Consider the following 144,179-nt stretch of genomic DNA (forward strand, 5'->3'; position numbering starts at 1 on the left):
GCCTCCATCCCTCCCTACTCTGGGCATATCATTGTAGTGAGGAGAAAATGAATCAGAGAACTTGTGCAGTGAGTAGCTGCAGAGACTGACCCTACAGGCCTCGGAAGCCTTTGTCACACTGGCGTCTTGGTGGCAGATGGTCAGTGCGCATCTGGGTAGGAGGAAAGTTTTGGGCCACTCCTCTGAGGACTCAGAACCCAGTGCAGCGAAGCAAACACATCAAGAGTCAAGCCTGGCTGCAGGGATCGCAAGGCATCTGAGCTCCTGGGTTGCAGACTGAGTGACTGCTAAAAGATTCGCCCGGGTCCTCCGCAGCTGTCCTCCGTAGAAGGCGGGACCACCCAGAGCCCTCAGGACCGGGATTCCCAGACTCCGGGCGCAGGCAGCCAGACCCCCGAGAGTCCTGGTTGTGCCTCCAGCTGCCCAGCGGCGCCTCGCTCCCCATCACAAGTTTGGTCCATACTGGATAAGTAAGCTAGTCTGGGATACCGACTGCTTGTGCCTTAGGAGGGTTTGGACATGCCCTGGCTGGAGGCTTTACCCTACATCTGTGGATGGCTGATTCTCCGTAGCTGTCTCCTGGTTGGAGCGCAGGTAAGAGCTGGGGTACCGGAGCCTGCTTCCCCAGCCGGAGATGCAAGCTCAGGGCGCGCCGCACTACACACGTCCACATCCTCTTTAGGCGGGAGGTCCCAGCTCAGGGCGTCGGACCAGCATCTGGCGTTCAGGGATCCGGGAGTGCACAGCTGGAAGGGGAAGAACTTTGTTCTTCCATATAATCCCCAGGGTACTCGCTTCAACCACTACATTGTTTGTTGTCAATCCACCATCGGATTTGAGAGCGTAAAACTTCTTGAATCGATGGTACAGCGTAAAAGTGTAACTGTTTCTCTCTCTGATACAGAAGCATGCATTTAAGCAAAGGAGCTAGACAGAATAATACCTCGTTAAATACAGCTCGGGTCTTAACGTTGAATAGCAGTGGTTGTAATTTTCTTATTGCCACTGTCGCTTAGGGGTTTTCTGGGAGTTCTTTCACAATGGGTCTCTTTAATGTGCACGGAACAATTCATCCTCAAATTTTGAAGTTGTAGAATATGTAAGGCTCATCGTTTTATTTATTTATTCATTTTTCAAACGAACTGGAAAGATACTTGCAGTGGTGTGTGTTCTGTGGTTTGAGTCCTGTGGTTTAAAGCATATTCGAGGTTATATATGTCCGGTTCGATAGAGGGCGCACATTGACCGCCAAATAAAGATTCAACTGGTTTTTAAAAAATTCCTTCCACAAAGTTAAAAGCACCCATGACTGTGTTCCGGTGGTACTTAACATGATGTCTTATCTTTAAATGACCAAATTAAATTTTAATCATCATTCAAAAGATACAGTTGAAGAAAATCCCAATCTTCCTTAGTAGTAACTACATAGAATCAGAAGGTAATTTTAGGAAGTATCTTTCCTGAGAAATGCTAATCTTACTTAGCAGGATCAGGGCATTTCATGCAGACTTATTGTGTTATGAAAAACGAATGAGTAGTGTATCATACAATGGGTGCTTAAAAATAGGTTCTCTTAAGTTTGAAAGACGCTCCTAAAACAGCAGAAGGAGCACACATGTGTGAGGAAAAGCCTTCTAGATTGGATGACACATTTCCATTAGAGTTATAGAACCCTGGTGATCTCTATGGTGTCGTCTACATTTCTGTCTCATGAGTCCTTGGAAACTATGTTAAAACCACTACCTACCTGTGTAAGCAGATCTGCTCTGACCATTTCTTTTTACTCAGTATTCTAGGTTGCTTTCAAGAAATTCACGATGTTAGTTAGCACAACGAATAAACAAATCACTGTGAAGTCATGAGCAGATTGTTTCAATTGCCTTTCGCTTTCAATAAAACAAGTAGGACCTTCAGCCTGGGCACTACAGCCTTTTTGGGCCACATACCCATTTCTTTTGGGGTTGTCTCCTGTGGTGACAGGACATCCAGCAGAGGCTCTGTACTCTGTCCACTAGAGGCCAGTGGCACCCCCTTGGCCCTTACAGTAGCAAATATTTGCAGATATTGCCAGATGTCTTTGGGTGCTGAAATTCCTCCTGGTTGGGAATTATTTTTTAACACTGATTTTGATGTCTTTTTTTTCTTTCCCTTCTCAGTGTGTGTGTGTGTGTGTGTGTGTTTGTGTGTGTGTGTGTGTGTGTGTGTGTGTGTAGGAATTCAAATTTTCATAGCCTGCAGTGTGATGACATCATATACTAATTTTTTAATCTTTAAAGAAAAACTGTAGTTTTAAACATATTTATATGTCCTCTGACTTTCGGGTTTTCATCTTAAAAGAACTATATTGAACTATTTTAAAGTAAAAATTTGGTAACTCAGCTTATTACTTTAGTTTGTGGTTGTCATACACTGAAATTTCATTAGTTACTTGGAAGAATTATAGAGATGAAATGCACTGTGGGTATTATTTATCCAAGTGTTACCTATTGATTCTATTAGCTAAAGCATAAGTGATGAGGTGTTTTTGAAAAAAAATGAATGATGAATATATTTCTAGCTATGCATATATTTAAAAATTATAAGACATTGAAAAAATACCAAATAAGAATCATCTAAAAAGAATGAACTGGTATAGAATAGATGTTTAATAGTCAATTGACATTGGCTCACATCACAAAGTAGGAACCATAGACCAGGGCTCATCAATTCTTATGAAGATGGCTATGGGTTTTGTAAAGAACTAGTCTTGTTTGAAGGCACAATTCAGTACCCATGCATTCGTACCCTGATGTCATTACAGAGTCTGGCAGTGCATGTCTTAAAGCCAGATGATCACATGACTTTGTTTCCTCTTCTATGCCAGTGAGCTCTCAGGAAAGAGACTTTGAGATGAAGATAGGGGAGTAAGGCTTGTTGAGGGAGGGAGTGGTGTCTGTGGAAAATGAAAGGACCAGGAACAGGAGAGCGTTCATATGTGATGCTGGCTCTAGGTCAGACTGTGCACAGCGTTCATTCTGTGAAGTGGATATAGAAGATCATGGAGTCTAGACAAAACTTCCAAAGTAGCTCATTCCATGGAAGGAAGTATGTAAGCCTGTACAGTACACGGTGTGAGCAGAGACCAATGTGCTGTTTCTATTTATTTATTTATTTATTTATTTATTTATTTATTTATTTATTTATTTATTTATTGTGGCCGCTCTGAATGGGGTGCTAGCATTGCTGTGGGCGTTCTTAGGGGTCAGAAGGAGGGAGAACAGCCTCAGGAACTTGGAGAGCTGCATTCATATCTGTCTGCCTGCAGTAAATCCTCGTGCACATACCTGGTTCTCTGTATTTTAATTGTCCCCTCTTGTGCAGTGAGACAGGGGTCTGTGAACTCTATTGACCTACCCTGAAGATGCAGTCTCCTGGCAGGTCAAAATACAATAGTCCACGACTCCATTTCCTCAGTCACTAAATGTCCAATAATAGTATTTTTTGTCTCCCATTTAATTCCCACAAGAACTCCATAAGACAGGTGCTGTCATTACTTACATTTTTATACATGAGGAAAGTGGCTGAGAAATGTCAGAGAATGTACAAATGCAGATAGCTGTCCTTAAAGCATTTACAGTCTGGCTTTCAGAGCTCCCATCCCCTGCTGTGAGCTCCCATTGTGGAGGGCAAGGTAGCACAGCTCAGCTAATTTCTGTGCCCATAGTCCCTCTGTCCAGTAATGCTCACTCCTGATATGTTGTAGCCCGTAGAATTTCACATTTTGGTCTATAAGGAGCACCAAAGCAGGACTATGCTGCTTTAGAATTGGGCACAGCCTGAATGTTCATAATGGAGCACTGTGCATAGCAAGAAGCAATGGGGTTAAATGTGCCCTCACCAGTTTGATGTTACAAAGCAGGAGATGTGACAGAGAAGCCATGGGCGAATGAGGAAATACCATTTACATATGTTAAAACACATATAATGGAAAGCAGTAATGCACGCTGTATAAACACGTTCAGATAAAAATGTATGTCTCACATAACACATGTGGGGGATAGCGAAATGTGAGTGGGAAATAAGGAAGAGAGAGGACAAATCAGCACATGTGGTCACTGTGTACTGTGCACCTCAGCCTCTGGGGGGCGCTGTAAGAGATGGAAGTATCAAGGAGGCATCACTGGTAGATAGAGCCATGAGGAGAGCCCTAGGATGTGAGCAGCTAGGGCACTCTTTTTAGCAAGATCAAGCAGAAGTGTGACTGCTGATTATCTCCCCATTGTGCAGATTGCTATAAGCTCAGTTGCAGTTAGGCAGGGGAATTTTTTTTTTTATTTTTGGTTTTTGTTTGTGTTTTGGGTTTCTTTAATCCTCCCATCAACAACCAGAACTCTTGCCTGGTAACTTCTGTTTACAAGGAAAACTGGTGACCCTGGGGGGCGGGGGGCAGATTCTGGTGGATTTCCCAATGGCTATGCTAACTCTGGGCCATCTCTACAGCTTAGTAGCCCAGAGGCAGAGATGGAAGGGAGCTATACTTTGAGTTTTCTTGGTAATATATCAAATTATTTTTAATTTCTGAGCCATTTTCTCAATTTCTTGGAACTAAATCTCTAACATTCCCAGGCAACACCCACACACTGTTTACTTTCCTGTCTCTGGCCTCAGTTGAGTTGGTCATCAGCAAGAACACTGGTTTGTCTTTTCTCTTTCTTTTTCTTGTTACCACTCTGGGTCTCTCTCTCTCTCTCTCTCTCTCTCTCTCTCTCTCTCTCTCTCTCTCTCTCTCTCTCTCTCTCTCTCTCTCTCTCTCTCTCTCTCTCATCTTCTCGGGTCCAGATGCCTGTACTCCACTGCTGCTGCTGTTCTTGGTGGTCATCTCATGGTACTGACATCTCCAAAATACTGTTGCCCTCCTCTGCAACTAGGCTTCACCAATAGCCTCTCACAGGCTCTCTTCATGGTGTCAAACCTCAACTCCTCTGCATGACTTCTTCAGTCCTGGGCAACTGAGTCGTTTGCAACTGAGGTGGCACTTTCACCAATGGCCTTCCATGGCCTCTCACAGTGCCGAGACTCAGCTGCTCTTCATGACCCTTTCATGCCTTTAAGCCTAGTACCACCTGGGTTACTCTTACACATTACCAAGTCCAGCCATAGCACAACCTTGGCTATCTCTGGAACACAGACTCTTTGTGCTTTCAGAAAACACTTCCCGGAAGATTTCACCGCAATGATGCTGGTCTCTTCTTAATCACAATCTCTTCTTTTCACAATCAAAAGGAGCAACAGCCCTGATAAAAGTCTTTAATCTTCCCTCTGAAATTTCACAAGCTAGGCCTCCATTGTTGTACTGTTCTCAATGCTATCTTCCAAACTCTTACAGATCATCCCATAGAGCTCTTAACACCCAATGGCTCTTCTAGCCCAAAGTTCCAAAGTCCTTCCACAGTTCTCCCCCAAACATGGCCATGTTTTCACAGGAATACCCCACTCCCGGTACCAATTTGTTTTAGCCAGGGTTTCTATTTCTGCACACATCATGACCAAGAAGCAAATTGGGGAGGAAAGGATTTATTCAGCTTACACTTCCACATTGCTGTTCATAACTAAAGGAAGTCACAACTCAAGCAGGTCAAGAAGCTGATGCAGAGACCATGGAGGGGATGTTATTCACTGGCTTGCTTCCCCTGGCTTGCTCAGCTTGCTTTCTTATAGAACCCAAGACTACCTCCAGGGTTGGTACCACCCACAAGAGGCCCTCCCCACTTGATTACTAATTGAGAAAATGCCTTACAGCTGCAACCTATGGAGGCATTTCCTCAAGGGAGGATCCTTTCTCTGTAATAACTCCAGCTTGTGTCAAGTTGATACATAAAACCAGCCAGTACACTTCTAATTCCTATGTTTCCCCTTGGCAGCTCAGGACCCATTTGTGCAGCCCTCTGGGTTGTTCTTTCTTGGATCAGAGCCCAGGGCGCTCTCCTTGCTTCTCTACACCTCTGTGTCTCTCCTCTCTCCACACTCTCCTAAAGCATGGTGGAGATCACTTCCTTCTCTTGCCATCCCCAAGTCCAGGAATCCTAAAATCTCTCCTTTCTCTGTCCTCCCCAGCTATTGGCTGCTGGCATCTTAATTTACCAATGATTTAAAACCAAAATCATATTTGCTTTTTGTGTAGATTCTGGAAATCTGAGAGTACCTTCCTAATAAAATACAAATGCCAACTCATGAAAGTTCAACTCAGCAGGTGCCCTGAGTGCCTCTCATACTCCAGTCTGGGAGAATCCCTGGAGACAAAGTCAAACACTGGACCATGTTTCCCAAAAGATCAGGTTTAATATTTAAAAAGATGCTTCTAAATTTGAGTCAATGCCATAAACAAATTTGTAGTGATGACAGTTCAGTAGGAGGGGAGATGAAACCAACCCGTGTCTTATTCTCAAATTGCTACCTCTTGTGTATTCTCTCTCAGTCTGTATAAAAGTCTGGGTCACAAATAACACTTATACTTTACAATATTGGCCAGTGTAACATTTTACCCTCATTTGGATCTGACTTTGCTGACAACACATAGATTTTCTCTTTTAGAATCCTTCGCTTTTTCCCAGAACTGTTGACTAAATTGCTTAGACATCTGATCTATTCTAAGAATAATTTCTGTTTGACTTCTTTCCTTTCACTCACAAAGGCTGATAGTCATATCCTTATATTGGAAAATGTGGGAACTAAGGCATCACTCCTGTGTTCAGCATTAAAAATAATCTATGTACTTACTTTCTCTCTCTCTCTCTCTCTCTCTCTCTCTCTCTCTCTCTCTCTCTCTCTCTCTGTGTTATGTCTTTGTTGAGTGTATACCTACATGTGTGGGGAGATGCATGCCTCTGGCTACACCTTGAAAGATCCCCGAAGGGAGACCCTTACTCAAGTCTCAGGAAGTAGCAGACCCCAGACACAAAGAGACCATTTTGGATGTAATACACAAAGGTGAGGTTTATTACGGAGATCTATTACGGAGATCTATTATGGAGATCTCCAGGTCGACACATATGCCACGCAGGAGACAGAGGTGTCAACCCCGAGTGGCTGGGAGAAGGGCTTTTTAAAGGAAGAAGTCACAAGCTCCAGGAGATGAGGGGATGTCAAAAGGAAATACCAAAAATGTCACAAGGGGAAACTCTCAAAATCACAGGACTGTTCTTAAGACTCTAGGGTTTAAATCAGGGGAAAGGTCAAGCATTCTCCTGAAAACAGATCTTGATTGTCCTTTAGGGTAAATGTTTGTCAGAGTTGATGAGGATCTGCCTCTGAAACACATCTGGTTAGGCGTGGCTGGCAGGTTTCCTGGAATACTCTCTGCAGGACACAATGGCCGGAGGGCACAATGGGGGCTTGAACAAACATCACAGGGGCAGAACAGAACCCATTACTCATTTACTCACATCCGGTGATAAGTGGGAGGGTCAGTGAGTCTGAACCACTTCTCCTGAATTTTTAACAATCTGTCTTCCTGAGTCAGATCCTGTTGCTGAGTTTTGAGCTAATTTAAAACTCTATCTTTCAACCTCTAGATGTCAGCTGCCCTTTATGATTCTTTATTTGAAGCAGAGTTTCCTTAGACTCAGGTCTTTCATTGTCTCTTCTGGGTCAAAAGCCGGCAAGTCCCAGGGGTGGTCCTTCCCTACTCAGAGCCATGGTTGCAGGTGTGAATAGGATACCTCTCTTGTTGCCTCGGTGCTGGTATTCAAACTCAGGCATCCCAATTGCCTAGTAAGCACTTTGAGTGATCTCTCTAGCCTTACTGGCTTCTTTTAGTTTTTTTCAAAGACTGTAGAAGACTATTTAATTTTCAAGTTCTTATGCTAAGTTTTTCTTCTGTTCTTAATCAACACACATAGTTGTTACTATGGTGGGTGTACAGAATTTTCATTATTGTATACAAGTTTATAGTTTGGTGACTATATTATTAATAATGATTTTAACTAATTGCTTTCAAAATTGACCTTCTCATTTCTTATTGATATCAGCCATGTTAGTTTTCCTAGTCTCTACTTTCCCCTAGGATGGCACAACTGTGCTTGATGGCAGATGTGTTGCTTCAGGGTAGCACTAGTGACAAATGGCTTGGCCATTGGCCATTGATGCTATTATGTGCCCATCTATAATTTGGCCCACACCCTGATTCTGTAATCTCAAATTCTGTGAGCTAACTGCCTGAAGGAAATGATCTCCTTGACAATTTACCATGTCTAAAATTAGGTCAACATTGTTTGTATATTAGTACCTATTGACTGTCATTTCCAAATGGGACGAACTTCATGGTCATAGAGCATATCAGTAATCACCATGAGTAACAGAAGGAGCTCCATAAAGTCCTCTTGGGAGTCCATATCTTTCCACAAAGTAACTGGGTTGCAACAGGCATGTGTCTAACCGCTGCATTTCATTTTTTCCCAGAGCAACAGTAGAAGGTTTTGAGCTCTGACATAATAAAGGACTCAGATTTCTTTGGGCTACCCATACATTTTCTTTTTGCCTAAATCTGAGTCCAAGACAAAAATGGTTTACATCTCCATTTATTATCTATCTATGTTAATGTTAAGCTAATATATACTTTTAGTTATATGATATGTAAGATTTTATATATTAAAACTCTCTTACACACAGATACACAGAGAGAGAGACAGAGACAGAGAGACAGAGAGACAGAGAGAGAGAGAGGGGCTGATAACTTGAAATTGTTAGATTATGGCAAATGAACTGAGGGCCACTGTTTTGGCTCTTGAGCTGTCTTGAGCATGCTACTCTGTGATGCTGTCAACACTGTTCCAGGTGTAGCTGCAGAGAAGTAATTGTTATAGAAACTTTAAGAACTAAGCCATCAGGTGACAGCCTCCGAATACAGTCAGATATCCCTGGTGTTCAGAAAAAAAATGGGCTTTTAGGAGTGAGAGTATCTAAGAAACCAGCACTTGCAAATGGTAAAGTAAATTAGGTCAACATGGGATTCAGTAGCATAAGAACCACACTTAAATAGCAGCATTAATGTTGATATACTAGTTTTGAAAATGGTTTACATGGGGAATGTAAAGTATTGATGAGTTTGATCATATATCATTTTCACATTTCTGAAGTGTTCTAGTACTGAAACATTTTTACTTATCAATTTTATCTAATTAGCTACCTTGAGTAATTTCACAACTAAAACCAAACGTGCATTCACTCTACAGATTACATTTGTGATATAAATGGTGATGGAGTAGTACATCTTACACAGGTGCATGTCCTGAAGCATTGCCCTAACTATTCCCTAGGCAACAGCCATTGAAAATACCTATTTTCTTATATATTTTGTATCTTTCATCAGGCAGTGAAGGCAGTGCATAAAGGTAATTTTAAGTTAAGATAATTTAAATTCTCAAACTTTATTTTAAAACTTCATTCACTTAAACATAAATTGAGAAGCTATTGTCTGACATCCAAATATGACCTATAACCTACTTCTTTCTGTATATAGGTTGAAAGCTATGAACATCAGCTTTACGTTTTTAATGTTTGAATAAAGATCAAAGGAAAGATCTAGGTTAACTTCAACAATGAAGCATATTGATTCTAGGTGCTGTTGCTATGGTGCTTTATGAGCGGTGCCTCACTTCTGTGGTCTTCCATTTCTAAATATGTTACTTCAAGCCAGTCTCAATCAAAAACTGGATACATCATAACTAAGGACTTTATGTAAAATACCCAATCAATGCTTCTCACAACTGTGAAGATAATTAAAAATGAGGAAGTGCAGAAGCCTAAGAAAACATCATGCATTATGCTGTGTATTTTGATGAGATGCTGGAACATAAAACACTAAGAGCTGTCAAATAGGGGTTTCTCTTAGACTTTAGGTCTCTGACACTGGAATTCAATTTTATTTCAAGTCACAAATGGTCACAACTGCCCAGAACAAATGACTGCCTGTTTTATTAAATGTAGCACTTTGTTGTGGATGCAAGTTATAGACACTGAGGAGGAAGCTTCGTGCCTATGTTTTAGCTACACTATCAGTTTCATGTCACTCTGAGGTGAGGAACGGCGCTTGCATAAATGTACTCTGTGTCCTTGATAGTATGTGCTCTTCTTCCTTCATAAAGCATGTTATTTTCATATGAAAGTAATAAATAAGGATGAGATGGATAAGGGATACATGGGTGCATATATTACCATTAGAAAGTCCCCAGTTTTAAGGCAAGGAGGTAGATATCATTTAGAGTAACCTATTTCTTTCATAGACAAATAAACCCAAAGTCATGTTGCATGTTGTATCCAGCTTTCACTGATAATTTTTATGATAGAGCTTCTATTTCTATGTAACATAACTGCCATGCTGTGAAAGAATTAGTGATGTATTATGTCCTGATAATGTACTAGGTATTTTCACTGTTTATTATTTATTCTAGTTACATGAATTTTTAATTACAGTTTAGAGTTTCCTTATGTTTTCTGGTGGCACATTTAAAATTTTCAAAAAAGCGTTGATATATGAATTAGTTATCCTTTTATTACTGTGATCAAGCACCAGACAGAACACACTTAAGAGAGGACTGATTTATCTTGGCTCACAGTCTCAAATGGCTTGGTTTGCATGGTTGCTTAAATCCTGTGCAATCTGGTAAAACAGCACGACACCACAACCCTGTGGTTGTTTTGAGATGTTCACTTCACGGCAGACTAGGAAGCAGGGATGAGTTAGGAAGTAGTTATATAGATAATATACTCCTAAGGACCCACCTTGGGTGACCAACTAATTCTTTCAGCTCTACCCCATCTGTTAAGTTCTAAAGTGTCCCCAAGTGGCACCATCATCTGGGACCTAGCCTTCTTTAGTTCACGGGCCTATGGAAGACAGTGGATATTTGAATCACAATAGTGTATTCTGACGGGGGACTGTTTCTGTTAGCTTGATTGGGAATATCTCATCATCAGGAGGGCGCTATCCTACCTTTAAGATGATGGGGGATGATGGTGTGTCCTTTGCTTCCACAGCTGGATTCTGATGGCACCATCACTATAGAGGAGCAGATTGTTCTTGTTATGAAGGCTAAAATGCAATGTGAACTCAACATCACAGCTCAGTTCCAAGAAGGAGGTAATGATGCCAAGAAATGTCTTTTCTTTGCATTCTTCACCAGCACAAAAATCACAAGAGTCCTCCTTACTGTTAGGGAGGTTCTCATCAATCATCTTCTGTGTTTCCATGTGGAAGGTATGTAGAAAGAAGAAAGCTCTCTGTCTCTTTACCACACACACCTTCCTCTCCTATGAAAGAAAGGACTGTTCTGATTAGTGAGTTTGGGAGTATGTCAACTGGGTATGTGCATATCTGCCTGCTCTATGGATTTGTCTATTGTGCGGGTTGAGTGTGTTGGCTTGCTCTTGACTGTGCAGTGAGTGGGGAGGAGGAGGAGGAGACACAGCTCCTATGGATACCATCTCGTCGTAGGTTTGAGATTGCAGCTCAGACCAGCCCTGAAGCCACGTTCTACTAAAAACTTTTAAAATAAAATGATAATTTAACTTTCAGGAAAATGTATCACTTTCTGAGTTTTCAAGTCATCTCTTACTTATTTCTAAATTCATGTCCGAAAAGGGGGTTGATTTATTGAGGCCGCTAAATCCCACCTAACTGAATAAAGCAGTGTCTCTATAGCTATCCATACCTCATGTGGTTTTCAGGTTAATATCGGCTTTACTGGTTCATGGTTTGCAAATGCTCAAAAACTGTGACTGAAAATTTTCCATTTATCATGATCAAAAGATGTAGTCTGCGTGATGGTGACTTATCAAAGTGTGTTGAGACTTGGTGACCTTTACTGTAGCCATTCTGGATGAATGATCTATGTGGTTTTCAAAGGAATGTATGTGGTCCAGTTTCCACTGGTGTTTTATCGGGTCCTCCAGGTTAAGCTCACCAGTTATGGTGTTCATATATCCTGTATCGAGAATTATCACTTGACCTATTATTTCTTAAGATATATGTTTTTATAATAGCATGATGGTGAAGTTTTCATTGAAAAGTTCATTGAATGTTTCTCAATTCACATACTTTGAAACTGTTACTAAATATGTTCAAGTTTAGAAATTTATTTCTAGTGCTTAAACATGTTATCAATATAAACAAGGCTTCTACAACTCTATGGATACTTACAATTGGAATATTAAAATTATATATACTTAAACATTCACATTAAATTAGTAATATTTAATCAACAACAATTTATTTCTTGCTTTGATAGTTTAGTGTAACTTTTCCAATCCTTTAAAAATGTTTTAAATGTGCTACAATGTACACAACTTTAAACTTACCTACATCTAAGTTTACTGTTCAAGTACTAATATCTTCTTTTTGTTTGGTTATGAGATAGGATTTCTCTATACAGCCAGGAACTCACTATATAGATCAAGCTGACCTCAAACTCGTTGAGATCCACCTTCCTCTGCCTCTCAAATTCTTGGATTAAAGGTATGTACTATCATACTCAATTAGGAATATTTTATGTAAACAGTTCACACATGAATTTTTCCTTATTTATTCTGATAATCTTGGTCTATTAAATAAATAATTTAGTTCAATTATCTTAATTATGAGTGCTTATGTGGAACATTTGAATTTAACTCTACCATCTCATTTGAACTCCAGAACCCCTCCTTCCCATTTCTTCTCTCTAATCTTCTTTGGAATTGACTGGATTCCACCACACATGTGCCTTGTGCCTGTGGAGTTCAGGAGATGGCCTCAGACCACCTGGAACAGGAGTTATAGGTGATTGTGAACCATCTCTCCATCTGTACTTCTGCTTTCTTTATTCTACCCTTCCCTAACCTCTACAGCTAATTATTAGGCACTTAATTTCTTTAGTGGTTACCCTAGAATTAAAAGGTGTATATTTAATTTAGAAAGTTTAAAAGTTACCCTAATTTCTTCTTTCCATATAGTATCAGTATATTGGGGCACTCATTGTTTTCAAATTGTAAGCTATAGTCACACAGGATTTTAGTTTGACCTTAATTTTATATTATTTTCCTCTCTTCCTCATGTATTTTTGTCTTATTGGAATGTGCTTATTGTGTTCTGAGGTTTTGCTGGCTTAGAGATGACTTTTTCAGTTATAATCTTAATATATATATATATATATATGGATCTATGATTCTTGATTGAAGTGCATCTGTTAGTGTTTGAACATACTATCTTACTTTTTTTTCCATTTCTTTTTTTTTTTTATTAACTTGAGTATTTCTTATATACATTTCGAGTGTTATTCCCTTTCCCGGTTTCCGGGCAAACATCCCCCTCCCCCCTCCCCTTCCTTATGGGTGTTCCCCTCCCAACCCTCCCCCCATTGCCGCCCTCCCCCCACCAGTCTAGTTCACTGGGGGTTCAGTCTTAGCAGGACCCAGGGCTTCTCCTTCCACTGGTGCTCTTGCTAGGATATTCATTGCTACCTATGAGGTCAGAGTCCAGGGTCAGTCCATGTATAGTCTTTAGGTAGTGGCTTAGTCCCTGGAAGCTCTGGTTGCTTAGCATTGTTGTACATATGGGGTCTCGAGCCCCTTCAAGATCTTCCAGTTCTTTCTCTGATTCCTTCAACGGGGGTCCTATTCTCAGCTCAGTGGTTTGCTGCTGGCATTCGCCTCTGTATTTGCTGTATTCTAGCTGTGTCTCTCAGGAGCGATCTACATCCAGCTCCTGTCGGTCTGCACTTCTTTGCTTCATCCATCTTGTCTAATTGGGATATATGTATGGGCCACATGTGGGGCAGGCTCTGAATGGGTGTTCCTTCAGTCTCTGTTTTAATATTTGCCTCTCTCTTCCCTGCCAAGGGTATTCTTGTTCCCCTTTTAAAGAAGGAGTGAAGCATTCACATTTTGATCATCCGTCTTGAGTTTCATTTGTTCTAGGCATCTAGGGTAATTCAAGCATTTGGGCTAATAGCCACTTATCAATGAGTGTATACCATGTATGTCTTTCTGTGATTGGGTTAGCTCACTCAGGATGATGTTTTCCAGTTCCAACCATTTGCCTACGAATTTCATAAACTCGTTGTTTTTGATAGCTGAGTAATATTCCATTGTGTAGATGTACCACATTTTCTGTATCCATTCCTCTGTTGAAGGGCATCTGGGTTCTTTCCAGCTTCTATTATAAATAAGGCTGCAATGAACATAGTGGAGCACGTGTCTTTTTTATATGTTGGGGCATCTTTTGGGTATATGCCCAAGAGAGGTATAGCTGGATCCTCAGGCAGTTCAATGTCCAATTTTCTGAGGATCCTCCAGACTGACTATCTTACTTTTGTTCTAGATCCTGTTGCTACTACTGTTGAGGCAGTTTTCAGTCTTTGATGGTGATCTGTTTCTCTTCTTTGCTTTTTAAAAGAACTTCTCTTTGACTTTTATTTTTTCAGTTTCACTCTGTATCCAGGTAGGAAGTCAATGGATTTTCTGAATATAAGAAACTGGGTTACCAAAGATTGGTTCTATAGGCAATCTTCAAAACGTTTGGTCCTGGACTGATGGCATTATTTTGATAGGCTTTGGAAACTTGAGGAGGAAAACTTAGCTGGCAGAAGGATGTCATTAGGCATGTTTTCTTGCTGTTGCTGTCTTCCATTGTTGGTGTCCCTATCCTTCCACTGGGGGTTCTGTCTGGCTACAGAGGGTGGCCTCCTCAGGTTCCATATCCCCATCGCTATTCTTCTCAGCTAAGCTCACCCACATTGACTCCTCTGAGTATCTCCTATTCCGGGTCACTGACATCCTAGAGATTCCTACTCTCTGACACCCCACCCCACCCCCAGCTGTAGACTTCCATTGCCCTCTGGCCTTCTCTTCTGTCTCTCATCACATTTGATCCTGCCCTGCCCCATCTTCCTCTCCATCCCCTCTCCTACCCACATTCTTCCCTTCATCTGCCTCCTATGGCCATGTTATTCTCCCTTCTAAGTGAGATTGGTCACTTTTGTTTTGACCTTACTTCTTTTTTTTTCCATTATGCTTCCATTTTTATTTTCATACATATTCATTATATGTTGATGGGTTCCACCATACATCAGGCTGTTTCACCGTATTCACCCCATATCTTGCTCCGCCCACTCCTACCTTTTCAGTTTTTAGTTGCCTTCAATTCCCAGACAACTTCACTTCAGCCTTTGTGACATACATTCATAAACTATATAGTCTGTATAAAAGTAGGATGCACAAATGATAAAAAGCCTGCAGCATCCACCTTTCTGAGTCTGGCTTATTTCGCTTCACAGGGGAACTTGTACTTGAATCAGTTTTTCTGCACACATGATGCTTTAGTTTATTACGGCTGAATCTCACTCCTCTGTGGCATGCACACCCCATCTCCTTCAGATGCTCATCGATTATGGATACCTAGGCTGATCACGAGACTGGGATGCCGTGAGCATTGCCGCCATACACATGTCTGTCCTGTGATATCTCATAGTCCTTTGGGTACAGATCCAGAAGTCCAAGTGATCACAAGGTAGTTCTAAACGACAGTTGTCTGAAGAACCTCAATCTGACTTCCGTGACTGCTGCGGTAACCTACCAGGACTTACCCTTTCCTAGCCACTCTGACCAGGGGATAACGGGATTTCAACTTAGTTTTAGTTTCATTTCGTTGGTGAGGAAGCAGTTTGTTTACCTTTTCAGAATCACCTTCAGGTTTCATTCGCAGAACCGCCGATCAGATTGGTTTTCTTTCTTTCTTTTTTTTTAATCTGTATATATATATATTTATATTTATATAAAAAGACCAATAATAGCAGTGTGTTATGCATCAACAGCAGCAACAGCTTTTCCAGGTTCTGCAGTCATCTGAACAAAACTGTAGAGACATCCAGCACACTCCATTAAAAAAAAAAGTAAAAAAACAAAACCCGAGAAAACAGCACAGTTCTGTTACTCTTGTGGTACCTGGCACCATTTTTTTTTTAAATTAGCTTCTCAATCATCATCTGGAAAGAAAACATTCTGAGCAACATCATTAAAAACAGCTCTGATAAAGCGCGGTCACTACTACGTGTCATAAAGCAGTTGGCCTTACTTCTTGTTTAGCTGTTTTTGGGTCTGTGGAGTGTAGTGTGGGTAATCCTGTACTTCATGGCTAATATCCACTTATAAATGAGTACATATCATGAGTACATATCACATCTCATGACAGTGATGGAGGACTTTAAGAAGGACATAAATAAGTCCCTTAAAGAAATACAGGACAACACAGGTAAATGAGTAGAAGCCCTTAAAGAGGAAACACAAAAAATCCCTTAAAGAATTACAGGAAAACACAACCAAACAGGTGAAGGAATTGAACAAAACCATCCAGGATCTAAAAATGGAAATAGAAACAATAAAGAAATCACAAAGGGAGACGACCCTGGAGAAATAAAACTTAGGAAAGAGATCAGGAGTCATAGACGCAAGCATCACCAACAGAATACAAGAGATAGAAGAGAGAGACTCCGGAGCAGAAGATTCCATAGAAAACATTGACACAACCATCAAAGATAATGTAAAACTCAAAAAGCTCCTAACCCAAAACATCCAGGAAATCCAGGACACAAGGAGAAGATCAAACCTAAGGATAATAGGAATAGAAGAGAGTGAAGACTCCCAACTTAAAGAGCCAGTAAATATATTCGACAAAATTATAAAAGAAAACTTTCCTAACCTAAAGAAAGAGATGCCCATAAACATACAAGAAGCCTACAGAACTCCAAATAGATAGGACAGGAAAGGAATTCCTCCTGTCACATAATAGTCAAAACACCAAACAAAGAAAGAATATTAAAAGTAGTAAGGGAAAAAGGTCAAGTAACATATAAAGGCAGACCTATCAGAATTACACCAGACTTCACACCAGAGACTATGAAAGCCAGAAGATACTGGTCAGATGTCGTACAGACCCTAAGAGAACACAAATGCCAGCCCAGGCTACTATATCCAGCAAAACTCTCAATTAATATAGATGGAGAAAATAAAATACTTTAGGTAAAAACAAAATTTATACAATATCTTTCCACAAATCTAGCCCTACAAAGGACAATAGATAGAAAACTCCAACATAAGGAGTTAAACTGTACCCTAGAAAAAGCAAGAAAGTAGTCATCTTGCAAAAAACCCAAGAGAGCCACACAAACAGAATTCCACCTCTAACACCACCACCACTGCCACCACCAACACCACCACCAACACCACCACCAACACCACCACCAACACCACCACCACTGCCACCGCCAACACCACCACCAACACCACCACCAACACCACCACCAACACCACCACCACTGCCACCGCCAACACCACCACCACCACCACCACCAACACCACCACCAACACCACCACCACTGCCAACACCAACACCACCACCAACACCACCACCAACACCACCACCAACACCACCACCAACACCACCACCAACACCACCACTGCCACCACCAACACCACCACCAACACCACCACCAACACCACCACCAACACCACCACCAACACCACCACCAACACCACCACCAACACCACCACCAAGACAGGAAACAGCAATCACTGCTTCTTAATATCTCTTAACATCAATGGACTCAATTTCTCAATAAAAATACAGAGACTAACTGACTGGATATGGAAAGAGGGCTCAGCATTTTGCTGCATACAGGAAATACACTTCAGTGACAAAGACAGACACTACCTCAGAGTAAAAGGCTAGAAAACTATTTTCCAAGCAAATGGTCCCAAGAAACATGCTGGAGTAGCCATTATAATATCAAATAAAATTGATTTTCAATAAGAAGTTATCAAAAAAGTTAAGGAAGGACACTTCATATTCATCAAAGGAAAAATCCACCAAGATGAACTCTCATTCCTGAATATCTATTCTCCAAATGCAAGGGCACCTATATTCATAAAAGAAACCTTACTAAAGCTCAAAGCATACATTGTACCTCACACAAGAATAGTGGGAGACTTCAATACCCCACTTTCATTAATGGACAGATCATGGAAACAAATAGAGACACAGTGAAACTAACAGAAATTATGAATCAAATGGATTTAACAAATATTTAGAACATTTCATCCTAAAACAAAAGAATATAACTTCTCAGCACCTCATGGCACCTTCTCCAAAATTGACCATATAATTGGCCACAAAATGGATCTCAACAGATACAAGAAGATTGAAATAATCCCATGCTTCCTATCTGATCACCACGGACTAAGGCTTGTCTTTAATAACAAGAAAAATGACAGAAAGCCCACATATACATGGAAGCTGCACAATGCTCTACTCAATGATAACTTGGTCAAGGAAGAAATAAAGAAAGAATTAAAGACTTTTTAGAATTTAATGAAAATGAAGCCACACATGGTTAATGAAAATGAAGCCACCCCAATTTATGGGACACAGTGAAAGGAGTGATAAGAGGAAAATTCAGAGTTCTGAGTGTCTCCAAAAATAAGCTGGAGAGAACATACCCTAGCAGCTTGATAGCACACCTGAAAGCTCTAGAACAAAAAGAAGCAAATACACCCAAGAGGAATAGACAGCAGGAAATAATCAAACTCAGGGTTGAAATCAACCAAGAACAAACAGAAGGAACTATACAAAGAATCAACAAAACCAGGAGCTGATTCTTTGAGAAAATCAACAAGATAGATAAACCCTTAGCCATACTAACCAGAGGGCACAGAGTATCCAAATCAATAAAATAAGAAATGAAAAGGGAGATAACAATAGAATCTGAGGAAATTAAAAAAATCACCATATCCTACTAAAAAAGCCTATATTTAACAGAACTGGGAAATCTGGATAAAATGGACAATTTTCTAGGCAGATACCAGGTATCAAATTTAAATCAGGAACAGTTAAACCATCTAAATAGTCCCATAACTCTTAAAGAAATAGAAGCGATTATTAAAAGTCTCCCGACCAAAAAGAGCCCAGGACCAGATGGGTTTAGTGGAGAATTCTGTCAGACCTTCATAGAAGACCTAATACCAATACTGTCCAAACTATTCCCCAAAATAGAAACAGAAGGAATACTATGCAATTCCTTCTATGAAGCCACAATTATGCTTATACCTAAACCACACAAAGATCCAACAAAGAAAGAGAACTTCAGATTAATTTCCCTTACAAATATTGATTCAAAAATACTCTGTACAATTCTCGCAAACAAAATTCAAGAACACATCAAAACGATCAACCATCATGAACAAGTAGGCTTCATTCCAGAGATGCAGGGTTGGTTCAATATATGGAAATCCATTAATGTAATCTATTATGTAAACAAACTCACATTATAATCTCATTAGATGCTGAGAAAGCATTTGACAAAATTCAACACCCCTTCATGTTAAAAGTCTTGGAAAGATCAGGAATTCAAGGCCCACACCTGAACATAGTAAAAGCGATATACAGTAAACCAGTTGCCAATACCAAACTAAATGGAGAGAAACTTGAAGCAATTCTACTAAAATCAGGGACTATACAAGGCTGCCCACTTTCTCCCTACTTATTCAATATAGTACTCGAAGTCCTAGCCAGAGCAGTAAGACAACAAAAAGAGGTCAAAGGGATACAAATTGGAAAGGTAGAAGTCAAAATATCACCTTTTGCAGATGACATGATACTATACTTAAGTGACCTGAAAAGTTCCACCAGAGAACTCCTAAACCTGATAAACAACTTCAGCAAAGTGGCTGAATATAAAATTGACTCAAACAAATAAGTAGCTTTCTTCTACTCAAAGGATAAAGAGGCTGAGAAAGAAATTAGAGAAATGACACCCTTCACAATAGTCACAAGTAATATAAAATACCTTGATGTGACTCTAAGCAAGTGAAAGGTCCATGTGATAAGAACTTTAAGTCTCTGAAGAAAGAAATTGAAGATCTCAGAAGATGGATAGATCTCCCATGCTCAATGATTGGTGGTATTAGTATTGTAAAAATGGCCATCTTGCCAAAAGCAACCTACAGATTCAATGCAATTCCCATCAAAATTCCAACTCAATTATTCATAGAGTTAAAAAGAGCAATTTGGAAATTCATTTGGCATAGCAGAAAACCCAGGACAGCAAAAACTATTCTCAACAATAAAAGAACTTCTGGGGGGAACCATCATCCTGACCTCAAGCTGTACTACAGAGTGATAGTGATAAAAACTGTATGGTAATAGTACAGAGACAGGCAGGTAGATCAATGGAATAGAATTGAAGACCCAGAAATGAACCCACACAACTATGGTCACTTGATCTTTGACAAAGGAGCTAAAACCACTCAGTGGAAAAAAACATAGCATTTTCAACAAATAGTGTTGGTTCAACTGGAGGTCATCATGTAGAAAATGCAAATCAATCTATTCTTATAGCCATGTAGAAAGGTCAAGTCTGAGTGGGTCAATGACCTCCACCTAAAACTAGATACACTCAAACTAATAGAAGAAACCAGGATTGCAAGCTGGTAAAACCACTCTGGAAATCAGTATGGAGGTTCCTTAGAAAATTGGACATAGTATTACCTGAAGACCCGCTATACCACTCAAGGGCGTATACCCAGAAGATGTTCCAACATATAACAAGGACACATGCTTCACTGTGTTCATTATTTTAATAGCCTGAAGCTGGGAAGAACCCAGATGTGCTTCATCAGAGGAATGGATACAGAAAATGTGTACATCTACACAATGAAGTACTACTCAGCTATCAAAAACAATGACTTCATGAAATTCATAGGCAAATGGATGGAACTAGAAAATATCATCCTGAGTGAGGTAACCCAATCACTGAAAACCACACCTAGTATGCATTCACTGATAAGTGGATATTAGCCCAAAATGCAATCCACAGATCACATGAAGGTCAAGGAGAAGATGTCTAAAGTTTGGATGCTTCAGTCCTTCTTACAAGGGGCAACAAAAATATTCATAGGAGGAGATTCGGAGACAAAGTTTGGAGCAGCAACTGAAGGAATGGCCTTTCAGAGACCGTTCCGTCTGGGGATCCACCCTATATACATACAGCCACCAAACCCAGACAATATTGCTGATATAAAGAAGTGCATGCTGACAGGAGCCTGATATAGCCTGTTTTCTGAGAGGCTCTGACAGAGCATAACAAACACAAAGGTGAATGATGGCAGCCAACCATTGAACTGCGAATGGGATCCCCATTGTAGGAGTTAGAGAAAGGATTGAAGGAGCTGAAGGGGCTTGTAACCCCATAGGAAAAACAATAATACCAACCAACCAGACCCCCACCGAGCTCCCAGGGACTAAACCACCTTCCAAAGAGTACACATGGACAGACTTATGATTCCAGCTGCATATGTAGCAGAGGATGGCCTTGTTGGGCACCAATGGGAGGAATAGCCCTTGGTTTTGCCAAGGCTTGATCCCACAGTGTAGGGGAATGTCAGGGTGGGGTGGGGTAGGAAGGGGTGGTTGTATTGGTGGAGGAGCATCTTCACAGAATAAGGGGAAGGGGGACGGGATAGGGGGTTTATGGACGGGAAACCGGGAAACCAGGAAAGGGGATAACATTTGAAATGTAAATAAAAATATCCAATAAAAATATGAAAAAATGGGTAATTTATAGATAATAGACTTTATGAATTAACTTATTACCAGTCTTGAGAAAAATGTTCTTTATAAAAATTTGACTTTCTAAAACACTTAAATAAGAATCATTTCAAATAAATAAGAGATAAACTTAATTTAGACAACTTATTGTTTGGGCTTGTAGTTACACCATTTTTGATTAGAATTTTCCTGTCACTCTTTCTTACTTTAGCTCTAAGTCTCTCTGAGTTTAAAAATGAGGGATCTCTGTTGGGAATGATAGTTTTGTTTCACATTTACTCATCAGTGTTTGGGAGCATCTTTTGAGGATATCGACTTTATAGCAGGATGCACCATATCATACTTGTTTCATAGCTTTATCATGTCCTAGACTCGTTGTTCATTACTCAAATACAGTAAAAAAACAGCTTAGTGTAGCTTCTCAGTTAAGCCCTAAATACAGGGATCAATGCCCCTACAGAATACTTTCTGTCCTCATATTTATTCCTTTTACTTTATGGTCCATGATATAGGAGAGAAAATTGTTTTTTATATAAATTTGACTTTTATATGCGTCTTACAAGACAAGTGCTGGCTCTTCCTTCCTTCCTTCCCTCCCTCCCTCCCTCCCTCCCTCCCTCCCTCCTTTCTTCCTTCCTTCCTTCCTTCCTTCCTTCCTTCCTTTCTTTCTTTCGACAAGGTTTCTCTGTTAACAGCCCTGGCTATCCTGGACTCCATTTGTAGACCATGCTGGCCTTGAACTCATAGAGATCTACTTGCCTCTGCCTCCCTACTGCTGGGATTAAGGGCATATGCCACCAAGCCCAGTGAGGAGTACATTTTCTGAAATGTCACTCTGAGAGTATCCCAAAGGGAAACGTTCAATTTACCATTAAAGAGCACTCAGATATACATGTCTATTAGCAAGAAGTAGCACATGAAAGAACTTGAAGAGTTTATTATTAGTATGCATGAGGGACAAATGAATTGTTTTCTATGAGGTCTCTCTGAGTGTTGACTGTAATATATTAGAGATTATCTAGCCTATCCCAATCTTCTGTGTCTCTCTAAACATTGTATGAGTATTACTGTGTGCATCCAGGGTGTAGTTTCAATAGTAACCACTGAAAACCATGGTTAAGATGTTATTCTTTGCCCTGTGGGCTTGATGGGTTTCATGAGAATGGTAGACATACTTCAGAATGGTACATAATTTTAACAGTAGAGACTCAACTGTGAAACACTTGCACACATCTCAATCAGTGAGGGGTCAGACAAAGTTTCTTGGGCACATAATCACCATATCTTAAATCTAAAGGGGTAAGAGTTAGGTGAATATAGCAAAATTGATTTAATCAATCAATCAATCAATCAAACAAACAAGCAAGCATTCTAGGAAGAGGGATTAGGGCACAACGATTAGTAAATATAAATTAGTAGCAGACTATAGAAATATCACATAGAAGATTAAATTATATGAATGTATTAATCTGTGTAACACCTGATATTTGTGAATATGTACATTATGTACATGAATAAATAGTAAAAGAGAAGATCTTATTTTACAGTCTTTCTCCATACAGAAATAATATAGAATGAAATGTGGTCAAACTTTGGCCATCTTTCAATGAAAATACTTAATTATATGTATAATTAATTAAAACACTCTGCACTTTAATGTTAAAATCTAGACTGACATTTTGAATTTATTAGCTAACTTAAGAAATTTTCAGTTTCAGTGATCTTAAAGTTGAAAAATGGATATAAAAATATTTAGAAAGAGGCTGTTAATGTTACTTATAACCATTGTAAAGCTATATAAAAATCATGAACTAAAATAAGTATTATAACACACCAACAACTATCAATTCTATGTTATAAGTGTATAGTATTATTTTTTTATTTCTGAAAAAAATTTGGGACTGGCAATATGCCTCATAGCTTAAGAGCTGTTTTTGCAGAGGACTCAAGCCCTAAGGCCTACATAATGACTGACAAGCATCCATAACTCTAGTTCAATTCTTAGTGCCCACATAATGGCTCACAACCATCTATAATTCTAGTGCCAGGGGGTCTGAGCCTCTTCTTACCTCCTTATGTACTGCACATATGTGGCTTACATTCATGTGCCCCAACAGACAGACAGACACTAAATGTTTAAAAAGTTTATAGTAAGAACATAAAAATTCAAATGTTTGTGAAAGGTAAGTGAACTGTAAATACAAATGCCTAGTCCTAAAGTTACTGGAGATTTAAGAACACAAAACAAAGGTTTTATGACCTCTGGTCCTTCTTCTAAGTATGATCTTATTTTGTTATGAGTAACTCAAGAGCTAAAAGGAGAAAAGCTGGATTTTCTGAATTTTAGACCATTCTGTGTAAATATCATGACTGAACAAGCTTCAGCAATAATTAGCTTTGCTTGGGATATAGAAGGGAGTGAGACTTATAATAAATGGTGTTAATTTATAAAAATGAGAATGATGAGGGATTAGTAATTAGTGTTGTGTCAGATAATCCAAGTATTTCTCACAGGATGACCAAGGAGAAGACATTAATTAAGAGATCCACATTGGATGCTTGAGGCGGAGGCTTCCCTAGTCTTTCCAACCTTTTGTGAATATTTATTCTTCTTCTCGTCAAGGAGCCACCAGAGACATTTACATGTTCTGTAAAAAATCTTGTTTTAAGGGCTGTTGGTTTTCTGAATTTGGGGGAGAGATCTGAGGCTGTGTTCATTCATCTATGGGGTAGCCTTTTGTAGAAACCAGAAAAATTTCTTAAGACCTAAGAAAATTCCTTTTCATGGCTGTTCTAATACTGAACAATTGTACAATATACTGACCCATAGATTTGACACTTATATGAAGACTTTAGTTCATCATGTAACTGACTTCAAAACAGCACATGATATTGCAGCGTGCATTTTTCCAGACAGGAAAATAAGACCATGCTTCCAGGTCCAGTTTGTGTTGGCCGTGAAGTGTATATTAGGTACATATTGATTGGACAGAGTAGTGTTAACCTTCTGAAACAGTAACATACAACCAGGTGAAATAAGCTTATACAGAAAAAAGGATTATTTTGCCTCACAGTCATAGTTTTATTCTATGACTGCTTGCCTCATTGCTTTGGGCCCATGGCAGGAAAACAGAGCAGAAACACATTATAAACCAATACTACTCAACTCCTAGAAAGAGGAATGAAGGAACCCTGGTCATGTCATCCCTTCCAGGGCATGTTCCCAATCCCCAGAAGATGCACTGCTGGGCCTCCCCCTTTGAAGTTCCCACTGCTTCTCAATCACATAGCTATGACTAAGTTCTTGCAGCTTTGTCAGGCATTTAAGATCCAAACTTTGGCAATGGCCCAGCTTTGCAAAGACACATGCCTTACTAACAACAAAACAAATGGGCGGGCAGTCATGGAATTCTATCATAGTGTAAAAGAAACTGATGGGAGATTGAGTAGTTAGTCACTGTGACCAACAAGAAAAATCAAAGGGCCATTACCACATCCAGCAACAGCAACAGCGTAAGAACCACATCATCATCATCATAATCACCACCACCACCATCATCACCATCATCAACATCATCACCACCACCACCACTATCACCATCATCAACATCACCACCACCACCACCACCACCACCACCACCACCACCACCACCATCACCACCACCACCACCACCACCACCACCACCACCACCACCACCACCATCACCACCACCATCACCATCATCACCATCATCATTAGCAGCAGCAAGAGCAGATGCCATAGGAAGAGAGGCAGGAGCAAGAGGCACTGGGATGAATTCCCGGGTTGCCTGTGGTGTGTGAAGTCAGGCTGTGATTGTGTGAGGGGAGTGAGGTTGCTTCCACTATTCTTCTGTGAGAATAGTGTGGGTGAATGAAGACATTTTCTTTTCTTATCCCTTCAACAAGACACAAAGCAGATAGAATGTTTTTATATGACAAGTAGACCCTGAGAAATTATTCCAGGCTGCTGCTGAATTATTATCGGGGATGTCGGTGTTTGCATGAAGCTCTGTTGGGCTGACCTTCAAACCAAACAACTGGATATGAGGAGTGTTAACTAATACATGTGATAGCAGAATAACAGAGTCCCTAACTAAAGATCTCCACTGCTAGCCCCTGGTGGTATGGCCATGTATGCTATGCTACATAACCAAAGGGACATTGTAGATGGAATTAAGCCTATGTACATTAAAATGTGGAAGTTATTCTGGATTATCTAGGTTGGCACAATATAATCATCTGGTCCTTGCAGAATCAAGGCCAAATCAGTTGAGTTGTAAGTAAAGGAGAACTGAGAGAGATTCAAGATGCAAGAAGGATCCAGTCTACACTGTTGACTGTAAAGAGGAAGGAAGGAGGTCAGGAGACGATGTCACCTGCTTTCTGAGCCTGGGCAAGTCCACTGCTAACAGTCAGAAAGACATCATTTTTCCAGTGGAGGAACTGAATGCTGCCCACTATTGAAACGAGCAAACAAATATGCCTACCTTCTGAGTCTCCAGGAGAGAGCACAGGCTGTCAGCTCTTGGTTTTGCCCTTGTGAGTTCATAAGCAAAGGCTGTACTGAGCTGGGGTTCAGACCTTGTTTAAAACTGTGAAATTTGTCATGGAAAATGAATGCGGCACTCACAGCAAGTGTCTCTGTTGGGGATGTGGGGGTGTGAGCTAGCTGACAAGCTTTCTTCTTGGTAGTTCAGTATATGACCAAAGGAAAGAAGCCCCGAAGAGCACAGCATTGATGGCAAGCATTGGTTAAACCCCACTCAGTGTCAGGGGTTGTGCCAGGAACATGCGCTAGACGAAACAGACAAAAGAGCTCCACCCTCAGGTTTCTTCAACTCTGTGACTTAAGAAAATGATAGAAGAAAAAAAGAGACCCATATAACATTGGGAGGTGTTGAGAACTGTGGAAGAATGACAGCAGGAGATGGGGTGCAATTTTAAATTGTGAATGTTTACTCAGAAGTTAACATTTAAAAAAGAGTCTGGAGGAGGTAAGGGAAGGAATATTGAGGTAAAGAGGAGGAACAATGTTGAAACCCTAGAAGAGTAGGCTGAGCTGAACCTGGACATGTCAATGACACATCCTGGGGAAGGAAGATCCTTAGTGTCTTCCGACACAGCCAGGAAGTAGACTGTGGCTCAGTGAACTACGGGCGGGGGTTGGGGGGGGTTGGAGGTCAATGTGATAAGAGTAAATGTGAGTGCATTATTAGTACCAAGAGTTTGAATCAGGTATCATAGAACACTCAAACATGTAACAGGGAACAGGAAGTAGATTTACCTGCTAAGCAGGCAGAAAACACAAGAGAAGCTAAGAATTCATTATGAGCCTGTGGCTTGAGGCTTGTGCTTAGGAACACTCTGGGGTGTATAGACTCTCTACTGCAGACTTAACATTTTCCAGACAGTTGAATCACCCTAGAAAGCTTCCTACCCTGAAACACAACATATTGCAGGACCTTCCTGTGTCGGAGAGGGAGCCGAACACTGGCTAGTCTTTTGAAGTCAGTCTTCAGCTGTATCCTAACCTGCTGAATTCCCACACTTTACACAGCTAATCATAAGACTCACAAAGATGGTGGTGGGGATGACTGTAGAAATTTTTCCTCCAGGAGGCCAGTTGTCTTCCAGAGAGGGTTAGGGGTGGAGAGAGAAAGAAGAGGAAGAGGAGGAGGAGTGGAAGAGATGGAGATAGAGAAGGAAGAGGAGGGACAGAAGGAGGAGGTGGAGGATGTGAAGACGAAGGAGGAGGAGCAGGAGGAGGAGGGAGTGGGGAGAGGGAATATGCAGTGAGACTGGTTTGCTGAATACTCATCCAGTAACTCTAGGGGTGTGGAGTACTTGGGAGGTTGTAAGAATGATGGGATTGTATTCATCTTGAGAAGTGTAGATCTATGACAGTTGTGCGTGAGGTGAGCACAAGACTAACATTGGTATAAGCCTACACCTTGAATCACTTTTATGTACCACGATCTTCAACAGCAATTAAAAAAAAATCTCAGGTAAAATTGTACCTACTACCTGGACAGTTGGAAGAAATATGCCACAGCTCTTCACAATGTTTCTTGAACATTAATTGCCATTGCTTCTGTACTGAGTATACTGGAATGATTTAGATACTTTAATTTAGCAGATCAAAGACTCCTGCTAAAGTGCCTGAGAGGAGACCAAGCAGGTGATTTGGGGGGACACTTGCATCTCATCTTCTTCTTTAGTTTCTAAACTTGCTGGTTTGTTTTACATTTTACCCCAGGGACTGAGCTGAAGTTTTCTGTGTTGAAAATATTTGTTCAATGTTGTTTTCTTGTCTTTCTTTATTTCCTTTTCTCATCAGAGGGCAATTGCTTCCCAGAATGGGATGGACTCATTTGTTGGCCTAGAGGAACGGCGGGGAAAACGTCAGCTATGCCCTGTCCTTCATATGTTTATGATTTCAATCACAAAGGTATTGCACGTTTCTGGGCTGATTGATTGTGACCGGACATTTACTCTTGTCTTTGCTGTTTAATAACAGACATGTGGGGAACCTGCAATCTCAGTGTCTTTCTTGTCTTTCCAGGAGTTGCTTTCCGGCACTGCACTCCCAATGGAACGTGGGATTTTATTCATGGCTCAAATAAAACCTGGGCTAACTATTCAGACTGCTTTCTGCAGCCTGATATCAACATAGGAAAGGTAATAATGTTTCTATGTTTGTGAATTCCCAAGGAGAGCAGAACAATTTTTTAACACAATTTTTGCTTGTCAACCATTATATACAAAATCCTTTTTATTTAATGATGGGAAGATTATGAGAGTTAGAATCTCTGTTAGAGTCCTTTCAGATGTACTTGAACCTTTCTGCTGTTTCCCTTATGTTTGAGTTCTCTCTCTCTCTCTCTCTCTCTCTCTCTCACACACACACACACACACACACACACACACACACACACACACACACACACACACACTGTTTATTATGTTACCTTGTTATATTATATTACCTTGTTATATTATATTACCTTGTTATATTATATTATTCTATATCATGTTATAGTGTATAATATACAAATAGGTAGTGAGCAACATGATTCATTCTTAATTAACTATGACTGGCCAATCCCACCTCACTATATTCTGAAAGATCTTTTGATTTTAGTGAAGTGTGTTCCATCTCAGCAGACTGTGGTTGATGGTTTCATTTTAAGTGACAAATCAGAGTTGTGCAGTTATACTGAGCAAGGGTCAGCATTATAGGTCTTCTAGTACAATACTGTCCTATCACAGATGTGAGTCAACTGTGAGTCAGTGGAACAGTGTGGGCCCGGGGGACAATTTGCTGATGACAGGGTAGAAGGGCTAAACTATAGTGTCTTAGTTTCCTATTAGAGTAGTTTAGGGCAACAACCATCCATTAATGGGAAAACATTATATTTGGTAGTTTAAAAGTCTCAAATAAATTCCATTCACTTACAGCTGATGAGCAAAAGTGTGTGGTGACACATGCCTATGAAGCTGGGAATGACTGTTGTAAGCTGCTGTCTGTACGAGAGCTTTTATGAGGACCACAGACCAGGCCGTCATGTAGAAGCTCTGTGAGGAGAAAGCACTGTAGAGGGAAGTGTTTGAGGTGAAGGACTCTGTGCAAATAGAGCTTCCTTTCTTCTCTCCTATGAGAGTCACCACCCCACCCTTTAGTTTTGTACTTCTAGGTTGAAGCTTAACCCATGCTGACACTGAGGTGATTAATATGAGATACTACAAAAATCATTTCAGTCCTTGACAGGGGAAATAAGTCCAATCACTGATAACTAAAGGTAAAACCACCAATCAGATAACTGATGGTGCTTTTAAAATGCCGATAAAATGACTTGAGTGAGAAAGAAAATCAAAGATGTCATACTGACAAGTCCTGTGCCTGTGCTCATCTTCTCCTGTGGATGAAGCAATGACAAAGGCCTATCTCTCACAGTTCTTACATGGCCATCCATCAACATGACTTTATTTGCGCAGAGCTTCAATCTTTCAATCATTCCTTGTGAACAGTTCTTACGTGGCTGTTCATTGATGTGGCTTTATTTACACAGAGCTCTAATCTTTCAACCATTCCTTGTGATTACAGTGCTTTTGAAGAAGTATAATAGTGAAGGGTGTTTAAGGAAAATAGATAAATACTATTTTCCTCCATTTTCATGTGTGTGTGCATGTGTTTATGTGTGTGTGTGAGGGGTGTACACATGCTTGTGCGTGCCTGTGTGTACTTGTGTGCCTATGCATGTGGAGTTCTGAGGTAAGTTTTGAGGTACATCCCTAGTCATTCACCCACTTTCTTCATTGAGTCTCGCTCTCGCAGTCAAACCTAATGCTCACTCACCCAGGGCTTTTAGGGATCCAAACTCTGGTTCTTAACACTTGTCCAATAAATGCTTCAAACACGGAACCATTCTACAGTCTACAGATGTATTTTCTACTTCACATGAAAATTACTTGAGTTTATTAGGAGGTAAAGAATATTGTGAGCATTAAATAGTTATGTTTATTTAATAAAAAATGCAGAGGATTTGGCTAGGAAGAAGGCTCAGTGCTAAAGGACTTGGTTCATGATGACATACTTTGGGTCTCCAGCACTCTGGCTGGGGAAGGCAGGATGTGTCATAACTCAAGTGCTGTGGATTGGAGACAAATGGATCCTTGGTGCTCGTTGGCCAAACCACTGTAGCTAAAATGTTGAGCTCTAGGTTCAGATTATATCAAAAAATTACATATATGAAATTAGGCAGAGCTTGGGGAATCTTGTGGAAGAGAAGGAGGAAGGATTGAAGGAGCCAGAGAAGTCAGGGACACCCCAAGAAAACCTACAGAATCAACTAACCTGGGCCCAGAGTGGCTCACTGAGACTGAACCACAAACAGAGCATTCATGGGACAGACCTAGGCTCCTTACACATATTTAACAGATGTGTAACTTGGTCTTCATAGGGGACCCATAAACAGGGACTGTTTTGACTCTGAGTCTGCCTTTGGGTCCCATTACCCTAACTGGGCTGCCTTGTCTAGTCTTAACAGAAGATGATGCACTTCTATTGTAACCTGATATGCCAAGGAGGGTTGATATCCCTGGGAGGCCTCCCTGTCTAGGAGGAGAAAAGGAGGGAGGATGGAAGAGAGGAGGAGAGAGGGAGGGACTGGGATTGGGATGTAAAGTAAAGTAATTATTAATGAAATACTTACTAAAGAACAAATTTAATTAACAAAAGAATAATTAAACTTAATTGTTTGAAAAAAAGAATTCAAGAAGACTCCAGACACCAACCTCTGACATCCATGAACGCATGCAGGGGTTAGCTATTCCTGTTAGAGCCTGGTGTATTAACAGGAGCTTTCTGTAGAAAGCATCATGTAAGCTATCTTGTCTAATAGCTATATCCAACTTAGAATGCAATTAGCAATTTATATTAAACATCTCAAAGGGCCGTCATGAATGCAGCTTTCCTGTTATTATAGAAGGTGTAGTCTCACAGCAGAGTTCCTGGTCTCCTTGCTCTTAAAGTCTTTCTGCCCCCTCTTCCATGTTTTCTGAGCTTTAGTGCTCGAGTTGTGTTGTAGATGTTTTTACGCGGGAACAACATGGTCGAGTAAACAGAGCTGGAACAATTCCAACACCAGCTGACATGTCAGTGTCGATGAGGGAAATCTCCTAGGACTGCACTCTTAGATAAAGAGTGGCAGAGATTGATAACTTCTGAGCGAGGGAGGAGTAATCTTCCTCAGGGATGACTGACAATCTGATACCAGCCCTAGATGGTTAGCCCTAGAAACATATGCGCAGGCAACAACACTGAATGAAGCCAGCAGGTTGTACATATATGCTTATTCATTTGTATGTATAGTAGCAACAGTGGTTAAAGAAGAAGGAGCCATGAATTTTAAGGAGAAGTGGAAGGAATGTGAGGCAAGAGAAGGGGGTAAAAGATGTAACGATATTTTAATTAAAATTTAAAAAGTAGAAACAAAATCTCAAAGGGTCATACTCTTAGATGTCATAAACTAACTTCTGAGATTGATGATAAAGAGTTGAGTAGGGAAGTTGGTTTGAAAAAAAAAACAACTTCATCAAAGAGTTAGTTGTTATACTGTTTATTATGAATAACTTAAGTTGTACTCCAGATCAGCAGTTTGTAGAACCCTCAAGAGACTGGAGGCCCCAGGAAGTTTAGAGGTCTGGTGAGGTGGCTGGGGTGGGGACATCCTTGTGGAGACTGGGGGGTTAGGGTGGGAGAGGGGAGGAGGTATGGGATGTGGAACAGTACGGGCGCGGGGTGTGAACAGGGAGGGAAATAAAATCTGGAGTGTAAAAATAAATAAATAAATAAATAAATAAATAAATAAATAAATAACTTTTAAAAATTAAAAGAAAAAAATGAAAAGAAAAGGAAGAGGCCCCTGGGGCCATTTATCTGTGGGTCACAGTAAAGAAAGCAGGAAAGGATAAAATCATTCAAAACAACTTTTAACAGACAAGAACCGGTGTAAAGGCTTAGAATTCCAAGGACTAAGCCCTTGGGGCCTTTACCATGTGGAGCACTGAAACTTGCCAAAGGCTGGGGCAGTGACAGATGTGATGAAAAGTCTCTCCAGATACACACAGGACTGACACAGATGAAAGGTTTAAGTTCTCTAAAGTCATGGGGACAGAGCACAGAAAGTGAGAGGGTCCCTTGGGGCACATGAAACTCTCATTAGGTATATGATGATGACTGTGTAGCAGGTAGGACGCAGGAAGAAATACTCAGGCCACACATACAGGGCTTCTTGAACACAAGACTGAAGCCTGACAAAGGAGCTGAGAAAGGTTTTCATATGAAACAAGACAATGGCTGGCTAATGAGTGTCTCAGAGCAGCAGGTGGACAAAAGTCCCAGATGCAGAGAGAATATGAGGCTGATCTCTGATGTCTTCCACTTATTTTAACTCTGGACATTCTAGCAGAGCAAGAAAGGACGAGATAATAAAAGGCATACACATCGGAAAAGAAGTATCTTTGCTTGTAATTGCAGATGATATAATCTGATAGAAAAATCTCAGAGTCCAAAGAAAAAAACTACTAGAGCTAGTGAATGAATCCAGTAATGTTTCAGGCAAAAAACAAAAACAAAACAACAACCCCCCCCCCAAGACCCTCAACAAAACAAAACAAAACAAAACAAACGAACAACCCAAAATGCTTTATACTGAGGGCTTACCTACATTGATAAATTACCCAAAAAGAACAATAACAAAATCTTATTTCCATTCACCATCTGACATGAAATAGAGATAAGTTACTCAGGGGAGTTTAAGAACTGTACATTGAAACTCTAAAATGCTCATGGAAGAAATTGAAGGTACAAATAGGTAGAAAGGTAGCCAGTAGTCATGTATTAAATGAATTAATATTATTAAAATGTCCATAATAACCAAATTGATTTACAGATTTAACCAGTTCCTATGAAATTTTTAGTGACTTATCTTTTTACTCTGTAAATGGATGAAGCTATTTTAAAATTTATATAACCTAACGAAGTACCCCAGATAGCCAGACTATTTTGCCTGATAACAAAGCTAAAATATTTACATTTTCTAACTTTAAAATGCATAAAAAAAACTTAGTGACCAGGGCTAAATGATATTGGCATGAAAACAGACATACAGACCTATGGACTAGAATAGAGACATTAGAAGTTAATTTGCATATTCTTGGCCAATTAAGTTTTGAGAAAGGTGCTCAAAAACACATAATGAAGAACAGACAGTCTTTTCAGTAAATGTTGTGGGGGATGTTACATACCACCATGCTGAAGAATACAAGGGCTATTATCTTGTATACAAAAAGAAAGTCAGGCGAGCTGACTGTGTAACGCCTGAAAGTGTGAACCTAGTAGACTAGCAAAAAGGGAGCAACTTCATCAGACTTATAGGGAAAACGAGTTTTTAAATGGAGCTTCCAAAACCATAGACAATAGCAATACACACAAAAGAGATCCACATAACCAGGGGAATAATTAACAGAACAACAAGACAACCTACAGAGTGGAGAGCACGCGTGAGAACCATAAGGGAATCTGTCCATCCAGACATGGCATGGCAGACTACTATTCCCAGCATTTGGGAAGAAGGGATAGCAGGATTATGAGTTCAAAGCCAGCATGGCCTATGTAGTGAGGACCTCCCCTGCCAAGGGCAGATCAAAATACATAGGGAACAAGGACAAGTCAATGTAAGAAATAAGCAATTATTTTGCAGGCTAATGTGGTGAATCGACATTTCTCAGAGGGCAAGAAGCCAATGTAAAATGTAGTGATTTATTATCAGTAAATGTAAATTAAAACTACAATGGCAGATATTTTGTATTTGTTAGAACAATTATTACCCAAAAGACAGAAGCTTAAGAAAGGGGACCCAGGTGTACTGTTCATTGGTAGGAGTGTAGATTAATATAGCCATTATAAAAACAAGCATGGCAGTTCCTTAAAAAAATTAAAAAAAAATCAAATGTTACGTTTTCCAGAAGTCCCACTATGGGTACATACCCAATCATATACTGGAGGGACACTTCTCACTCATGTTCCTTCTAGCCTTAGCTATCTGATTGTCAAGCTACAGAACATCTTCAGAGTAGCCAGGAAGCAAAAGCTGTCAGAGCAGGCATGAAAAATACCCATACTCCAAGCTGGACTTAAAAAAATACCATTCTCATACACCGTACAATAGATTTTCTATAGGCTGTCTTTCAGACAATGGGATTATATTGACATTATAGACTACTCATTAACTCAAAAGTCAAAGCTTTGACAGCACACACCAAAGTGTCATCAAGATAGAATAGAAATTAGTCTAAAAAATAACTCTCCTTAATTTCCTTGACTGAAATCCTAGATATGTTTTTGATTCTAAAATGATTAATAATTAAATCAGTAAGTTCATGAACAGCTATCAAATAGTTGAAAGTTGCATGACTCACAGCAAAGTTCAAACTGAATGAATAAAAGTGCGAAGTATATGAAAAGCCAAATGTGAATTTAGAAAGTTTTAATATTGATGGCCTACTTAGGAAACAAGATTATTGAAAATTTGAGGTTTTTCCCATGCAGGAGTACAGTTTCTACATTCAGTTGATAATGTTATATCTAAAACAAACATTAAAAATACTATGCGAAATAATAAAATACATGGGCCCTGGACCAGTCCATGTATGCTTTTTGGTTGGTGGCTTAGCCTCTGAGAGCTTTGAGGGGATCTGGTTAGTTGATATTGTTGTTCTTTCTACGGGGTTGCAAACCTCTTCGGCTCCTTCAGTCCTTTCTCAGACACTTCCATTGGGGTCCCCAGCCTCAGTCCAATGATTGGATGTAAATAGCTGTCTCAGTCAGCTGCTGGTAGAGCCTCTCAGAAGACAGCCATGCTAGGCTCCTGTCTACAAACACAACATGGCATCAGTAAAAGTGTCAGGCCTTGATGCCTGTGCATGGGATGGATCTTGAGTTGGATCACTCTTTGGATAGACTATCTTTCAGTCTCTGCTCCGTTTTTGTTCCTGTATTTCCTTTAGATAGGAACAATTCTGGGTCAAGAATTTTGAAGATGGGTGGGTGGCCCTACACCTTGAATGAGGGCCATGACTATCTACTGGAGGTGGTTTCTTCAGGTTCTGTCTTCCCACTGTTGGACATTTTGACTAAGGTCAACCTCAATGGATCCTGGGAGCTTCTCACATTCCTGGTGTCTGGGACTCTAGAGGTTTTCCCCACCCTCACTCCCCACTACTGCATATTTCTATTTATTCTCTTGACCCTCTGGGCTTTTCTCCCGTCTTCCTCCCCATACCTGATCCTTTCCCCTCTTACCTCCCCCTCCCCTCTCCCACCTAGGTCCTTCCCTCTCAGTGCCTCTCATGATTATTTTGTTTCCCTTTCTAAGTAGGATTGAAGTATACACACTTGGACCTTCCTTCTTGTTAAGTTGATAGTCTATGAGTTATATCATAGGTAGTCTGAACATTTTTGCTAATATCCATTTATCAGTGAGTACATACCATGTATGTCCTTTTGAGTCTGGGTTACATCACTAAGGATGATATTTTCTAGTACCATCCACTTGCCTGCAGAATTCATCATGTCCTCATTTTACTAACGGAGTAGTAGTCTGTTGTGTAAATGAACCACATTTTCTGTATTCATTCTTCAGTTGAGGGACATCTGGGTTGTTTCCAGTTTCGGATATTATTAAGGCTGCTATGAACATAGTGGAGCACATGTCCTTATGATATAATGGAGCATCTTTTGAGTATATGCCCAGGAGTGGTATAGCTGGGTCTTTAGGTACAACTACTTCCAATTTTGCCAGACTGATTTCCAGAGAGGTTGTACCAGTTTGCAATTCCACCAGCAATGTGGAATTCCTTTTTCTCCACATCCTCACCAGCATGTGCTGTCACTTGAGTTTTTGATCTTAGCTATTCTGATTGGTGTAAGGTGGAATCTCAGGGTTGTTTGCATTTTCCTGATGATGAAAGACATAGAACTTTTTTTTTTTTTTTACGTGCTTCTCGGCCATTCGAGACACCTCTGTTGAGAATTCTGTTTAGCTATGTACTCCATTTTAAAATTGGGTTATTTTGTTTTCTGGAGTCTAACTTTTGACTTCTTTGTATATTTTGGATATTAGACCTCTATCAGATGTAGGGGTAGTGAAGATCTTTTCCAAATCTGTAGGTTGCTGTTTTGTCTTATTGACAGTGTCATTTGCCTTGCAGAAGCTTTCAGTTTCATTAGGTCCTATTCATCAATTGTTGATCTTAGAACTTGAGCCATTGGTGATCTGCTCAGAAAATTATTTCCCTGTGCTAATGTGTTCAAGGCGATTTTCCACTTTTTCTTCTATTAGATTTAGTGTATCTGGTTTTATGTTGAGGTCCTTGATCTCCTTGGACTTGAGCTTTGTACAGGTGATAAATATTGATCAATGTGCATTCTGCTACTTGCAGACTTCCAGTTAGGTTAGCACCATTTGTTGAAAAGGCTGTCTTTTTCCCACTCAGTGGTTTTGGATTCTTTGTCAAGGATCAAGTGTCCATAGGTGTGTGAATTTATTTCTGGGTCTTTGAGTCTATTGATCAACGTGTCTGTCTCTGTACCAATGCAATGCCATGCATGAGCCATGCAGTGTTTTTTTTTTTTTTTTTTTTTTTTAATCACTTTTGCTCTATAGAACAGCTTGAGGTCAGGGATAGTGATTTCCCTTGGAAGTTCTTTTACTGTTGAGAATTGCTTTTGCTATTCTGTTTTGTTTTGTTTTGTTTGTTTGTTATTCCATGTGAAATTGAGAATTGCTCTTTCCATGTCTGTGAAGAATTGAATCACAATTTTGATTGCTTTGAGTCTGTAGATTGCTTCTAGTAAGATGGCCCCTTTTACTATGCTAATCCTACTGCTCCATGAGCGTGGGAGAATTTTTCATCTTCTGAGGTCTTTGTTCATTTCTTTCTTCAGAGACTTGAAGTTCTTGTCATAAAAATCTTTCACTTGGGGTTGGGGATTTAGCTCAGTGGTAGAGCACTTGCCTAGCAAGCACAAGGCCCTGGGTTTGGTCCCCAGCTCTGAAAAAAAGAAAAGAGAAAAAAAATCTTTCACTTGCTTGGCTAGAGTTACACCAAGATATTTTATATTATTTGTGACTATTTTGAACGGTGTTGTTTCCTTAATTTCTTTCTTGGCCTGTTTATCCTGTTTATCCTTTATATGAAGGAAGACAATTGATTTATTTGCGTTAATTTTACATCTAGCCACTTTGCTGAAGTTATTTTGGGGTGGAGAGGGGGAAAGAAGGGTTTATTCAGCTTACACTTCCATACTGCTGTTCATCACCAAAGAAAGTTAGGACTGGAACTCACCAGGTCAGGAAGCAGGAACTGGTGTAGAGGCCATGGAGGGATGCTTGCTTCCCCTGGCTTGCTTAGCTTTCTTTCTTACTTTTTTTGATTCTTTTTTTTATATTGGAATTTTAAAAATTTACATTTCATATGTTATCCCCTTTCCTGGGTTTCCTCAGAAACCTACTATCCCATCCCCTGCACTGGGGTATTGAGTCTTGACAGGTCCAAGAGCCTCTCCTCCCACTGATGTGGGCCATCCTCTGCTACATATGAGGATGGAGCAATAGATCCATCTCAGTGTCCTCTTGGGATGGTGGTTTAGTCCCTGGGAGCTCTGGGGAGTTTGGTTGTTTGATATTGTTGTTCTTCTTATGGCATTACAATCCCATTCATCTCCTTCAGTCCTTTCTCTAACTCTTCCATTGAGGACCCCTTTCTTAGTTCAATGGTTGGCTGCAAGCATCCACCTGTGTATTCGTCAGGCTTTTGCAGAGCCTCCCAGGAGACAGCTATATCAGGCTCCTGTCAGCAAACACTTCTTGGCATCAGCAATATTGTCTGGGTTTGGTGGCTGTATGTATATGGGATGGATCCCCAGGTGGGACAGTCTCTGGATGGCCTTTTCCTCAGTCCCTGCTCCATTTTTTGTCCCTGCAGTTCCTCCCATGAATATTTTGTTATTCCTTCTAAGAAGGACTGAAGCATCCACACTGGTCTTCCTCTTGAGCTTCATGTGGTCTGTGAATTGTATTTTGGGTCATCTGAACTTTTGGGCTAAATATCCACTTATCAGTGAGTGCATACCACATGTGTTCTTTTGTAATTGGATTACCTTGCTCAGGATGATATTTTCTAGTTCTATCCATTTGCCTATGAATTTCATGAAGCTATTGTTTTTAATAGCTGAGTAGTACTCCATTGTGTAAGTGTAGCACATTTTCTGTGTCCATTCCTCTGATGATGGACATTGGGGTTCTTTCCAGCTCCTGGCTATCATAAATAAGCTTGCTATGAACACAGTGGAGCATGTGTCCTTGTTATATGTTGGAGCATCTTTTGGGTATATGTCCAGGAATAGTATAGCTGGGTCCTCAGGTAGTACTATGTCCAGTTTTCTGAGGAACCTCCAGACTGATTTCCAGAGTGGTTGTACCAGCTTGCAATCCCACCAACAATGGAGGAGTGTTCCTATTTCTCCACATCCTTGCCAGCATCTGCTGTCACCGGAGATTTTGATCTTAGCTGTTCTGACTGGTGTGAGGAAGAATCTCAGGGTTGTTTTGGTTTGCATTTCTCTGATGACTAAAGATGTTGAACATTTCTTTAGTTGTTTCTTGACCATTTGATACTCCTCAGCTATGAATTCTTTGTTTAGCTCTGTACCCCATTTTCCATAGGGTTATTTGATTCTTTGGAGTCTCTCTTCTTGAGCTCTTTGTATATATTGCATATTAGCAATATGCAATATCAGATGTAGGGTTGGTAAAGATCTTTTCCCAATCTGTTGGTTGTTGTTGTCCTATTGATGGTGTCCTTTGCCTTCCAGAAGGTTGGCAGTTTTAATGAGGTCCCATGTGTCGATTCTTGATCTTAGAGCATAAGACATTGGAGTTCGGTTCAGGAAATTTTCCCCTGTGCCTATGTGTTTGAGGCTCTTCCACACTTTCTCTTCTATTAGTTTTAGTGCATCTGGTTTAATGTGGAGATCCTTGATCCACTTGGACTTGAGTTTTGTACAGGGCAATAAGAATGGACCATTTGCATTCTTCTACATGCTGACAGCCAGTTGAACCAGCACCATTTGTTGAAAATGCTGTCTTTTTTCCACTGGAGGGTTTTAGCTTCTTTGTTGAAGATCAAGTGACCATAAGTGTGTGGGTTCATTTCTGGGTCTTCAATTCTATTCCATTGATCTACCTTTCTGTCTCTGTACCAATACCATGCAGTTTTTTTTTTTTATCACTCTTGCTTGGTAATACAACTGGAGGTCAGGGATGTTCATTCTGCCAGAAGTTCTTTTATTGTTGAGAATAGTTTTCACTATCCTCAGTTTCTTATTATTCTAAGTGTATTTACAAATTGCAGTTTCTAACTCTATGAAGAACTGAGTTGGAATTTTGATGGGATTTGCTTTGAATCTGTAGATTGCTTTCAGCAACGTGGCCATTTTTACTATATTAATCCTGCCAACCTGTGAGCATGGGAGATCTTTTCATCTTCTGAGATCTTCAATATCTTTTTTCAGAGACTTGAAGTTTTTGTCATACAGATCTTTCACTTGCTTGGTTAGAGTCACAACAAGGTATTTATATTATTTGTGGCTATTGTGAAGGATGCCTTTTCCTAATTTCTTTTTCAGCCATTTTATCCTTTGTGTAGAGGAAGGCTACTCATTTGTTTGAGTTAATTTTATATCCAGCCACTTTGCTGAATTGTTGGTCAGATTTAGGTGTTCTCTGGTTGAATATTTGGGGTCACTTAAGTATACTATCATATCATCTGCAAATAGTGATATTTTGACCTCTTACTTTCCAATCTGTGTCCCTTTGACCTCTTTTTGTTGTCCAATTCCTCTGGCTAGGATTTTGAGTTCTATATTCACTAGGTAGGAAGAGAGTGGGCAGCCTTGTCTGGTCCTGGGTTTTAGTGGGATTGTTTCTGGTTTTTCTCCATTTAGTTCGATGTTGGCTACTGGTTTGCTCTATATTGCTTTTACTATGTTTATGTATGGGCCTTGAATTCCTGATTTTTTTCAAGACTTTTAACATGCAGGGGTGTTGAATTTTCTCAAATTCTTTCTGAGCAGCTAATGAGATGATCATATGATTTTGTTTTTTCTTTGAGTTTGTTTATATAGTGGATACATTGATAGAATTCTGTATATTTGAACCATCCCTGCATCCCTGGGATGAATTCTACTTGATCATGATGGATGATCATTTTGACGTGTTCTTGAATTTTATTTGTGAGAATTTTATTGAGTATTTTTGCATCGATATTTATAAGGCAAATTGGTCTGAAGTTCTCTTTCTTTGCTAGGTCTTTGTGTGGTTGAGTATAAGAGTAATTGTGGCTTCATAGAAGGAATTTGGTAGTGTTCCTTCTGTTTTTTTTTCTTGTGTAATACTTTGGACCATATTGGTATTAGGTCTTCTATGAAGGTCTGATAGAATGCTGCATTAAACCTATGTGGACCTCAGCTTTTTTTGGTTAGGAGACTTTTAATGACTACTTCCATTTCTTCAGTGGTTATGGGACTGTTTAGATGGTTTATCTGATCCTGATTTAATTTTGGTAACTGCCTAGAAAATAGTCCATTCCATCCATATTTTCCAGTTTTGTTGAGCATATGGTTTTTTAGTAGGATCTGATGATCTTTTGGATTTCTTCAGATTCTGTTGTTATGCCTCTCTTTTCATTCCTAATTTTATTAAATTGAATAATGTCTGTGTGCTCCCTGGTTAGCCTGGCTAAGTGTTTATCTCTCTTGTTGATTTTCTCAAAGAACCAACTCCTGGCTTTATTAATTCTTTTTATAGTTCTTTTTGTTTTTACTTGGTTTATTTCAGCCCTAAATTTGATTATTTCCTACTATCTACTCATTTTGGATGTAGTTTCTTCTTTTTGTTCTAGAGCTTTCAGATGTGCTATGCAGCTGCTAGTGCATGCTCTCTCCAGGTTTTTTTTTTTTCACTCAGAGCTATGTTTATGTAGGCTTTTTGTTGTTATTGAAGAACAGCCTTAGTCCATGGTTATATGATATGATGCATGGTATATTTTCTATCTTCTTGTATCTGTTGAGGCCTGTTTTTGTGACCAATTACATGAAGTGTTGTATTTTATTAAAAGCCTTTTCAGCATTTACTGAGATGATCATTTTTTTTGTATGAGTTTTGCTTGAGTTTGTTTGAATGGATTACCTTGATGAATTTTTATATATTGAATCATTCCTGCATACCTGGGATGAAGCCTACTTGATTGTGTGAATGATCTTTTGATGTATTCTTGAGTTCGGTTTGCGAGAATTTTATTGAGTTGATTTCATCCTTTAAAATATGATCCAACTGTGTACTATTGATAAGAAACTAATCTGAGTATAATAATTTACGTATGTTATGAGCATTCCATGGATATTACTCAGCAATAAGTGAGTAAAATCAAATTAGTGACAGACATGACAACTTGAATATGCCTCAAGGCCTCTGCATTTAGTCTTTTAAAGTCTCAGTTGGCTTACACAATACCATAGAACACAAAATTGGAAAACAGATTTGTAGTTCCCCAGTGTTTGGATGCTGGAGAAGAGGAGGCTAGACATGGCCACATATGAGCAAGTCCTTTTCACTGATGGATGTGTCTTGATTTCAATGTTAGTCAAAAAGTGTTCACATGTAAAGAGTAGGTCCAGCTGATCTAAAGTTTCAGGATCTCCATGACACTGGACCACAACAGGATAACCAGGAGGAGTCTCCATGAACATTGGTGAGTTGGCAGAAGCCAGAGGCCTCAGACCAGACCAATGATTCATTGAAATGAACATTTTCAAGAGAAGATGTGTGGACAGAAGGATATACTGTGGGACACACTGTGACATAGTACGGCTTTTGTTTTAATTTTTTGTCTGTGTGTTTTTAGTTTCTTTTGTGGGGGAAGTTGCAAGGGCAGAGGGCAGGTACAAGTGGACATGGAGATGAGTGGAACTGAGGTGCAGGATTTGAAGCTCACAAACAGTCAATAAAAAGTTGAAAAAAATGTAAGAATGTGTCCACATGTGGTAACATTACCTGTGATATCACTTGGTACAATGCAATTATGTTGAATTTTTGGTTTTGTATCTTAGTATAATTATGTTAGATATAACATTAAAGGATAATGGATGGAAAGTACATGAATTGCCTTTTACTATATTTTCCATTTTCTTGATTCTACCATTTTTAAATAAAAAAAATAAAAGGAAATGAAATATAAAAAACATGAAACGGTATCGAAGATTATGAAACACATTTTGTTGACAACAGAGCATACATTTTATAATTTTTAGGCCTAAGAACACTCTGGAAGAATATGAAGTGTGTGAAGAGAGAAAGCTAATTTGTAGTGACAGAAATCGAAATTGTGGTTGTGGGTGGGTGGACAGTGGGTGGCTTTTTCACTAGCAAGGGGTTTGAATGAACTTGGTGTGTTAAAACATGTCAAGTAGCTTGTCTTAGATTTGTCCATTTTATTGCATGTAAATTACAGCCCATAAAAGCTAGAGAGAACCAGACATAATATTCCAAATAGGATGTAATTGTTTTCAATCATTTTTCTTTTACATATGTTGACTGTCTTCTCCCCCTATAGCAAGAGTTCTTTGAAAACCTCTACATCCTGTACACTGTCGGCTATTCCATCTCTTTTGGCTCCTTGGCAGTAGCCATTCTCATCATTGGCTATTTCAGGTAAGTAGCTGCAGTTGCTTTCTCCCAGAAGGAGTGTTCTAATGTCCATCTGTAGAGCACATACCGCATACACAATCTGTGGTCTCTAACCTTTTCCTATAGAAATTTGTTTTCTGAGCTAGAGTCTCATGTAGCCCAGGCTGACCTCAGATTCACTGTGTGACTGGTGGTGATCTGATCCTAATCCTGCATGCCTCCACTGGGATTGTAGTCTATCTACATACTATACCTGGTTTATATGGTCCTAGGGATTGAGTCTCAGACTTTATGAGTGCTGTGCAAGCAGCCCGCCAAGAACAACTTCACTCTTTAGCTAGTATAAGAAGTTTAGAGACACCCACTGCTAATTGCCGTTGACAATTCATTCTCAGTTTTCTAAAATCTAAAAGCATTAAGTGTGTGAAGTCTTTGTGCTAATAAATCTTTATCTCGATCTATTGGTTTGCAAAGTGGTTGGTACTGCATGCAATTTTACAATAACATTCATTCTTGGAGGAGTAACTCATTTTTCCAAAATTATTTTGATTCAACTGTATGAAAGTATGTTCTTTTTAAAAAGAATTTGAATATATTTATATTTACTAATTATGAAATTTGAAAGAAAGTCTATTTAGTGATCTCTGCTACTGCCTAATTGTTTTTTTCATTTTTTATTGGTTATTTTATTTATTTCAGTTTCAAATGTTATCCCCCATCCCAGTTTCTTCTCCACAATCCCCCAATCCCCTCCCCTCTGCAGCCTGCCTCTATGAGGGTACTCCTCCATCTACTTCAACCTCAGTGCCCTAGCATTCCCCTACCATAGGTCATTGAGCCTCCACAGGACTGAGGGGCTCCCCTCCCAGTGATGGCCAACATAGCAATCCTCTGCTACACATCCAGCTGGAGCCATGGGTTGTCCCCCACCCGCCACTGTGTACTCTTTGGTTGGTGGTTTAGTCTCTGGGAGCTCTGGGGTGGGGGAGGGCTCTGTTTGGTTGCTACTGTGTTCTTCCTATGAGGTTTCTCCTTCAGTCCTTGCCCTAACTTCTCCATTGGGGTCCCTGTGCTCAGTCCAATGTTTGGCTATGAGGATCCTCATCTAATTGGTCAGGCTCTGGCAGAACCTCTCAGGACATAGCTATATCAGGCTCCTGTCAGCAAGTGCTTCTTGGGATCAACAATAGTGTCTGAGTTTGTGGCTGCAGATGGGATCGATCCCTAGATGGGACAGTCTCTGGAGGGCCTTTCCTTCAGTCTCTACATCGCTTTATTTTCCTGCATTTCCTTTTGACAGGAGGAATTCTGGATTAATATTTTTGGGGTGGGTGGCCTCATTCCTCAAACAGGGGCCATGCCTATCCACTGGATATGGTCTCTATAAGCTCTCTTTCCCTTTTGTAGGATATTTTGACTAATGTCCTCCCTGTTGGGTCTTCTTGGTTCTGTGGCATCTGGGACTTTCTGTGGCTACCCCCAGGTCCCCCTCCCTCACTGCTCCATACCTCCTTTCGAAATCCTGACACTCTGTACTTCTTCCCCATCTCTTCCCTTATCTGTACTGCTCCCCCATTTTCATTAGCTTCCTCTCTTCCTTTCAGATCCCCCTCTCCTTCTACTTTCCAAGATTATTTTCTTCCCCCTTCTGAGTAGTACTGTAGCATCTGTGTTTTGGTGTGGTCTTCTTTCTTCTTGAGTTTCATATAGTTTGCGAGTTGTATCATGGGTATTCAGAGCTTCTGTTTAGCTAATATCCACTTATCAGTGAGCATATACCATGTGTGTTCTTTTGTGATTGGGTTTCCTCACTCAGGATGGCATTTTCTAGTTCCATCCATTTGCCTATGAATTTCTTGAAGTCCTTGTTTTTAATAGCTGAATAGTATCCATTGTGTAAATGTACCACATTTTCTGTATCCATTCCTCTGATGAGGGACATCGGGGGTTCTTTCCAGCTCCTGGCTATTATAAATAAGGTTGCTATGAACATAATGGAGCATGTGTCCTTGTTATATGTTGGAGCATCTTTTGGATGTATGTTCAGTAGTGGTATATCTGTGTCCTCAAGTAGCACTATGTCCAGTTTTCTGAGGAACCTCCAGACTGATTTCCAGAATGGTTGTACCAGCTTGCAATCCCACCAACAATGGAGGAGTGTTCCTCTTTGGCCACATCCTCGCCATCATCTGCTGTCACCTGAGTTTTTGATCTTAGCCATTCTGACTGCTATGAATATCAGGGAATATGGGTGATTTCCCCCAGAAGATTTTTATTGTTGAGAATTTTTTGCTATCTTGAATTTTTGTTATTCCAGATAAATTTCAGAATTGCTCTTTCTATCTCTGTGAAGAATTGGGTTGGACTTTTAATGGGGATTGTGTTGAATCTGTAAATTGCTTTTGGTAAGATGGCCATTTATATTATGTTTATCCCGCTGATCCATGAACATGGAGGTCTTTCTGTCTTCTGCGGTCTTCAGTTTCTTTCTTCAGAGATTTGAAGTACTCGTCAGTCAGATCTTTCACTTGCTTGGTTAGAGTCACTCCTAGGGATTTTATATTATTTGTGACTATTGTGAAGGGTGTCATTTCCCTAGTTTCTTTCTCAGCCAGTTTGTCCTACTGATTTGTTTGAGTTAATTTTGTATCCAGTCACTTTGCTGAAGTTGTTTAACAGCTGTAAGAGTTCTTTCATGGATTTTTTGGGGTCACTTAAGTTTACTATAATATCTGCTAATAGTGATAATCTTGACTTCCTCCTTTCCAGTTTGTATCCCTTTGATCTTTTGTTGCCTAAATGCTCTAGCTAGAACTTTAAGTACTATATTGAATTGATAAGGGAAGAGTGGGCAGCCTCGTGTAGTCCCTGATTTTAGTGAGATTGTTTCAAGTTTCTTTCCGTTTAGTTTGATGTTGGCTATTGGCTTGCTGTATATTTCTTTTATTATATTTGGGTATGGACCTTGAATTCCTGATCTCTCCAATACTTTTAGCAGGAACGGATTTGTGTTTTGTCAAAGGCTTTTTCAGCATCTAATGAGCATGTGATTTTGTCTTTGAGTTTGTTTACTTAGTGGATTTGTTTGATGGACTTTTGTATATTGAGCCATCCCTGCAACCCTGGGATTAAGCCTACTTGATCATGATGGATGATCATTTTGATGTGTTCTTGGATCCTCATTTCAAGAATTTCATTGAGTATTTTTGCATCAATATTCATGAGGGAAATTGGTCTGAAGTTTTCTTTCTTTGTTGGGCCCTTGTGTAGTTAGGTATCAGGGTAACTGTGGCTACAAAGAATGTATTGGGTAGTGTTCCTTTTGTTTCTATTTTATTAAATAGTTTGAGAAGTGTTGGTATTAGGTTTTCTTTGAAGGTCTGATAGAAGTCTGTACTAAAACCATCTGGCCTTGGGGATTTTTTTTTTTTTTGGTTGGGAGACTTTTAATGCCTGCTTCTGTTTCCTTAGGGCCTACAGGACTGTTTAGATGGTTTATCTGATCCTAATTTAACTTTAGCACCTGGTATCTGTCTAGAAAATTGTCCAATTCATCCAGATTTTCCAGTTCTTTTGAGTATAGGCTTTTCTAGTAGAATTTGATAATTTTTGAATTTCTTCAGTTTCTGTTGTTATGTCTTCCTTTTCATTTCTGATTTTGTTAATTTGGATACTGTCTCTGTGCCCTCTGGTTAGCCTGGCTAAGGGTTTATCTATTTTATTAATTTTCTCAAAGAACCAGCTCCTGGTTTTGTTGATTTTTTTTGTATAGTTCTCCTTGTTATTACTTGGTTGATTTTTTATTATTTCCTGCCATCTATTCCTCTTGGGTGTACTTGCTTCTTTTTGTTGCTGAGCTTTCAGATGTGCTGTCAAGCTGCTAGTGTATGCTATCTCCAATTTCTTTATGGAAGCACTTGGAGCTATGAGTTTTTCTGTTAGAATTGCTTTTATTGTGTCCCATAAGTTTGGGTATGTTGTGTCTTCATTGTCATTAATTTCTAAAAAGCCTTTAATTACTTTCTTTATTTCTTCCCTGACCACATTATCATTGAGTAGGTAGTTGTTCAGTTCCCATGTAGATGTGGGCTTTCTATTGCTTATGGTGTTGTTGAAGACCACCAGCCTTATTCCATGCTGATCTGATAAGATGAATGAGACTATTTCAATCTTCTTGTATTGGTTGAGGCTTTTGTGTCCAAATATATGGTCAATTTTGGAGAAGGTACCATCAGCATCAGATATTGAGATGCCTCTTGCCATCTGATTATCTCTGGTGTTAGCTGTTCTTGCTGTTCTGAGATCCTGGTGTGTCAGAGCTCCTGGGAGTCAAGCTTTCTCTAGGTGTTGCAGGAATGGGTAGGGAGCCAGAGTCCTGGGTCCACTTCAGGCACAGGTGCAAGCCAGAAGGAATGTTTGCCTTTGGGTGGGTGGGCGTTCCTGCTTCCTGGTTCCTGTGGGGGCCCCAGTTAAGATGGGTTTTGGGGCAGATATTTTGGCCTCACCTATGATCCTGGGTGTGTCAGAGCACCTGGGAGTCCAGCTTCCTCTAAAGTATGTTCTAAATTTTTTGATATCTGCTCAGCAAACTATATTACATCTGTGACCAACAAAATACTATATACTTTAAATTGACACAAAATTTTGAACAACAAAGTTGAACTGTGCCACAGAACAGCATGTATAGGATGGTTCTACTACATACACACAGTCAGCTGTGAGTCTACATCCACACAATTGGCTATGAGTCTACATTCGCACAGTAGGCTGTGAGTCTATGAATCGAGGAAAGAAGTAGTAGATTGTACTCTAAGTGCCCCGAAGGAACACACAGTGATTTGTACAATGTGAACCAGTGTGTAGTAGTTTGGGAGGATAGAAGTGGGAGAAGAAAAGTGTCCTACTGAGACCTCAGTGATACCTAAGTATAAGATGTAAGCAGAGATCAGATAGGGTAAGAATAATCCAACTATGTCTAAGACAAGAAATAGTTGGTTATCCGACTGGTGAAATCCAAGTTAAGAGTGGCATGAAACACACACACACACACACACACACACACACACACGCGCACGCACGCACGCACGCACGCACACACACACACACAGACAGAGAGAGAGAGAGAGAGAGAGAGAGAGAGAGAGAGAGAGAGAGAGCGCACTCCCGCACTGTATTGATACTATAATATAACATAGGCTGATAGTTTAGCAAAACAAAAATTGGATTCCAATGTTGGTAGGTCAGAATATATTTGAAATGAATAGTCACAAAGTTACATTTTAATTTTAGAATCAAGCCTTTTTTTCTTTTCTTCTTTTTCTTCCTTTTCCCCTTCCTCCTCCTCCTCTTCCTCCTCCTCCTCCTCTTCCTCCTCCTCCTCCTCCTCCTCCTCCTCTTCCTCCTCCACCTTCTTGGGGGTGGGGATGTCAGGCTCAATCCAAACCATTTTTCTTAGAAACCCAATAATAAATTTTCACTTTTGAGTTTACCATGTTTTCCTGTGTGTGTGTGTATGTGTGTGTGTGTGTGTGTGTGTGTGTGTGTGTGTGTGTGTGTGTTCATGCACGCATGTGTGTGTTTGGGCTCATTGTGGGTATTTTCTTCTTCTGTTCTAATTCTATCCAACCTAAGTGATTAATGTTTTCTCACATAGGCGGTTGCATTGCACTAGGAACTATATCCACTTGCATTTGTTTGTGTCCTTCATGCTGAGAGCCATGAGCATCTTTGTCAAGGACAGAGTAGCCCAGGCTCACCTGGGAGTAGAGGCACTGCAGTCTCTGGTGATGCAGGGTGACCTTCAGAACTTCATTGGAGGACCATCTGTGGACAAATCTCAGTATGTACGTGTTCCCGTTTTCTCTCAGTACAGAATTTTTATAAATAAGTTTCACATCATACTCCACCAAACAAAGATTTATTAAGTCGTTTTGTGTTATTTTGCTTCTTTAAATTAATTAGATAGGCTATATTACATATATATTGTAAGTTTATATACATATCATATATGTGTATGTAATATATATATGTCAAAGAAAATTCTACAAAATGCTTGTATGTAATGGAATCTGACGTAAGGGTCATGGTAGCTGTCAAGGTTACCTTTAAAAGTAAAATCTCATTAGCAAAAACAGAAGCCTGAGGTTTAAAAGGCTACCATATTCAGTTCCCATATTCTACTCTTGAAGTCTTGACACAACATAAAACTCCAAGGCATGTGACTTTTCTCTTAAATATCCCAGTCTTAAGAGTTTAGAGTCACACAATAGTTCAGTAAATTTGATCATGGGGGGTATTGGGGGTGGGAATTAGGCACTTAATTATAGTAGGTTGATTTTCTCCATAATCCCAGGGAATGACAATCTGTAGCCCTGTTTCCCTTTTGACTTTGTGTCCTGTTGTTTGATACAGGCCTAGCCTGTGATTTGTTTTTCCCAGTGTTGTGTAGTCAAGTGTCAGGGTACTGGATGAAGCAAACTGAGGGAGTCTAGTGAAGGTTAACTGAGCCCACCTCAGCTCAGCAGAAGTGTCAGCCCTTATATCAACCCTCAGATGTGAAATATTTACTGGTTTCTGTTATTAGTACTTGGTGCAATTAATTTTGCTAGGGTAGTCACGTGAGAAACCCAGAATGAAACAAATTTGTCATAGAAACATGACTAAGACTAATATTTTTCCTCATTTTTTATTCTTCTGTTTTTTCCTGATAAAAAATAACTATGTTATCTTTATAAAAAGAAAAATATGAAATTTGATAGCCACTAAAAGAAAAATATGCTATTTTAAAAGCAGAATCAAGTCTGTAGTCTGCAAAGTCCTATGTTAAGACAACTTGATTCTGATCTTTCCAACATTCTTAGTGTTCTCATGAATTAAGATGCTTTTAATTATCAGAAGGTAAGTGGAAGAACTATTTATTTTAGGGGTCTCAGGGTGGCATCCAGCACAATAAAATGTCCTAATTCAATGCACTTCTGGTTCATTCACAACAGGTGGGGTGCAAGATCGCTGTCGTGATGTTTATTTATTTCTTGGCTACAAACTATTATTGGATCCTGGTGGAAGGGCTCTACCTGCATAACTTAATCTTTGTGTCTTTCTTTTCTGACACCAAATACCTGTGGGGCTTCATCTTGATAGGCTGGGGTAAGCACTCGTGTCCCTTTCCTTTTACTGGTTATGGAACTGAGTACATCATGCCCTGTCCACCACCAGCCCTCCCCCAGCTATTTCTTTTAAAGAATCCCACTCATCTTACCTTATTACTTTTCTTTTATTTAATTGTTCATTAATGAAATTCACTTTTTAACATCAATTCTATCATTCTCCTGGTAGTAACAAACTTTTCAAGCTTAAATTGTGGTTAGTGTTTCTAGGCCAAGTTCTAGCTGTGGAGGAAGCTGGGAAGACTTGTTAGCTGTACTCTGTTCACTCCATTCAGGCCCGTGCCTTATGCCAGGTCTGGTCTGTTAATGATTTCCTCCTAACAGTTTTGAAGTTTGAATTTATAGACTATAGCAGTATCTCTGATTTGTGTTTCTAGGTCAAATAATGAGAGTGTCACAAAAGCATATTTTTACTTCATTGAACACAGAAAGATACAAACAAATTATAGAGCCTTACAATTCATGGATGGTGATTATTCAAATTACTTTCATAGTTCATATCTTGTTGGTTAACAGATTGTGTCCTCATGATCTTATTTTTACAAATCCATTCTTCAATGCTTGAAAACATGTGGTGGCTTTGCATGTAATGGAAATAATTCACAGAGAATCTAATTGCATATCTTCTCTCAGTGACATGATATATTGGCTTTATTGTAGAAGGGAACTTGACTGCTTTTTGTTTATTGTTCATTTGGGCCAATTATGGTTTTAGATTCTCTCCAGGTAGGCAAGTACTCAGAAACCTAGAACTCATGTTGTAGTGATATTGGGCTACTCTACTTACATTAAGGTTTTAAAATACTAATTTTAAATGAGGCAAAGGAAAGTTTTTAATCTGAAGAGGAACCAAGGCTTATCTGAGTGTTACTTTTTAATCTAGTATTGGATTAGATAAATGTTAAAGTGATTGCTTTTATACTGAGTTTGATTACAAAGTTGTAGAAAGGGGCCTGGAGACTGACCAGCAGTTAAGAGCTCAAATCCTTCTTCCAGAGGACCTGAGTTCAATTCCTATTACCCATATCAAGTGGCTCACAACAGCCTGGGACTCCAGCTTATAGGGACCCAATGCCTCTGATCTCTGCATGTACCCATACACACATGGCTCATGCCTTTGCATACACATGTTTACACAGTTAAAGACAAATCTTTATAAACAACGCAGAGAGGAGTAAACATAAATAACGACCCCTTTTCTCTTTTAACCCCACAATCCTTACTCCTCTCTGTCCTTGCTTCATTTTCCCCACAAATGATACTTTATTCTTCTTTCCATTCATTCTTTCATCTATGTATCTTTCTACATTTTAATTTTAAATTTAGTGGGTTTCATTCTTAGCTTTCACCATTATGAATAGGATACTTAGCTTTTATATGCTTAATTTTCAACTGTCAAAAGAGGTGCCAATGTCTGTTTATTAGTATATAAAGTACTTATTCTAGTTATTCGATATGCTTGTGGACATGTTGCCATCCTTTCATTGTAGAACATATGCACATCCCGTGTTCCTTTTGAAAATCATCAGCAGGTATAAATACTTCACCACCTGTACATAATGTGTTTCCTGTGTACAATGTGACCTCAGTCTAGCAAGTGGTTTTCAAGTGTTCGTTTGGTGGTAAATTAAATATGGACGTATCTGCGGACATCCCTATGTTCCTTTTGTGTCCAGCAGCCAAAGCTGGATAAAGATAGATGGAAGCAAGCAAACAATTCTGGAGATCTGGGAGCGCCTGCTTCGGGTGCAGGCTTCATGGCCAGTGGCATGGTGTTGGAGAGTAGGTCATGTAAGAGCAAGCGGATGCTGAGAAAGGAAGCCAAGGATACCCGTCTCACTTTATAAATACCTGTTTTCTGAGTCGTCAGTTCAGTCTCTTGAGTGTGGACAGATGTTTCTGTTTGGAGTTGGGGACTTATTTGGAGCCAAGAAAGGACAAACTTTCTGAAGTTCCTGATGTCAGAACCTTTTGGTAGCTTCTTCTTCTGCTGCTTTAAGAATGTGGAAACATTCTAAATGTACCATTGATTGAACAGTGCAATGTTTTTAAGACTACAGCTTCTCCTATCGTTTCTCTGTCCTTGTTGACGTGTTCCTTGAAAGCAGGCCTGCTTGTGGCTAGTCAGAGTGGACTATCCTCTGCATGGTTATGGCTCTGTGAATTTCAGTGTCCTTGGAGTGTGGTTTCCTCCTCCATCCCTGCCAGGGAAACTTAACGAAACGTCATCACCCTCAGACTTCCGGGAGCAATTTGCCCTTTAGGCTGCCACTCATTCCTCTAATGAACAAGGGGGCATTAAGAACATGTTTCTTATTGAAAACAGTATTTGTCGTGTATCTATTTATTAACTGCTAATATTACTGTCACATGAGAAAAAAAAACAAGCAAACAAAACAATTTTTGATCTGAAAGTAAATATGGGCTCCAAATCTTTTTCTGTTTTCAGGATTTCCAGCGGTATTTGTTGTGGCCTGGGCAGTAGCACGAGCCACTCTGGCGGATACCAGGTTAGTGGAAATCAAAATGGGGTGGGGCTTTTTGAGGACTCGGTTTCTGTGGACTCTGGCTTTCACTTGGCTGCTCGAGCTGAGGCTGTGATCCTTTGAGGGAGTCAGGCGAAGTTGCCTGTATGCAGTGGGAGAAGCTCACGCATTGCCGGGAACCGGAAGCAGTTTGGCAACTAGGTTAGAGGACAGAAAGGCTCACAGACTGGATTAAGTTGCTGAAATTCATGCTTTATGTAATTGATTTAAAAACTGTGATGACCCAAACATGACAATGCCCATCTTTCCTAACATTCCACACTCAACTTCTGAGTTTGCATTTTTGTATGTTTATGTGTGTGTTGCTGAGGCTTGAACCCAGCCTGGCTGTAAAGTACACCTTGAACCCCGAGCTGGAGCTCTTGATATTTCTCTGCATCTTGTTTATTTGGAAATAAGCACACCAGACATATTTTCAAAAGGTACTTGGAACATTACTGGAAATACAAAAGAAGTCTCTTCCTGCCTTAAATTCCATCAAGTGTTACCAGACTAGGGGAAGTTATGCTAAGTGATAAAATTGCAAAACCAGTGCTTGGTTCTATTTACTCCCAAAGCCAGCAACACTCCACCAGATAGTTGAGTTGGTTAGTTTTAAACACACACTTGCTCTAACTTTCAGTGAAGAGAGTTCTCACTGAGGAATTGTTTTGAGAGGCCAAATCTACTTCTTGGGATCAGCCTCCATATTAAAGAGAAACTTGACCTGTAGCTGATCTCAGGCTATACTCAAGCACCAGGAAGGACTCCATGGACAGAGTTACTCCCTAGTCACTTCTTAGCAGCAGTCAAAGACTAGTTTGATTGTTTCAGACGTGTACCAGACCGTTCACAGTTCTGCTTCAGAGCACGCACCTGTTGGATTACAGTAGTCATACAACTAGATGCTTGCCAGGCTGAAACCCCTTCGCTTGCTCACCATGTTCTATATTTTGTCCCGATGAGGACTCGGGGCTACACTCTCCTGTCCTACCGAGTCAGAGGCAATGCAGCCCAAACTCAAGTTTGTAAATAAAGACCGTGGTGCGTCTTTTGGGGTTCATGAACACTTCCAGGCACAACAGCTTAAATTAGGTTGGCCCAGGAGCATGTCTACAGGAGATTACCTTAATTGATGAAGGAAGACTCTGATGACTGTGGGCAGCTCAATTCCTTAGGCAGGGGTCCTGAACTATAGTAAAGAGAAGAAATCTAGCTGAGTATCTAGCACACAAGCGGGCAGCATGGGTCCATTTGTTGCTCTCTGACTACGGATGTGATGCGACAGGCTGGTTGGATTCCTGCTTTGGTTTTTCCTCATTGATGAACTGGGACCTAGACATGTGGTTTATTCAGCTCACACCCTAATATCAATCGGGACCACAAAAATGGAATAACCTAATTGTGGCACCAGTCTGCTCTCAGAACAGGCTTTTTATAAGAAAAAATCAGGATCAAAAGTTTAAAAGGCAAGGAGGGGAGCAGTACTATGTTTTGGCTTACTAGACAAAGTACTGTCAGCTAACCTTTATCTGATCGGTCCTGAGTGCGGGGTGGTGGATGGGTGGTGAACAGGGGAATTTTCCAACACTGAGATAACAGAGCGTGAGTATTATGATCATAACTTTTGGCTTATTAGTAGCATTCTTCAGTGTCAGCCACAAAACCCACAGTGAGCTCGTAGAGAGGTGTAGGAGGTTCTGAACGCCTGGTGGTCAGCTCTGACTCAAGCCATAACAGTTCACAGTGACTTTTAACTTGATGGGTCCTACATAAAGCTTTGTGGGATTCCTTAAGAGGAACAAAGCTCTGGATGTACAGAAGAGAATATAACAGGATATGTGATCAGCATGAATTTGTTCTGAGTCACGTCATTTTTCCGTGTGTCAGTGACTGGCAGGCATGGAACAAAATGGGTACAGCTATTCTGGGGGTGGGGGTCAGGCCACAACAAAACATTTTAGCATTTGCATAATTTCCAGGGCCTAGTCTTTCTTCTCTTCTCTATTTTTATTTAATATGGTGGAGAGGGAAAGGGAGGGGCAAGGGGAGAGGGAGAGAGAGACAGAGACAGAGGAAGAAAGATTCACTCACTAGTTATTTATGGTAGGATGATACAGGTTTCAGTGTTGGTGTAGAAATTCCCACTGTCTTGTCGAACCTTTGAGCCTGATACTACAGCATTCAGAACTTTATTTCCTAGAGTGTTAAGCTCTATTTAAAAACATCTGAACAGAAGTTAGTCCTCAGCTGTGTATGATGTGGGGCACTGAAGAATTAATTTAAAATAGTTATAGCATTTTCTTGAAAATGTCTGAAATCTCACTTGCCTCTCCTATTGTGTCAAAAAGAAAATTTGAAACTTTGATACCCTAACCTGTAGAAGTCAAATTTTTGATGTGTTTAGAGACAGCCAATTTTGACCTACTTTCAAATATAGTAATTTTTTTAGAACTAGAATTGTGTGATTGAATCTCATATGTTAGGAGACACGGTGGTAAAATGTCATCGAGGCAGAGAAAAAAAGATTGTGAGGATATTATCAAATGCTCAAAACTGGAATGAAAATGTATGGAATCCCAGCTTTGCAGCTGGTAGAGCAGGACTTTTGTCCCTGATGAAAGCTTCTGAGGGTAATGCAGCCATGATCTGGGCAGCTCAGCTAACAGTCTTTTATCGTTCTTGTGTATTGAGTAATCTGAAAGAGAGACACCTGTATACAGTTCTGTAAATGTTCAATTTGATGTTCAGCATCACAATTCTGTGTCTTGATTTCCATGCCAGTAAGCTTCCAAGTTCACTGGCTGAACAGACTTCAGCTGGGCGGGGCCAGAATTAGTTTGATGTGGGAGTCTTGTTGGTCTGCAAGTTACAGTCTTGTAACAGAATACGTGTGACTGATACCAATATAGAAACCTACTTACGCACTTTCATATGCATATTCAAAAGGAAAATAATTGCACAGCAGCATATAAATTACATCATTTTTTTTGTGAGTTAAGTGAGTTAGTGTTTTTGTTCTGAGACTTGTGTTTCTTGCTTCTGTGACTAAATGCTAAGAAAGCAGGAATTACTTTGGTTCACTGAGGGACATGCTGCAAAGGTGGGTGCCATGCTTGCTCTCTCCTTTTTATTCAGTTCAGGACTCCAACCCATTGAATGATGCCAGTCTTATTTGGGGAGGTCTTCAGAATTGAATCACTCAATTGAGAAATGAACAGGCATGACCAGAGGTTTGTCTTGTAGATGATTCTAGATCACATCAAGCTGATAATCAATATTAGTCAACACAGCTTTCTGTTACTGGGGATTAATACTCAAGACAATCAACTTAAAAACAGGAGAAAGTTTATATTGGACTCGGAGAAGAGGTTTTGATCCATGGTTGTTTGGCCTTGTTGGCCCTATCTAGTCCATAAACTAAATAAGCTATTTAGTTTATGGTATCTGGAAAGAAAGGGGGCACAGGCTTCCAGTTTAACCCTTAAAGACATTCTCCTAATAAGTCAACTTCCTTTCAGTAGGTCCCACATTGTAGGGATCCTATCACCTCCCAGTAACACCACACTGGGCCTTTAACACACGGGGTTTTGGAGGGTAATTTAAAATCCAAAACACAGCAATAAGTGAAAGTAAGACTTTTGAAGGATGTTTGATGAAAGATGTTTGTATTCATTTGGAAATGCATAGGCACTATGAACATATTTAACAAAATGAGAGAACGTGGGTAAGGACAAACCGTCTCAGTATCTGTCTTCTATTTTTATGGGTTTAGAGGTGGGATTGTATTAATTATACATGAAATCTATGCTTTAAAATATATAGTTGTTAGTTATGGACTGAAAATATTTTGCCTTTTAAAGTTGTTGAAATAGCATTTCATTGTTTATAACTTATTTATAAAGTATAATTTCTCAAAAAGTTTATCATCTAGACTTTGAAAAAATTAATGTTATGTTCTCGAAATTCTTCATACCATTTACCATTGGTATGATCAATACTGAGTTTTGTCTGAGTAGAAAGAAATGCAAGCCTTTTATTTACATGTCTATAAGTTTAAAATAGTTGTTTCAAGTGTTACACTAAACTTTCAAGTATAAGTAATAATGAAAACCCCATGTGTACTATTTAATCTAGTGTATGGCTTCTATGGGTACCACCAGATTAGGTGATGTTGAGCTAAATTTGAGTTTAATTTATGTAATTCAATAAAGCAAATATTTAATGGCTGTATGTATTCTCTATAGTGTTCTAGGCCCTTAGGGTACCCCACCTTCTAACATCTCCCCACAATGATCTCTGCCCATGTATTATTTAAATTGTTAGGAATTAGAAACTAATTCTAACAAGTAGCTAAATTATGGGGTATCTTTTAAAATTAATGCTATTAAAATAAACTGTAAAAGTGAAATATAAAATCATAGGTCATATACAAATGTGAAATGAACAACTACCAAAAATTTAACACGTTGGTAATGAGGACCTAGGAAGATGTTAAATTGGTTCAAATGAGGTATCAATGAGCCATTTATATTCATGAAATTTAATACCGAAAATTTACAAATAAATGCAAGAAACTCAGCAGCATTCAATAGGACATAATAAGTTATAGTCCGTCAATGACAGCTGAGTTTTTATTCCTATGAAATTTTTGTTCAATTTTCTGACGTGTTTCTATAGATAATAAGCTACAAAATAAAATTGCTCTACAGAATAAAATTGCTCTAAATTCTGAAAGAGGTTTTTTTTTTTTTTGCCAACAACTTTAAAGTTATTATGTCTTATTTCAGTGCTAATTAAAGCAAAGTACCACCGTGCCACACTTAGATGACTAATTGTTTTGTGGGTTTAGAAACAAGATATTGGACCTGACTACTATAGAAGTAACGCTCTAATGTTATAAAAACTCGTATATAAGTTTTCTCCCAGTAAGGAAATAAATGGGGGACCTATAGTGTTTTCACTGGTCTGGGTACCTCATGGTAAGAATTTTAATGCTGTGTTTGTTTCTCCAAAAGAAGCTGGGGCTAGCACTGATTCTCATTTATTTAGTTTGGCAAATTTAATCATTAAGGTTCTTTTTTTCCCCTTTTCATCTTAGGTGTTGGGAACTTAGTGCTGGAGACAGGTGGATTTACCAGGCTCCAATCTTGGCGGCTATTGGGGTAGGTGTAAAGTTTGTGTAGCTCTAATGAATAATAAATGAACAAATGAAATTGCTACTAAAACTCTGGGCAAGTTTGCCTGTTGCTTTACTGTACAGTAGGATTTGAGGAAATTTCACAACGTGTCACAATAGCTCGGAGACGCAGGGTTGGGGGTCAGACCCTTAGTTGTGGCTGACACTGAGACGGGTGCCGAAAGTGCTTGCCATTGTATGAATCAGGGTAACTGGGAAGCTCCTGGAGACAGTTTTGAGGCCCGATTACGGATGTTGTGACTATTTACATGTATAGGAAATTTTAAGGCCCTAATTTATAGCTTCCCTTTCATCAATTGCATCTGGATTTAATGCTCTCAACACCTATCAGTAAACTGAGGTGGTGAGGAGGAAAGGGTGGAATGGTGGATCGGGGGAAGAAGAGGATAGGATTGTGGGAAATTTCTGTTTGTTGCCCTTGCTCTGTGGAGACTGTTCGATTCCTCAGGAAGAGATACTCTCCAAGACCCCGTCTACCAGGTAACAGGGAAAAAGGCTAGCACTCGTGTGTTTTGCGTGAGACCTGTGTTTAAATGTTTCTACTGTGTATTGCATCTGGGATGCAGTGAAAAACAAATTTATACAGCCGGGCCAAGAAGACCCACTTTTCACGAAGACTTTATGGCATTAGCCTTTCTGTGGTTTGATGAAGATTTGCTAGCCAACATTCTCTTGGTGTTCTTGTATGTTATCCAAGATGGTAAAAACACAAATGCTCAATAGATATTAACATATCAGAAAGTAACGTAAAAGCCCAGTTTCTTCGTTTACCCTTCTCTGATCATGTTTCTTCTCTTTCTCTGTCCCTCCCTTTCCCATTCCCATCCTTTCTGCCCCCTGCCCCGCTCCCCTTCTTCCTGACAAGTGACCTTTCCCGGCCTATGACCATACTGAATCCAGATGAGGTGCAGTTGATATGTCTGGTCTCTTCTAGACAATCAATAGGAGTTTATTTTGCTTCAGGAAAATTGGAAGGACAGTAGCACAGATCAGAAAGAAGCCTCGCGGGAGGATATGGTTGTTTAGAGTGGGAAGCGAGATGGTGCAGGGATAGGTTCAGGAAGGCAGTTCTTATCTTACTTCCATGTTGACAAACAGACCTGCGTCTTAGTTCAACAACTGTGTCTGGATAAAAGAAAGAGTGACTTTAATAACTCTCACCTTTTACAATAAACTCAATGGTGCCCTGTCAATCCAGTGACACCTGAGCTGCGTCATGTTTCTGAAACAGCATCTGTAACCTGAAGGGAACCATTGACGGCCTGTTCTTCTCTGCTCTGACTTCTCTTTTCCCACCCAGCTCTCTGTACATCTACATTGCCAACCTTTGTCTTGCCCATGTTTCAGTTTCTTCTCTGAGCATTTGTTCCTTCATGTCTTACTATTGTCTTTTTGAGAAGTGACAATGTCTCTCTTACTACTTTTGTTCTTTCAGTTACTGTCCCAAAATGGACCTGTGTTCCATACAGCAGCCATTTGGTTTTTTTCATTTAAAAAAATGAAAGGCATACTAAGTCCAAGAACTCTTTATAGAGTTGTTGGTATTGAAGTAAAAAATAGTGAGCTACTGAGCATTTTCTTTTTTAAAAAGTTGTTTTATTATTATTATTATTACTATTATTATTATCATTATTATTATTATTTTACTTAATCACTTTATGTCATGCTCACTGCCCTCCTCCTTGGGTTCTTCAGTATGTTAAAAGACCTATCTTATATTTCAGAGATGAGAAGGTATTTCAACATCTTCTTAGGTAAGTGGTATGAGAAAAAGGAGGAAAGGAGACTCCCCTTCATTTTCCCACCGAGAGTGAAGTCATTGACTTTTATTTGTTCATATTCTTACTCCTAGCAGAGTAAATATAGGCCTTCCAGGTAGTTTCAATGCAAAACCATCTTTCAGAGACTTCTAGGGAACTTTCCTGCAGACTTTTCTCCTGGGTTTCCAGACTTTCCGTGATTTCTGTGCCAGGCATCCCATGTCCTATAACCTGTAAAAGGAAGAGTGAGTCCAGAGTTCCCTCATGGGGCTCACAGTCTCTGAAATGCCTTAGTTTTTAATACACCTTGAGAGCTTCTTGGAACACAGTAGCCATTGGATCAACGGTAGTCGAAAGAACCAACCACTCATACAAAGTAGATGTCCTTGGGGACTGAGGCAGAGGGAAGGCAAAATAAGTGCAGGCAATGTAGAGGTTCCCAGTCTGTTTCAGGAGACCATTTTCTTTTTTCTGTCTAGGAAGGGAAAGGACAGTCCTGCAGATAAATGTCATACAGCCTCACGACACAAACAAAGATCATACCCTGTATTTTGACTCCATATTTATTTCACGTGCACACAAAACATGCCAAATTCTTCCTGGAGAAATTATTGGGAACACAATCTTTCCACTTCAATGGGCACATTTATGCTTTAAAAAATATGTTAGCTTTACAATGTCATGTTTGTTTTCTTTATGGCCTAGCATCAGAGTACAAATGGCATTATGCAAACAGTCATGCTTCCTGTGTACAGCCACACAACTACAGCACAGACTTTCCCGCCCAAATTGGCTCCCTAGCCTAATTCTGCATTTGGCTGTTGTAACAGTGCAGTTTCTCTTAATGGAATGCTTGTATGTCCGAGAGTAGAGTCAGCGAGAACGAGGTCAGATTTCTCATTGGCATACCGAGCAAACTAATTTAAGGGAATAAAGGCATTCTGGGAAGTCAGAAGAAGTGTATCAGAGAACCCAGGCTTCCAGACGAACACTGACTTCAGCATGAATGTGAAACCATCAAGTTGATTTTGAAAGGGTAGGACTGAAAAATCAAGCATTGTCCTGTTCTGTTTTATTTTCCCATTCATTAAAATGATTAAGAGAGTCAGTGAGTCATTTGAAAATAATGCTGTGGAATGAAAATGAACATTCCCCAATGTGGCAATTGATTATTAAACCCACTGTTTTAATGTTGATGAGTATGGTTTTAGAATTATCCCATATAATAGCTCCAAAATACATGGGGAATATGTTCTAATTAACAGCAGATAGACCAGGCATGAAAATGGTACTCACCTCTAATCCTAGCACTCTAGGCTGATCAGGAGGATCAAAGTTCAAGGTCATTTTCATTGGGCTTGATAACTCAAGGGTCAAAGTTCAAGGTCATTCTTGTTGGGCTTGATAATTCAAGACCAGTTTGAGATACATGAGATTGTGTCTCCAAAAAGTAAAAGCAAACAAGCAAACCAGAGCAGGATGTATGTGTAGATTCTGGGCTTTCCAGAGCTTCGTCAGAAGGCTCAGTAATGCCCAACCGGAAGAGGAAAGCAGCAGGCAGGGCCAGGCAGGCCTGGAAGAATTGATGAAACACAGTGATAGATTCCATAGGTACTCAATAAGATGGGGCTCTCTGAGACACCAAGTCCTGTATTTAAAGACTGTTTCAGTGGGAAAGAATTACAAACCTAGAGAAATGAAGATTGATTGAGAGAACAAGCAGACTTGCGTTGAGACTCTTCAAGATGGCTTTGAGGAATCTTGTTGGGTAGAGAGTGGCTTGGGTATCACTAGAAATCTGAGACCTTGATTTCATGTGTTATGAGAAAGTAAAAGAGGAATAGATGATATCTGCTTCTATTTAAGCATCTCTTCATTCAAGGTGTTTTCTGTCCCAGGAATGAAGGCGCAACTGCAAACCACATAAAGCGTTAGTAGATGGGAGGAGAATCGCCACTGAGCATCTTTGCTTTCCTTTTGCCTTTGATATTGATCATTTTATTCGTTTATATTTCAAATGTTATCCCCCTTCCCAGTTATCCCTCCACAATCCCCCTCATCCCATCTTCCCATCCTTTCCCTCTATGAGAGTGCTCCTCCACTTTCTCACCCACTCCTGACTCACTGATCTAGCATCTCCCTATGCTGGGGCATCGAGCCTCCACAGGACCAAGGGCCTCCCCTCCCATTGATGCCAGATAAGGCCCATCCTCTACTACATCTGCAGCTGGAGCCATGGGTCCCTCCATGTGTACTCTTTGGTTGGTGGTTTAGTCCCTGGGAGCTCTGGGTGGTCTGGTTGGTTGACATTGTTGTTCTTCCTGTGGGGTGCAGTGCCCTTCAGCCAAGCACCTTTTCTATATTATTGTTTTAGATAAAGTATGGTGACACATGGAGAAATTTGGAGAAAATTAGAGATTGGAGTTCTGTCGTGTTTTTTTTTTCCAGGCTGGCCTTGAACTTGTAGTTGAGCATAGACCTGGACTCCTGACTATCCCACTTCTACTTCTCCAGTGCAGAGATTAAAGATAGAATCACCACACCCATTTTTGTCTTAAGAAAAACCCCTATGTTTTATTTATTTGTCTGGAAGTCAGGCAGGGGGAATGCATACGCTATGCTTGTACAGAGGGCAGAAGACAACTGGGGCTGGTTCTGCCTACCATGTGGACTCTAAAACAATTCAGATGATCAAGATAGGCAGAATATACCTTTTCACTCACTGAGATATCTTGATCCCTCCCCTACCTTTTTTTTTCTGTGATGCTGGGAACCAAACCCAGAAATTTATATATGCTGTTTGAACATTCTACCCACTGAGCTATATCCTCAGTCTGAAATAGAAGTTTTGAAGAGAAAATTCTGGAAGCATCATGTGGTCATATTAGGTGAATTTATTTGGAAGGGCTGATTCCTGTCTTAGAGAGGCTGGTTATTGACCTTAAACACACAGTATGGTTTGACTCTGGTGTCGGTAATGGTATTTTGAAGGTCTTTTGCTTTCCAAAGGATACACTCTACTCTTGATGCTTGTCTCTGAGACCTAAGGGAGAAAATCCTAAACTATGCTGCTGTTGTAACTAAGGGAGGTCAAAGCCAGCAACCTGTGACTTGAAGCCTGTGCTTTTTGTAGCTTTCTGGCAATCAATCTTACATATTCCATTAATGGAATGATTTCTTTGGAGACCACATGAAGCCTGCATGTATTTTTCTGTATAGTGTGTTGCCTTACCTTCTTAGCTGAATTAGAGTGTGTATGCCCAATAAAGTGAACTTTTTTGAGAAGGAAAGGAGAGGGAGAGGGGGAGGAAGAGGAAGAGGAAGAGGGGGAGGGAGAGGGAGAGGGAGAGGGAGAGGGAGAGGGAGAGGGAGAGGGAGAGGGAGAGGGAGAGGGAACTGTAGTTCTATCTGTCCTGTAACTCACTGTGTAGGCTAAGCTGTCCTCCAACTCACAGATATCTGCTTGCCTCTGCCTCAATTAAAGGTATATGTTACCAGCCAAGTGAACATTTTCTTTTAAATGAATCAAGAAAAGTAAATGTAACTAGTGTATATAAATGTAAATTGGTCACTAGATGGATAGAGATTTCTTCCAGAATCTATCAATTTCTTCTTTCTTTCCCCTCTTTCTTTCTTGTGTTCCTTCTTGTCCCTCTTTCTGTATAGAGTTTCTGCATATCTCAGTCTGCCTTTGGACACACTCTGGAGTGAGTGCTTTTCTTTTCCCCTCAGTTCTGAGTTCTCCTTGCATTGGAGGGACTCATGTGATGCAAACTTCTTTTGTCTCCTCCATCTTTCTTATCTCTGGGGAAATGAGTTGAAGCTCTAGTCATGAATGTAAGAAATGGAATTGGCTTCAGGTAGCCTATCTTTTGTTCAAGGAGTTTGCACTGAGCAATGTTTTTTGAATCTCCAGGGACAGCATTGCCCATCAGCATCCTATGCCCCATTGGGGAGATCTCCACTATTTACAGGGTTCTTTAACTGGTCCACCTAGTGAATAAACCCAGCATACATCATCTAGCTCAGATGTGAGTAGCAAGCAGGCATCTGGTTAACTCTGACCATAACCTTCACCCTTTGTTGCAACACATGTATGTCTCAAAGTCAAATGCTATATAATTCCCATTAGAGACCCCCCCCCCAAATGCAGTCCATCTACTCACACCACAGAGTAGCTTATTTCTCAATATGTTGGACATGAAGAATGTTTTTACTTTATTTATGGGCATGCTGTTATGAATTACTGAGCTTTTAAATTATAAGTAATACATTCCCCATTATAATACTACAATTGATTTTACAATAAATATAAATACAAAATGCATAGTCCATTTCTTGTTAGTCTGTAACTCAGGGACAGCTCCTATAGTATATATTAGAGCTTGAATTTTATTTGTGGTGCTATTTTGGGATATTTAGGAAAGACTCTGGAAGGAAGATTTTTCTTTAGGAAAAATGTCAGAATTGAAAATACCAAATACAGATACTAAACTGTATCTCTATAAAGCTCTTCTTTACCAGTCTTCCTTATCTCCACCTCTTGATTTTGGAGGTTGACTCTCCTGTGACTAGAGTTGGGGGAAAAGGAACCATTGACTTAAGGAACAGAGAGTAGATTATACCTGTTTATCTTCCCTTCGTATTTTAAAAAGTAACCAATATAGTATTTTAAAAATTCATCATTTAAGATTTTCCTAAAAGTGTTTATGAGAGGTGCCATTCTGTTCCTTCTGTTAGAATTCTCTGAGAGATCTTCTTTACAGGTATGTAGAACAAAACATTCATGAGATGACAAAAAACTTCTGAAAATCTGAACTTTGTATTAAATGCAGTTTTTTTCAAAGTAGACCATGAGTCATCTGAAGAGTCTGTCTGTATCAAATACAGAGGCTGGCCCATAGCACAATGATGCTATAAACATCTAGATAGGTATGAATACAGACCAATAAAAGTGGCTCTGAAGAAGTACTCATTCCCAATCCACATTTTCCTAATTCTGAGCACCATGTATAATGTGAACTATGAACTCTGCAAGCTCTCACAGTCACATTGATTTATGCAGGGTTATTTAAATGCGAAGAGCTCTACACTAGCATTGTCAAATTACCATCAGGAAAACATCTTCTAGATGGTTCCTACCTTGAACATGTTTTTGACCTTTAGATTATTTTTAAAGATTTCTCAGAACATGAACCACAGACTACAGAAAAGTATACCTACAAATTCAAATGCATCAGTGAGTGGCCAGCTCTGATTTCTTATTTCAGTTCTTTGGTTCTTTTTTAAATGCCAGCTATAGGTTGCTTGAAGACTGAGGTATAGATGATGTACTGCTTTATTACCAATCTACAATATCACTTAATTTTATCTACTATATGAAAATTAGTTGGTCATACTAACACATCTGTAGTCTTAGTTCTTGAGAGACAAAGGCAGGAGGCGTAGGAGCTCAAAGCCATCTTTGGCTAGGCAGTGAATTCAAGACCAGTCTGGGCTAGAGTCAGAACAACACAAGCCAGACATTTCCTACCAGCAACCCACAGAGCAACTAAAGAAAACTAAACTAGGTATTGGAGACACTGAATAGCTTACATAATATGGCTTGATTGTTTTGGCATTTAAGTGGATCAGAAGTATGCCTCACTGGCTCACTGGCAAGGGACTGGGCATGGAATGCTAGTGCCTATGTGTCTAGCTTATGTGTAGATTCATAAAGATCTAATGGTACCTTGATGTAAAGAAATGGGGAATAAGATTATCTGAAAGACAGTGGATTGTAAAAAAAAAAACCCAACCCAACCCAACCCAACCCAACCCAAACCAAACCAAACCAAACCAAACCAAACCACAACAGCAACAACAACACGAAAAACAATTGCTGAATTAGATCAACCTGTATACTTTAAAGATGTTTTAACAGCAGAATGGGATCAGGGAATATGTTGCACTGGGGAAGGGGTTTTGCCTATGAAAGACTATGAGTTCCATCCAAATTAATAAAGATCCATTCTGAGTAAGAGAAGACATGACTCAAGGAAAGAATTGATACAGAAAGACAACAAGGAAGATGATATAGAAAGCTGATTCCTTGCATGGGGACAGCTCAACAAACCAGCTGAAGAAGTACATATGGTTCATCATACTGGCAGATTGGAAATCCTTGATGCTGAAATGGACATTTTCCAAGGGACAGATGATTGGGAATACAGTTGTGAAGGATCATCATATCAATTAATTTTCACAAATACATTTGGACTATTAAGTTTGTGGAACTGATGACCGTTTCTATTGTAAATAGTAAAACTGTGTATAATTTTTAGGTTAAATAGAAATGGGAAAGAGATAGAGGAATCTTGATTCAGCAACATGGCTGCTCTGGCAAGAGATCATATCAGAAGAATTTGTAGGTTTGTGTGATCCAGCCAGAATGACATACCTTTAACCCCTCTGGATAGAATATAGACACAGTGTTAGTACACACCTTTAATCCCACACAAGGAAGGTAAAGTTAGTTTGTAAAAGGAAGCAGCCGTGTTTGAAAGTGACATCTAATTGAGGGAGAGACAAAGTGATAAATCAGAGAAAGATTTGACAGAGTGAGTCAGAGATAGGATATGCCCCAGTCTCACTAGAACAGACAGGAAAAAGAGGCTACTTAAGAGCAGCACAGGGTAGGTCAGGAGGGGCAGTTTGGGGGTTGAGTTTAGATAATGCAGTTGAGTTTGGCTAAATTCAGTTCAGAGGCAGTTTTTACTTGGACAATTATACAAAGATTGTACAATTATATAATTATACAATTATATAAGCAAACATTTCCCCCAAGTACATTGCATGAGCCATGCAGGGACTCTATGTGATTCTCACTTACAGCAGCAACAGCAAGAATAGCCTTCATCACTGAAAGGTTATCATAATAAATGACAGATGCCACTGTCCATTTGTTCTCCTTCATTTCCCTCGTTATAATCAAAAGTTATATGATTGAACTTTTCTAACACCAGAATCATGTTTTTATGGCTATAGAGATTTTTTCTTTACATCCTTGTTTACAGCTTTTCTTCAGGAAAAAAAAAACAATTCACTCACTACCTCCCAATTCCATGTTCTCTGTGTAAGCACCTTAGCCCCACACACTTAGAGGCACCATCGGGAAGGCTCTTCCAATGTAGCCTCAGCTGCTGCATCTGTTCTCCTGCTCTGTTGACTCCCACGTTGCTATTTATTCTTCTGATTTAAAAACTTGGTTATAGTTTAGGTCCTTTACAATTTTTTTTTATTAAACTATCCTATTCTCAAAGAATTTTGTATTTTTTAAAAACATAGCAAGTTTAGCAGTGCTTACAAAGAATTTCTACCTACAGGAATATTCAATGAAAATGCAACTTAAAATTCATGTCTCCCAGGAAAGTAATGGCCCCTCATGGAATCAGGTGTGGACACCACCCATCAAGGACCAAATCCACATTGAAAATGTGTTACCTTTGAGAGTGCATTCAAGGGACATACACAAAGTACACTGTATATATGAACTCATTAGTATGCCTTTTGGCTTTGTTTCTTTGCCCTTTCCTGTTCTCCTTTTAAAATGTTAACTGAAATATACACATTTGCTTACCTCTATACATGTATACATTATAGGCTGGCATATGAGTTGAGGGAGAACATGCTTTTTCTTTTTTTTTCATTCTGACGTAGGGTTACTTCACTTAACATCATTATACATTCTAAGTCCATCAAATTTTTTTCCTGAAAAATTTGTCAGTTCATTTTTCTTCAGAGTCGATATATCAGATCTTCAACACAAAATCTGTTGATGGGCGTCTAGGTTGGTTCCGTTTCTTTTCTATAATGATGACAATCGCAATAAACATGGGGATGCAAATGTCACTGTGGTGGGGAATGGCCTTCCCTGGGATGCGTGCATGGGAGTGGAATAGTTGGGGTACATGATAATTTTATTTGTATTTTTTGAGAAACCTTCAAACTTATTTCCCTACTTGCTCTCTTAATTTTCACTCTACCTGCCATAAGTAGTGAACGAGGCTTCTTCTTTCCCCTCATCCTCTCCAACATTTATTATTAGCCTGCTTGTTGATTGGCTGTTTTATTTCCTTGGTATTTAGTCTTGGCAATTTTTTTGTGTCTGAGGTGTAGTTGGTAAAGATTTTCTCTCATCTGTGGCCTGTGTGCTGATTGTTTCTGTTGCCATGCTGACACCTTTTATTTGCTGTAGCCCCATCATTTGATTCTAGGGGCTCGTTCCTATGCTATTAAATTCTGCTCAGAATGTTCTTGCTGACTCCATTGTTTTGAAGAGCATTTTTTATGTTTTTATCTAGAAGCACTATCTCATATTTAAATTTAATTTTAAACCAATGAAATCCTTTATGGCTTCAATTGTATTTGGTGGGTTGAGCAATGGAATGGCAACAGTAAGCCCAACTGTGTGTTCTACATTAGCACTCTGCCACTCACTGGCTGTGTGGTCACATGCAGTGTCACCTGCTCTGCATCTGTGAAGCGATGACGATGATATGTTTCCTAGAATCATTGTAGAAATTAAAAATGTCTTTGTTTTTGTAAAAAAAAAATCAGGATATTATATAACCAATAACACCTCCTAGTTACTCTATATTCAATAGTTTCCTAAAGTATTTAGAGCAACTTGTTGGAATTTCATGCAGCTATCCTTACATGTATCATTATATTTATATACATGTGTGTATTTTCTTTGAAACTAACAACTTCTGCTCAGGCTTGGTTTTTCCTAATTCTTATTTTTTTTAAATAGTCTATTTGTCCATCCTTAAATATATCTTCTCTTTTATTAAACTGTTGGGTTAAATGTTGGGTTAACTTCCCAATCAGATTTATTTTGGGGTTTTCAGAATTTATCTTTGATGTATGACATAGGACAGAAACCTTGGTTCTGGACATATTTATACAGTAGAGCTGAGGGATGCACTTCTATTATAAGGATTAAGGACTGACAAATGACAGTGCACAGCTGGTTGTGTTCCCACAGCACCTTTTGGCTCAATTCCTAACACATAGCCTCTTACACAGTTGCTATGATTCAGCCTTTCCCAGGCTCTCCACCCCAGACCTTGCATCACCAGGAACTGTTTTCTCAGGTAGAGAGGAAATTCTGTAATGTGAAATAAACATGACTGTTTGGAAAGCAATCCTCATGGAAATCCTCGACTCTCATGCTGTGTATTTTTAATGCATCTGAAGAGAGCAAGAGTGTGGTTGTCTAATATATCATAGAACCATGTAGATGGCTTCAAATTCCAGTGAGTAGCTGGTTCACCCAGGTCAAATCTTTTTGAATTGGAAAAATTGGGTCCTTATAATGGTACACAATAAAAATATCTCAAATTCATCTGAAGCTTAGAGAGTGTTCAAGAAATGCATGGTTAGTCTAGGAGCACTTTCCTCTGGAACCAACTCTCTGCCATCTCCCTTGTTTGTAGGCAGAACTTGATTCTCTCTAGTAGATCCCACACCTATCCCTTTTCAAATTCAATATAACTTTCTACCCCAGGGGCCTTTTCTTATACAGTATCTTGCCTATGAAACATCCTTAACCCAGTACATTTCACGCATTGTAGTCAAGAATATTATTCTCTGAACAATTCTATTACTCCTCTTCACGAATACAGAGGAAGAAGCTAGGTTTTAATTTCAGTTTTAAAAATGGTAGTCCCATTTATAGAATAACTTATTTTTGTCCCAGCAACCTTCCATGTGGCTTCATCTGAACTTTGGAAATTGGATTCTGGTAGATAATTCTCTGATAATTTTGGTTTCTAACGCTACTAAAAATTTATTTTTTTCTTCTTAATAAAAATGAAAGCAAATCAAGAATCAGTAGCTTTTACTGTCTTAGCTCAGATTCTGCATCCAAATTTATGGAGTGGGCAATTTTTAGTCTTAATACAAAGAAGTTCAAGTTATTTAATTTCTATAAATGTTTTGAAGAGTTGTTTAATTTTTGTGTGGTATTATCTTCTTTTGTCTTTCAGCTGAATTTTATTCTGTTCCTGAATACAGTTAGAGTTCTTGCTACCAAAATTTGGGAGACCAATGCTGTTGGGCATGACATGAGAAAGCAGTACAGGTAATACAGAGAAACTTTCATCACAGGAAACATTTTGCTTGCTATTTAAAGAATAAAACATCAGCTAGTCTTTAGGGGACTTGCTCTATGATTGTGTGTTTTTGTTTAATTCACTTACATGATTTGTTAGAAGCAAGTATCTACAGTCAAGATGCAAATATTCCCAAATCTTCTTCCTGTGCCTGAATTCTCTGTATATTTTGTCTGTTACTAGCAGGCTGTTAATTTTCTACAAATTGTACGAATTGACACAAAAGCCTCCTGGTGAGTATCTTAGGTGGTTGTCTAAGTTGAAAATATGCCCTTACTGAAAATAATCAAGTGGGTGCATTTGTTTTATTACACCTAATCTTTGGTGAATTGATAGTTCTCAAATACAAATTTTAAGAACTTTTCAAACCCACTAATTAGAGGAATTTTATTACTTAGTCTTTCATGAAGAAAAGGACAAATTGAGTGTTCATAATCTCTATCAAGTCATTTTAAGGGAGTGCCCATTCCTGCTTGTGATCATTTTGATAATTCTGAGTACTAATGGCCTCTATCTAATTAAACTCACATGTCTAGTAATCAGGTGGATGGGGACTAGGTTTCATATTGCTTAAATAAATTAACAACTTCTGCCTCAGCTTACTGTGAAGTCCTGTCTCAAGAAAAAACATGGAAGAAAAAAAAACATGTTCAGAATTTTGATTTTATTTCACAAGCATCCTCCAAGTTTTTGCTGGTTCCTTCCCCTCTGAGATGGAGTCAGCCTTTGCTGTCTAGCAGCAAAGACTACATGTTTGCCCAAGAGTTTTGAGAAACTTGGGTAAGGAAGGAGGATGATGAATAACATCTAAAAAAATCCCAGGGGATTGTTTCTTAAAATAATTGAAGAGAACAATTTATTAAGAATTTAAGTAAGGTATTATTCAGAATTCAGAATAACTTTTAAATAATCTGATGTCCAGAAATATTTTAAATTTCAATGTTGTTCATTAGAGTTCTATGTCTTGCCTCACAGGACTCAGGGAATGTAGGTCTTCAGCTAACTGGCTATTTTTCCATAGCTGAAACATATTTGGTATTCCTAATATTGTGTCCAGAGTTAAGCCACATATAAATACACAATGGGAAATGTGTTTCTTTCTTTCTTTTTTTTTATTAACTTGAGTATTTCTTATATACATTTCAAGTGTTATTCCCTTTCCCGGTTTCCGGGCAAACATCCCCCTCCCCCATCCCCTTCCTTATGGGTGTTCCCCTCCCAACCCTCCCACCATTGCCGCCCTCCCCCCATAGTCTAGTTCACTGGGGGTTCAGTCTTAGCAGGACCCAGGGCTTCCCCTTCCACTGGTGCTCTTACTAGGATATTCATTGCTACCTATGGGGTCAGAGTCCAGGGTCAGTCCATGTATAGTCTTTAGGTAGTGGCTTAGTCCCAAGAAGCTCTGGTTGCTTGGCATTGTTGTACATATGGGGTCTCGAGCCCCTTCAAGCTCTTCCAGTTCTTTCTCTGATTCCTTCAACGGGGGTCCTATTCTCAGTTCAGTGGTTTGCTGCTGGCATTCGCCTCTGTATTTGCTGTATTCTGGCTGTGTCTCTCAGGAGCAATCTACATCCGGCTCCTGTCGGTCTGCACTTCTTTGCTTCATCCATCTTGTCTAACTGGGTGGCTCTATATGTATGGGCCACATGTGGGGCAGGCTCTGAATGGGTGTTCCTTCAGTCTCTGTTTTAATCTTTGCCTCTCCCTTCCCTGCCAAGGGTATTCTTTTTCCTCATTTAAAGAAGGAGTGAAGCATTCACATTTTGATCATCTGTCTTGAGTTTCGTTTGTTCTATGGATCTAGGGTAATTCAAGCATTTGGGCTAATAGCCACTTATCAATGAGTGCATACCATGTATGTCTTTCTGTGATTGGGTTAGCTCACTCAGGATGATATTTTCCAGTTCCAACCATTTGCCTACGAATTTCATAAACTCGTTGTTTTTGATAGCTGAGTAATATTCCATTGTGTAGATGTACCACATTTTCTGTATCCATTCCTCTGTTGAAGGGCATCTGGGTTCTTTCCAGTTTCTGGCTATTATAAATAAGGCTGCGATGAACATAGTGGAGCACGTGTCTCTTTTATATGTTGAGGCATCTTTTGGGTATATGCCCAAGAGAGGTATAGCTGGATCCTCAGGCAGTTCAATGTCCAATTTTCTGAGGGACCTCCAGACTGATTTCCAGAATGGTTTTACCAGTCTGCAATCCCACCAACAATGGAGGAGTGTTCCTCTTTCTCCACATCCTCGCCAGTATCTGATGTCACCTGAGTTTTTGATCTTAGCCATTCTCACTGGTGTGAGGTGAAATCTCAGGGTTGTTTTGATTTGCATTTCCCTTATGACTAAAGATGTTGAACATTTCTTTAGGTGTTTCTCAGACATTCGGCATTCCTCAGCTGTGAATTCTTTGTTTAGCTCTGAACCCCATTTTTTAATAGGGTTATTTGTTTCCCTGCGGTCTAACTTCTTGAGTTCTTTGTATATTTTGGATATAAGGCCTCTATCTGTTGTAGGATTGGTAAAGATCTTTTCCCAATCTGTTGGTTGCCGTTTTGTCCTAACCACAGTGTCCTTTGCCTTACAGAAGCTTTGCAGTTTTATGAGATCCCATTTGTCGATTCTTGATCTTAGAGCGTAAGCCATTGGTGTTTTGTTCAGGAAATTTTTTCCAGTGCCCATGTGTTCCAGATGCTTCCCTAGTTTTTCTTCTAGTAGTTTGAGTGTGTCTGGTTTTATGTGGAGGTCCTTGATCCACTTGGACTTAAGCTTTGTACAGGGTGATAAGGATGGATCGATCTGCATTCTTCTACATGTTGCCCTCCAGTTGAACCAGCACCATTTGCTGAAAATGCTATCTTTTTTCCATTGGATGGTTTTGGCTCCTTTGTCAAAAATCAAGTGACCATAGGTGTGTGGGTTCATTTCTGGGTCTTCAATTTTATTCCATTGGTCTATCTGTCTGTCTCTGTACCAATACCATGCAGTTTTTATCACTATTGCTCTGTAACACTGCTTGAGTTCAGGGATAGTGATTCCCCCTGAAGTCCTTTTATTGTTGAGGATAGCTTTAGCTATCCTCGGTTATTTGTTATTCCAGATGAATTTGCAAATTGTTCTGTCCAACTCTTTGAAGAATTGGATTGGTATTTTGATGGGGATTGCATTGAATCTGTAGATTGCTTTTGGTAAAATGGCCATTTTTACTATATTAATCCTGCCAATCCATGAGCATGGGAGATCTTTCCATCTTCTGAGGTCTTCTTCAATTTCTTTCTTCAGAGTCTTGAAGTTCTTATTGTACAAATCTTTTACTTGCTTGGTTAAAGTCACACCGAGGTACTTTATATTATTTGGGTCTATTATGAAGGGTGTCGTTTCCCTAATTTCTTTCTCGGCTTGTTTCTCTTTTGTATAGAGGAAGGCAACTGATTTATTTGAGTTAATTTTATACCCAGCCACTTTGCTGAAGTTGTTTATCAGCTTTAGTAGTTCTCTGGTGGAACTTTTGGGATCACTTAAATATACTATCATGTCATCTGCAAATAGTGATATTTTGACCTCTTCTTTTCCGATCTGTATCCCCTTGATCTCCTTTTGTTGTCTGATTGCTCTGGCTAGAACTTCAAGAACTATATTGAATAAGTAGGGAGAGAGTGGGCAGCCTTGTCTAGTCCCTGATTTTAGTGGGATTGCTTCAAGTTTCTCTCCATTTAGTTTAATGTTAGCAACTGGTTTGCTGTACATGGCTTTTACTGTGTTTAGGTATGGGCCTTGAATTCCTATTCTTTCCAGGACTTTTATCATGAAGGGGTGTTGAATTTTGTCAAATGCTTTCTCAGCATCTAATGAAATGATCATGTGGTTCTGTTCTTTCAGTTTGTTTATATAATGGATCACGTTGATGGTTTTCCGTATATTAAACCATCCCTGCATGCCTGGGATGAAGCCTACTTGATCATGGTGGATGATTGTTTTGATGTGCTCTTGAATTCGGTTTGCCAGAATTTTATTGAGTATTTTTGCATCGATATTCGTAAGGGAAATTGGTCTGAAGTTCTCTTTCTTTGTTGTGTCTTTGTGTGGTTTAGGTATAAGAGTAATTGTGGCTTCGTAGAAGGAATTCGGTAGTGCTCCATCTGTTTCAATTTTGTGGAATAGTTTGGATAATATTGGTATGAGGTCTTCTATGAAGGTTTGATAGAATTCTGCACTAAACTCGTCTGGACCTGGGCTCTTTTTGGTTGGGAGACCTTTAATGACTGCTTCTATTTCCTTAGGAGTTATGGGGTTGTTTAAATGTTTTATCTGTTCCTGATTTAACTTCGATACCTGGTATCTGTCTAGGAAATTGTCCATTTCCTGAAGATTTTCAAGTTTTGTTGAATATAGGCTTTTATTGTAAGATCTGATGATTTTTTGAATTTCCTCTGAATCTGTAGTTATGTCTCCCTTTTCATTTCTGATTTTGTTAATTTGGACGCACTCTCTGTGTCCTCTCGTTAGTCTGGCTAAGGGTTTATCTATCTTGTTGATTTTCTCAAAGAACCAACTTTTGGTTCTGTTGATTCTTTCTATGGTCCTTTTTGTTTCTACTTGGTTGATTTCAGCTCTGAGTTTGATTATTTCCTGCCTTCTACTCCTCCTGGGTGTATTTGCTTCTTTTTGTTCTAGAGCTTTTAGGTGTGCTGTCAAGCTGCTGACATATGCTCTTTCCTGTTTCTTTCTGCAGGCACTCAGCGCTATGAGTTTTCCTCTTAGCACAGCTTTCATTGTGTCCCATAAGTTTGGGTATGTTGTATCTTCATTTTCATTAAATTCTAAAAAGTTTTTAATTTCTTTCTTTATTTCTTCCTTGACCAGGTTATCATTGAGTAGAGCATTGTTCAATTTCCACGTATATGTGGGCATTCTTCCCTTATTGTTATTGAAGACCAGTTTTAGGCCGTGGTGGTCCGATAGCACGCATGGGATTATTTCTATCTTTCTGTACCTGTTGAGGCCCGTTTTTTGACCAATTATATGGTCAATTTTGGAGAAAGTACCCTGAGGAGCTGAGAAGAAGGTATATCCTTTTGCTTTAGGATAGAATGTTCTATAAATATCCGTTAAGTCCATTTGGCTTATGACTTCTCTTAGTCTGTCGACATCACTGTTTAATTTCTGTTTCCATGATCTGTCCATTGATGAGAGTGGTGTGTTGAAATCTCCCACTATTATTGTGTGAGGTGCAATGTGTGCTTTGAGCTTTAGTAAGGTTTCTTTTACGTATGTAGGTGCCCTTGTATTTGGGGCATAGATATTTAGGATTGAGAGTTCATCTTGGTGGATTTTTCCTTTTATGAATATGAAGTGTCCTTCCTTATCTTTTTTGATGACTTTTAGTTGGAAATTGATTTTATTTGATATTAGAATGGCTACTCCAGCTTGCTTCTTCTGACTATTTGCTTGGAAAATTGTTTTCCAGCCTTTCACTCTGAGGTAGTGTCTGTCTTTGTGTCTGAGGTGTGTTTCCTGTAGGCAGCAGAATGCAGGGTCCTCATTGCGTATCCAGTTTGTTAATCTATGTCTTTTTATTGGGGAGTTGAGGCCATTGATATTGAGAGATATTAAGGAATAGTGATTATTGTTTCCCTTTATATTCATATTTGGATGTGAGATTATGTTTGTGTGCTTTCATTCTCTTTGTTTTGTTGCCAAGACGATTAGTTTCTTGCTTCTTCTAGGGTATAGCTTGCCTCCTTATGTTGGGCTTTACCATTTATTATCCTTTGTAGTGCTGGATTTGTAGAAAGATATTGTGTAAATTTGGTTTTGTCATGGAATATCTTGGTTTCTCCATCAATGTTAATTGAGAGTTTTGCTGGATACAGTAACCTGGGCTGGCATTTGTGTTCTCTTAGGGTCTGTATGACATCAGTCCAGGATCTTCTGGCCTTCATAGTTGTTGGTGAGAAGTCTGGTGTGATTCTGATAGGTCTGCCTTTATATGTTACTTGACCTTTTTCCCTTACTGCTTTTAATATTCTTTCTTTATTTTGTGCGTTTGGTGTTTTGACTATTATGTGACGGGAGGTGTTTCTTTTCTTGTCCAATCTATTTGGAGTTCTGTAGGCTTCTTGTATGTCTATGGGTATCTCTTTTTTTAGGTTAGGGAAGTTTTCTTCTATGATTTTGTTGAAGATATTTACTGGTCCTTTGAGCTGGGAGTCTTCACTCTCTTCTATACCTATTATCCTTAGGTTTGATCTTCTCATTGAGTCCTGGATTTCCTGTATGTTTTGGACCAGTAGCTTTTTCCGCTTTACATTATCTTTGACAGTTGATTCAATGATTTCTATGGAATCTTCTGCTCCTGAGATTCTCTCTTCCATCTCTTGTATTCTGTTGGTGAAGCTTGTATCTACAGCTCCTTGTCTCTTATTTTGGTTTTCTATATCCAGGGTTGTTTCCATGTGTTCTTTCTTGATTGCTTCTATTTCCATTTTTAATTCCTTCAACTGTTTGATTGTGTTTTCCTGGAATTCTTTCAGGGATTTTTGTGTCTCCTCTCTATGGGCTTCTACTTGTTTATTTATGTTTTCCTGGAATTCTTTCAGGGATTTTTGTGTCTCCTCTCTATGGGCTTCTACTTGTTTATTTATGTTTTCCTGGAATTCTTTCAGGGATTTTTGCGATTCTTTCAGGCATTTTTGTGATTCCTCTCTGTAGGCTTCTACTTGTTCTCTAAGGGAGTTCTTCACGTCTTTCTTGAAGTCCTCTAGCATCATGATCAAAAATGATTTTGGAACTAGATCTTGCTTTTCTGGTGTGTTTGGATATTCCATGTTTGTTTTGATGGGAGAATTGGGCTCCGATGGTGCCATGTAGTCTTGGTTTCTGTTGCTTGGGTTCCTGCGCTTGCCTCTCGCCATCAGATTATCTCTAGTGTTACTTTGTTCTGCTATTTCTGACAGTGGCTAGACTGTCCTATAAGCCTGTGTGTCAGGAGTGCTGTAGACCTGTTTTCCTCTCTTTCAGTCAGTTATGGGGACAGAGTGTTCTGCTTTCCAGCGTGTGGTTTTTCCTCTCTACAGGTCTTCAGCTGTTCCTGTGGGCCTGTGTCTTGAGTTCACCAGGCAGCTTTCTTGTAGCAGAAAAGTTGGTCTTACCTGTGGTCCCGGGGCTCAAGTTTGCTCGTGGGGTGCTGCCCACGGGCTCTCTGCAGCGGCAGCAACCAGGAAGACCTGTGCCGCCTCTTCCGGGAGCTTCAGTGCACCAGGGTTCCAGATGATCTTTGGCTTTTTCCTCTGGCGTCCGAGATGTGTGTGCAGAGAGCAGTCTCTTCTGTTTTCCCAGGCTTGTCTGCCTCTCTGAAGGTTCAGCTCTCCCTCCCTCGGGATTTGGTTGTAGAGTACTGTTTATCCGGTCTGTTTCCTTCTGGTTCTTGTGGTGTCTCAGGCACAGGGGTCCTGCCGCTCCTGGGCCCTCCCCCACGGGAGCCCAGAGGACTTATACAGTTTCCTCTTGGGCCAGGGATGTGGGCAGGGGTGAGCAGTGTTGGTGGTCTCTTCCGCTCTGCAGCCTCAGGAGTGCCCACCTGACCAGGCGGTTGGGTCTCCAAGATGGCTTACTCTTAAACTTTGAAATTCCTCTCCAATAATTTGAATAGTATTATAAAGAGCATCAATCCATTGTTTCAAATGCCTAAATCTTCTTGAATACTCAAAACATTAGAAACATTTTTTGCTGAATGATTAACAAAAGTAGCTGTCTTAACTTCTTGTGTCAAAGCAATTGCAGAAGCAGTGGTACTATCTATTAGCGGACTAACCTCTTGCTTCTGCTTAAAGCATGACTCGCTCAAAATACCAGGGTCCTGTAATACTCATAAGCAATAAAACAAAAGCTGGTTGATAGACCATCAAACAGACATGTCAGATTTCAATACATTAACAAAATTAGAAGGTGTATAATCAATACAACTTACATTAAATACTGTGGAATAAACAAAAGTAATTTTAACATGACCAATTAATAAAAGATTAGGAGTTTTAACACATGCACTAACATTCGTTCAAAATCCAGATCCTGTATCAACTTTATCCACTGCAAATGTAATTTCATACAAGGCAATGTCCCTGAAAATGTCCTAGATCAGTCTTCCAAATGAAGACTGTTATTTCCAATATTGGTTTGATTTCTAGACCAGTCAATGATTGAATTAGAATAACTGGTCACATTAAAGGAAAGAGTCATTATAACTTCTCTTATTTGATTAATTTTTTGAAGCCAGTTTCCACAGTCTCTATGTTCTCTGTCCCACAAGGTCTAAAAGCTTGAAGCAAGGCAGCATGCTCAATCTGGGAGATAGGCAAGCAAAAAGTGGGTCAGGAACATATGTCCAATATAGCTTTCCATTATCCTTGCCAGGGCACTCGGCAAGCTTATAGTTAGCACTGTCTTTTGTCCCAGCATCAGCATGTCTCACTAATCACTCTGGCAGCTAGCACACTCCTGAAGCATCCTGAGGACAGAACACAAACATGTCCTCTTCCCCATATTAATACCTGATCATGATCATGCCATATGCCCATTAAATGGACACTTCCATTTCTCCTAGGCAGAAGTATGCCTAGTTATAGGGTGCCATAGACACTCAGAGAGTTCCTTGGCATCCAAGTTTTAAAATTAAAAATGAAAAGAGCATTATTTAAATAATTGTGTGGTATATAAGAATATAATTCCCCCATTTTATTTTATGAAAATATTGTTTTAAAGTTTCACAATACCTATTTTACAATCCCTTGTCCTTCAGGATTATAAAGAATTCCAGTAATATGGGTAATATTAATTGCTGACAGAACATCTCAAATGCTTCACTGCAATAGCTAGTTCCACGATCTGTTTCAGTCTGACTTGAAACACCAAGCATAGAAGAACAATGTAGGCAATGGCTAATTACATTTTTAGTTGCTTCTCCTGTTAAAGCAGCTACAACCAGAAAGCCTGAAAAGGGGTCAATAGTCACATGTACATATCTTAGTTTTCTAAAATCAGAAATGTGAGTAACATCCATTTGCCATAATTGATTAGGTATAATAAGTCCTAGGGGATCAACACCATTATGTGGTACAGGAAGAAATTGAAGACGAGGACAAGTATTTACAGTTTGATTTGCACATTCTCTAGAAATATCAAATTATTATCTTAAACTATTACTATTTTGATGATGTAAAGAATGAGATTGTTTGGTTCATTGTTCCTGGATAAGGCCTAAAATCTGCCTAGTATACAAATTTGCTGTGACATTGCCCTCAGTAAGGGGTCTAGGCAATCCAATATGAGTTCTTAAGTGGCCTATAAAGTAAGGAATGAACAGTATGTTTTCTTAAGTTTAGTTGGATTTTGCAAAATTTGAGAACTAGCAATATCAAAAGGAGGAACAATTTCAATTAATTGAAAACCTATCAGTATACAAATTGAAAGCTTGATTTTTTTCAACATTTCAAAAACAGTGGCTACCGCCCATAACTCAATAATCTGTGCCAAAGCAGGGGAAACTCAAGAGAATAAACATGTGATCCAAATACATATGGTGCCTTCTCACTAGATGAGCCATCTACAAATACAATAAGTGCATTTTCTTATTGTATGCGTAAATTTCCAGGAAATATAAAAGCATGGAGAGAGGAAAACTATCAATTTTGCCTAAAAAGTTTGCACATGCAATAGGCCAAACAGCAGTATTCTGCAATAACTAATTCAATTGCTGTTTGGAATAAGGATATTTTATCAGGTTCTTAAGATACTATTTCCAAAATACTTTCATGATTCTATCCTACCATTCTGTATTAACACAGTAACATCTTCACAGTAGGGTGTTCAAAGTTTACTTGGAGAGGAAAAAAGATATATCCTCATTATTGCTCCCTTTTGCCAAAGGACTGCTGTGGGTGTATAGCAAGAACGCAAACAGCCAACAATTGATCATAGTCTATATAATGTATCTGTTATTGACTAATAGCTCCCTCCACTTTCTGCAGAGCTATTCGTCCCTCATCATTGACTGATTAATTGTTGAAGGGGATTAGGGTTTGCATCCCCCTTAAGAATATCAAATAGAGGCTTAAGTCCTCCTGGGGTGAGGTCCTAGCCAATTAACATCTTCTAGAAGCTTCTAAAAATAATTTAAAGTAACTAAACTATCTTTCTTATTTGAATTTTCTGTGCCACAATTTGTTTAGGATAATAACTGATGTCCCAAATATTGAAAAAGATATTGCCTTTGAATCTTTTCTGGAGCAACAGCTACTCTAAAAATTTAAAGCCCATTGTATAAGAGCAAAGGCTGGTATTGTAGTTAAACTCTTTCAGAGGGATGCTAATAAAGTATCTATATAATGGATAATATACATTGGAAGATTCAAAGTCCTAACTTCTTGTATTGAAACAGTGACAAATTTTTTACATAATGTGGGGCTATTAGCCATTTTTTCCCCAAACACTTCAATGATATCATTTCATGGGCTCTCCAAAATTACAAACAAGCTCACTAAATGCAAACCTTTTAAAACCACCAGGATGCAAAGAAACAGTATAAAAACAATCCTCCAAATCCATAATAATTCTATATGCATTTCCTAAAATGGCAGTTGGAGTAAGCAAACAGGCTGTAATGGTTTCACAAGTTCTACAGCCTCATCAACCCTTTGCAAATTCCTCAGCAATCTCCACCTGCTTGATTTTTCAATTAGTTACAAATATGCATAAGTTAGAATCCTGAGCCTGTAACTGAACTGCAAACTGCAGCCAATGGAACACAGGCAGTTTAACCACAATCTTCAACTTTCCCTTGCAACACCAGAGCACAGACACGTCTTTGAAAAGCAAAACTTAACCTCCAACAAACAATTCAGTCGCTCCAAAATGACCAAGCGCATCAGTCCCATGCTACAAAGTTTGACTGCCAATTCCTGCACATGAATGCTCGATGGTGCAGGCTCTAATACCTCAACAAAAAGACACTGCCCTAAATCCTGTCTTTTATAAATCTGGTTTCTAGGATAAGAATTAAATCAAATATTACCCGATTTAGAGGTATTTTTAGAGACCTGTTTCCCTGGGTTGGCTCATGCCACATGCATGCCACATTGTCTGAATGACTCCAGCCCTGGGTTACCAGTTTTAAGCTAACTTTCTGTTACCAATGTTACAAATTTTTAATCATACCCAATAACTCATAAGCCAATAATCTATAGCCAAGACATGCAGAACATATTTATACTTTTAAAACCAGTTAAACAAAAGTGAAGTGGCTACACACATCTTATATATTTAGACCAAACACAATTTTCTTCCGTTTTCTAGCTGTAATTTCAAGAGAGGAGCACCTTGTCACCTGTTGAAGCCAATAAACACAATCACAGAGATTTTTCTAGGAAAAACAGCTAGCACCTCCCTTACCATAGAAGTCGAGAAGCTGCTGGCCCCTTCAAGAGTGGCTTGTGCAGACAGTCAACCTCAGGCAAGGCTTCTCCAGCTGCACTAGACTCCTATCTACAGGTACAGGGCTCAAAAGGCCAATTGAGGTTTTTTTTTTTAATGAGTTAAAACTAAATTAAGGGGTGAACAACCAGCAGATAAAATTTTAACCATTTTTTCTTTTGACCATGAAACATAGAACGTTCAAGCAATGAAACAAAAAAACACAGACATAAACACAGACATGGGCAGATTGGTACACAATAGACAGAGAGGGAAGAGAACCAGATGATGTTCCCCCACAGGGATCCAGATATCCTTCCTAAGGGACCCAGAAGCAGAAATAAGCATTTCTCCAATAGGAGCCAGCAAGGAGGCAGGACCTTCTTCTCCTGACCTCCTTCTGTCTCTAGGAGAACTTCAAAAAAGCACCCATTTTCCTTCTCTTTCACCAAAGCATCCCTGGAGAGTCTAGGAGGACTGCTTTTCACAAACCCATTTTCTCTTATGTCTAGGGTGTAAACTGTCTCTAGTCAGAATCCAAAGACTAAAAGCATCAATGAGAATTATCTTTGCTTCTCTAGATTTTAGCATAACTCTAAAGAACACATACACAAAAGCACTTTACCATTACCTTGTCCCTTTTTACAAGGTTTATTTACCACAGGCCCAAATCTTCTTTACTTTCCTTCACATGTGCTTTCGTTTCTTTCTTTCTTTTTTTTTTTTTATTAACTTGAGTATTTCTTTTTTTTTCTTTTTTTTTTTTTATTAACTTGAGTATTTCTTATATACATTTCGAGTGTTATTCCCTTTCCCGGTTTCCGGGAAAACATCCCCCTCCCCCCTCCCTTTCCTTATGGGTGTTCCCCTCCCAACCCTCCCCCCATTGCCGCCCTCCCCCCATAGTCTAGTTCACTGGGGGTTCAGTCTTAGCAGGACCCAGGGCTTCCCCTTCCACTGGTGCTCTTACTAGGATATTCATTGCTACCTATGGGGTCAGAGTCCAGGGTCAGTCCATGTATAGTCTTTAGGTAGTGGCTTAGTCCCTGGAAGCTCTGGTTGCTTGACATTGTTGTACTTTTGGGGTCTCCAGCCCGTTCAAGCTCTTCCAGTTCTTTCTCTGATTCTTTCAACGGGGGCCTATTCTCAGTTCAGTGGTTTGCTGCTGGCATTCGCCTCTGTATTTGCTGTATTCTGGCTGTGTCTCTCAGGAGCGATCTACATCCGGTTCCTGTAGGCCTGCACTTCTTTGCTTCGTCCATCTTCTCTAATTGGGTGGCTGTATATGTATGGGCCACCTGTGGGGCAGGCTCTGAATGGGTGTTCCTTCAGTCTCTGTTTTAATCTTTGCCTCTCCCTTCCCTGCCAAGGGTATTCTTTTTCCTCATTTAAAGAAGGAGTGAAACATTCACATTTTGATCATCCGTCTTGAGTTTCGTTTGTTCTAGGGATCTAGGGTAATTCAAGCATTTGGGCTAATAGCCACTTATCAATGAGTGCATACCATGTATGTCTTTCTGTGAATGGGTTAGCTCACTCAGGATGATATTTTCCAGTTCCAACCATTTGCCTACGAATTTCATAAACTCGTTGTTTTTGATAGCTGAGTAATATTCCATTGTGTAGATGTACCACATTTTCTGAATCCATTCCTCTGTTGAAGGGCATCTGGGTTCTTTCCAGTTTCTGGCTATTATATATAAGGCTGCGATGAACATAGTGGAGCACGTGTCTCTTTTCTATGTTGAGGAATCTTTTGGGTATATGCCCAAGAGAGGTATAGCTGGATCCTCAGGCAGTTCAATGTCCAATTTTCTGAGGAACCTCCAGACTGATTTCCAGAATGGTTTTACCAGTCTGCAATCCCACCAACAATGGAGGAGTGTTCCTCTTTCTCCACATCCTCGCCAGTATCTGCTGTCACCTGAGTTTTTGATCTTAGCCATTCTCACTGGTGTGAGGTGAAATCTCAGGGTTGTTTTGATTTGCATTTCCCTTATGACTAAAGATGTTGAACATTTCTTTAGGTGTTTCTCAGCCATTCGGCATTCCTCAGCTGTGAATTCTTTGTTTAGCTCTGAACCCCATTTTTTAATAGGGTTATTTGTTTCCCTGCGGTCTAACTTCTTGAGTTCTTTGTATATTTTGGATATAAGGCCTCTATCTGTTGTAGGATTGGTAAAGATCTTTTCCCAATCTGTTGGTTGCCGTTTTGTCCTAACCACAGTGTCCTTTGCCTTACAGAAGCTTTGCAGTTTTATGAGATCCCATTTGTTGATTCTTGATCTTAGAGCGTAAGCCATTGGTGTTTTGTTCAGGAAATTTTTTCCAGTGCCCATGTGTTCCAGATGCTTCCCTAGTTTTTCTTCTATTAGTTTGAGTGTGTCTGGTTTTATGTGGAGGTCCTTGATCCACTTGGACTTAAGCTTTGTACAGGGTGATAAGGATGGATCGATCTGCATTCTTCTACATGTTGCCCTCCAGTTGAACCAGCACCATTTGCTGAAAATGCTATCTTTTTTCCATTGGATGGTTTTGGCTCCTTTGTCAAAATCAAGTGACCATAGGTGTGTGGGTTCATTTCTGGGTCTTCAATTTTATTCCATTGGTCTATCTGTCTGTCTCTGTACCAATACCATGCAGTTTTTATCACTATTGCTCTGTAATACTGCTTGAGTTCAGGGATAGTGATTCCCCCTGAAGTCCTTTTATTGTTGAGGATAGCTTTAGCTATCCTGGGTTTTTTGTTATTCCAGATGAATTTGCAAATTGTTCTGTCTAACTCTTTGAAGAATTGGATTGGTATTTTGATGGGGATTGCATTGAATCTGTAGATTGCTTTTGGTAAAATGGCCATTTTTACTATATTAATCCTGCCAATCCAAGAGCATGGGAGATCTTTCCATCTTCTGAGGTCTTCTTCAATTTCTTTCCTCAGTGTCTTGAAGTTCTTATTGTACAGATCTTTTACTTGCTTGGTTAAAGTCACACCGAGGTACTTTATATTATTTGGGTCTATTATGAAGGGTGTCGTTTCCCTAATTTCTTTCTCGGCTTGTTTCTCTTTTGTATAGAGGAAGGCAACTGATTTATTTGAGTTAATTTTATACCCAGCCACTTTGCTGAAGTTGTTTATCAGCTTTAGTAGTTCTCTGGTGGAACTTTTGGGATCACTTAAATATACTATCATGTCATCTGCAAATAGTGATATTTTGACCTCTTCTTTTCCGATCTGTATCCCCTTGATCTCCTTTTGTTGTCTGATTGCTATGGCTAGAACTTCAAGAACTATATTGAATAAGTAGGGAGAGAGTGGGCAGCCTTGTCTAGTCCCTGATTTTAGTGGGATTGCTTCAAGTTTCTCTCCATTTAGTTTAATGTTAGCAACTGGTTTGCTGTATATGGCTTTTACTGTGTTTAGGTATGGGCCTTGAATTCCTATTCTTTCCAGGACTTTTATCATGAAGGGGTGTTGAATTTTGTCAAATGCTTTCTCAGCATCTAATGAAATGATCATGTGGTTCTGTTCTTTCAGTTTGTTTATATAATGGATCACGTTGATGGTTTTCTGTATATTAAACCATCCCTGCATGCCTGGGATGAAGCCTACTTGATCATGGTGGATGATTGTTTTGATGTGCTCTTGAATTCGGTTTGCCAGAATTTTATTGAGTATTTTTGCATCGATATTCGTAAGGGAAATTGGTCTGAAGTTCTCTTTCTTTGTTGTGTCTTTGTGTGGTTTAGGTATAAGAGTAATTGTGGCTTCGTAGAAGGAATTCGGTAGTGCTCCATCTGTTTCAATTTTGTGGAATAGTTTGGATAACATTGGTATGAGGTCTTCTATGAAGGTTTGATAGAATTCTGCACTAAACCCGTCTGGACCTGGGCTCTGTTTGGTTGGGAGACCTTTAATGACTGCTTCTATTTCCTTAGGAGTTATGGGGTTGTTTAACTGGTTTATCTGTTCCTGATTTAATTTCGATACCTGGTATCTGTCTAGGAAATTGTCCATTTCCTGAAGATTTTCAAGTTTTGTTGAATATAGGTTTTTATAGTAAGATCTGATGATTTTTTGAATTTCCTCTGAATCTGTAGTTATGTCTCCCTTTTCATTTCTGATTTTGTTAATTTGGACGCACTCTCTGTGTCCTCTCGTTAGTCTGGCTAAGGGTTTATCTATCTTGTTGATTTTCTCAAAGAACCAGCTTTTGGTTCTGTTGATTCTTTCTATGGTCCTTTTTGTTTCTACTTGGTTGATTTCAGCTCTGAGTTTGATTATTTCCTGCCTTCTACTCCTCCTGGGTGTATTTGCTTCTTTTTGTTCTAGAGCTTTTAGGTGTGCTGTCAAGCTGCTGACATATGCTCTTTCCTGTTTCTTTCTGCAGGCACTCAGCGCTATGAGTTTTCCTCTTAGCACAGCTTTCATTGTGTCCCATAAGTTTGGGTATGTTGTATCTTCATTTTCATTAAATTCTAAAAAGTTTTTAATTTCTTTCTTTATTTCTTCCTTGACCAGGTTATCATTGAGTAGAGCATTGTTCAATTTCCACGTATATGTGGGCATTCTTCCCTTATTGTTATTGAAGACCAGTTTTAGGCCGTGGTGGTCCGATAGCACGCATGGGATTATTTCTATCTTTCTGTACCTGTTGAGGCCCGTTTTTTGACCAATTATATGGTCAATTTTGGAGAAAGTACCCTGAGGAGCTGAGAAGAAGGTATATCCTTTTGCTTTAGGATAGAATGTTCTATAAATATCCGTTAAGTCCATTTGGCTTATGACTTCTCTTAGTCTGTCGACATCACTGTTTAATTTCTGTTTCCATGATCTGTCCATTGATGAGAGTGGTGTGTTGAAATCTCCCACTATTATTGTGTGAGGTGCAATGTGTGCTTTGAGCTTTAGTAAGGTTTCTTTTACGTATGTAGGTGCCCTTGTATTTGGGGCATAGATATTTAGGATTGAGAGTTCATCTTGGTGGATTTTTCCTTTTATGAATATGAAGTGTCCTTCCTTATCTTTTTTGATGACTTTTAGTTGGAAATTGATTTTATTTGATATTAGAATGGCTACTCCAGCTTGCTTCTTCTGACTATTTGCTTGGAAAATTGTTTTCCAGCCTTTCACTCTGAGGTAGTGTCTGTCTTTGTGTCTGAGGTGTGTTTCCTGTAGGCAGCAGAATGCAGGGTCCTCATTGCGTATCCAGTTTGTTAATCTATGTCTTTTTATTGGGGAGTTGAGGCCATTGATATTGAGAGATATTAAGGAATAGTGATTATTGCTTCCAGTTATATTCATATTTGGATGTAAGGTTATGTTTGTGTGCTTTCATTCTCTTTGTTTTGTTGCCAAGACGATTAGTTTCTTGCTTCTTCTAGGGTATAGCTTGCCTCCTTATGTTGGGCTTTACCATTTATTATCCTTTGTAGTGCTGGATTTGTAGAAAGATATTGTGTAAATTTGGTTTTGTCATGGAATATCTTGGTTTCTCCATCAATGTTAACTAAGAGTTTTGCTGGATACAGTAACCTGGGCTGGCATTTGTGTTCTCTTAGGGTCTGTATGACATCAGTCCAGGATCTTCTGGCCTTCATAGTTTCTGGCGAGAAGTCTGGTGTGATTCTGATAGGTCTGCCTTTATATGTTACTTGACCTTTTTCCCTTACTGCTTTTAATATTCTTTCTTTTTTTGTGCGTTTGGTGTTTTGACTATTATGTGACGGGAGGTGTTTCTTTTCTGGTCCAATCTATTTGGAGTTCTGTAGGCTTTTTGTATGCCTATGGGTATCTCTTTTTTTAGGTTAGGGAAGTTTTCTTCTATGATTTTGTTGAAGATATTTACTGGTCCTTTGAGCTGGGAGTCTTCACTCTCTTCTATACCTATTATCCTTAGGTTTGATCTTCTCATTGAGTCCTGGATTTCCTGTATGTTTTGGACCAGTAGCTTTTTCCGCTTTACATTATCCTTGACAGTTGAGTCAATGATCTCTATGGAATCTTCTGCTCCTGAGATTCTCTCTTCCATCTCTTGTATTCTGTTGGTGAAGCTTGTATCTACAGCTCCTTGTCTCTTCTTTTGGTTTTCTATATCCAGGGTTGTTTCCCTGTGTTCTTTCTTGATTGCTTCTATTTCCATCCTCAATTCCTTCAACTGTTTGATTGTGTTTTCCTGGAATTCTTTCAGGGATTTTTGTGTCTCCTCTCTATGGGCTTCTACTTGTTTATTTATGTTTTCCTGGAATTCTTTCAGGCATTTTTGCGATTCCTCTCTGTAGGCTTCTACTTGTTCTCTAAGGGAGTTCTTCATGTCTTTCTTGAAGTCCTCCAGCATCATGATTAAAAATGATTTTGAAACTAGATCTTGCGTTTCTGGTGTGTTTGGATATTCCATGTTTGTTTTGATGGGAGAATTGGGCTCTGATGGTGCCATGTAGTCTTGGTTTCTGTTGCTTGGGTTCCTGCGCTTGCCTCTCGCCATCAGATTATCTCTAGTGTTACTTTGTTCTGCTATTTCTGACAGTGGCTAGACTGTCCTATAAGCCTGTGTGTCAGGAGTGCTGTAGACCTGTTTTCCTCTCTTTCAGTTAGTTATGGGGACAGAGTGTTCTGCTTTCCGGCGTGTAGTTTTTCCTCTCTACAGGTCTTCAGCTGTTCCTGTGGGCCTGTGTCTTGAGTTCACCAGGCAGCTTTCTTGCAGCAGAAAATTTGGTCTTACCTGTGGTCCCGAGGCTCAAGTTCGCTCGTGGGGTGCTGCCCACGGGCTCTCTGCAGCGGCAGCAACCAGGAAGACCTGTGCCGCCCCTTCCAGGAGCTTCAGTGCACCAGGGTTCCAGATGGTCTTTGGCTTTTTCCTCTGGCGTCCGAGATGTGTGTGCAGAGAGCAGTCTCTTCTGGTTTCCCAGGCTTGTCTGCCTCTCTGAAGGTTTAGCTCTCCCTCCCACGGGATTTGAGTGTAGAGAACTGTTTATCTGGTCTATTTCCTTCAGGTTCTGGTGGTGTCTCAGGCAGGGGTCCTGCCGCTCCTGCGCCCTCCCCCACGGGAGCCCAGAGGCCTTATAAAGTTTCCTCTTGGGCCAGGGATGTGGGCAGGGGTGAGCAGTGTTGGTGGTCTCTTCCGCTCTGCAGCCTCAGGAGTGCCCACCTGACCAGGCGGTTGGGTCTCTCTCTCACGGTGTCTGGGAGCAGAGAGCTGCTGCGGGCCGGGATCCGCGGGTGTGGGACTTCCCCACATGTGCTTTCAATAAGGTATCCTTCTCTGTATCCCGGTTACTGGCACTCCAACGTTGAGGCTCCATTTGATCAAGCCAGCTCAGTCAGTCAACAGGTTCTCCAGGGTAGGAGTGAGGATTAAAAAGAAGAACGACAGACAACATTTAACTTAACTCCAGCCAGTTCTGATGCTGAAGCCAGCCATTGCAACTCTTATACAGAAAAGATTTAACTCGGCCTGGCTTACAATTCAGAGGTTTCATTCGCTATCATTGTGCTGAGAATCATAGTGGCACATAGACAAACATGGTAGTGGAGAGATAGCTGAGAGTTCCGCATCTGGATCCACAGGGAGCAGGGGAAGATACGTAAGCCATTGGGCTTGGCTTGGGCTTCTAAAACCTCAAAGCCCATCCTCTAGTGACACTTCCTCTAACAAGGTCACACCTCCAATAATACCAGTCCCTGTGATTCTATGGGAACCGTTTCCACTCAAACAACATGTAATCACCAACTATTTTGGTATTTTTCAAACTTTTATGAAAGGTTTCTCTTTTATTAGCTTTATCTCATACATATTCACACATCTTTTGTAAAGGAAAGCAATACAAATTTAAAGCAACATTAAATGTCTAAGCAGTGGTATTTAACGTGGTTAATAAACACATTTCCATGCAGATTCCTCTGAAAGACTAAAGACATTTTCCAGGGATATTATAGTCTCTCCAGAAGAACGTCATGGAACGAGCTTATCATTTGACATTCATATGCCCATGTATTCTCTGTCTCCCTTTCCTCCCCCCTCTTCTTTACATACCACACACACAGCCAAACACACACACACACAAACACACACACACACAAACACACACACCACATGCACAAACACATGCACAAACATACATATACACATGCACAAACATACATACATACACACACATGCACGAACATACATGTATATACACATACACACACATACACACAGACATTCAAAACTTACACTTAATCTCTTAGATGATCTAGATTATATAGTGCAGGCTTTGATCCTGGGTCCAGTTAGTTATTCTCATTTTATATTAAAAAGCCAAAAGGTAGGGCGGGTAAAGAAGCAATGCCTTACACGTCTGACAATCGGCAGGTGTTAGGAGCAATCACCTATGGTTTCAGCAATTTCTCTGGCTTTACTCTGTTTTAGGTAGCGAGAGCTTGTCAAATAGGCAGTGCAAGCTGTTCTTCAAACTGCTAAAGAAATCAACAAGGCAGTATCTAATAATTGATCTTTTATATCTTATCCTATGCTGTTCCCTCCTCTTCATCTTCTACATCTTATGGATTTATCTTAAAGACATGGGTTGGTACTGGCATGTCATCTGAATTGCCTCTTGCTTGTACTTCCAGCCTGAATCCTTTTAAATGCCCTTTTGGCATTTTTCTCACACTATTCCTGCCTCCTTTTCAGTGTTAATCCTCTAGGACTTTGGAGGACGATTGTTGCCAATAAATATTTCATTCTGAAGAGTGACTAAGCTTTCCTGAACAATAGTTACACTCTACGTGATCTGAGCAGAGAGCTGTCCATGATGAGCTTCCGGATGCCTTACTGCAGAGGCATCAGTGGTCATGGACCCTGTCAGAGTCATTCCCAGAAGGACTGGTAAAAGTACACGAGTTCTCTTATTTCTTGAATCCCATGGATGTGAGGGTTGCTGGACCTTGCTTCCTATGAGCACATCTAAGTTAGAGGTCAAGGATATTGTGAGTGTAATTACCACTGCAGCAGATCCAGTAGGTAGAGCTAGGAGCTACTGTTCTTTTAATTAGTTTAGTATAGATGGCCCTGTGAACCAAACATGCCCCGTTCCTTTTGCTGGTCAGGCTTTGGTTATTTATTCCCACTCTAGGGTAAGTAACCTGGCTTGCACGTAAGCATATGCAGCAATCGTGACATAGGTAAAGGAGCACATGGCTGGCACTTACCAAAGCCAGCATTTTAAGACATGTCTTTTTTAGATGAAGAGCTTTATATGGTCAGTTCCCATAATATTTGTCCTTGTTTCCCCATCCCTAAAGGTTCATGATGGCTTTAATTCCTTGTCACATTGTGGGAGATCCTTTCCAGAAACATTTCATGGCAAAGTCTATGCATTACTAGTATTAAAATAATACTTAATATTATCAATATTAACCAATTATCAGTTATAACCAATATAACCAATATTAACCAATGTTTTTCTCACAGTTCATAATTGTTCTTTTGTCATCTGGTCTCGCATCCATAGGCCATTACTAGAAAGGCCCATCTCTAAAAGGAATCACAGTCTGTTTTATCAGCATGGGCAGTTCCATCACAGTATGATGAGGTCCAAGGGGTGATCAATGGATGGACTTCCATAGGGTCAGAAGGTTATCAGGAGGCAGAACTGTATTGGAGCTGAGCTGTTGTCTTCATTCTGAGGTTGTTTTGAGATAGTAAGTTTTAGAGGTTAGTCCGGATCAGCTCTCACAGTTCACAGCAGCCTTTATGTGGGTGTGGGGTTTATTCACATGTTGGCATCTACAACTTTAAGCTATTTTCTGTGTAGCAGCAGCGAAGTTTTTCAAATTTCCTGGAATCCCATTGGGGAGGCATAACTGCAGTTCCAAAGACTTTCAGCGGGCTGAGAGGCCTGGGAGATGCAGACTCTCTGGAAAACTGGGGCCTCCAGAAATGTTTACAGAATCTTTTTGGAACAAGCACTCTGATGCCAATGGGAGTGGAAGAGAAAAAACGTCACTAGTGGATCAAAGCCAGGATAGCTCCTGCAAGACCGATTCTGAGCCCAGTTTGTATTCTCATCTTATATTCTAAAGCCACAAGGTAGGGCAGGCAAGCAAGCAAGATTTTACAGTTGTGTATGTGGCAGTCAGCAGGTTGATGAGGAAACAACCCATTGCTTCAGCTGTTTCTCTCAGGTAATTCTGTTCCAGGTAGCAAGTGAAGTCATGCTTGGTAAATAGACTGCACGTGCAAGTGCTTTAAGTAAATTACTAAACTAATCAATATCCAATAATAAGGTCTTCTATACCTTATTTTAATCTACTTTAACAAGTAAGAGGAGTTGTCAGAACTTGGAAAATACAAGTATGAAAGGGTTTACTGATAAGAACACTTGAATGTTTCCTCTGACTGGACTTGTTGTTCAATGTCAAACAAACATCATATTTAATACTTAGGATAAAACTAATACAGTATGGCAGCAAGGCAGACAGATTTAAAGGTGAATAATCACCCATGGAATAATTTTCCATGAATATTTTATTTCTTTGGGCTTCTAGCCATAGCTGGAAATGGTAACATGTTTTTCTTACAAGGAGCAAGGTGACTACAGGGTGCTATAATAGCATGGTCCAAAATTTCTAACAGTATTGTTTGTTACATTTCACTCTTGCAAGAAGGGAGAGAGGAAGTAAGGAAGGAAGACAGAGCGACTGAGATCTCGTAGAATTTTTTTCTTAAAGTGAGGGAAATACACGAAGAAATGAATTCATATTAAAACTATTTACATAGCTATGAGAGAAAGCTTCATTTAAGGGGAGGAGGGATCAAGAAAGGCTTAGAATACACGGGAGCCTGCAGCCATTTTTGTTTTAACTAAACATGATTCACCAAAGAAAACTAGAGATCTTTCCATACTCATTTACTTGGAGAATGATGGGGGCCAGACAATATGAGGACCGGACATCTATTTTCTGATGACAGGACACCATGTCTTCAAACCACTTGATTCCTTTGAATTTCTCTTGTATATGGAGCTGTCATCATGCTCCCAGCAAGCCAGAAAACTCATATCAGTTGCCACATACCTGGTCATCTCATTAGATGAGCTGTGTCTTTGTGGAAAGTTAAGCTATAAATTTGTGCAGCGTGTATAAGTGACCACATAGTCACTAGTAAACATCAGTGCCCAGAGTTGCTGGTGCCCAATCTGCTATGAGTACATTTGCTAGTCATATGCTCTGCAGGATAAATTAAAAAGAGGATGTAATAATGTATATCCATTACATATATCCATATATCCATTACAGTTCAGACATTTTATTTAATTCCATAATTAATGAAGCAAGAGATGAAACATTTTACCTGGTTCAAAAGAGCACATATAGTTAAGTAATGCATGCTGGAATGAATATATAAATGGATGCAAACTGCAAAACTTGTTAGTGTCTACAAAGCTACAGTCAGTGGCCTCTACAATCTGCTGAGTATAATTTGCATGCTTTACTGTGGGAGACAGATGACTATGCTGGTCCTTGGGATCCCTTGTTTTTGGTATCGTTTCTGTGGGCAAGATTTACGATGACTTTGTTAATCTCTCCTTGATTAGGTTATATTATATGACTAAGAAAGTGGACTAGTCACTCTTTGACTATTTTATAGAAACTCCATCCTGGAAGCCTAAGAAAGTCTATAGTTTGAATATACAGGCAAGCCCATGGGGTCCAAGTGACTCTTAGCTGAGAGCCAAAAGAGAAACCTACAAATTCAATGGAGGTCTTTAGAAATCTGAATGAGTTTACAAGGGAACCTTAGGTCCAGCTGTGAACCCAGCCTTAGCTGAAAACTTGACTTCAGTCTTGAGATCCTGGAGGCTAAGAGCTAACTATGTTGATAAGCACTTGTAGCACAGCATAGCAGTGGAGTAAATGGGCATCATTTAAGGCAGTAACTTTGTGGTATTTTGTTATACAACACACTGAAGATGAATCCAATTATGGTTTTTACAGACCATCTTTTATCTCCACAGAACTGTAAAATAGATTAGTCATAGGCAAGAGGAGAAAACTTGAAAGACAGAACTAATAGGATATCAAATGGATTTCATTGCCTGGTGCAATTTTTCTCTGATCTGTATTAAACTGAATGGTGATAAAACTTTTGCATTTGTGGCCATTTTATGATCTATCGCTCTGATTTAATTTTACATTTGAACCTTGGTTTTGGTTCCCAGATACAAAGAAGTAGGAACGATCAAAGTTAGCTTGATTCTGAAAGCACTCTCCAGGGGGATTTACACTGCATCTTAAAAACAGAAAGTAATTTTCTTCTCAGAGAGATGTTAGACAAGAGTTTCAAGGCTGTGCAAGTGCAGTTAATGCAAATCCTGAATCTAACTAGATCATATCAAAATGCCTTAGGTGTTCACAGCATCATTTCCAGTCTTCTAGTCACAGGAACTCGAAGGCTCACTGCCCAACATTCGGAAGGAGAACAAGTACAGGCAGGTCCCGAGGGCTGAGAGTGTTGGTCAGGTCTGAGAGATTCGCTGCTTATCACAATGATGTCTTGAGTGGACTGATAAGGAATTCTGAGATTGAAGAAACTATTGTCAAGACAAGTCGGGGCTCAGACCAGTGAATGAAAAAAAACCCCACAGGCTATAGAGTGAGGGGCAGGTAGCTGACCAGTTCCAAGAGAATGTGATTCGGACACTACTGAGACACTAGGGAGGTAGAGAACTCCAGACATTTGAGCTGGACACCTCCATGAAAACCCGTGGGTACTCCAAGAAGCAGGCAATGATGGGAAATGTGCTGGTAGAAATGGTGACTCCCAGAAACTCTTAAGATACTATAGCCTTTTCAGACTTATAGACCTCACTTATCTGTAAGACCGGATAAAGGAATCAGAATTCTGTAGGTGGCAAACATCAAGGATAGAATCTGAATCAAGTTCTCATTAGCTAGTGAGACCTTGGCTCACCCACACAGGTTGTTTTCAAGAAGAAAGATAATAAATAAATAATGCATTTAGAGGAGAGACTGGCAAGGACAGAAGGCAAAGTTGTTCAAGATTCTTGATGTAAACTATTCATGAAGGCAGGGTGGGATGTTGAGAAATGAAGAAGTGGGCCACATTTGGTCATTTCTTGGATCAGAAGTACAATTAAAACAAAAGTCACCCCAAACGGGAAGATGGTGTGCTTGGTATCCTGGCTACAGAAGGAATGGGTTAGTGACTTTCAACATCACATTTTCTGTTTCATTATCTGTAGGCCAGGAATCTGGGTGCTGGCCCTTGGCTTCTGGCTGTCACAAGGCTTCAACTAAAACATCAGTCAGGGTGGTGGGCTCATGAGGAGGGTGGAGTGAGGAGGCTACATCTGAGATTGTGTGACTACTGGTAGATTTGCGTGCTTATCTGCTGATGTACAGATACTACTGTTTCTCGCCACATGAGCCTTTTAGTAGAATAAATCACAGCATGGCAGCTTGTCTCACTATAGAGGGCTAGGAAGATGGCAGTTAGAGTCTTAGGCAACACCAACAGAAGCCACATTCTATCACCATTGTCCTAATCCACTAGAAGAAAATTCTTTACTCAGGGAAAGAACTGACAAGAGCATACTAACAGGAGGTGGGAATAGTTGGGGGCCACTTTAGACTAAACCCTGTCTGTACTGAACAGGGTTTCCTCAGAAGAATCAATAGGGATGACAAGATTTGCACAAGTGTACAGGTGGATAGATTTATGAGTAGATAGTTATTGATAGGTGGATAACACTTGCTCAACTCATTCTCATGGCTATAGAGGCAGAGAAGGCCTGTGGCAAGCCTTCAGCAAGCCACAGTTCCAGGCCTCTTTTTAAGTCCTAAGTCTTACAATTAAGGAAACAAATGGTGTAGCCCTCTGCCACAGAAGGATACCCAACAGCTCAGCAGCCTATAGGTGCAAGTCCCAGATCCAAAGGCTGCAGAACTTGGAAGGCCCGGAGGCAGGTGAGCAGTGTTCCAGATGCAGAAGAGGAAAAGCACACAGATCTTTCCTCTGCCTTCTGACTCTGTCAGAGGATCTGTTCTCTTGGTGCGTTTCAGCTACCTGCCCCTCATCCACCATTCCCCACCCCCAACCTGTAGTCTTTGATCCACTGTTTCCAGTTCTTGTCACGTGCCTTTCCTACAGTTCCTTCAGTCTTAGGACTCCACATTAGTACATTTCTTTCAAGACAGCAACACTGATCAGACTGCCTGTACTTGTCCTGAATACTTAGCGAGCCTCAGGTGGTTAGTGAAACCTGACTGATCCATATTGAGCTCAGCTACTCATCTACCCATCTCCTGTGGAGGTGCCTTCATAGACACACCAAAAAGAATGCTTACCAGTTTTTAAAAATACTATTCATAGGAAACTGACACCTAAAACTAACCACCACCATCACATTGGAAAACCCAGGATTGCTTCACATGTACAAGAGCATTAGGGTGAGACCAGGGCAAGGCAGAGGTGGTTCATGCCTTTAGTCGCAGCATTGAGGCAAAGGCAGAGGCAGAGGCAAGATCCCAGTGAGTTTGAGGTGAGATTCAGGCCAGCTAGAGATACAAGATGAGACCCTTTCTCAAAATCAAGATAGATAGATGATAGATAGATAGATAGATGATAGGTAGATAGAATTAAATACAACTATGGGTAGTTTGACATGAATTATTTGACAGCAAATATTCAGAACAAAAGGAAGAACTGACAGCACATTAGCCCATAAGGAAGGACTGACCACAGTGTCTCATAAAGAATTGTGAAATATCTCCAAGAGTAGTTGATTTTTAAAATTAAATTAAGATTTAAAATTTCATATATAGGTGCCATATTTACATCATTCTCCCCTTCTCTTTCTTGTGCTCCTCCTACTCCATTTCAAATTCAGAGAGAAAACGCTTTTCCTTAATTGTTATCATTAATTATCATTAATATTTCTTAATCCTTTTGCACACAGAGAATAAATATATAAACATAACCTGCTGAATGTGGTTGCTATTGCTCACGTGTATATGTTTTTAGGGTTGTCCACTTGGTATTGGGTAACATCAGAGGGCTCTTCCCTGGGGAAGACTAATTCGCTCTCTCAGCAGCCATTAGTTGCCTGTAACTCTTCATCCAGGGATGGGGTCTCATGGGATTTCTCCCCATCCATGTTGGGATGTCAACTGGCCTTGTACCTGTTCAGGTCTTATTTAGGCAGCCATATTGCTGAGGCTTCATGGGTGTGGCTTCCCTTCCATATGGGGAAAGCACAGTCTTGCAGCAGACTTCCTGGTCTTCTGGTTTTTACAGTGTTCTGTTCCTCTTCCCTAGTGTTCCCTGAGCCTCAGGTGTGGAAGGGAGGAAATGCTTTAGAAAGTCTCAAACATAGAAGTTAAAGGTGACTTAGGACAGTGACAAAGGCCACTCAATAGCTTTATAAAAACAGCATCTTATCATCAAGAAGAGGAGACATGTGATTAGAGAAACTTAGGGGGTACTGCTTATGGGGAGTGAGAATCAATGGCCTGGCTTACTATACAATGACAAGAAGGCAGCACTGGGGAGATACGGCTCAGTGGGGAGGAACACTTGCTCTGCAAGCATGAGTTCCCAAGCCTGAATCCCAGCACTTGTGTAGAGCTGGGCATAGCTGCACATAGAGGTAACCACAACAGTAGGGAGTAGACACAGGCAGATGATGAGGGCTCACTGGTTAGCCAGCTCTGCTTTACTGGTGAGCTTCAGGGTCAGTGAGAGGTCAGGGTCTGTCTCAATAAACAAGGTAGAAAGAAATAGAGGAAGACACTAAATATCCTACTTGGGCTTCTGCATGTTAGTGTCAGGGCCTATGCACCTGCCCACTCATATGCGTGTATTACATAGACCATACATACATACAGACTACACACACACGCGCACACACACACACATACACATGGACACACATACATGTACAGGTGATGTGGCTATAATCACTCATAGCCACAAGTTACATATGCTCCCCAAACAATCACTACAAAAACATATTCTTCAAAAGGAGATTAAAATCATTACACAAACGGAAACATGATTACACAACATGATTACTAATTATATATTCTTCTTTTGAAACCCACACCTAACTAAACGTGTCCCATCTTTTCACAAATTCATCCTAGCCTCAAGTCAATAATTCTTTTGTCATTGATTGACAAAGTTTAAGCAAGCCAAGTCTATTGTAACTAATTTTCTCCTATGCTGGCTTATGACAGTTTGTATTTACCAAGATTCAAAGCACTTATTTTGTGTTTTATTTTTGAAACCCTATTCAGATAATCTGGCCAATCATTTGTTCTCTATTCTCATTCTCACAATAGGATCATTTACTCTGTTCATAACTCTGCCTTTTCATGGTGTACACAGAAAACTGTGGCCATAGCCTTAGATAACAAGATCAAGGGATTCAGAAGGAATGTTTTCTTCGGTCATTAACCTGTCTTAAACCTGTTTTCCTGTCTACAGGTACAACTATGTGGTTGTACTACATGAAAGTTCACTGTGTTCCTTTTCTGGCCTGTGCAGCCTTCGCTACTCTCCAAAGGGGGGTACCGTCTACTCTTAGTTCTGTCCTCATTATGTCTTCCTGGCAAAACCACCTATACTATTTCCTTAACCTTTCTTATCAATTACCCTAACTTCCTAACACTATTTAAATCAAATCAGAAATTCTGTAAAATCATTAATTCATATAATCAGTATTATCTATGAAAGTTCATCTTTATATTGATCTGCAGAAAAATTGCCCAAGAGAGTGGGAGGTCTCCCATGAAACAATCATACCAGACTACAGGCTGTTGAGGTCTCCCCATGCCCATTCACACCATGTTATATATAGAAGGAATATATCAATGAAAAACATGAGAAGGCATAGCAGCAGTAAGAAGCAATCCAGGGATGAACTCCCCAGGGCCATGCCTCTCCATGGTACATCCAATGAAGCTGTGCAAAATGATGGACCATCTCCAGGAAGCTCATTTGCCCATTGCAGCAACTTCCTACACATACACCCCTCCCACACCATACACACACACACACACACACACACACACACACACACACACACACACACACACACACACACACATGGCCCAACCAATCAATAGAAAACACCCTTGAAAGTGGAGGACGAGAATAGACAGCCTAGCAGCAGCAGAGGAGTCTGTTCCTCTGAGTACCACTAATGTTCATTTCTCCAGTAAATGCTTCTCCTGAAGGCTTCTGAAGTCAGTTAATAGAACACCTTGTGTTCTCTTCCAGGAAACTGGCTAAGTCAACGCTGGTCCTGGTGCTGGTGTTTGGTGTGCATTACATCGTGTTCATCTGCCAGCCGCACTCCTTCTCGGGGCTCTGGTGGGAGATCCGCATGCACTGCGAGCTCTTCTTCAACTCCTTCCAGGTGAGCAGCAGCACCTCTGGCTTGGGGCTTATGGTTACATTTTGTTCATGTCCTTGACCCCTCTCTCTGCCCTTCTCTTTGACTTCGTGTACTTGTATTCTAAGGCCAGGAGAGAACACTATTTTCTGGCTCTTATTACGTTCCTTCCTGGGATTAGGTTAATTCTCTGACCTCAGAGAGAAAACAGTATGGAGCTGTTTGACAGAGGGACAAGCCTGGGTAGCAAGATAAGAATGTACATTGTTGGGAAACACTGCTGGAGAGCAGAGTCAGTCATTCTGGTGTGTGTATAGAAAAATAAATGAAATTAAAAGAAGACAAAGGCAGGAAAAAGGGAGACAGGAAAGTAAGGTAAACAGAGAAAGAGGCTGACACCACCCACTTCAATTCAATATGAAGAGGATGACTGTAACCTTGCAGGTGGACCAGTCTTCATGCCTCCTTCCTCCAACATTGATTCTAGTGACATATTTATTCCAGAGGGAATAACAGAGTTTGAGACATATATTAGTGACTGTGGCCTGAGAGCAGGGATTGAAATTACCCTCATGGAGGTGATTATGTGAGTATTTCATAGTCAAACAATGGAAGCCATAAAGCACATCAAATATGTTGGTGGAGATATCCGCTAGGTGAGTTATGACAAAGATAGAACCTCTCCACTGGTTTCAGATGAAACCTGATGGTATTCTTAGCTCTTAGTCCATAGGAGCTAGGGGCTTGCTTAATCAATACATTCTGAAGGTTTTACCTGATGGTTAAAATGATGTAGGTCTGCTACAAGGTGGGCAATAAATGACTCTTCAGGGAGCTGAAGATAGCCTAAGATGCTCTGGGCTCTTAATCAGCAACATTCCAACTCTCCAAAGCCACAAGGTTCTAATAAAACTGCAGAATCTATAACACAGGGAATATCAGTTCCCCACAGCCCAAACAATGGAAACTTTTCCATTTGATTTCACTTGCCAAAAACTCCAAAGGTTTCCTGGTGCACCCAGTATCAACTGTGTGTTGTTTTCTGCCATGCATAGCCCTGCAAGGGCTGGAGCCTGGCAACACCCACTGGATCTCCCACTGAACTCATGGGGCATAGCTTCAGCACTTGTGTTCGGAGTGGGGTATCACACTCTGTTTTTTGTCTCTGAATGCCACCCCCATTTTCCCCCGTCTTCCTCATCTTCCTCCAGTTGACATCTTATTCTTGTCACTCTGATCAGCTTAAATGCCACCACAGAGAAGTCTCGGCTGTGTTTCTGACGTGATGCGCCTGCCCATTGTTCCCTCTATCACCAACTTTACCTGCAAGACCCTCATCACCTTGTGTCTCTCATGAGCTTGTTGCTTATATTCTATCCTGGTCTCATCCCTTCTGGAACTGTCTTGTGTACATTCCCACCCTATCGTGCTGAACCAGTCACTCTTAGCACAGTGTTTACGCTCGATGGATATTTCACAGTCAAGGAAAAGGTTCTTTGTGCTTTACCATATCTATGTTGGTAGCTTCTAGCGGTTATAAACCTAGTTAACCAGACAGGGGATGAGTTCTCTGTGGTCTTTGAGCAGCAATATACACAAAACCGCATACTAGGGATTGGTTCTTTGTACATCTCTGATTAGCTTACTCAGTTACTTGTTTGGCTTGACTGAAACCAAGGGAAGCTCACAAATAAATGTAATAGAAATACAAACATTGGGAAACACCAGGAGAAAATGATTCGTGTATTTTTTTTTTTTTGGAGGAAATTATCAAAAGCCAGCGGGTGAATTTTGACACAATTCTTGTGTCTTTTCCTGCTATGGGTTTCATGAATTGCTGCCCAGCTCACATCCTCTTTTTCTCCCCAGGGATTCTTCGTGTCTATTGTCTATTGCTACTGCAACGGAGAGGTAAGTGTGAAGATGCCAGGGGCCACTGAATTGAGAGATGCTCTCAATTAATATTCGTTCTAACCCATTTTGTGCTTTTATGACAGAACACAAGAAACGTAGTGATTTATAAAGAAGAGTGGTCTGTTCCTTACAGTTCTGAAAGTAGGGCTGTCTAATGTCAAGGAGGCCATATGTGACCAGGGTCTTCTTGTCACATTATCCTGTGATGGAAGGCAGAGGCAAGAGCTCATATCCCTAAGAGCAAGAGACCAAACCCATAACTCTGAGCCCTTTTCCAATGGGTATGGCACTTATTTTCTAGTTAATTCTAAATCAATTCTGCTTAATGCTAAAACCTTTGGCTCTCACCAAGTTCTATAAATCATCAATAACATTCCTAGAATGAATCAAAACGAAAACAAGTTAAATTCAATCAAGGTAGGTAAGTTTTGCACTACAAGCTGAGGATGGGGTCATCTTAATCCATTTGGAAGTCTCCAGAAAGAAGGAACTGCACATTACATCATCATGTGGATGATACTCAAGACCCTGGGGCTCTCAGAGTGTCCTGCTGTTTCAGGGTTTCTCTTTTTGCTCAAGTCCCAGGAGGATAAGGTCACTTGTTACTGCAGCGGATCACCAGATGCTTTCAAGCACATTGGATTCTGGGGGGTGTTGGTCCCTGCATAAGGAGCTTGAGTGGCAACTTAGCAATGCCCTGACTTACTGCTGTGTTGTTTTTTACCTTAATTTGCTGCATTAAGCGTGTTGGTGGCTTATTTATTTATCTAGTTATCATTTGTTTATTCCTTCAGGTGACACCAACTTACAAGCTTTTGCTTCCCCTGGGTCTTTGCTTCCTCGTGCTGCTCTCAGGGAAGCCAGTCCATAGGACATTTTGGTAGCAGGCACCGAGTCCAGATCCCCATTTAGTCAGATTGTGGTTGCAGGGCTTGCTTCTCTCTCTCTCTCTCTCTCTCTCTCTCTCTCTCTCTCTCTCTCTCTCTCTCTCTCTCTCTCTCTCTCTCATCCTTCCTTGTTATTTTCCCCCCGTGCTGATTGCTCATACAGGTTGATAGCATCTTAGGGCAGTTTCCTTCCAACCCGAGTACCCTCCTTAATATCCCTCCGCCTTGGGTGGTGTCAGAGTTTATCTAGTACCTACTGAGAGTTGAGGCAAAGAGCTGATCTGTGTTCTCATCCAGGCAGAGAGAAATTTAAAGGGAGAATGTGGGAGGTTGGTGTTTGAGGGCTCAGAGTCAGACACCGAAAAGCACAGGCAAGAGCTGTTTGGGGTTCAGGGGTCATGGTTAGCTGGCTGTGTCAGCTCAGTTAAGTCTCCACCCTCGTACAGAGACAGGAATGCAGAAGCTCCCGCTTCTTGATGGTCATAGCACGCTCGTGCGTGAACACACACACACATACACACACACACACACACACACACACACATACACACATACACATGCAGACAGAGAGAGACAGAGACAGAGAGAGACAGAGAAACACACAGAGAGAAACAGAGAGTTAATTCTGAGTATCAGGAGAATTTGTGGGTCCTTTGCAGTAGGTGGGGGATTTTATCAGGTATGCTTGTGAGAACCAACTGTAGAATTTCTCTGCAGCTTTAAGCTTTCTCAGACAAAAGCTTTTAGGAGGAGTGAAGTTATCCCCATGTCATGCAGCAAGACTGTGTTGCTGGTAGCTCTTTGAAGCTTTGGCCTCTTCAGGGCAAGGTTTAGATGGTAGCGCCACGGGCAGAATCCTGTGCTTCCTGCTGCCACTGTTTATCTCTTATTTCTCCTCAAACCCACAATTCTTTCTTCCTTTTGATAAGACAGTTGTTTGTATCGTGGCACTTCAGCTCTCGTTTAAATACTAAAAATAACATTAATTGGGAAGGGCTTTGAGGTGTATGGAATGCACAAATCTGAAGAGTCCCTGGCACCGAAGAGGGCCCCAGCCAGTGGCTACCATCACTGAAATCTAAGCAAAGTTCTTCATGACACGGGTGCGGGGCTCCCTTTTGGTTTCTGATGGGATTCGTGTTTCTTGTGCTGTAGGTACAGGCTGAGGTGAAGAAGACCTGGACTCGTTGGAATCTGTCCATCGACTGGAAAAAGGCGCCGCCTTGTGGCGGCCACAGGTACGGCTCGGTGCTCACCACTGTCACACACAGCACCAGCAGCCAGTCACAGATGGGACCAAGCACACGCCTGGTGCTCATCTCTAGCAAACCCGCCAAGACTGCCTGCAGACAGATCGACAGTCATGTGACTCTACCTGGCTACGTCTGGAGTAGTTCTGAGCAGGACTGTCAACCACAATCTACCCCGGAGGAGACTAAAAAAGGTCATGGGCGACAGGAAGATGATAGTCCAGTGGGGGAGTCTTCCAGGCCAGTAGCATTCACCATAGACACGGAAGGATGCAAGGGAGAATCCCACCCTATCTGAATCACCATTTGCAGCTCTTGTGGATTGGCGGATCTGGCTGTGTGGGAGGACCTAAGTTGGAAGACTGGAATTCTGAAATAAGGCGTCGCTTAAACATTTCCAGTTTCTATGAGTGGGTTTTTTTTTTATAATACTTTCTCTGTGGTTATTATTATTTTGCTTTTATTGGATAAGAAAGGTTTCAAACGCCTGGCTCTACCTTTTTTTCCCCTCATTAATGTCACCCCGAATATGATGAGGATATTTAGTTTGCATCATTTTCCTTTCAAGAAATCACTAACCTTTATGTTTCGCATTTTAATGACCTTCTGCTGTCACATTCATTTTGTCTATGTACTGGAACAATCTAAGAAAGTACATTGGAAAACTAAAATTCTAAGACCAACTACATTGGAAAATCAATTGGACATTAATAAAGCAATGCATTTCTGACAGTTATGATTGATTCTAGGAGCAAAGAAAACCATCCCATTCTGCTTTTGAATGTTTCCTTGTGTGACGAGTCAAACATGCTCTTTGCTCTTTCTTGTAAACCATGACAAGTCAAGAGTTTCCCCAGTATTAGAAAGCTGATGCTGTATGGCCTCATTTCTGCTAGCCCACAGGGCAACTTGTCTTTTTCTTTGTTTTTCTCTTGTTTGCTGTGTTACAGATGGTGTGCGGGTTACATTAAAAGTTAGTTTTAAAGATACATGTTTGGTCTTAAGAAAACCTTCTACTGTTGCACGTTGTTCTTGAGTCAATGTTGTCTTCTCAAATCTACAGCTCTCCACACAGAGCTCCTAGGCTGTGCCAAATTTGGAATTTCAGTGTGTTTCAGTCATGTAAACATTTACTGCGTGCATGGAGCAAGGATTCTGCTGGGATTTTACAAGCATTGACTCACTGCAAGTTCCGGAGTGGGCTTTTACGACTGTCACTGTTTTACACAGTGACTCACAAAGCAGATTAACTTACCCGAAGTCATTGAGCGAGTGTGGGTTCAGATACAGTCTATTGACTTCAAGTTTCATGCGCTCACAAGTTTTATTACACACACACACACACACACACACACACACACACACACACCATTCACCAATGAAATAGTTTATGAATTCCTTCTGGGTAAGAATGCTTCAAGATCCTGTATTGCAATACAGCTTAGTGTCTGACTCCCATCAAGTTCCCACTCATGTAAATGACAAGTCTATATAAAAGCTATCAGAACAGTGTATTTCTAGCTAAAACATTACAGTTGCAGCTGCTATTTCCCACTCTACTTCAACAATGTTGCTATGATTTAGGTACTCTGATACATACAACAATGTCACTTATGAGGAAGATACTCTGAGAAGTACAACAATGTTACTATGGTGTAAGTACTCTGATACTTACCTTCTGTCTTTTTGACCTTCTCTGGGTCATAGAAATGGAGTAATTTCCTATGCATTTGGCTTAAGAAGATGCCACTATACTTGTTAAATACACCCAATGCAATTCTACATTGTTGCCTCTTGCCAGTCTTTTCTACTTTGTGGGTTCTTCTTTTCCCCAGCCTTTATACCCGGGGACACCCCTATCGCTAGATAGAAGAGAATGATAAAGGGAGATAGAGATCCCTAAATCTAATTTCTTTCCTTTGGTTTCTTCTTTGAGCACAATTATTAATAAACAACAAACAACCCACAGGTCCCCCAAATGATCACCAACCACCAACTGTGCCTCTTGGGGCCCTAGCATTTATAGACCCTCTGAAAGGTTCCCATAATTCCAAACATCCGCATAATCACAGAAACCATCTGCAGCTGGCAAAACCACACCTCTCCTAGAGCACAAGACCAATCATAGTCAGCTTCTGCAAAGTAGCTACATATCCCCCCACATGGGATTAAAAGAAAAACATATTCTTAATATATTTCTGTTTTTTTTAAGGAAACCAAAATTCCAGATTTCTCATTACAGTTTTCTCTCTGAGCTGCCTGCCATAAAGAGATATCCATTGTGAGCCGAGTCAGAGATTAAGTTCAGTTCTATGGCTAATTTTATGCAGAATTTTATATCTTAGCTTCTTTTATATTTCAGTTGACCCATTTTAAAGGTGAAGAAACTTGTAATTCAGTTGGTCAAAAGAGATGCTATGATAGATAAGAAAAACCACAGAGAAGCACTGGTGACCTCATCTGGAGAAATGCTCAATGACATATTATTCTTATTATTGTCACTCACGCTTTTATTTTGTCTTCTTATAACTGGACTTGGTGATTACTGTAACACAAAAAGGGATTTAGAAGAGTTAAATAGAGATATTTCTCTCTATATATATTTATTTAAATTTCTATAATCTATATATTTAGAATAGCTATATAGAGAGCATGGAAAATGACTTCCTAGCCTGCTCCAAATTCTAAGGCAAGGCCACAATATATTTATATGTAACAGGCATGAATAGAAGAAAGTCTGTCTTTACGTCTCATGCACTATGCTTATTAATTTGGAAATACAAGAAGTTCCAGATGCAAGAGATTTAAGTGGTCGGGTAGATCACTGGAGTGTGGGTCAATACTCTTAAATGACTTACTGAAACAAACATTAATACTATATTTCTCTTGCAGTCCATTAAGAGTTTGACATTAGTCCCGTCAGAGGGAGAGCTAAACCTCCAGAGAGGCAGACAAGCCTGGGAAACCAGAAGAGACTGCTCTCTGCACACACATCTAAACACCTCCCGTCACATAATTGTCAAAACACCAAACGCACAAAATAAAGAAAGAATATTAAAAGCAGTAAGGGAAAAAGGTCAAGTAGCATATAAAGGCGGACCTATCAGAATCACACCAGACTTCTCGCCAGAAACTATGAAGGCCAGAAGATCCTGGACTGATGTCATACAGACCCTAAGGGAACACAAATGCCAGCCCAGGTTACTGTATCCTGCAAAACTCCCAATTAACATAGATGGAGAAACCAAGATATTTCATGACAAAACCAAATTTACACAATATCTTTCTACAAATCCAGCACTACAAAGGATAATAAATGGTAAAGCCCAACATAAGGAGGCAAGCTATACCCTAGAAGAAGCAGGAAACTGATCGTCTTGGCAACAAAACAAAGAGAATGAAAGCACACAAACATAACCTCACATCCAAATATGAATGTAACGGGAAGCAATAATCACTATTCCTTAATATCTCTCAATATCAATGGCCTCAACTCCCCAATAAAAAGACATAGATTAACAAACTGGATACGCAACGAGGACCCTGCATTCTGCTGCCTACAGGAAACACACCTCAGAGACAAGGACAGACACTGCCTCAGAGTGAAAGGCTGGAAATCAACTTTCCAAGCAAATGGTCAGAAGAAGCAAGCTGGAGTAGCCATTCTAATATCAAATAAAATCAATTTCCAACTAAAAGTCATCAAAAAGAATAAGGAGGGACACTTCATATTCATCAAAGGAAAAATCCACCAAGATGAACTCTCAATCCTAAATATCTATGCCCCAAATACAAGGGCACCTACATACGTAAAAGAAACCTTACTAAAGCTCAAAACACACATTGCACCTCACACAATAAAAGTGGGAGATTTCAACACCCCACTCTCATCAATGGACAGATCATGGAAACAGAAATTAAACAGTGATGTCGACAGACTAAGAGAAGTCATGAGCCAAATGGACTTAACGGATATTTACAGAACATTCTATCCTAAAGCAAAAGGATATACCTTCTTCTCAGCTCCTCATGGTACTTTCTCCAAAATTGACCATATAATTGGTCAAAAAACGGGCCTCAACAGGTACAGAAAGATAGAAATAATCCCATGCGTGCTATCGGAACACCACGGCCTAAAACTGGTCTTCAATAACAATGGGGGAAGAATGCCCACATATACGTGGAAATTGAACAATGCTCTACTCAATGATAACCTGGTCAAGGAAGAAATAAAGAAAGAAATTAAAAACTTTTTAGAATTTAATGAAAATGAAGGTACAACATACTCAAACTTATGGGACACAATGAAAGCTGTGCTGAGAGGAAAACTCATAGCACTGAGTGCCTGCAGAAAGAAACAGGAAAGAGCATGTGTCAGCAGCTTGACAGCACACCTAAAAGCTGTAGAAGAAAAAGAAGCAAATACACCCAGGAGGAGTAGAAGGCAGGAAATAATCAAACTCAGAGCTGAAATCAACCAAGTAGAAACAAAAAGGACCATAGAAAGAATCAACAGAACCAAAAGTTGGTTCTTTGAGAAAATCAACAAGATAGATAAACCCTTAGCCAGACTAATGAGAGGACACAGAGAGTGCGTCCTAATTGGCAAAATCAGAAATGAAGGGGGAGGCATAACTACAGATTCAGAGGAAATTCAGAAAATCATCAGATCTTACTATAAAAACCTATATTCAACAAAACTTGAAAATCTTCAGGAAATGGACAATTTCCTAGACAGATACCAGGTACCGAAGTTAAATCAGGAACAGATAAACCAGTGAAACAACCCCATAACTCCTAAGGAAATAGAAGCAGTCATTAGAGGTCTCCCAACCAAAAAGAGCCCAGGTCCAGACGGGTTTAGTGCAGAATTCTATCAAACCTTCATGGAAGACCTCATACCAATATTGTCCAAACTATTCCACAAAATTGAAACAGATGGAGCCCTACCGAATTCCTTCTACGAAGCCACAATTGCTCTTATACCTAAACCACACAAAGACACAACAAAGAAAGAGAACTTCAGACCAATTTCCCTTATGAATATCGACGCAAAAATACTCAATAAAATTCTGGCAGACCGAATTCAAGAGCACATCAAGACAGTCATCCACCATGACCTAGTAGGCTTCATCCCAGGCATGCAGGGATGGTTTAATATACGGAAAACCATGAACGTGATCCATTATATAAACAAACTGAAAGAACAGAACCACATGATCATTTCATTAGATGCTGAGAAAGCATTTGACAAAATTCAACACCCCTTCATGATAAAAGTCCTGGAAAGAATAGGAATTCAAGGCCCATACCTAAACATAGTAAAAGCCATATACAGCAAACCAGTTGCTAACATTAAACTAAATGGAGAGAAACTTGAAGCAATCCCACTAAAATCCGGGACTAGACAAGGCTGCCCACTCTCTCCCTACTTATTCAATATAGTTCTTGAAGTTCTAGCCATAGCAATCAGACAACAAAAGGAGATCAAGGGGATACAGATCGGAAAAGAAGAGGTCAAAATATCACTATTTGCAGATGACATGATAGTATATTTAAGTGATCCCAAAAGTTCCACCAGAGAACTACTAAAGCTGATAAACAACTTCAGCAAAGTGGCTGGGTATAAAATTAACTCAAATAAATCAGTAGCCTTCCTCTATACAAAAGAGAAACAAGCTGAGAAAGAAATTGGGAAAACGACGCCCTTCATAATAGACCCAAATAATATAGGGTACCTCGGTGTGACTTTAACCAAGCAAGTAAAAGATCTGTACAATAAGAACTTCAAGACACTGAGGAAAGAAGTTGAGGAAGACTTCAGATGATGGAAAGATCTCCCATGCTCATGGATTGGCAGGATTAATATAGTAAAAATGGCCATTTTACCAAAGGCAATCTACAGATTCAATGCAATCCCCATCAAAATACCAATCCAATTCTTCGAAGAGTTGGACAGAACAATTTGCAAATTCATCTGGAATAACAAAAAACCCAGGATAGCTAAGGCTATCCTCAACAATAAAAGGACTTCAGGGGGAATCACTATCCCTGAACTCAAGCAGTATTACAGAGCAATAGTGATAAAAACTGCATGGTATTGGTACAGAGACAGACAGATAGACCAATGGAATAGAATTGAAGACCCAGAAATGAACCCACACACCTATGGTCACTTGATTTTTGACAAAGGAGCCAAAACCATCCAATGGAAAAAAGATAGCATTTTCAGCAAATGGTGCTGGTTCAACTGGAGGGCAACATGTAGAAGAATGCAGATCGATCCATCCTTATCACCCTGTACAAAGCTTAAGTCCAAGTGGATCAAGGACCTCCACATCAAACCAGACACACTCAAACTAATAGAAGAAAAACTAGGGAAGCATCTGGAACACATGGGCACTGGAAAAAATTTCCTGAACAAAGCACCAATGGCTTATGCTCTAAGATCAAGAATCGACAAATGGGATCTCATAAAACTGCAAAGCTTCTGTAAGGCAAAGGACACTGTGGTTAGGACAAAACGGCAACCAACAGATTGGGAAAAGATCTTTACCAATCCTACAACAGATAGAGGCCTTATATCCAAAATATACAAAGAACTCAAGAAGTTAGACCGCAGGGAAACAAATAACCCTATTAAAAAATGGGGTTCAGAGCTAAACAAAGAATTCACAGCTGAGGAATGCCGAATGGCTGAGAAACACCTAAAGAAATGTTCAACATCTTTAGTCACAAGGGAAATGCAAATCAGGACAACCCTGAGATTTCACCTCACACCAGTGAGAATGGCTGGGATCGAAAACTCAGGTGACAGCAGATGCTGGTGAGGATGTGGAGAAAGAGGAACACTCCTCCATTGTTGGTGGGATTGCAGACTGGTACAACCATTCTGGAAATCAGTGTGGAGGTTCCTCAGAAAATTGGACATTGAACTGCCTGAGGATCCAGCTATACCTCTCTTGGGCATATACCCAAAGGATGCCTCAACATATAAAAGAGACACGTGCTCCACTATGTTCATCGCAGCCTTATTTATAATAGCCAGAGACTGGAAGGAACCCAGATGCCCTTCAACGGAGGAATGGATACAGAAAATGTGGTACATCTACACAATGGAATATTACTCAGCTCTCAAAAACAATGAGTTTATGAAATTCGTGGGCAAATGGTTGGAACTGGAAAATATCATCCTGAGTGAGCTAACCCAATCACAGAAAGACATACATGGTATGCACTCATTGATAGGTGGCTATTAGCCCAAATGCTTGAATTACTCTAGATCCCTGGAGCAGACGAAGCTCAAGACGGATGATCAAAATGTGGATGCTTCACTCCTTCTTTAGATGAGGAAAGAGAATACCCTTGGCAGGGAAGGGAGAGGCAAAGATTGAAACGGAGACTGAGGGAACACCCATTCAGAGCCTGCCCCGCATGTGGCCCATACATATACAGCCACCCAATTGGACAAGATGGATGAAGCAAGGAAGTGCAGGCCGACAGGAGCTGGATGTAGATCGCTCCTAGGAGACACAGCCAGAATACAGCAAATGCAGAGGCGAATGCCAGCGGCAAACCACTGAACTGAGAATGGGTCCCCCGTTGAAGGAATCAGAGAAAGAACTGGAAGAGCTTGAAGGGGCTCGAGACCCCAAAAGTACAGCAGTGTCAAGCAACCAGAGCTTCCGGGGACTAGGCCACTACCTAAAGACTATACATGGACTGACCCTGGACTCTGACCCCATAGGTAGCAATGAATATCCTAGTGAGAGCACCAGTGGAAGGGGAAGCCCTGGGTCCTGCTAGGACTGAACCCCCAGTGAACTAGACTATGGGGGGAGGGCGGCAATGGGGGGAGGGTTGGGAGGGGAGCACCTATGGGGAAGGGGAGGGGGGAGGAGGATGTTTGCCCGGAAACCGGGAAAGGGAATAACACTTGAAATGTATATAAGAAATACTCAAGTTAAGAAAAAAAAAAGAAATGTAAATAAGAAATACCCAGTTTAATAAAGGTGGAAAAAATAAATAAATAAAAAAAGAAAGATGAAAAAAAAGAGTTTGACATTAGAGATAACACTTATTGTCCAAGATAAACATGGACCCTTTAGACCAAATAACTATTAACTGTTCTGTTAAATAACACAAGAAATGCATTTGTTTTACAGCATATAATGGTGTAAATATATCCAAATATCCAACAACCTTGATTTTAAATCCTAGGAAGAAGATGGACAGTATTTGTGAATTTCTGTAAGATACTTGGACTCATACATTGATATTAAATACTCAAGAACGAAGCTTGGATAATGTGGGCACATTAACGGCACTGAAGACATTAGCATCAAAATCCTCAGATCTGGTGATTGTATCAGATTTCATGGGGAAGGCAAACAAAAGTTACAAACAGAATTGAGACTTGCTGATCAGCTGACTTGGAAACTGGGGGGTATGATGTTAGATCCTCTGGGCAGAAACTACGTACTCATAGTGGGCCTTAAGAGAAGAACAAAAGCAAAGACCTGGGAGGGAGGCAGAGCGATGTGGTATGGATTTGGCCAATGGCTTTTAGAGGCTGGAAATGGCAAAATGCTGGCTTCTGTGGAGCTTCCAAGAGGGCCAGCACCTTCACTGACATCAGCCAGATCTCTTCTGACTTCCCACTATGGAAGTGTACAATAAAATGGGTTGTTCTAGGATGCTGGGTTTGTGGTAATTTATAATGATGACCATAGAAAATTATGACAGAGATTTAAATTGTTTTCTAACAGGAATTGACATCTTTGCTGTTTTTTTGGAAGTGAATTCCTGGGTCAGTCTTTACTGTGTTTCATATGCTACACTTAAAAGGACAGAAAACTGCCTTACTTGTCATCTTACTTACTGTAACTTACACATTTAACAATTGCTTTTTCCTGGAAATTCAGCGTTGATGTTGTGGGACAGGACATTTATACTATTTCTAGGTGACACATCCTTGCACTTAAAAGAACCTCAAAACTCCATCACAAACTCGCAGGTTTGAAAGCCTTTCGCCAAAGTGGCAGAATACAAAATCAACACATAACATCAGTAGCTTTTTCTGTACACTAAAACTAAAACTTGCTGCGAAAGAAATCAGAAAAACAAAAGCAAAACCCAAAATCTATTCACAATATCCTTAAGCCGGCCCACAAGTCAAGCCTAACCAGCAAAACAAAACAAAAACAGGAAAAAATCTGACCGAAGAGACCATGGAGTGCCAGAATGAAAGTCTGAAAACATGGAAGAAAGAATTGAAGATATTACAAGATGAGAAGATCCTTGATGCTCAGGGATATGCAGAATTGATAGTGTGAAAATAGCTGTATCATTAAAAAGTGATTTATAGATTCAGTGCAATTCTAATGACATTCCCCACAGAGCTAGGGAAACAACCCTGAAATTCATATAGAGGCATAAAGGACTCCAAATGTCAGCATAATGCTAAACAGAAAGGGCAAGGGTGGAGGTATCACAATATTGATCTCAAATAATACTCCAGAGCCATAGTATCCAAACCAGCATGACACAAAATACACAAGTAGACTAGACTAGAATAGACTAGAGGTTCTGGACACAACACAGTCAATTAATTTTTTTGAAGAGTTTCCAAAAAATGTACCAAGGTAAAAACGTTTTCTTTTGGCAACAAACCAAAACAACATTAACAACAAAAAACTCTAGCATAGTTCTATGGAGATTCTGTCCCACCACCATAAGGCTGAAAAAGACTATGTTCAGAGATCAAGTAGGGAACATTTGTGCTCATTGTTACACAACTATGATGCCATTAGCCCCACTTCAAGGACTCAGGTGCAGGTATAGACTCTGTATGCTTGGCTGCAGATCTAAGGGCAGAATCAGTTGTATTTTGCCTCAGTAGCATTGATTGTTCTTTTACTCTTGCGATCTTTAAAAACTTACTTTAACAGAGTTTAATAGTAAACCAAATCAATAGTGAGAAAGAATGGGTGCAAACCAAGCCATTCTGATGGTAGAAATACCAATTATCTTAAGACTTTGGGAAATCAATAATAATGAGACTGTATTTTTACCTAAAAGCATTTGATGTCACAGTATCTCAGGACTGTGAGGATAAAAAAACATAACTTCTGAATTTAAATTCTCTTGCATTGCAAGCAAACTACGTAATTAAATGTGAACAAATGAATCCTGTTCATAGATTACCCATTGTATTATTGTAAAATGACCTTGAACAATCTTATCTTTTAATTACTCATCCCTGTGACATTTAAAGATAATGTTTATGTTGGTTTCTCCTCACTTGCTCTTATAAAAGCTTCTCAATGGAAGAATCTCCAAATGGCAGAGGCTAAGTGCAATGGGTAAGCTTTCTTGCCCTTCACCAACTCTTAATTTAATGCCATTAACATTTAAATCCAGCCCGTCTAAGGCCTAATCTCTTTTATAACCACGTTTGATTTTGAGAGCTTATGTGAATTATTTGATTAGTGATTTAAACAGCAAAGAGGCTGTGACGGGTTCCTTTTTCTTTTTTTAATCACATTTGCTCACATCTTTAGTGATGGAGGACGGAAGATAGAGGCACTTTTATCTATATGCTTCATATTGCACAACAGAATCCGCACAGACATGTTGTTCGCTTAGTATGTGCACGCTGTTCATGGCTTGCTGGTTCCGAGGTAACTCTCCAGCCCTGGTGACCCTGGAGGAGTGCAGGTTTAATTTTTGGCAGCCACTAACTAGATTAAGGATTTCAAGAAATGTCTCAGCCCAGATATCCTGCAAAGGCAGGAGAGGATAAAGGCTATGCCAAAAAGTCATAGACACCACAATTCCAGATACGTGGCTGACTTCCGGCTTGAGGGATTAGCCATTGGGAAGATTGGCTGCCATTGTCTTATCTCCTGTGTCACCATCTGGCTAGAGATGAGCTAGCTGTAAGCCAGGCCTCTGTCTCTCCTTGCGGTGTGAACTGGCTTTGTCTTCACATTGCCAGCTCTCTACACAAAGTAATATTACAGGCACAGTTCTCGTTCTACTCACTTGTGTTTGTGGTGACAGGCAGTATGAATGTCAGCATCCTGTTTATATCAGGGTTTATAACTGATTATTAGTGATGATGTTTCCAGAAACCACTTTCAATGACCCCCAACCCCCTTCCCAGAGCATTGCTGTGTCTACAGTGGCAGTCGGAGCAGGTGAAAGGTGCCTCTAGTTCACTTTATCATTCCAGTACCATTTCTGTTGGCTGTAGGCTATCTTATATTTTCAAAGGTGGTATGACTTGGGAAAGAATGCCTCCCCAAATCACAAAGACTCTGTAACATTACTGTAAGCATAAGAACTGCAATGCACAACTGAACCCTGCTGTGTCACATTTTGAGTACTTTTTTTTTTTTTTACATTTTATTTTTTTTTATTAACTTGAGTATTTCTTATATACATTTCGAGTGTTATTCCCTTTCCCGGTTTCCGGACAAACATCCCCCTCCCCCATCCCCTTCCTTATGGGTGTTCCCCTCCCAACCCTCCCCCCATTGCCGCCCTCCCCCCACCAGTCTAGTTCACTGGGGGTTCAGTCTTAGCAGGACCCAGGGCTTCCCCTCCCACTGGTGCTCTTACTAGGATATTCATTGCTACCTATGAGGTCAGAGTCCAGGGTCAGTCCATGTATAGTCTTTAGGTAGTGGCTTAGTCCCTGGAAGTTCTGGTTGCTTGGCATTGTTGTACATATGGGGTCTCGAGCCCCTTCAAGCTCTTCCAGTTCTTTCTCTGATTCCTTCAACGGGGGACCTATTCTCAGTTCAGTGGTTTGCTGCTGGCATTCGCCTCTGTATTTGCTGTATTCTGGCTGTGTCTCTCAGGAGTGATCTACATCCGGCTCCTGTCGGTCTGCACTTCTTTGCTTCATCCATCTTGTCTAATTGGGTGGCTGTATATGTATGGGCCACATGTGGGGCAGGCTCTCAATGGGTGTTCCTTCAGTCTCTGTTTTAATCTTTGCCTCTCCCTTCCCTGCCAAGGGTATTCTTGTTCCCCTTTTAAAGAAGGAGTGAAGCATTCACATTTTGATCATCCGTCTTGAGTTTCATTTGTTCTAGGCATCTAGGGTATTCAAGCATTTGGGCTAATAGCCACTTATCAATGAGTGCATACCATGTATGTCTTTCTGTGATTGGGTTAGCTCACTCAGGATGATATTTTCCAGTTCCAACCATTTGCCCACGAATTTCATAAACTCGTTGTTTTTGATAGCTGAGTAATATTCCATTGTGTAGATGTACCACATTTTCTGTATCCATTCCTCTGTTGAAGGGCATCTGGGTTCTTTCCAGCTTCTGGCTATTATAAATAAGGCTGCAATGAACATAGTGGAGCACGTGTCTTTTTTATATGTTGGGGCATCTTTTGGGTATATGCCCAAGAGAGGTATAGCTGGATCCTCAGGCAGTTCAATGTCCAGTTTTCTGAGGAACCTCCACACTGATTTCCAGAATGGTTGTACCAGTCTGCAATCCCACCAACAATGGAGGAGTGTTCCTCTTTCTCCACATCCTCGCCAGCATCTGTTGTCCCCTGAGTTTTTGATCTTAGCCATTCTCACTGGTGTGAGGTGAAATCTCAGGGTTGTTTTGATTTGCATTTCCCTTATGACTAAAGATGTTGAACATTTCTTTAGGTGTTTCTCAGACATTCGGCATTCCTCAGCTGTGAATTCTTTGTTTAGCTCTGAACCCCAGTTTTTAATAGGGTTATTTGTTTCCCTGCGGTCTAACTTCTTGAGTTCTTTGTATATTTTGGATATAAGGCCTCTATCTGTTGTAGGATTGGCAAAGATCTTTTCCCAATCTGTTGGTTGCCGTTTTGTCCTAACCACCGTGTCCTTTGCCTTACAGAAGCTTTGCAGTTTTATGAGATCCCATTTGTCGATTCTTGATCTTAGAGCGTAAGCCATTGGTGTCTGGTTTAGGAAATTTTTTCCAGTGCCCATGTGTTCCAGATGCTTCCCTAGTTTTTCTTCTATTAGTTTGAGTGTGTCTGGTTTGATGTGGAGGTCCTTGATCCACTTGGACTTAAGCTTTGTACAGGGTGATAAGCATTCTTCTACATGTTGCCCTCCAGTTGAACCAGCACCATTTGCTGAAAATGCTATCTTTTTTCCATTGGATGGTTTTGGCTCCTTTGTCAAAAATCAAGTGACCATAGGTGTGTGGGTTCATTTCTGGGTCTTCAATTCTATTCCATTGGTCTATCTGTCTGTCTCTGTACCAATACCATGCAGTTTTTATCACTACTGCTCTGTAATACTGCTTGAGTTCAGGGATAGTGATTCCCCCTGAAGTCCTTTTATTGTTGAGGATAGCTTTAGCTATCCTGGTTTTTTTGTTATTCCAGATGAATTTGCAAATTGTTCTGTCTAACTCTTTGAAGAATTGGATTGGTATTTTGATGGGGATTGCATTGAATCTGTAGATTGCTTTTGGTAAAATGGCCATTTTTACTATATTAATCCTGCCAATCCATGAGCATGGGAGATCTTTCCATCTTCTGAGGTCTTCTTCAATTTCCTTCTTCAGTGTCTTGAAGTACTTATTGTACAGATCTTTTACTTGCTTTGTTAAAGTCACACCGAGGTACTTTATATTCTTTGGGTCTATTATGAAGGGTGTCGTTTCTCTAATTTCTTTCTCGGCTTGTTTCTCTTTTGTATAGAGGAAGGCTACTGATTTATTTGAGTTAATTTTATACCCAGCCACTTTGCTGAAGTTGTTTATCAGCTTTAGTAGTTCTCTGGTGGAACTTTTGGGATCACTTAAATATACTATCATATCATCTGCAAATAGTGATATTTTGACTTCTTCTTTTCCGATCTGTATCCCCTTGATCTCCTTTTGTTGTCTGATTGCTCTGGCTAGAACTTCAAGAACTATATTGAATAAGTAGGGAGAGAGTGGGCAGCCTTGTCTAGTCCCTGATTTTAGTGGGATTGCTTCAAGTTTCTCTCCATTTAGTTTAATGTTAGCAACTGGTTTGCTGTATATGGCATTTACTATGTTCAGGTATGGGCCTTGAATTCCTATTCTTTCCAGGACTTTTATCATGAAGGGGTGTTGAATTTTGTCAAATGCTTTCTCAGCGTCTAATGAAATGATCATGTGGTTTTGTTCTTTCAGTTTGTTTATATAATGGATCACGTTGATGGTTTTCCGTATATTAAACCATCCCTGCATGCCTGGGATGAAGCCTACTTGGTCATGGTGGATGATTGCTTTGATGTGCTCTTGGATTCGGTTTGCCAGAATTTTGTTGAGTATTTTTGCGTCGATATTCATAAGGGAAATTGGTCTGAAGTTCTCTTTCTTTGTTGGGTCTTTGTGTGGTTTAGGTATAAGAGTAATTGTGGCTTCGTAGAAGGTATTCGGTAGTGATCCATCTGTTTCAATTTTGTGGAATAGTTTGGATAATATTGGTATGAGGTCTTCTATGAAGGTTTGATAGAATTCTGCACTAAACCCGTCTGGACCTGGGCTCTTTTTGGTTGGGAGACCTTTAATGACTGCTTCTATTTCCTTAGGAGTTATGGGGTTGTTTAACTGGTTTATCTGTTCCTGATTTAACTTCGGTACCTGGTATCTGTCTAGGAAATTGTCCATTTCCTGAAGATTTTCAAATTTTGTTGAATATAGGTTTTTATAGTAAGATCTGATGATTTTTTGAATTTCCTCTGAATCTGTTGTTATGTCTCCCTTTTCATTTCTGATTTTGTTAATTTGGACGCACTCTCTGTGTCCTCTCGTTAGTCTGGCTAAGGGTTTATCTATAGTTGATTTTCTCAAAGAACCAACTTTTGGTTCTGTTGATTCTTTCTATGGTCCTTTTTGTTTCTACTTGGTTGATTTCTGCTCTGAGTTTGATTATTTCCTGCCTTCTACTCCTCCTGGGTGTATTTGCTTCTTTTTGTTCTAGAGCTTTTAGGTGTGCTGTCAAGCTGCTCACATATGCTCTTTCCTGTTTCTTTCTGCAGGCACTCAGCGCTATGAGTTTTCCTCTTACCACAGCTTTCATTGTGTCCCATAAGTTTGGGTATGTTGTACCTTCATTTTCATTAAATTCTAAAAAGTTTTTAATTTCTTTCTTTATTTCTTCCTTGACCAGGTTATCATTGAGTAGAGCATTGTTCAATTTCCAAGTATATGTGGGCATTCTTCCCTTATTGTTATTGAAGACCAGTTTTAGGCCGTGGTGTTCCGATAGCACACACGGGATTATTTCTATCTTTCTGTACCTGTTGAGGCCCGTTTTTTGACCAATTATATGGTCAATTTTGGAGAAAGTACCATGAGGAGCTGAGAAGAAGGTATATCCTTTTGCTTTAGGATAGAATGTTCTATAAATATCCGTTAAGTCCATTTGGCTCATGACTTCTCTTAGTCTGTCTACATCTCTGTTTAATTTCTGTTTCCATGATCTGTCCATTGATGAGAGTGGGGTGTTGAAATTCTCCCACTATTATTGTGTGAGGTTCAATGTGTGTTTTGAGCTTTAGTAAGGTTTCTTTTACGTATGTAGGTGCCCTTGTATTTGGGGCATAGATATTTAGGATTGAGAGTTCATCTTGGTGGATTTTTCCTTTGATGAATATGAAGTGTCCTTCCTTATCTTTTTTGATGACTTTTAGTTGAAAATTGATTTTATTTGATATTAGAATGGCTACTCCAGCTTTCTTCTTCTGACCATTTGCTTGGAAAATTGTTTTCCAGCCTTCCACTCTGAGGTAATGTCTGTCTTTGTCTCTGAGGTGTGTTTCCTGTAGGCAGCAGAATGCAGGGTCCTCGTTGCGTATCCAGTTTGTTAATCTATGTCTTTTTATTGGGGAGTTGAGGCCATTGATATTGAGAGATATTAAGCAATAGTGATTATTGCTTCCCGTTATATTCATATTTGGATGTGAGGTTATGTTTGTGTGCTTTCATTCTCTTTGTTTTGTTGCCAAGACGATTAGTTTCTTGCTTCTTGTAGGGTATAGCTTGCCTCCTTATGTTGGGCTTTACCATTTATTATCCTTTGTAGTGCTGGATTTGTAGAAAGATATTGTGTAAATTTGGTTTTGTCATGGAATATCTTGGTTTCTCCATCTATGTTAATTGAGAGTTTTGCAGGATACAGTAACCTGGGCTGGCACTTGTGTTCTCTTAGGGTCTGTATGACATCAGTCCAGGATCTTCTGGCCTTCATAGTTTCTGGCGAGAAGTCTGGTGTGATTCTGATAGGTCTGCCTTTATATGTTACTTGACCTTTTTCCCTTACTGCTTTTAATATTCTTTCTTTATTTTGTGCGTTTGGTGTTTTGACTATTATGTGACGGGAGGTGTTTCTTTTCTGGTCCAATCTATTTGGAGTTCTGTAGGCTTCTTGTATGCCTATGGGTATCTCTTTTTTTAGGTTAGGGAAGTTTTCTTCTATGATTTTGTTGAAGATATTTACTGGTCCTTTGAGCTGGGAGTCTTCACTCTCTTCTATACCTATTATCCTTAGGTTTGATCTTCTCATTGAGTCCTGGATTTCCTGTATGTTTTGGACCAGTAGCTTTTTCCGCTTTACATTATCTTTGACAGTTGACTCAATGATTTCTATGGAATCTTCTGCTCCTGAGATTCTCTCTTCCATCTCTTGTATTCTGTTGGTGAAGCTTGTATCTACAGCTCCTTGTCTCTTCTTTTGGTTTTCTATATCCAGGGTTGTTTCCATGTGTTCTCTCTTGATTGCTTCTATTTCCATTTTTAATTCTTTCAACTGTTTGATTGTGTTTTCCTGGAATTCTTTCAGGGATTTTTGTGACTCCTCTCTATGGGCTTCTACTTGTTTATTTATGACATCCTGATATTCTTTCAGGGATTTTTGTGTCTCCTCTGTATGGGCTTCTACTTGTTTATTTATGTTTTCCTGGAATTCTTTCAGGCATTTTTGCGATTCCTCTCTGTAGGCTTCTACTTGTTTATTAATGTTTTCCTGTGTTTCTCTAAGGGAGTTCTTCACGTCTTTCTTGAAGTCCTCCAGCATCATGATCAAATATGATTTTGAAACTAGAACTTGCTTTTCTGGTGTGTTTGGACATTCCATGTTTGTTTTGCTGGGAGAATTGGGCTCCGATGATGCCATGTAGTCTTGGTTTCTGTTGCTTGGGTTCCTGCGCTTGCCTCTCACCATCAGATTATCTCTAGTGTTACTTTGTTCTGCTATTTCTGACAGTGGCTAGACTGTCCTTATAAGCCTGTGTGTCAGGAGTGCTGTAGACCTGTTTTACTGTTTTCTTTCAGCCAGTTATGGGGACAGAGTGTTCTGCTTTCGGGGGGTGTATTTTTTCCTCTGTACAGGTCTTCAGCTGTTCCTGTGGGCCTGTGTCTTGAGTTCACCAGGCAGGTCACTTGCAGCATACAAGTTGGTCTTACCTGTGGTCCCGAGGCTCAAGTTCGCTCGAGGGGTGCTGCCCACGGGCTCTTTGCGGCGGCAGCAACCAGGAAGAACTGTGCTGCCCCTTCTGGGAGCTTCAGTGCACCAGGGTTCCAGATGGCCTTTGGTGTTTTCCTCTGGCGTCCGAGATGTGTGTGCAGAGAGCAGTCTCTTCTGGTTTCCCAGGCTTGTCTGCCTCTCTGAAGGTTTAGCTCTCCCTCCCATGGGATTTGGGTGCAGAGAACTGTTTATCTGGTCTGTTTCCTTCAGGTTCCGGAGGTGTCTCAGGCAGGGGTCCTGCCGCTCCTGGGCCCTCCCCCACGGGAGCCCAGAGGCCTTATACAGATTCCTCTTGGGCCAGGGATGTGGGCAGGGGTGGGCAGTGTTGGTGGTCTCTTCTGCTCTGCAGCCTCAGGAGTGCCCACCTGACCAGGCGGTTGGGTCTCTCTCTCATGGGGTCTGGGTGCAGAGCGAGTACGTTTTTTTTTAATGTTTGTTTTCTTTTACATAGAAACTATATAAAATAGGACTTATTTAAATAATATTATTTCACTGTTTAGAAAAATCTCATTTTTATGACTTATTTATAGGAAAAACAAGACACACTTAGATTGAGATTTTTTTTTTACAGGATGCTTGGCTGATGCTCTGTAAGATTAGTGTTCATGACAAACGGAATCTGGAATGACTGCAGGCCAGAGACTGGAGAAATGTGATTGTGCAGACAGAGCAAAACCCAGACACTAGGATCGTCTCGTCTGTGACTGCAAAACTCAGACACTAGGATCGTCTAGTCTATGACTGCAAAACTCAGACACTAGGATCGTCTAGTCTATGACTGCAAAACTCAGACACTAGGATCGTCTAGTCTATGACTGCACACCACACCTACTTCACTTTTGAGAATGATTAGCAGTTACCAGATTCTTTATTGTCATTTGGGGGGAAGTCTTATTGGCCCCAAATCTTTTGAATGACATTTTGCCTTTCATTCTAGTGGTCTTTACTGAAGGGTAGCTTGTAAACTGAAGGACTTCATAGCCAAGTGTGGAAATTTTATTGAAATTAAACCCATAAAACTCTCTCTCTCTCTCTCCCTCTGAAGAAATGTACAGATTCTTCTTCATAACATTTAAAGCTAGATGCTTCAACCACTGAACTGTCAAGTGAGCAGAGGAAGAATTCACGTTCTTGGCAATTAGGAGGCAGGAAGCCATGGGCAGGTGGGGGAAGGGAACACACTTGGAGATCTACAAGCTTCCCCACAAAGTGTGAGGTGTGAAGGAGACTTGCAGTGCAGTAGGAGGGAAAGAGGGCGGAAAGCTCTTATTCCCCAACCATAAAGGTGGTGAAGAGTGCCAGACCCTTTAAATAGCAAGTGTGCATGTTCCCTTACAACTATAAAGACATTGCTTTTTTACAGTAGTTTTAGATTCTCAGCAAAATGGAGAGGAAGCTTTGGAAGTATTTATATATCTCTCCTTTAGCTGTTTCCCCAGATCCAGTCCCCAGTCTCATTCCCAGCTCTGCAGCAGAACACCTATGGCAGCCCTTTCTGCCCCTCTGTTCTCATCTTCCAGTGGCTTCTACACACTTTCTCCTTCTAACTTCCCCACAACTCATTGCTTTGTCCTAGCCCTCAGCTATAGCAGGCAGCCCCTATTAATCTAAGGACAGCAAGTAGGCTGAAGGGAGTCACACACCTCTCCTTCTGCTCCTCCAGATCAAATCCCCAGTGTCACCTCCAGCTCTGCAGCAGAATACTTGCTGTGGTCTTCTTTTGCTTTTGGACCCCATCCCCAATGGATCCCAAAGATCTCCTCCAAGCTTCCTTCCCCAAACTCTTCCCACTATCCCAGCTCCCAACACCAGCAAGCACTCCCTGGAGACACACGAAGTTAAGTAGGCCATGGAAACAGGTGAGCCAACGGAAGACCTTCACCACTTCCTCCCATCCTCCAAACCCAATCCCCAGTGTCATTTCTATCTCAGCAACAGAACGCCTGCTGCCACCTCCTCTGCCTGCATCTCCTGTGGACCCCACAGACCTTCCTACCTGAACCTGCCCCACCCCTTGTTGCTCTACTCAGTCTTCCTACTCAGTCTTCCCTCCAGCAGGACACCCTGTTCAACCGCAGACCATTTAGGGCAGGGACTCAGGTAGGCATCTGCACACTTTCTCCCTCTCCTTCAGTTCCTCTAGATTCAAACTGTCAGTCTTCCCAACCTCTACAGCAGACCCTTGGGGGTAGTCTTTCTTTCCCTGTCTTCTGTGATTCCAAAGAGACAAAATAAGCAGATTTTGGTTTCCTCCTTCCTGTGAATTCCTTTAGATCCTTAGCTCATTCCTGAATAAAACTGTTGAAGACCTAAAAATGGAAATAGAATTAAAAAAGAAAACATAAATTGAGGAAATTCTGGATATAAAAAAAATTAAGATATTGGATAGGAATGATAGAGGCAAGCTTCACCGTCAGAATATAAGAGATGGAAGGGAGAATCTCAGGCATTGAAGATATAAGAGTAGAAATGTAGAAATAGTATAAATACAACAGTGAAACAAAATATCAAATCTTAAAAACCTCCTGACACAAAACATCCAGGCAATCTGAGAAACAATGAAAACACCAAACCTAAGAATAATAGGTGTATAGCTACAGTATACTTATATAATAAATAAATAAATCTTTTTTAAAAACAGAATAATAGGTGTGGTGGTTTGAATACATTTGACCCCCATAGATTCATGTGTTTCAATGGTTGGCCTACACTGAGTGGCAGTATTAGGAGGTGTGGCCTTGCTGTAGTAGGTGTGGCCTTGTTGGAGGAAGGTTTCACTGTGGAGGTGGGCTTTGAGGTCTCATATATAAGTTCAAGCTACACACAGTGCTTAAGAGAGCCAGCCTTCTTCTGGCTGACTGCAGAAGACATTCTCCTTCTGGCTGCCTTCAGATCAGGATGTAGAATTTTCAGCTATTCCATGCTGTTATGTTTCCCACCATGATGATAATTGACTGACCCTCTGAAATGTAAGCCAGCTCAAATTAAATGTTTTTCTTTGTAAGAGTTGCTAGTTGTTTTAGCTGGTCTGCTGTAGAAGCGGGAATCCTGGTTCCAACAGATGTGCTGGCAGGTAAGGCAAGGACATTCTTTAAAAGCCTTTACTCCACCACACTGAGAAGATCGAAAAGAAATCGATAGTTTTCTCAACAGGTACCAGTTAACAAGGTTAAATCAAGATCGCATGAGCAGTTTAAATAAACTTATAATCCCTACATGAAAAAGAAACATTCACTAAAATCTCCGTATGACAAAGGAAAAAAAAGGCCAAAAGACAAATTGTTTTAGCACAGAATTCTACCAAATTTTCAAAGAAGAGTTAATGTCAGTGCTCCCCAAAGTATTCCACAGGATAGAAATACAAGGAACATTGCCTGATTCAGTTTATGATGTCAGTCACCCTAATATGTGAACCATATAAAAATCCAACAAAGAAAGAATTAGAGACCACTTTCTCTTATGAACACAGATGCAAAAACACTTTACAACAAAATACTTGCAAACTAAATCTAAGAATACATCAAAAAGGTCATCCACCACGATCAGGTAAGCTTCACCTAGAGATCCTGCCAGGGATAATTCAGTGTGATGGTTTGTATTTGCTTGGCCCAGGGAGTGGCACTATTAGAAGGTGTGGCCCTGTCAAGTAGGTGTGGCCTTTTTGGAGTAGGTGTGGCATTGTGGGTGTGGGCTTTAAGAACCTCATCCTAGCTGTCAGGAAGCCAGATAGATGAAGATATAGAACTCTCAGCTCCTCCTGAACCCTACCTACCTGGATGCTGTTATGTTCCCACCTTGATGATACTGGACTGAACCTCTGAACCTGTAAGCCAGCCCCAATTAAGTGCTGTCATTTATAAGACTTGCCTTGCTCATGGTGTCTGTTCACAGCAGCAAAAGTCCTAACTAACCCCAGCATATATAAAAATCAATAAGAATCCATCATATAAACCATCTAAATAAAAACACCACACAATTATCTAATTTGATTCAGAAAAAGTCATTGTCAAAAACCAAACACCCCTCCAAGATTCACCCTTGGAAAGATCAGGGATACAAGGGACAAATGTAACCATAATAAAGGTGATCTACAGCAATCCCATAGCCAACACCAAATTAAATGGAGAGAGGCTTAAAGCAATTTTACTAAGGACAATACGAGGTTGTCCATACTCTCAATGTCTATTTAATATAGTACTTGAAGTATTAGCTAGAGCAGTAAGACAACTGAAGGATAACAAGAGTATAAAAATTGGAAGGGAAGAAGTCAAAGCATCCTAATTGAAGATGATATAACAGTATATATAAGTGACCCAAAAAATTCCATCAGGGAACTCCTACAGCTGATAAACACTTTCAACAAAGTAGCTGGACACAAACCTAACTTTAAAAAAAATCAATAGCCCTCCTATATGCAAATGACAAATGGGCTGAGAAAGGAATCAGAGAACCAGCACCCTTCATAACAGCCTTAAGATGTGTTTTCTGCTCTTGTATTTCCATGTTATAGATATACTAACATCCCTGAGAACAGTCACTGAAAACCCACAATTATGAGTTTACTGAGAATGTGACTAAAGCTTTAAATACCCTTTTCACTTTTTTGACATAGCACACATGAAGGCTTCTCTTGCTTAGTTACCGTCTGACTAACTGGATATGCAGTCAGTGTAGGGCACATGTAAACTGTGACCAATATCTGAGGTCCCTTAGTAGAGGGCAGAGCCATCACTAACTCGGAATATGATTGTGATGGACTCTGCTCATCATTTCCACCTGGCACTTTAGACCTTAGTAAAAAAAAATCAGTAAAATACCCTTCAATGCCCAAGCAGCTTCATCCTGATTACCTCTTATCTTACAAATTTGGTTGTATGTTTTATTAGGTAGTAGAATTGCTGATTACAGATACAATTAAGGAAGTCTATTCATTCGTCTTAGGAGCAATAACGACTAAAATCCCGTTTGAACTATCAGTAGTCGTCACGTATGATCTAGGTGGGAATAGTTCTTGCTTACAAAAGGGCTCCATGGAAAGTAATTCTGATCCTCTAGAGTATCAGTTACTGCAACTGTCTGAAAAAAATCTGTAATAAAGTAAAGATATATGAATTCACACCCTTGATTCTTACTACCACAGCCTATGAATACAACATCACTCCTTCACACACTGGGAACCTGAGACAGATATAAAATAGCTTTTCCAGGAAAATGTCTTACTTGATAAACCAAAAGTCTTCATTAACTGTGCAAAGTTGGAAATTAAAACTACTTATATGAAAGTAGCTGGAGATAGGACAGGAAAGCATGATGGCCAGCATAGTGTTTGAACAGGCCCATGGCTCTGCCACCCTTCGAACCCCTGTAGAGACCCTTGTATCTCCCTGGGCAACCATTCCTCTGCAGCTCCTTTGGCTGTACCTTGACACGTTGGAGACTTTACTGAGAAAAGTTCCAGCTGCGTAACTGACCCTGCCTCAGCTGGGATGACCCTAGGTGGGGGCCATGCTTTTCCATCTTCAGAGGCATTCAGGAAGAAGAGAAACTACCCTTTAGGAGCTATAGGAGTATTCATAACTACAGAGTAATATTGATTTATTCTTTAAATTAATATTTAAGTAATCTAAGGTAATATTTAATAATAATAACACTTAAGTGATTTAAATAATATTAACCTTATTTTGTTTGGAAGTAGCAGAACTATGTAAGATAAATTAGCCTGAAGTCGTTAGGTTAAAGTATTAAGAGGAAGAACTCTCCAGAACATCTTTTGTTTGATGCACAGCACCAGTTCCCGCTTCATAATTCTTTGGACAGTAAGTTAATTAAATGTAAACAGTTTAAATCTCCAAATAATTGGGAAAATTTTATGATCAGAAAACCTATTATAAATTATTTTAATCATTTAAAAATTACTATGATTGATTCCTATGACAGCTTTTATGTCACTGTTTCACATCCACTTAAAAAGAATGTGTATATTCTCTTGTTAAAGAACAAATTTAACTGGGCAGTGGTGGCACAGCACTCAGGAGACAGGTGCAGAGGCAGGGGCAGGGGCAGGGGCAGGGGCAGGGGCAGGGGCAGGGGCAGGGGCAGGGGCAGGGGCAGAGGCAGAGGCAGAGGCAGAGGCAGAGGCAGAGGCAGAGAGGCAGAGGCAGAGAGGCAGAGAGGCAGAGGCAGAGGCAGAGACAGAGGCAGAGGCAGAGGCAGAGGTAGAGGTAGAGGCAGAGGCAGAGACAGATCTCTGAGTTCGAGACCAACCTGGTTTAGAGAATAAGTTCCAGGACAGCCAGAACTACACAGGGAAACCCTGTCTTGAAAACAAAAAAGAATAAATTATAATTTAACATGGACATATTACATTTGTATATAATACTGTGCTATTAATTATGGGGCACACATTATTAGTATTTTTGAGTGAAGTTTGTCAAATCTGTCTTAAAATTTCTTTAAATCTTAAGACACAACCATCCTTTATTCAATGCCATATAGTTTTTATCTGGAAATGTTCAAGAAAGCCTGCCCAGTGGACTTTCTGAGGGCAGTGCACAGTAACATGGAATTTATACCTGAACTCCCCAGTAGGTTTGTAGTGGTTTAGTTTTCAATTATAGCTTAATTATCAATAGAAACAGATTTTATCAGCAAGGGAAAAGCTAGAGCTATGGACTTATAAGCAGTGGCAGAGGCCTAAACTTCTGGAATTAATAGGTGAAAGTATCTTAGGAGTTGTATGCACTAACACACAAGATAGGAAAAATACTGTTTAAATAGAGCCATATGCTCTAGGAGAGGAGACAGAGAAATTATGAAAAGGCTTACTGATTTATCTCATAATAAGAATACATAGATGTTCTCCTAGTTAGTTTTTTATCCACTTAACACAAGATGCACTCATCTGGAAACAGGGTACTCTAATTGAGAAAGTGTCCCCTTTATCAGATTGTATGCAAGTCTGTGGGACATATTCTTGATTATTTACTGTTGTGAGCAGGCTCCAATTACTTGGGGAAAGCTACACGTGGGTAGGCAGTTCTGAGTTGTATTAGAAAGCAAGCTAGGTAAAGCATGGAGGAAAAAGCCAGTTAGCAGCACTCCTCTTTAGTCTCTGCTTCAGTTCCTTCCTCCAGTTCCTGCTTTGAGTTCCTGCCCCTTTGTGATGGACTACAACTGTAAAATAAAACTTCCCCTCTGCAAGCTGCTTTTGGTCATAGAGTTTTACACAGAGCATAGCAAACTAATTAAGAGAGATGTATATGTCACATACATCTTTATTTCAAGTGCTAAAGTAGTAGACACAGGGTTTCCTTAAAATATTTCAGCAGTCAAGTCTAACCCACGGGTTGGCTGAAGAGCAAATTACAAACGTAGACTAGTGGGGTTCTTCTGATATTTTTTGGTAACTCAGTTTCACAGTTCACAAGTATGAACTGTGTAGATGACAATGTTGGCTTACAATGACCAAAAGCTAGAGATTACTGGAAGAGAAGAATAATATATTGTGAAATTTGCAGCATATACAGAATTTTTTCATGTTATTTAATTAAAAATGTGTGATGTTCACTCTTAAAAAGTAGTGAGCAAAAGGAGTCATGCCAGGCATGTTAGGGTTCTGGTAACTAGGAAAGAATTTCTCAAAGACTAAGTACTCAGGATAAGTAACATTGAATAAAGACTCAATTGTAGAGTGGCTGCCTAACATGTCAAGACACTGTTTTCGAATCTGGCACCATAAAAAGAAGCAGACACTTCTGTTAGGGTTAAATGACCAGCATACAGTCACATTCACTCTGTAGAGAAATGCACACTTCCCTAAAACTCCCAGGATGTAAGGATTTTGGAAAGTTTAGAAATTTCATCTCTGTCACTATTATTTGGTGTTTAGCAAGTTAAGAAAAGGGTTACTAACCCATGTGTAATATAGTAATCTTTTTAGAAAAATCATTCTCTTGAAGAGAAAGTAGAAAAAAATATCTACACAGCCAAAACTATTTTTAACACCCAAATGAAAGCTAGTTGAAGAGAGGAATTGAATCTTTCAAGGCAAGTCATTACAATTCAAAGAAATATCTGACCTCACGCTCTGCAGTAATCTGTCCCACAGCTTTCACGTGGGGATAACAGACAAGATAAGACGTGTTTCTTCTGCTTCTGAAAAGAGGCTGTCACTTACGGTGATAGGTAGCTAGAAGGTATTCTAAGTCACCATAAAGTGTTGAATCAAATTTGTGCCAATGTATTCAGAATATGAACACGAGTAGAAATGTAATTCATGGCAAATACACAGTTAACTTTGGAGTAGATATGTCTTATGCAGTTAATGTGGAACAGGCATATCTGTGCTAAAATCTGAAAGGTAGTTTCCATTATCAGGTGGGCTCGTGGGTAAGAGTTGTAGAAAATACCAAAGACAATCATTTTAGAGTATAGGTAGACACTTAAAACCTCTAGTGATGCCGTGTGGTCATCAACTACCTAAAAGCATAGTTCCAAGTCCAAAGACCACTTCATAAAACCCCTAGTGCCAGAGATGACAAGCCTTCTTTTGAGTTGTTGTCAAGGGCTGTCTGAGAGACTCCCAAAACATACAGCATGCTGTTGTTGCCTGTTTAACCCCAGAGGGAGAAGCAAAGTCCCTATTTCTGAAGATCTGATACAATTCAAAAAAGTGGCCCAAAACCCCTGAGCTGGAAATGACCTGAATGCCCCCTCCCTGGAGGGAGGCTTTTTTGGGACCAGAAGGCATAATGCGAGATTTCAAAGGAGGGAGGTAACCAAGAGTACTACTTGGCTGTGATGTCTATGAACCACACCAACAACCAAAATGGCACCATAACCCTATAAGTACAGTAGTCGCATACATATCTTGGGAATAACCAACAGATCACTAATTAGACTTAAAAACCCTATCGTCAACAGTGAAACCAAAGATACTTAGTCCTAGTGAAAGCATAGTGAGGAGAATCAATGACCACTAATATACTAAACTAGCATAATCCTAACAATAACCTATAAATATTTATAGCATTTATCCTTTTACCCATGGATAAGGCAATTTCTCTTTGCAGCAAAGGGAGATTATTACAGAAGATCATATCCAATCAAGAGGCAGAGTTGTGGAGTTCAGTCCAATGAAAACATTTACAAAGCACCCCAGCACCTAAGGCTCAGGATAAACTGTGGAAGAGGGGGCAGAATGTCAAAGACTACACCCATAAAGTTTCACCACGATCCCTAAACCTGAGCTGAACATGGACAGCAATAGAAATGCTTACATGGACTAGGGAAAGCCCGGAAGTCCTCAACCCTACATAAAGAACTACAGGCCAGTAATGAATGCTGAAAGCAGGAGAAAAAGTCTTTTCTAGAGAAGAGCACACCAATTGTGTATAGTCAGACCTGAAAACAAATATACAATTTATGTCATACAGTCTGAGCAGGTACACTTATGTATTTAGAAATATATATGCATATATGTGTACACACACACACACACACACACACACACACACACACACACGTGTGTGTTTTAGACCTGAAAACAAATATACAAATTACATTATACAGACTGAGCAGGTGTGTTTATGTATTTAGAAACACACACACACACACACACACACACACACACATACACACACACAGGTGTGTGCATACATAATTGCACAGTATATATTAGGAATATATATATAATACATATTATATATATACACCCACACACAGGTGTGTGTATACATAAGTACACAGTATGTATTAGGAATATACATGTATATATGTTAGAAAAATTTATATATATATGCACACATAAATATATACATATACATATATATGCATATACATGTATACATATATGTTATAACAATTAATAAAAACAAGTCACAAGTTTGAAAGAGAGGAAGTAGGAATAGATGAGAGGGTTTACATGGAAGAAAGGTAATTAGGAATAGTGTAATTATAATAAAATCTCAAAAAAATAAAAATTTTTCATAGATTTAGATATTCAAAGCAGGGGCATGTAATGATAACATTATATTGGAAAATGATATTTCCTTAACATATGAATGTGTATATGTTTATTTTTAAAATTTTTTATTAATCATAGGATAGAATAGGGGGTTTCAGGAGGGGAAACTGGGAAAGGTGATAACATTTGAAATATAAATAAATAAAATATCCAATAAAAATTAAAAAAAAGAAAGATGCTATTAAATATAGAAAATGCATTGAAACAAAATACCAGAATATTCATACATGTTTGTACAAAGTTGCATTAAGAATCAATAAAAAGCAGAGTTATTTTCCCTGAATCAGAGACAGGGTATTTAGCTTAGACACTTCAGAAGAATGAGGACATATGGAGAGTTGCAGGCATCCATTCTTTCTTGATCCTTCACCCAAGGATCAGGCCTTGGTGTGATGAACATGTTTAAGATGGGGATTAAAATAGGAAACATGGAGTAGAAGTTTATGGTTTGTTTTAGAAAATCAGTTGTGTCAGATGGGGTTTTGCTGGAGGGAACACATGAAGAAGTGTTTTCCTAAAGCAGACACAGGTAAAAAGATGATTTACTAAAGCAGACATGTGAAAGAACATTTTGCTGAGGCACACACGGGTGATAAGATATTTTGCTAAAGCAAGAACATAAAAGGACACATGATGAAAGATCTTCACTAATGACACACATGTATTGGTTTGCCTTACACTGTGTAGCTAAGCTCCACTAATTGTGACTCCAGAGAGAGAAATACACCAAAATACTTCTGGTGATGTTCTGTTGGTTTCTTGCTGCTTCTGTGGATTCAGGTCGATTGGCAGAGTGATCTCAGCTTATGGAGACTTGTATGCTGAGGCAACCCCCATATGAAGACATGTCATGTTTAGAGAGACTGTAAATAGGACTCAACAGACTGTGAGAGGAGCTTGCATAACTAGCTTTACAATACATTGTTGGTCTTGGGTCTTCATCTCTGCTGATATTCACTTCCTTGAGAGAGGCATGGCAAAGAACTTCTCCCGACATCCCAGCTGGTCCTACTTGCTCCCACTGACTCTTGCTGATTTGGCTAAGTCATGGTTGTTTCTGCTAGGTCATGCCACCACTGCTGATTTGTGTTTGCTATCCCAACACTACCGAAGTGGACTATTGGTATATTTATGAAGTGTTTGCAAATAGATAGCTCTGTTACTGCTGATTTCTGTAAACTGAACTGCTGATTTCCTGACAATGCAGATTAGATTTGCTCCAAAAAACAATTTCTAAACAGGTCCACTTCCCCCACATACTAATAATCCTTCTTTTCTACTTCCTCTGTTGGGTGGTGGGCTAGAAAAGAGGTTAAAACACTTAAGAACCATTATTAAAAATAGGGTTGAGAAAAGTAAAAAAAATCTACAGAAACATGTTTGAGAAATTCCATAATAAAAACAAATTCTCAGCCAGTTAATAAAAAAATAGATTAAGAAAAAGTATGTAAGCAACAAATGTGTACCAGATGTATACCTTAATTATATATCCTATGGCTATTAAAGAGAACAACACTTATTTTCTTCCTGTGGAATTTAATTAACTCTACTAAGGTCTTTGTAGGTTCAGAGTTCAGTTCTATATTTCACATAAACACTTAAACTTCGAGGGTTTACATCAGCTACAGAAAATATTCTGTCATTATGTTGTGCCCAGAAACATTCACGAACCCCAAAAGACCACCAAGGACCCCACTCTGATGTCATCACATTAGGGATTCTTTATTTATTATAAACTTGAGTTTGGGTCTACTTACAACCAACCCACAGGACAGTGTGGTGAAGCAGCCCCTAACACTCATTGGGACAGGGTTTTATAAGAAAGTGGGAAGAAGTAAGGGGGTTTCCAGCCTGGCGAGCATCTAACTGGATGCCTATTGTAAGGTGACAGGTAGGTGCTCTGAAGCAAGACCCTGGAAGATCACAAATGGTATGAAAGTGGATCTGGAACAACCAGACGAATCATTGATTGACTGCTGCTAGAAAATGGTTTGGGTGTAACTCTGGGATATGGAGCAAGGACAAGCCACAGGGTCCTTCTTGGTACTTGGGTGTAGCTTGAGTTAAGCGTCAGGTCAAGTTCTCAGGCATTTTCTTTTTTCTTTTTTTTTTTTTTTTTGTAATTTTTGAATTGGTTTTTTTTTTATTAACTTGAGTATTTCTTATATACATTTCGAGTGTTATCCCCTTTCCCGGTTTCCGGGCAAACATCCCCCTCCCCCCTCCCCTTCCTTATGGGTGTTCCCCTCCCAACCCTCCCCCCATTGCCGCCCTCCCCCCATAGACTAGTTCACTGGGGGTTCAGTCTTAGCAGGACCCAGGGCTTCCCCTTCCACTGGTGCTCTCACTAGGATATTCATTGCTACCTATGGGGTCAGAGTCCAGGGTCAGTCCATGTATAGTCTTTAGGTAGTGGCTTAGTCCCTGGAAGCTCTGGTTGCTTGGCATTGTTGTACTTTTGGGGTCTCGAGCCCCTTCAAGCTCTTCCAGTTCTTTCTCTGATTCCTTCAATAGGGGACCTATTCTCAGTTCAGTGGTTTGCTGCTGGCATTCGCCTCTGTATTTGCTGTATTCTGGCTGTGTCTCTCAGGAGCGATCTACATCCGGCTCCTGTCGGTCTGCACTTCTTTGCTTCATCCATCTTGTCTAATTGGGTGGCTGTATATGTATGGGCCACATGTGGGGCAGGCTCTGAATGGGTGTTCCTTCAGTCTCTGTTTTAATCTTTGCCTCTCCCTTTCCTGCCAAGGGTATTCTTTTTCCTCATTTAAAGAAGGAGTGAAGCATTCACATTTTGATCATCCGTCTTGAGTTTCGTTTGTTCTAGGGATCTAGGGTAATTCAAGCATTTGGGCTAATAGCCACTTATCAATGAGTGCATACCATGTATGTCTTTCTGTGATTGGGTTAGCTCACTCAGGATGATATTTTCCAGTTCCAACCATTTGCCTACGAATTTCATAAACTCGTTGTTTTTGATAGCTGAGTAATATTCCATTGTGTAGATGTACCACATTTTCTGTATCCATTCCTCTGTTGAAGGGCATCTGGGTTCTTTCCATTTTCTGGCTATTATAAATAAGGCTGCGATGAACATAGTGGAGCACGTGTCTCTTTTATATGTTGAGGCATCTTTTGGGTATATGCCCAAGAGAGGTATAGCTGGATCCTCAGGCAGTTCAATGTCCAATTTTCTGAGGAACCTCCAGACTGATTTCCAGAATGGTTTTACCAGTCTGCAATCCCACCAACAATGGAGGAGTGTTCCTCTTTCTCCACATCCTCGTCAGCATCTGCTGTCACCTGAGTTTTTGATCTTAGCCAATCCCACTGGTGTGAGGTGAAATCTCAGGGTTGTTTTGATTTGCATTTCCCTTATGACTAAAGATGTTGAACATTTCTTTAGGTGTTTCTCAGCCATTCGGCATTCCTCAGCTGTGAATTCTTTGTTTAGCTCTGAACCCCATTTTTTAATAGGGTTATTTGTTTCCCTGCGGTCTAACTTCTTGAGTTCTTTGTATATTTTGGATATAAGGTCTCTATCTGTTGTAGGATTGGTAAAGATCTTTTCCCAATCTGTTGGTTGCCGTTTTGTCCTAACCACAGTGTCCTTTGCCTTACAGAAGCTTTGCAGTTTTATGAGATCCCATTTGTCGATTCTTGATCTTAGAGCATAAGCCATTGGTGTTTTGTTCAGGAAATTTTTTCCAGTGCCCATGTGTTCCAGATGCTTCCCTAGTTTTTCTTCTATTAGTTTGAGTGTGTCTGGTTTGATGTGGAGGTCCTTGATCCACTTGGACTTAAGCTTTGTACAGGGTGATAAGCATGGATCGATCTGCATTCTTCTACATGTTGCCCTCCAGTTGAACCAGCACCATTTGCTGAAAATTCTATCTTTTTTCCATTGGATGGTTTTGGCTCCTTTGTCAAAAATCAAGTGACCATAGGTGTGTGGGTTCATTTCTGGGTCTTCAATTCTATTCCATTGGTCTATCTGTCTGTCTCTGTACCAATACCATGCAGTTTTTATCACTATTGCTCTGTAATACTGCTTGAGTTCAGGGATAGTGATTCCCCCTGAAGTCCTTTTATTGTTGAGGATAGCTTTAGCTATCCTGGGTTTTTTGTTATTCCAGATGAATTTGCAAATTATTCTGTCTAACTCTTTGAAGAATTGGATTGGTATTTTGATGGGGATTGCATTGAATCTGTAGATTGCTTTTGGTAAAATGGCCATTTTTACTATATTAATCCTGCCAATCCATGAGCATGGGAGATCTTTCCATCTTCTGAGGTCTTCTTCAATTTCTTTCCTCAGTGTCTTGAAGTTCTTATTGTACAGATCTTTTACTTGCTTGGTTAAAGTCACACCGAGGTACTTTATATTATTTGGATCTATTATGAAGGGTGTCGTTTCCCTAATTTCTTTCTCGGCTTGTTTCTCTTTTGTATAGAGGAAGGCAACTGATTTATTTGAGTTAATTTTATACCCAGCCACTTTGCTGAAGTTGTTTATCAGCTTTAGTAGTTCTCTGGTGGAACTTTTGGGATCACTTAAATATACTATCATGTCATCTGCAAATAGTGATATTTTGACCTCTTCTTTTCCGATCTGTATCCCCTTGATCTCCTTTTGTGTCTGATTGCTCTGGCTAGAACTTCAAGAACTATATTGAATAAGTAGGGAGAGAGTGGGCAGCCTTGTCTAGTCCCTGATTTTAGTGGGATTGCTTCAAGTTTCTCTCCATTTAGTTTAATGTTAGCAACTGGTTTGCTGTATATGGCTTTTACTATGTTTAGGTATGGGCCTTGAATTCCTATTCTTTCCAGGACTTTTATCATGAAGGGGTGTTGAATTTTGTCAAATGCTTTCTCAGCATCTAATGAAATGATCATGTGGTTCTGTTCTTTCAGTTTGTTTATATAATGGATCACGTTGATGGTTTTCCGTATATTAAACCATCCCTGCATGCCTGGGATGAAGCCTACTTGATCATGGTGGATGATTGTTTTGATGTGCTCTTGAATTCGGTTTGCCAGAATTTTATTGAGTATTTTTGCGTCGATATTCAAAAGGGAAATTGGTCTGAAGTTCTCTTTCTTTGTTGTGTCTTTGTGTGGTTTAGGTATAAGAGTAATTGTGGCTTCGTAGAAGGAATTCGGTAGTGCTCCATCTGTTTCAATTTTGTGGAATAGTTTGGATAATATTGGTATGAGGTCTTCTATGAAGGTTTGATAGAATTCTGCACTAAACCCGTCTGGACCTGGGCTCTTTTTGGTTGGGAGACCTTTAATGACTGCTTCTATTTCCTTAGGAGTTATGGGGTTGTTTAACTGGTTTATCTGTTCCTGATTTAACTTCGATACCTGGTATCTGTCTAGGAAATTGTCCATTCCCTGAAGATTTTCAAATTTTGTTGAATATAGGTTTTTATAGTAAGATCTGATGATTTTTTGAATTTCCTCTGAATCTCTAGTTATGTCTCCCTTTTCATTTCTGATTTTGTTAATTTGGACGCACTCTCTGTGTCCTCTCGTTAGTCTGGCTAAGGGTTTATCTATCTTGTTGATTTTCTCAAAGAACCAACTTTTGGTTCTGTTGATTCTTTCTATGGTCTTTTTTGTTTCTACTTGGTTGATTTCAGCTCTGAGTTTGATTATTTCCTGCCTTCTGCTCCTCCTGGGTGTATTTGCTTCTTTTTGTTCTAGAGCTTTTAGGTGTGCTGTCAAGCTGCTGACATATGCTCTTTCCTGTTTCTTTCTGCAGGCACTTAGCGCTATGAGTTTTCCTCTTAGCACAGCTTTCATTGTGTCCCATAAGTTTGGGTATGTTGTATCTTCATTTTCATTAAATTCTAAAAAGTTTTTAATTTCTTTCTTTATTTCTTCCTTGACCAGGTTATCATTGAGTAGAGCATTGTTCAATTTCCACGTATATGTGGGCATTCTTCCCTTATTGTTATTGAAGACCAGTTTCAGGCCGTGGTGGTCCGATAGCACGCATGGGATTATTTCTATCTTTCTGTACCTGTTGAGGCCCGTTTTTTGACCAATTATATGGTCAATTTTGGAGAAAGTACCATGAGGAGCTGAGAAGAAGGTATATCCTTTTGCTTTAGGATAGAATGTTCTATAAATATCCGTTAAGTCCATTTGGCTCATGACTTCTCTTAGTCTGTCGACATCACTGTTTAATTTCTGTTTCCATGATCTGTCCATTGATGAGAGTGGGGTGTTGAAATCTCCCACTATTATTGTGTGAGGTGCAATGTGTGTTTTGAGCTTTAGTAAGGTTTCTTTTACGTATGTAGGTGCCCTTGTATTTGGGGCATAGATATTTAGGATTGAGAGTTCATCTTGGTGGATTTTTCCTTTGATGAATATGAAGTGTCCTTCCTTATCTTTTTTGATGACTTTTAGATGGAAATTGATTTTATTTGATATTAGAATGGCTACTCCAGCTTGCTTCTTCTGACCATTTGCTTGGAAAGTTGTTTTCCAGCCTTTCACTCTGAGGTAGTGTCTGTCTTTGTCTCTGAGGTGTGTTTCCTGTAGGCAGCAGAATGCAGGGTCCTCGTTGCGTATCCAGTGTGTTAATCTATGTCTTTTTATTGGGGAGTTGAGGCCATTGATATTGAGAGATATTAAGGAATAGTGATTATTGTTTCCCTTTATATTCATATTTGGATGTGAGGTTATGTTTGTGTGCTTTCATTCTCCTTGTTTTGTTGCCAAGACGATTAGTTTCTTGCTTCTTCTAGGGTATAGCTTGCCTCCTTATGTTGGGCTTTACCATTTATTATCCTTTGTAGTGCTGGATTTGTAGAAAGATATTGTGTAAATTTGGTTTTGTCATGGAATATCTTGGTTTCTCCATCAATGTTAATTGAGAGTTTTGCTGGATACAGTAACCTGGGCTGGCATTTGTGTTCTCTTAGGGTCTGTATGACATCAGTACAGGATCTTCTGGCCTTCATAGTTTCTGGCGAGAAGTCTGGTGTGATTCTGATAGGTCTGCCTTTATATGTTACTTGACCTTTTTCCCTTACTGCTTTTAATATTCTTTCTTTATTTTGTGCGTTTGGTGTTTTGACAATTATGTGACGGGAGGTGTTTCTTTTCTGGTCCAATCTATTTGGAGTTCTGTAGGCTTCTTGTATGTCTATGGGTATCTCTTTTTTTAGGTTAGGGAAGTTTTCTTCTATGATTTTGTTGAAGATATTTACTGGTCCTTTGAGCTGGGAGTCTTCACTCTCTTCTATACCTATTATCCTTAGGTTTGATCTTCTCATTGAGTCCTGGATTTCCTGTATGTTTTGGACCAGTAGCTTTTTCTGCTTTACATTATCTTTGACAGTTGAGTCAATGATTTCTATGGAATCTTCTGCTCTTGAGATTCTCTCTTCCATCTCTTGTATTCTGTTGGTGAAGCTTGTATCTACAGCTCCTTGTCTCTTCTTTTGGTTTTCTATATCCAGGGTTGTTTCCATGTGTTCTTTCTTGATTGCTTCTATTTCCATTTTTAATTCCTTCAACTGTTTGATTGTGTTTTCCTGGAATTCTTTCAGGGATTTTTGCGATTCCTCTCTGTAGGCTTCTACTTGTTTATTAATGTTTTCCTGTTTTTCCCTAAGTGTGTTCATGTCTTTCTTGAAGTCCTCCAGCATCATGATCAAATATGATTTTGAAACTAGATCTTGCTTTTCTGGTGTGTTTGGATATTCCATGTTTGTTTTGGTGGGAGAATTGGGCTCCGATGATGGCATGTAGTCTTGGTTTCTGTTGCTTGGGTTCCTGCGCTTGCCTCTCGCCATCAGATTATCTCTAGTGTTACTTTGTTCTGCTATTTCTGACAGTGGCTAGACTGTCCTATAAGCCTGTGTGTCAGGAGTACTGTAGACCTGTTTTCCTCTCTTTCAGTCAGTTATGGGGACAGAGTGTTCTGCTTTCAGGCGTGTAGTTTTTCCTCTCTACAGGTCTTCAGCTGTTCCTGTGGGCCTGTGTCTGGAGTTCACCAGGCAGCTTTCTTGCAGCAGAAAATTTGGTCTTACCTCTGGTCCTAAGGGTCAAGTTCGCTCGTGGGGTGCTGTCCAGGGGCTCTCTGCAGCGGCAGCGACCAGGAAGACCTGTGCCGCCCCTTCCGGGAGCTTCAGTGCACCAGGGTTCCAGATGGTCTTTGGCTTTTTCCTCTGGCGTCCGAGATGTGTGTGCAGGGAGCAGTCTCTTCTGGTTTCCCAGGCTTGTCTGCCTCTCTGAAGGTTTAGCTCTCCCTCCCACGGGATTTGGGTGCAGAGAACTGTTTATCCGGTCTGTTTCTTTCAGGTTCCGGTGGTGTCTCAGGCAGGTGTCCTACCGCTCCTGGGCCCTCCCCCACGGGAGCCCAGAGGCCTTATACAGTTTCCTCTTGGGCCAGGGATGTGGGCAGGGGTGAGCAGTTTTGGTGGTCTCTTCCGCTCTGCAGCCTCAGGAGTGCCCATCTGACCAAGCGGTTGGGTCTCTCTCTCACTGGGTCTGGGAGCAGAGAGCTGCTGCGGGCCGGGATCCTCGGGTGTGGGACTTCCGGTAAACACAGAACGTGCCGGTCCTAGAGAAATTCTGCTTCCGTGTGTCCCAAGCTCACCAGGCAGCTTTCTTGCAGCAGAAAATTTGGTCTTACCTGTGGTCCTGAGGCTCAGGTTCGTTCGTGGGGTGCTGCCCAGGGGCTCTCTGCAGTGGCAGCAACCAGGAAGACCTGTGCCGCCCCTTCCGGGAGCTTCAGTGCACCAGGGTTCCAGCTGGTCTTTGGCTTTTTCCTCTGGCGTCCGAGATGTGTGTGCAGGGAGCAGTCTCTTCTTGTTCCCCAGGCTTGTCTGCCTCTCTAGGCATTTTCTTTTAAGATGGAGACTGGTCCCAAGATGGAGTAGGTTGGGCCTCTCTATTACTGATTTTAACAAATACCATTGGATTAAATAAATATCCTTTTGTGAATCATAGAATTGCTTATTGGATATTTCATAAGAGTAACTACTCAAGTCTTTACATGTACTGTGGTCCCCTTTCTCATGTTACCATGGTAAAATTGCTGCCTGCAATGTAATAGCAGTATTGGGAGTTCACTGTCTATTGTAGTTAATGGCTAATGTTTATACTGATAATTTATGTTGATTATTATAATGGCTATTCTTGGTTCCCAACTTGACTACATCTCAAATTAACTAAATCCTAAATGACTGGGCACATTGAGAGGGATTTTTTCTTAATTAAATCATTTGAAGTGGGAAGAGCAACTTCTCATCCAGATCTTTGCAGTGTGAAAATAAATCTTTAATCCAGATCTTTTGATGTGGGAAGATTCACCTTTAACTGGACCACCTCTTTTGCTGGCATCTTATATACAGGACATAGATGAAGCAAGCTCTCTCTTTTTGCCTGCTTTCACCTCTGCAAGCAAGTTCATTGATTCCTTCACTGGCACTAAAGACCACTTCTTCATGATTCTGGCATATACTAAAGGCGAGGTGAGATATTCAGCATCATGGAGTGAACAACTACTCCATTCTTGGATCTTGTGTTCATAGGCAACCATCGTTGGAGTAGTGGACCACAGCCTATATGATACGTATCTATGTGTCATGTATGTATGTATGTATCATCTATCTATCTATCTATCTATCTATCTATCTATCTATCTATCTCTATATAGACAGAGACAGAGAGAGAAGGAAGAGAGAAAGATTCGTTATGTAAATTCTGTTACTTCAGAGAACCCAGACTAAAACAGATTTTCTTATCAGAAGTGGTTCTAAAGCAACAGAAATATAAGAAAGCACTTAACTTACGTTTGATTTTACAAGAGTTCAGAGCTGAGAGACTGAATTTTTAAAGAGATTTTAAGTTTTAAAAGAGACTTTGGATTTTTATGGAGATTGAATTTTGAAGTGTTTGAATTTGTAAAGACTGTAGGGCTTAAGTTTGTGAAATGTTTTATATTGTTGTGTTGATATCAATGTGTGATCTTGAGGATGAACAATAAAGGAAAGGCTTAACAGTATATATGTGTGTGCCAGGCTGACAAAGAGTCAGTTGTGCTGGAGAGATTATGCCAACTTGACACACGCTAAAACCATCTGAGAGAGGAGAACCTCAATAAAGAAAATGCCTGTATATAGGACATAGGCAAGCCTGTAGGGTGTTTTCTTAATTAGTGATTGATGGAGGAGAGCCCAGTTGATTGTGGGGAGGTCATATATGAACTTGCGGTCCTGTGTTCTGTAAGAAAGCAGCCTGAACAAGCCGTGATGAGCAAGTCAGTAGGCAGCCCTTATCCATGGCCTCTGCATCAGTTCCTGCCTCCAGGTTCCTGCCATGTTTGAGTTCCTGTCCAGACTTCCTTTGATAAAGAACAGTGATACGGAAATGTAAGACAAAGAAACCCTTTACTCCCCAGGTTGCTTTTGATCATAGTTGGCCATGGAGTTTTATCACAGTAATATTAACTCCAATTAGGAAAATATTCAAGTGGCTAAAGTTGCTTGTCAGTTGTTTTGTAGAAATTAAGCTAGAAATTGAAGTAACTATCCACACTGAAAAGTGGAATCTGGACAGGGCTGGGAGACAGAGGCTGTGCTATGACACTAGCTTTAAAGCAAGCTTCAATAAGATTTTAAGATATTCCTTCCTAAAATAAATGAATTCATATTACAGTTTTCTATGTGCCTCCATGCCTGAAACTGTTTTGGTGTGTTGTATTTACTCTTTCCATGTGGATAAAGTTGAGAAAAAAAAAACCTTAGTAATGTATATTCTAATTCTTTTTTGGTGTCATGCTCTGTTAGGTGGGTCATTATCTTACCTCTTATCTTTATCTTCACATCTTGGTGAGGAGATACTGTGCAGAATAAAATCCTCCAGGAACTTACACTGGGGATCTAGGCATTGTAGCTCTGCACACTCCTAAGCATCAACCAGGAGCACTTGGTCCTGACAGGCAGTTAAATCACGACACAACAACGGAAGATTGAAAAATCTGAATTTCTTCAAGGAGTCATTTCTCTACATTTTAGTTTATTGATGGATTAACAGTTGAACACTTTGTCAAAATAATTGGTTTCCTTAGATCAAGAAGTTATAAACCACATATTTAATTAGTACATTTGACAAAAAACAAAACAATGGTTTTGAGGTTCAAATGTAATGTCATTATATCCACAGCATATCAAAATTTTAGTAGAGTAGGGAATCTATTCTTTTGTTACCCATATATAGAAAAAATGACTTCCCTTTGAAAATTCAGTGTTAATCCTTCTGATACCATACCAGAGAATATAGGGCCACCAGAATACCATTTTGAACATAGGTTTAGTTTCTTCTGATTATTGATCAGTTTGAATGACATGCATTTCACCACTTAACTGATTTCTCAATGAAAGGTTAGAATTCTATAGATGGCAAATTTGAGATAGAAGAGACTATAGTTTATGGAATCCAGTACACTGTTTCATGGTTGTCATAGTCACTGTTGTACTGCTTTGAAGAGACCCCATGATCAAGGAAACTTTTATAAAAGGAAGCATTAATTGGGAACTTGCAGAAACTTAGTCTATTATCACCATGTCAAGGAGCATGACTGCATGTAGGCAGGTGCTGGAGTAATAGCTGAGAAATACATTCTGATATGGAGGCAGAGTGAGACTGGCCTGGGAATGGGCTATTAAAACCCTAAGGTTCACCCCACCCAGTGTCACACTTACTCCAGAAAGACCACACCTACATCAGCAAGGTCATACCTCCTAATCCTTCTCAAATAGTGGCATTTTCTGCATTCAAATCTATGGGCCTTTGGGACAATTCTATTGAAACCACAAAAATAATAAAGGTCTTTTGATAAATTGCAAGAACACATTACACACAGTAAAGAAGAACAGTATACACATTTATGAGCCACAAGCAATTATCATCAATTATGTGCCACATATAACTGTGTATATCTTGCTGTGAGGAAGTATCACAATAGAACCATGAGTAATTTGTTGTGATTTAACAACATGATGGCTATTAAGTCACTATACAATAGCAATTCTTCAGATCAATGGTTGTCTTCAGGGACCCCTTAATGACCCATTAATGACCAAAGAATTATTTCATGTCATAGGACCAAGTCTGTATTTTTTTTTCTTTTTTTTTTTCCGGAACTGGGGACCGAACCCAGGGCCTTGCGCTCGCTAGGCAAGCGCTCTACTGCTGAGCTAAATCCCCAATCCCGCAAGTCTGTATTTTGATGTTGCTTTCTTAAGTAATATTTTATCATAAAAATCAAAGGAAGCCCTCATGAATCCTTGATTTTTGTGAATGAACTAGATCTTTTTTCTTGGTTAAGTTAAAGAAAGAAGTGATTTCAAAGCAAGAAGGCAAATGGAAAGTGCCTTGGAAATAAGATGGGAGGAAGAGACTTTTAGTACTCATTTGTCTAAGTGCATGTCAATCTTTTGATTTTTCTGACTTGTTAGTTGAAGACCTCTCAGGACTTTCCCTGTTTATTACATTACTGTCAGCCTAAGTCACTTTACTGAGAGGTCATTGTAATAGCAGGAGTGGCTGTATTTTAGCATAAACCCACTGCAGTCTTTTGCTGTGCCCCTAAATGCACATTCCCTAACAAGGAAAATTATCTAATAACTTACTTAATAGGTTATGTTTTCTTTCTCCATGGGTTATTTTGTTTCTGTGCACATTTATTTAATTTATCATTATGTATACACTGTAACATTGCTTTTGGTCCCAGTGAAAGTTGCTAAAATATGAAAACATTCAAGTTCTCCTTTAGTAGGCATTTGCTAAAAAGAATATAGAACTTTGATGCCAGTCAACAATACAGAGTTAGCAAATGCAGGACACCCAATTTTTCTGCTCTGGAAATCTTTGCCTTGAAAAGCTCCACCCTTAAGAAACACACACACACACACACACACACACACACACACACACACACACCTATATAAACTCTGGCCTCTCTTTAATTCCCTGCTGTCTTCTCTCTGGAGCAGAAGCAGCCAACTCTGGATTTGTCCATGGATTTGTTACACTGTAGCATTACAGCTCAGCCAGGGATATCTTCTCTCAGGCCTCCAACATCTCTGTTGAGGAGGCTTCTTCTCAAAGCTATGTGGTTTCTGGGCTTCCTTGTCTCAGGATGCCCTTTCATTGGGACATTGTTCCACCTTGGAGCTGCATGATTCCTGGTTTCCAGAGTCACAGGATACCTTTCCATTTGATCAGGAATGTGTCCTTTCATGTTTCATCTTTCTGCTTCCTCTTTTATGATATTCCCCAAGGCTTTGTGCAGGTAGGGGGTGAAATGGATGTCCTATTTAAGGATGAGCATTCCACAGTCACTTAATCTTTGCATTTTGACCTGGTTTCCATATCTGTATTAACCACTCTCCACTGTAAAAAAAGGAAGCTTTTTTTTTTTTTTTGATGAGGCCTGGGAGCAGCACTAATCTATGACAATAAAGACAAGTATTTGGAAGTCAGTTTGATACTATTCCTTACTAGCAAAATAATTATTGTGAATTCTACTATAGCACCTAGGAGAGCCCCAGTCATGGGTTCTTGGATAGGTTCATAATACTAGGCATATTTCCCTCCTGTAGATTTGGCTTTAAAAATCCCAACAGACTGGTGGTTAGGGTTTGAGTATCACTGAGGGAAAACCCCAGACTCAAACAATATGCCAAAACAATGAGCAATTATTCTGCAGAAATTACCAGCATGCTAGGGCCACCACCACTTCAGAACAGTGGTGCAGACAAAGATGTTTGAGCCCCTTTTATAACAGAGCTGCTTAATTGCTTCTGAGATGACAACAGACTCCTAAAACCTAGAGCACAGTTCAAGGGGTTATAAAAACCATTAACCAAAGGTCATAAAGAAGAAGCTAAAGATATATACCACAGGTTCAAGGACAGGAGATAAAATAGTGACTGGGTTTATCTAT

At 40.0% G+C, this 144,179-nt stretch overlaps 1 protein-coding gene across 1 annotated transcript; it reads left to right on the forward strand.

Moving 5' to 3' along the window:
- The first annotated feature begins 309 nt into the window (after positions 1-309).
- Positions 310-103,650, forward strand: Pth2r (parathyroid hormone 2 receptor). The gene is given in 13 exon segments (NM_031089.3): positions 310-594; positions 11,014-11,116; positions 27,966-28,076; positions 28,191-28,306; positions 42,863-42,960; positions 48,590-48,779; positions 49,929-50,082; positions 52,552-52,612; positions 57,729-57,792; positions 69,619-69,713; positions 98,501-98,639; positions 100,485-100,526; positions 102,572-103,650. Coding segments are annotated over 13 exon segments (1,641 nt in total). The 5' UTR covers positions 310-519; the 3' UTR covers positions 102,965-103,650.
- Positions 103,651-144,179: the final 40,529 nt, after the last annotated feature.

Source organism: Rattus norvegicus, chromosome 9 (assembly GCF_021556685.1).
Source record: "Rattus norvegicus strain SHRSP/BbbUtx chromosome 9, alternate assembly SHRSP_T2T, whole genome shotgun sequence".
Classification (NCBI taxonomy): domain Eukaryota; kingdom Metazoa; phylum Chordata; class Mammalia; order Rodentia; family Muridae; genus Rattus; species Rattus norvegicus.